The sequence below is a fragment of the Ailuropoda melanoleuca genome, chromosome 9, assembly GCF_002007445.2.
Source record: "Ailuropoda melanoleuca isolate Jingjing chromosome 9, ASM200744v2, whole genome shotgun sequence".
NCBI classification, from domain to species: domain Eukaryota; kingdom Metazoa; phylum Chordata; class Mammalia; order Carnivora; family Ursidae; genus Ailuropoda; species Ailuropoda melanoleuca.
This window is the reverse complement of record NC_048226.1, coordinates 5,337,529-5,474,432: the sequence shown is the minus strand read 5'-3', so window position 1 is coordinate 5,474,432 and position 136,904 is coordinate 5,337,529. Positions and strand designations below refer to the sequence as shown.

At 50.8% G+C, this 136,904-nt stretch overlaps 7 protein-coding genes across 15 annotated transcripts in view; 6 read left to right on the top strand and 1 right to left on the bottom strand.

The window, feature by feature from the left end:
• The first annotated feature begins 32,103 nt into the window (after positions 1 to 32,103).
• Positions 32,104 to 67,280, top strand: SEMA4B (semaphorin 4B). Its single transcript, XM_034668892.1, has 13 exons — positions 32,104 to 32,559; positions 43,864 to 43,957; positions 44,426 to 44,650; positions 58,805 to 58,968; positions 59,131 to 59,193; positions 60,741 to 60,980; positions 61,763 to 62,028; positions 62,148 to 62,298; positions 63,176 to 63,386; positions 63,469 to 63,584; positions 63,813 to 63,979; positions 65,300 to 65,385; positions 65,611 to 67,280. Exons 3-13 carry the CDS (start codon positions 44,521 to 44,523, stop codon positions 66,351 to 66,353), a joined length of 2,337 nt encoding a protein of 778 aa, XP_034524783.1. The 5' UTR covers positions 32,104 to 32,559; positions 43,864 to 43,957; positions 44,426 to 44,520; the 3' UTR covers positions 66,354 to 67,280.
• A 586-nt stretch (positions 67,281 to 67,866) lies between these two features.
• Positions 67,867 to 71,765, bottom strand: CIB1 (calcium and integrin binding 1). 2 transcript variants are annotated; one of them, XM_034667866.1, is made up of 7 exons: positions 71,564 to 71,765; positions 71,401 to 71,435; positions 70,224 to 70,332; positions 68,783 to 68,933; positions 68,520 to 68,638; positions 68,359 to 68,447; positions 67,867 to 68,159 (listed from the first exon to the last, which is right to left on the bottom strand). In XM_034667866.1, exons 1-7 carry the CDS (start codon positions 71,612 to 71,614, stop codon positions 68,120 to 68,122), a joined length of 594 nt encoding a protein of 197 aa, XP_034523757.1. In that variant the 5' UTR covers positions 71,615 to 71,765; the 3' UTR covers positions 67,867 to 68,119. The 2 variants fall into 2 exon arrangements, with proteins under 2 accessions (XP_034523757.1, XP_034523758.1); XM_034667867.1 differs by having other exon boundaries at positions 67,867 to 68,128.
• Positions 71,766 to 72,259: 494 nt separating this feature from the next.
• GDPGP1 (GDP-D-glucose phosphorylase 1) lies at positions 72,260 to 79,773 on the top strand. 2 transcript variants are annotated; one of them, XM_002919779.4, is made up of 3 exons: positions 72,260 to 72,284; positions 72,493 to 72,601; positions 78,272 to 79,773. In XM_002919779.4, exons 2-3 carry the CDS (start codon positions 72,596 to 72,598, stop codon positions 79,436 to 79,438), a joined length of 1,173 nt encoding a protein of 390 aa, XP_002919825.2. In that variant the 5' UTR covers positions 72,260 to 72,284; positions 72,493 to 72,595; the 3' UTR covers positions 79,439 to 79,773. The 2 variants fall into 2 exon arrangements, with proteins under 2 accessions (XP_002919825.2, XP_034523756.1); XM_034667865.1 differs by lacking the exon at positions 72,260 to 72,284 and adding an exon at positions 76,098 to 76,133 and having other exon boundaries at positions 72,506 to 72,601.
• LOC100478837 (tubulin polyglutamylase TTLL13P) lies at positions 72,496 to 93,761 on the top strand. Of its 2 annotated transcripts, XM_034667863.1 has the most exons (16): positions 72,496 to 72,601; positions 81,170 to 81,332; positions 82,471 to 82,741; positions 83,071 to 83,111; positions 83,857 to 83,975; positions 86,122 to 86,252; positions 86,493 to 86,649; positions 87,032 to 87,175; positions 87,536 to 87,621; positions 87,900 to 88,131; positions 88,617 to 88,801; positions 90,507 to 90,692; positions 90,966 to 91,146; positions 91,449 to 91,628; positions 92,208 to 92,526; positions 92,868 to 93,752. In XM_034667863.1, exons 3-16 carry the CDS (start codon positions 82,482 to 82,484, stop codon positions 93,122 to 93,124), a joined length of 2,478 nt encoding a protein of 825 aa, XP_034523754.1. In that variant the 5' UTR covers positions 72,496 to 72,601; positions 81,170 to 81,332; positions 82,471 to 82,481; the 3' UTR covers positions 93,125 to 93,752. The 2 variants fall into 2 exon arrangements, with proteins under 2 accessions (XP_034523754.1, XP_019655799.1); XM_019800240.2 differs by lacking the exons at positions 72,496 to 72,601; positions 81,170 to 81,332 and adding an exon at positions 81,708 to 81,984 and having other exon boundaries at positions 88,617 to 88,810; positions 92,868 to 93,761.
• A 61-nt stretch (positions 93,762 to 93,822) lies between these two features.
• NGRN (neugrin, neurite outgrowth associated) lies at positions 93,823 to 98,945 on the top strand. Its single transcript, XM_002919780.4, has 3 exons — positions 93,823 to 94,031; positions 94,437 to 94,547; positions 97,841 to 98,945. The coding sequence occupies exons 1-3, from the start codon at positions 93,868 to 93,870 to the stop codon at positions 98,448 to 98,450; spliced, it is 885 nt and encodes a 294-aa protein (XP_002919826.2). The 5' UTR covers positions 93,823 to 93,867; the 3' UTR covers positions 98,451 to 98,945.
• Positions 98,946 to 106,450: 7,505 nt separating this feature from the next.
• On the top strand, positions 106,451 to 125,503 carry VPS33B (VPS33B late endosome and lysosome associated). Of its 2 annotated transcripts, XM_002919781.4 has the most exons (23): positions 106,456 to 106,889; positions 110,319 to 110,399; positions 110,751 to 110,812; positions 112,097 to 112,146; positions 112,335 to 112,402; positions 117,047 to 117,092; positions 118,122 to 118,216; positions 118,511 to 118,615; positions 119,023 to 119,119; positions 119,342 to 119,419; positions 119,622 to 119,695; positions 119,990 to 120,076; positions 120,268 to 120,358; positions 120,779 to 120,853; positions 121,098 to 121,162; positions 121,287 to 121,341; positions 122,353 to 122,399; positions 122,968 to 123,100; positions 123,708 to 123,781; positions 124,255 to 124,356; positions 124,538 to 124,613; positions 124,733 to 124,849; positions 125,124 to 125,503. In XM_002919781.4, the coding sequence occupies exons 1-23, from the start codon at positions 106,794 to 106,796 to the stop codon at positions 125,201 to 125,203; spliced, it is 1,854 nt and encodes a 617-aa protein (XP_002919827.1). In that variant the 5' UTR covers positions 106,456 to 106,793; the 3' UTR covers positions 125,204 to 125,503. The 2 variants fall into 2 exon arrangements, 1 of the variants encoding a protein (XP_002919827.1); XR_004627675.1 differs by lacking the exons at positions 124,733 to 124,849; positions 125,124 to 125,503 and having other exon boundaries at positions 106,451 to 106,889; positions 123,613 to 123,781; positions 124,538 to 124,577.
• Positions 125,504 to 128,222: 2,719 nt separating this feature from the next.
• PRC1 (protein regulator of cytokinesis 1) overlaps positions 128,223 to 136,904 on the top strand; it is a 21,481-nt gene continuing 12,799 nt past the window's right edge. For all 5 annotated transcript variants that reach the window (XM_002919784.4, XM_011225687.3, XM_002919783.4 and 2 more), the window contains exons 1-3: positions 128,223 to 128,364; positions 134,903 to 135,035; positions 135,269 to 135,391. In XM_002919784.4, coding sequence (XP_002919830.1) covers positions 128,354 to 128,364; positions 134,903 to 135,035; positions 135,269 to 135,391 — 267 coding nt within the window. In that variant the 5' untranslated portion in view covers positions 128,223 to 128,353. The remainder of the gene's footprint in view (positions 128,365 to 134,902; positions 135,036 to 135,268; positions 135,392 to 136,904) is intronic.

Sequence of the window (136,904 nt, the reverse complement as noted above, 5' to 3'; positions counted from 1 at the left end):
ATGGGAAGATGGAAAGACAAGAAGAGCCAGGTCGCCAGGTAGTGCCTGCTGGTGGAGAGTCTGAGTTTCAGCACTGAGTTTGAGACATCAAAACAAAGGGCTTTGGGCCAGGTTAGGGGGTGGCAGGACGGCAGGAGGAAAGTGCTTGTCGTTCAGGTGAGAGAGAGAGAACTGTAGAAGGGGAGGGAGAAAAGCACCTTGACAAACTTGAGAAACTGGTTAACTGGTTATAGGGATCCCAGCAGGTCTGGCTAACAGGGAACAATAGGTGGGAGGTGCTGGGGGATTCCAGCAAAAACAACCCACCAACCATCAAGCTGAGAGACAATGGAGAAGGGCCTCAGCCGTGTAGGCGCCTGGACCCCTCTATCCCAGGGGTCCTGTGGATCCCAGCGGTCCAGTGGTTGCAGCTCTCCACAGTGACGCCCTGCCCCTAATCAACTGAAAATGAAGACAAGCAAAACTGGCTGTGGAGAGGTAGACCGGTGAGGGTTGTTGTTAAGCCGTCAGTGGGAGGAGACCAAAAGATGAAAGGTTGGGACCAGCCAGATTCTACTGCAGGTGACCAGGGTGGGGCCCCAGGAGAATAGGATTGTTTGCAGGTAAAGGAAATTTCGATGCCCCTCTTGTTTCTTGGTCAGGAGGAAGCTCTTCTTGGGATGGGGTGGGGCGGTTGGTCAACAAAGAGCCAGAAGGTGGCAGTGTCTACCCAGGGAGGGCCCATCAACGGCAGCCAGAGGCCGAGTCACCGGGGTACGCAGCCTCGTGTGGCCCCTTGCCAGGATCTGAGCCTGACAGGCCTTCCTCCTGTGGCCTGGGCCCAATCTCCTCCAATCTCCTCCCACTCCTGTCCCACAGGCAGTGGGACACCCCCACCCCCCAGCATCCTCCTTGCTGTCCCTGGGGTTCAGAAGGGTTCGTTTTCCAGTACCTCTGGCCAGAGTCCTGTGCTGATCTGAGAGCCTGCCGCTCACTTCCCAGCCCCTTCTCCCCCTGCTATATGCCCATCCTAGGTTCCGAGTGAGTCTCTCCTCTGAGACCCCTGCTCACACAAGATACAGCTTGGGGCAAAACAGGAGTCCATATAGCAGGAACACAAGCCATTCAAAATGCATTACAGATTCTGGTCTTAAAAGTCCTATAGCATCTGGTCACCTGAATGGCTCCGTTGGTTAAGTGTCTGACTCTTGATTTCCGCTCAGGTCATGATCTCAGGGTCATGAGGTAGAGCCCCTGCCAGGCCCTGTGCTGAGCGTGGAGCCTGCTTAGGATTCTCTTCCTCTCTCTCTCCCACTGCCCCTCCCCACCCCACCCCCACCCCCACACTCATACAAGCTTGCTCTCTCTCTCTCTNCTCTCTCTCAAAAAAAAAAAAAAAACTATAGCATCAAAGGCCCAATGACTTCTTTTGTTGGGCACCCGGCTGGCTCAGTCAGTAGAGCGTGAGACTCTTAATCTTGGGATTATAAATTCAAGCCCCCTCTTGGGTGTAGAGATGACTTAAAAATAAAATCTTTAAGGGGCACCTGGGTGGCTCCGTTGGTTAATTATCTGACTCTTGATTTCAGCTCAGGTCATGATCTCGGGGTCCTGGGATCAGCCCTGCATCAGGCTCTGTGCTCAGCAGGGAGTCTGCCAGAGATTCTCTACTTCTCCCTGTGCCTCTCCCCATCCCCACTTGCTCACTCTCTTTCTCTCAGATAAATAAATTTTTTTAAAAAAGATTTTATTTGTTTATCTGGGACAGAGAGAATGAGAGAGGGAGGAAGGTGAGAGGGAGAAGCAGACTCCCCGATGAGCAGAGAGCTCCATGTGGGACTCGATCCTGGGACTCCAGGATCATGACCTGAGCCAAAGGCAGTCGCTTAACCAGCTGAGCCACCCAGGCGCCCCAATAAATAAATCTTTTTTAAAAAAATAAAATCTTTAAGAAAAAAGAAAAATCCATCCTAAAATTCATATGAGGGGCGCCTGGGTGGCTCAGTCGTTAAGCGTCTGCCTTGGGCTCAGGGCGTGATCCTGGCGTTCTGGATCGAGCCCCACGACAGGCTCCTCCGCTGGGAGCCTGCTTCTTCCTCTCCCACCCCCCTGCCTACGTTCCCTCTCTCACTGGCTGTCTCTCTTTCTGTCAAATAAATAAATAAAATCTTTAAAAAATAATAATAAGATTCATATGAAATCTCAAGGGACCCTGAAGAGCCAAACAATCTTAACAAAGAAACACAAAGTTGGAGGTCTCACGCTTCCTAATTTCAAAATTTACTACAAAGCTACAGTAATCAAGACAGTGTGTTACTGGCATAAAGACAGATGTATAAGCTCATGGCATAGAATAGAGAGCCCACAAATAAACCCTCATGTGTGTGGTCAATTGATCCTCAACAAAGATGTCAAGACCACTCAATGGGAAAAGGAGAGTCTTTTCCACAAATGGTGCTGGGAAAACTGGACATCCACATACAAAAGAATGAAGTTGGACCCTTACCTCACTTCCTATATGTAAATTAACTCACACTGGATCAAAGACCTAAACATAAGAGGTAAAACTATAAATCGTAAAACAAAACATAGCAGAAAAGCTTCATAACATTGGATTTGGTAATGATTTTTTGGACATGACAGGCCACAAAAGGAAAGATAGATTAAATTGAACTGCATCACGATTAAAACCTTCTGTGCGTTAAAGGAAACAATAGAATGAAAAGGCAACCCGCAGAATGGAAGAGAATATTTAGAGATCACAGATCTGATATGGGCTTAATAACCGAAGACTAGAAATAACTTCCACAACTCAACACTGGGAAAGCAAACAACCAATAGTCGAATCACCGTATGATCCAGCAATTCCTCTGGTCGAATACCTAACAGAATCCAAGCAGAGTTTCAAGGAGCTATTTGGACACCGTGTTCATAGCAGCATTGTGCACGATGGCCAACAGGTAGAAGTAATCCAAGTGTCTACCAATGGACGAATGGATCAACAAAAGGAGGTAGACACATACGATGGACTATTATTCAGCCTTAACAAGTAAGGAAATTCTGTCACGTGCTACAACGTAGATGAACCTTCAGGACATGATGCTAAGTGAAATAAACCAGATACCAAGGGACAAACGCCACTGCAGTGCACATCCTGAAATGATTAAGATGGTAAATTTTGTTATGTATTTTACTACAATTAAAAAAAAAAGTCCTTTGGGGGCGCCTGGGTGGCACAGCGGTTAAGCGTCTGCCTTCGGCTCAGGGCGTTATGGGATCGAGCCCCACATCAGGCTCCTCTGCTATGAGCCTGCTTCTTCCTCTCCCACTCCCCCTGCTTGTGTTCTCTCTCTCGCTGGCTGTCTCTATCTCTGTTGAATAAATAAATAAAAATCTTAAAAAAAAATTTTTTTTTAAGTCCTTTGGGGGCCCTTGGCTGGCTCAGTCAGTAGAGTATGTGACTCTTGATCTCAGGGTCCTGAGCTCAAGCCTCACGTTGGGTGTGGAACCTACTTTTTTAAAAAAAGAAATCAATCAGAGTCCCTCCGTCCTTTGGTGTCCCTGCCGCTGGAAATTTCTCACTGGAATTCATCCCAGGCTGTGGCTCCTGCCGTTTCGTTTTGTGCCACACCCCTCCCCCCTTCATTTCATTTCTCTGACCTCCCCCGTCTTCTCTCTTCTTGGGGTCTCTTTTCCCCACGCTTCCGTGAAGATGCTGGTAAAGCTCTTTCGTCCCCCATGTGTTTAACGGTGTCCCTTCAACCATGTCCCTGGCACCGCCCTCCCCTTCCTCAACCAAAGTGGCTGATCGAGATGTTTTCCTAAACAAAACTGTTCTCGCCCCGCCAAATGCACTGAAAACGTGCCATCTGGTGCACACGCTGGTCTCCTGAGAAACTGAGGCGTCCAAGCTCACAGCTGAGACTCCGATCTCCTCTCCACCAGCTGCCAGGCCGAGGCTCGGCCCGGCGCCCCAGGAGTGAATTTGTCAGAGTAAAGGCCGCTGTGGGGCAGCCTCTTGGCAGCCTGCCAGCAGCCCCTTCTGGCAAAGTTCCATATGTCTGAGCAGCACAGATCAAGCCTCAGATGTGCGGGGTCCTGAGGAGAAAGCCGGGAAGGATGACAGCACGGAGGTGAGGGGACCTCCGTGGAGTGGAGAGGCTTGGGGTCCAGAGCCGCTGGGAGACAGGAGGTGACAGTGGACTGGATGTTAAGAAAGTTTGCCCCTGCACGGAATCCTTGAGGCGTGTGTGGGTGTGGGTGTGCACTTGCGCTTGCGTGAGTGTGTAAGAGTCTGTGGGGGGTGGTGAGGCCCCTGGAGAGGTCTCAGAGGTGGGGAAGATGAAAGGGAAGGCCAGGAGCTCTCGCCCTGGGTAGAGAAATACGCCGGGGTGGGCAGGGAAACAGATAACGTCTTCTAGGCAGAGACGTGCTGTGCGGGCCCAAGAGAGGGCACAGCGAGACATCCTCGGACAAAAGCGGCCACGAGATAAGCGCGTACCACGCGCCAGGCACTCCACACCGAGCAGCTACAGTTACTCTCCTGCATGCCAGGCATTGTCCTGAGCCAGCACTGTCTAGTAAATACTCAAAGCAAGCCGCATGTGTCATTGGAAATACTCTAGGAGTCGCATTTTGTTGTATTTATTTATTAAAACACAAATAGGGCATCTGGGTGGCTCAGTGGGTTGAGCATCTGCCTTCGGCTCAGGTCATGATCTCATGGTCGTGGGATCGAGTCCCGCATCGGGCTCCCTTCTCAGCAGGGAATCTACTTCTCCCTCTCCTTCTGCCCCTCTCCCTGCTCATGCTCTCTCTTTCTCTCTCTCTCCCTCCCCCCCCACTCTCTCAAACAAATAAATAGAATCTTTAAAAAAGGAAAAAAAAAAAAACCACGAAGGGGCACCTGGCTGGCTCCATCTGTGGAACATGCAACTCTTGATCTTGGGTCGTGAGTTCAAGCCCCACATTGGGTGTAGAGTCTGCTTAAAAAAATAAAATAAAAATAAAATGCTACTGTAGAAGAGGGTGCAAACCCCTCTTTCCCTCCCAGTTCAAGCCATGGGGTCATTGTTCCTTTGAACTTTTCAAAGTGGACTTAACCTTCAGTATGGGGTACAGGTGGCCATGTCCAGCCCTTCCTTCCTGACACTCACTGAAGTATGAGCTGATGCCCCCCCCCAATTTACACTCCCAGCAGGACCACCTAAAGGGCACATTCTTCTAGCTTCTCTTACCTTCAGTTCCTCTCCTGTAAAACAGAGGTTAACTACAGCAGACAGACTTTTTCTTTAAGCCCGAGGGGGATTGCCATACAATGGTGGCTGCACACTCGGCTGAGCTGGGGGGTTCAGACCCCCGCCCGACCATTTTCTTTCTGTGTTTAATTTTTCTCATCTACAAAATGAGAATAACAAAAACATGGTTATGGGGACTAAACAAATTGGTATATCTAAAGTGCTTGCATTTAGAATTAATGTGTCTACACTGTTGTGTCCAACAGCATAGCCAGCAGCCACATGTACCTAGCATGCATTTGAAATGTGGCTCGTCACCTTGGGGCACCTGGCTGGCTCAGTCGGGGTCACGGCTTTGAGCCCCACATCGGGCGTAGAGATGACTTAAATAAATAAATCAATCTTTGAAGTGTGGCTCCTCCAAACCGAGGTGAGCTGTAAGTGTAAATTCACATCAGGTTCTGAAATCTTAATATGGAAAGAGAATGCAAAATAGCTCACTAATAATTTCTTATTTGATTCCATGTTGAAATAATATTTTGCATCTATTGCATCTATATTGCATCTATTGAATATATTTTACAATTAATCTCACTATATGTATTATTATTTATCATTATTATTATTATTTTTTTACTTTTTAAAATGCAGAGGAGTGACTCATTCTGACTGGGTTATCTCCCATGTATACATTAGGTCTACATGTAATGTACTTCTATTTGTGTGGGTTTTTTTTAAAGCCATTCTTTTTTTTTTTTTAAGATTTTATTTATTTATTCGACAGACAGAANTTATCTCCCATGTATACATTAGGTCTACATGTAATGTACTTCTATTTGTGTGGGTTTTTTTTAAAGCCATTCCTTTTTTTTTTTTAAGATTTTATTTATTTATTCGACAGACAGAAAGACAGACAGCGAGAGAGGGAACACAAGCAGGGGGAGTGGGAGAGGAAGAAGCAGGCTTCCAGCAGAGGAGCCTGATGCAGTCTCGATCCCAGAACTCTGGGATCACGCCCTGAGCTGAAGTCAGATGCTTAATGACTGAGCCACCCAGGCACCCCACTATTTGTATTTTTTAAAAAGATTTTATTCATTTATTTGAGAGAGAGAGATCACGAGCAGGGGGAGGGACAGAGGGAGAAGCAGACTCCCTGTTGAGCAGGGAGCCCGATGCTGCACTCTGTCCTAGGACCCTGAGATCATGACCTGAGCTGAAGGCAGATGCTTAACCCACTGAGCCTCCCAGGAGCCCATCCCATCGTTTTTCAAATAATGCACTAGAATTTATTTCGGCAGTCCCTCTTTGAGGGCAATGTTTCACTAATATAGATAGCCCTGCAGTGAATATTCTTGCAAATTATTTTTTCCAGTCATCCATTGTGCAGCTCAGAAGTTTTTATTTTCTGCCACTTCACTGTCTGGTGTTCAAAGAGTGTAGGAGAGCCTCTCAAATACCCCAAGCCTGACGTGTTGCCACTGCACCCAAGAGGCCCTGAACATGTCCACCTAAAAACCCTGGTGCTTTACCTTCATGACCTAACTTTCTCATCATACAGTCGATTTCCTCTGCATCCGGCACTTGGTTCCACCTATCTTTCTGCTCTCTGATGAGCTTCATTCAGCTCGAGAGGAAACATTTCTGGGGCCATACCGTCAGCCGGGGCTGCCTCTCCTGTGCCCATTATGCAGAAAGATGCTTCTTCATCCCCTGCTCTCAGGCAAATTGCATTTAGAGCCACCTGGAGCCTTCACCGTTCTGCTTCGTGGAAACGTTTGTGCAGGTTCCTGGCTTCTTCCCTGGCTGTATCTGACTGCCGCCCTTTTACCTTTCAGTTGGTCTTATCTCTAACTTGGGGGCGGGGGGGGGTGGTTTGCACAACAGAAGTCCAACTGAAACATCAGTTCCTGGAATTAACTTTTTATGTTTTTGACTAGAGCAGGGGTGTGTTCTGTTTTGTTTTGGTTTTTCTTTTTTTTTCTTTTTTTTTTTAAAGATTTTTTATTTATTCGACAGAGATAGAGACAGCCAGCGAGAGAGGGAACACAAGCAGGGGGAGTGGGAGAGGAAGAAGCAGGCTCATAGCGGAGGAGCCTGATGTGGGGCTCGATCCCGTAACGCCGGGATCACGCCCTGAGCCGAAGGCAGACGCTTAACCGCTGTGCCACCCAGGCGCCCCTGTTTTGGTTTTTCAAGCTGGGCGTGGAGCCCAACATGGGGCTTGAACTCATGACCCTGAGATCAAGACCTGGGCAGAAATTAAGAGTCGGACACTTAACTGACTGAGCCACCCTAGGCAGGGGTTTTTCATTCGAGTACACAGATGTTGAGAAGGGGGAAGACACAAACCCCCGAATTAGTGTGCAAAATCTGTGTGTGTGGATCTCTGTAGGCAGAGGTTGCTTATTTTCGTTCAATTTCCCAAGGGGCCTGGGACCCACCTAGAGTATGTGGTGGGTCCGAGTGGCCACCGGATAGGACCCTGCACTGTCTACTCCTTCTCTGCAGACTTCTCTGGCCAAGAATCATGGCTTCTGGACTCCTCTGTTTCTCTTTCCCAGCCCAGCAAGGGGCTTTCCGGTTAAGACCATTCATCACAAAGACCTGTGTTTTGGGCTCTGACCTTCTTGTGTGTTAAGTGGTGGCTGGTGGCAGCTTAGAGCAGAGAGGCCTCGCCTTGGCTCTGTCGGATCCTCTGTTCGCTCCTGGCCCCACAGGCTGAGGCTCAAATTCTAGCTGCAAAAAGGAAAAAAAAAAAAACAAAAAACTACAAATGGTTTCCTAAATCCCTGGGTTTCTCATTACAAGCAAAAACTTTCAGTGTGAAAACTTGAAATACCAAGTGCTTGTATCTGCTTGCCCTTCTTTCCTTTTAATTACGTAGTGTCTCCGTTGGCCAGGCTGCCAGAACAAAGAGCCATAGATTGGGTAGTTTAAACAGCAGAAATTAATTTTCTGACCATTCTGGACTCTAAAAGTCCAAGATCAAGGTTGCAAAAGATTAGTGCCATCTGAGGCCTCTCTCCTTAGCTTGCAGATGGCTGTCTTCTCCCTATGTCTTCCCTCTCCGTGTGTCCTAATCTCCTCTTACAGGGACATCGGTCAGATTGGATTAGGTCCCACCCCAATAACCTCACTTCACCTTAATTGCCTCTTTAAACACCCTCTCTCCAAATACAGTCATATTCTGAGCTCCTGGGGATTAAGACTTCAACCAATGAATTTGTGGGGGAGAACACCATTCAGCCGCTAACGCCTTTGTAACACTTTCATGATTCTAAAAATAACATATATTCTCCATAGAAAATGTAGAAAGTTCAGAAATGGAGAAATTAAGAAAGGATCTCTGCAAAAATCTTTTTCTTTAAGCGTATAAAGTAAAAAGGGAAAGCACACCCCTTCCTCCACTTCCACCCCCTTCTCCCTGAAGAACACCTGTAATAATGGTTTGTAATAATAGGGACGTGTCCTTTCAGACCTTTTCTGTGCTTGCACAAGCTGCTTCCAGGAACGTCCTTGTCCCCACATCTCGACCCGTTCCGAGTGGCTGTCCTAGAGAGCACACCACTCCTGCTGTGAATTAAACCTTTGTGCACCTTCACACTGACTCTAGAATTGTTCTGTTGAAGGCTGTACAAAATGCTAACAATTAGAGCTCAGATTGCTTTTTATTTTTAAAGTTTTTTATTTAAGTAAGCTCTACACCCAATGTGGGACTTGAACTCACGGCCCTAAATCCAGAGTAATTTGCTTCTCCAACTGGCCAACCAAGCGCCCCCTAGAGCTCAGATTTAAAAGGAAATTCTACAGTGATGTACTCCTTGCCATTTTGTTACTTGTTTTTGTAATTCTCTGCTCCTTCCTTCTCTTGCTCTCTCCTCTCGCCCTGAGTTGGGTTTGGAAATTCTAGAAAGGAAGCCCATAAGTCAGAAGGGCTTCTGGTACGTGAAGCAGGCTTGAGTTTAGGTAATGGGGCAGAAGGTTATTTTTCTCCCTTTGTCTTCCTACTTCATTGGATCGTCTACATTTTGCTTAATGAGCTTATATTACTTTTTATAATGGGAGAAATAAACAACCGTAATAGAATACTGCTGACGGGGACAATTAGAAGGAACTTTGAGCTCTGTTCAGAGCAGGAAGATGAAAGAAAGAGCAAGCCCGCTGCCCCGGAGTTGAGCGAGGCCTGCAGAGGTGGGGGCCACGAGGGAAGACGGAAGCCCATCGGGCGACTGGCCCTTTGCTTCTCAGACCTGGAGGAGACGAGGGCACGTGAGCGATCCTTGCCAGGGAGGAGCGAGCTCTTAGCTGGTGCAGGGTGGGTTGAAGAGTTTGCAAATGAGCGCCTGGCTTCTCGAAATCAGGTCCTTTGGCCTGGGCTAATTATATCCCAGCTACTGAGAAAAGGATACTAAGTCTCTGCCAGTGGTCTTTGAAAAACTGCCGTGGAAAATGAGCTGGAAGTAGGGTAGGGTCGAAAGGTCGTCCCCACCCCCACCCTAATCCCCCACTCCACCCCTCCCCCTGTTTTTGAAAGGGAAGGAAGTGGAGACTTCAGATATTGGGTCAGAGGGCTGAACAAGGGTAAAGAGGTGACCTGGGAAGCCCCAGAAAGAAAGTGATGATTCCTGAGTACCAGAATGGGGTCACCAGCTTCCGCCGCAGACTAGTCTCGGCTTGTCATCCTCTGGCCGAGATGGGGAAATACGGAGCAGCTGTTAGTGTAGCTAGATCAGATGGTGGCAGATTGAGTTATCCTAATCCCCAAATCAGTGGATTGATGTCAAAGCGGAGGCAGTTCTCTAGGTCTGTGGAGAGGTTCCGTCCTGTTCAACATGTCTTCTCAATTGCTAGGGATTAGGGATGAAGTGGAAAACAAGAAAATTATACCCTTGTCCTCGCGGAGTCAATAAACTAGTGTAATCTAGTCATGGAGTAAGGAAAGTTTATTTCTGTTTTAAGGGGGACAAAACAACATTTCTTTGACCTCACTGAGAGAGGTGTAGCTCATGTAACCATGCATTTGTGGTTTCGATGACCTTGTTGCCCCACAGGTGGGGTACATGGCAACCTCTGCACACGGCTGGACTCCAGCGAAGCCCTAAAGCAGCCTGATGGGGCAACGGGTCCGTGCAGGTGAGGCGAGGATTGCTTCTCTTTCAGGCCTGAACCTGAACTAATGGTTCTCATGGGTCTCTGCTGGTGGCCTCCCCAGCAGCCGTTCTTGCCTCTTCCTTTCTAGAAGTGCCACATCTCCCCCACCAACACCGCCACCATTTTTTCTTCCTTGCATTCATTTATCTCAGGAAAAGTTGACCCCCATACCTCAAAGTCACCCCATTGGCCTAAGGGGAATTCTATTCCACTTGAGGTCAGTTGCTTCAGGAAAGGGCATGTGATCCACTCTGACAAATATCCTGAGAAGAAATCTGGGGAGAGGGGATGGTGACTTCCTGGGAAGTTTTCCTCAGTTAGAAATGTTTTTATCAGCGAGTAACAGAACCCTCCTCCACACACACATACACTGACAAACAATGAATGATTCAAGAGTGGAGATGTTTGTTTTATTTGTTTAAGATTTTATTTATTTATTCATGAGAGACAGAGAGAGAGAAGGGCAGAGGTAGAGGGAGAAGCAGGTTCCCTGAGGGACTTGATGTGGGACTCGATCCAAGGACCCTGGGATCATGACCGAAGCCGAAGGCAGACTCTTAACCTACTGAACCACCCAGGCATCCAAGAGTGAAGATATTTAATGAGCTTAGTATAAAAGTCTGGAGGTAGGTGGTTCCTGGCATTGGTTTGGTGGCTCAAATAATATCAGGATCAACATCTCTTGGGGGCGGCTGGCTGGCTCAGTCAGAAGAGTGTGCAACTCTTGATCTCGGGCTCGTGAGTTCAAGCCCCATGTGAGGTGTAGACACTACTTAAATAAAATTGAAAAAAAAAAAGGATCAACATCTCTGTGATTCTCTTTGTCTTTCACTTATGATGTCAAAAAGGCTGCCACTCCAGCCATTATGTCCATGGTAAGGCAGGGGAAGAAAGGAACTTTGCCAGTGACCAACACCTGTCTCTTTTCTAATGAAAGATTTCCCAGAAATGCCCTGGCTTTCTTTCACTTTCCTCTCGTTAGACAGGACCGTGTCACATGGCCACTTTTAGCTGTAAGGCAGACTGGGAAAGTGAGCTTTTGGCTCTTCTTGGCTATAGAAGAAACAGGACACAGAAAAGGGGATTGGGAAATGAAAGTAGGTTGACTACACACAGGAAGCAATACTCCTATTTTCCATACCTCTCAGTTTCTGGAACTGTGGCTGCCATCTTGGTTTTGGCAGAACAGAGAGAAAGAACCTGCATCCAAGGCCAACAGCCCAGATGAAAAGTGAGCAAAGTAGGTAAAGACAATGCTCACAGATGGGCACCTGGGTGGCTCAGTCGGTTGGGCAACTGCCTTTGGCTTAGGTCATGATCCCGGGATCCCGGGATGGAGTCCCACCTCGGGCTCCCTACTCAGAGGCTAGTCTGCTTCTCCCTCTCCCTCTGTGATCTCTCTCACTCTGTCTCTCAAATAAATAAATAAAGTCTTAAAAAAAAAAGGACAGTGTTCACAGAAAAAGGAAAACCAAGTAACCCTTAAGCATATGAGAAAATGCTCAACTTCACTCATCACAGGAGCAATGAACACTGAAATAACACCATGATACTACTTTTCACCTATCAGATTGGCAAAAATCCAAATGTTTGACAACACATTCTGTTGATGAGGTTGTGGGGAAGCAGGTTTGAAGGGCAAAATGGCACAGTCTCCTGTGGTGGGGAAAGAGTAAAGAGAGGAACACATGGACTGGGGTCTCTATGTCCTCACCAAGATGCCACATCAACCGGCCTGAAGCCCAGCCTCCTGTGGGACTTCCTATTAAGTTCCTCAGTGATCAAGCCAGTTTGAGTAGAGTTTTGTTACCTAGAACCCAAACAATCCCAAATGGTGCCCCTGCCTCCCACCAGAAGCCCAGGAGCCAAGTTGTTCTGTCCAGAAGCCAGATCTTGGAATCTCACTGGGTCACCTAGTGACTAGCCAAACCCAAGCAGGTACAAATCCAAAAGCTGAGATCATTGCTGACAGAAGGATCCCTCCCAGAGAATGGGCCATGAGCCCATTCCAAAATCAGTGGGTGAGTAACTGCCTAGGGTAATAGTTAACCCGTGTGGTCATGAGAGGGGGCTGCATCCTGAGTGGTTGAAAAGCCTGTTGGAATCCAAATGTAGAGATGATTCCAAGGAGTTAGATCTTGAGGTGGTAAGATGGCTGCCTTGGTCTTGCTTGACCTGATGTCCTGATGTCTAGCTAGGTATGTGGTTTATTTCATTGTCTTTATTTGAATTTCTTTTTTTTTCTTTTAAAAGATTAAGTTATTTATTTATTTTAGAAAGAGAGGGAGAGAGCATGGGGCCAGGGGCAGAGAGAGAGGGAGAAAAGCAGACTCCCCGCTGAGCCCAGAGCTGGATGCAGGGCTCCATCCCAGGACCATGACACCACCACCCAAGCCGAAATCAAGAGCCAGACAGACACTCAAACAACTGAGCCGCCCAGGCGCCCCTTTATTTGAAATCCTTATTCACTGAGCGTCTTCCTGGTTCCTGACTATTCCCAAATTGTGTGGCAGTTGCATACCCCACTGTAAAGGAGTCAATCAGTATTCAGTTTGTCTTTTGAAAAATTGCTAGTGAAGAATGGACAGGCCCAATGGAATCCCTTAATCCTCGCATCCAACATTCCTCACTAATGACCTTCCTAGTCTGAGATGTGGTTAAAGACAGATGGCTCTTGCCCTCAGGCTACACCGCTTCATGCGCTGCATTTCAAAATGCATGCCCTCTCTACTGAACACTACGCGGGACAGCCTTCCAGGGTATTCTGAGTATGGCTGCCGCTTGCAGTGTGGCCCCATCGCTGCATAGGCCTATGCCAATTCCTCCCCAAGTGCTGGGCAGGGGAGAGTGAAAATATCTGGCTGTCTGAGGTTGGGAGCCTTCATGGCCCTGGGGATCCAAAGGATTTGGTTGGCTCCCTTCTAAGACGGAGCAAGGCCAGGACAAAGGCATAAGCAATAGAACCTCACTGAGATCATACTGCCAAGGGATACTCTGATACCCACAGGTACAGCCTTGGGTCCGCTAGGGGCTGTAAGAGGTGTGTAAGTGGGCCAGGTATCCCTGGTGGGGTTCACATTTGAGCACGGTGCAGCCCAGTGGTAGGAGCAGGGAGGCGGGAAGGAGTTTAGGATCTGTGGCCAAGGGCGCCGCTGTGCCTTGGGGACACGATGGTTGTATCTCCAAGGATGTATAGATGCTGGCCTCTTCCTTGACATCTTTCTAGCCCCCAGAAGGCCTCAGTCTGTGGGCCTGGCAATCATCCAGACTCCCTTCAAGCCTTGTTTCCAGCAAGTGTCCTGCCACCAGCCTCCTACCCTCTCTGATCTCTGTTCTCAGCACGTGTGTGTTTCGTGTGTGCTCTGCTGTTCGTGTGCGATTGTTTGCACATTGTGTCATATGTGTATGTTGTGTCTACGTTGGCTACAGGGCCCTGAGATCAGGGTCTGTCTTCTAGTTTTTGTGAATCACCGTCCTCCTCCTCCAGAAACAGCACCACCAACCACAGTAACAACTCACACCTCACACAGGGCATTACATAACAGAGGCAAAAGTGCTTGTAAATAGGCTGCCATTACCGGCGCTCGGAGGTTTGCCCCCACTGTAAACGAACACGACAGGGGTGAAAAGCTGAGGTTCAGAGCTGAGGAAAGTGTACAGTGGGGCTTTTTATTTTCACCGTTCACCTAACAGACTGGGTGTCTGTTCGCCCTGAGAGGGCTGTCACCGTTACAAAAGAAGTGGGCGGCGTCTTCCATAGCCTCATGGAACATAGTCACCTGGGAACATGCCTCACAGAGCTGGCAAATACCTAAAACAGTCTGCAGCCATCACCTCATCCTGCCGTAGGAGTCAGAAAATTTTGCTATAGCTTGGGAAAATCTAAAAACAGCTTTTTCCAAAAGTCTTTACTATGAGATTCCTTGAGATCTCAACCTGTCTAACCTCAATGATTTCTCTGTGCTCTCAGCTTTTCAGAAAGGTATGTCTTCAAAGTAAAACAAAACAAAAAACAACCCAAAACACCAAACCTTGAAGTAAGGGTGCAAATTGTCGACGGCCCGGGAAGACCAAGATGCGGGGCGGCTGCTGGCCACCAGGGGGCGCGGTCTTCCCAGGCCGCGGCCGCAGAGCCCACTATGGCGACCACAGGCGTGCTCAGCCTCAGTCTCTCGGAGCGTGCATCCCGCCCCCAGTAGCCCGGGTCCAGGGGTTCAGGTGGCCACCGGACCTCGTCTCTTCTTTGGGCAGTTCCTGCAGCGGGTATGTCTGGGGTGCAAAAGGCCATGAGCGGTCAGGCTGGGAGGAGGCCATGGGAAATTACAGACTGGGCAGGAGTGCTGTGCTGGCAGCTTTGCCCAGGAGCCAGGAAGGCGGTGGTGTCTGGGGCATGACCTCGGGTGGCTGTGGTGCTGGATCGGGTGCTGGGCAGAGTCCCACCGGCAAGGCCGGGCAGAGCGTGGGTGTGGCAACCACAAGAGAGTTGGGGGCCCCCGGGGCCTGTGGGATCGGCTGAGCTGCCTGGCCGGCTCTTCCCAGCCCTGACAGAATTGGCATCGTGTGGTGTGGCCCAGGCAGAGTCCATGCTCTCCAGCGAGGTCCGCCGTGGTCTCCCTTCCTCCGCATTATCTTCTTGGCAGTAGCTCCTCTCCAGCCATGTCCAATGAGCCGCTCTTCCCCCAAATGACTTGTACTGTGTAGTTCATTCACTTACTCATAGACGCAGCAAACACTGTTGAGTGCCCACGGTAACCAGGCACTTTGGAGACAGAAGACATTGTGCCTTCGTGGGCACTGGTCTTAGGCCTTCACGTCTTTTTTTAAAAATTTTTTAAAATAAGATTTCATTTATTTATTTGAGAGAGAGCAGCTGGCAGAGGGAGAGGGAGAAGCAGGCTCTTCGCCGAGCGAGGAGCCCAATGTGGGGCTTGATCCCAGGACCCTGAGATCATGACCTGAGCAGAAGGCAGACGTTTCACCAACAGAGCCACGCAGGTGCCCCACCTCCATGGCTTTATTCCCGCTTTTCTCCCCACCCTTCTCAGCTGGGCCAGGTTTTACCATCTCTCAGTGAGGCCCTCAAGTCTCACCGGCTCCAGGAAGCCCCTTCCGATGACTCCAAAGTGAGGGAAAGGACCTAGTCTGTCCCATACACTATCATATCCTGAGTGCCCAGTCCTACACTTGGCACCCGTGGGGGCTCGATAAATATTTGTTGACTTGAATGAATGAGGTGATCTCGTCTGCCTCTGACACCATAGTTTTGATTGCCTAAAACTTTCTCACTTGGCAAATCATTGAGTCCTGCCTGTGGCATCTGTCCTACTGAACTCCTGTATTATTACCCCTGCGTGCTCGCTGGCTGGGTTAGTCAGGGTACAGAAAGGAATTTACTGGCTCATTGGACCATACCACGGAGGGATGGGCAGGAAGGGTTGAGCCTGCCTGAGGGACCACAGGAACCTAGACTGTAATATCAGGACACTCTGCAGCACACCATGGTTTCTCTCTTTGATGGCTTCATTCCCTGCTTCTGCAAACAGGCTTTCACCACCCAGGAAATGGCTTTCAGTTAGTCCAGAGTCACATCCTTTGAGTTCACCAATGCAAGAGGAATAGGATTTTCCTCTTCAGCTCCCATTTTATTTTATTTTTTTAAACATTTTATTTTTTAGGGGTGTCTGAGTGGCTCAGTCAGTGAAGTGTCTGCTTTCGGCTCAGGTCATGATCTCAGGGTCCTGGGATCGAGCCCCATGTCTGGCTCTCTGCTTAGCGGGGAAACTGCTTCTCCCTCTCCCTCTGCCTCTCCCCACTGCTCTTGGGCGCCCGTGCTCTCTCTCTCTCTCTCAAATAAATAAATTCTTAAAAAAAAAAAAAAGAAAAGATTTTATTTTTTGTCATTGCCACACCCAGTGTGGGACTCGAACTGACAACCCTGAGATCCAGAGTCGCACACTTCACTGACTGAGCCAGCCAGGTGCCCCTTGAGCTCCAATTTTAAAATCCTGACAAAAGCTCTGATAGGCTTAGTTTTTCTGGATCTCGTGCCCTTCTGTCGCACCCATCGCTGTGGCCGGGGGGAGTGATGTAGGATGCTTGGCAGCCCCTACTTAAATGGCAGAGTTCAACTAGAGAAGGAGCAGTTGAACCCCAAAAGATGGATGAGAGAAACCGACATGGTCATTGAGAAGAGCTGGGGCCACCACCCTGATGTATGTCCACACTGATTCATGATCATTCCCTGTTACTGAGATCAAAGATCACCCATGCCCAATAGGGCCTTCACTGAAGACAAGAACTTGATAAATACAGGCTGGTTTATAGGAAAGGAGTGGTGCGCTCGAGCACATGTGTGCATGTGTGTGTGTGTTTGGCTGAAGTCCCTGGTGGATCTTCCCTGTACTTTACATGAACATGCAACTGTCTGTCCCTCTGGCTGTGGGTGGGGTCGTTTGTCTCAGGGCGTGGAACTAGACAGAATCCCAGTAGCCACATTATGGCTTGAGCTGTCCTTTCTGGTTTCCCTCTTGAGAAAATCTTCGGAGCCCAGCAGTGTAATACTGGCTTTTTGTTTCAAGTGGGGAATGGCTCTAAGATTGGTTTTTCTATTTGTGTTGTTGTTGCTGTTGTTTATTTTGAGAGAGAGCAAAAGAGGGCAGTTTTGTAGGATGGCATCTTCCTTGCATGGCCCTAGGAGTGTGGCTGCTTTGAAAAATGAGGCATTCGGGACCCCTGGGTGGCTCAGTTGGTGAAGCGTCTTGTCTTCGGCTCAGGTCATGATCCCGGGGTCCTGAGATCAAGCCCCACATTGGTCTCCCTGATCAGCAGGGAGTCCGCTTCTCCTTCTCCCTCTGCCTGCCGCTCCCCCTGCTTGTGCTCGCGCTCTCTCTGACAAATAAATAAAGAAAAGAAAAGAAAATTGAGGGGCTTGTGGGTGGCTCAGTCATTAAGCGTCTACCTTCGACTCAGGGCGTGATCCTGGCGTTCTGGGTTCGAGCCCCACATCAGGCTCCTCCACTGGGAGCCTGCTTCTTCCTCTCCCACTCCCCCTGCTTGTGTTCCCTCTCTCGCTGGCGGTCTCTCGCTCTCTCTGTCAAATAAACAAAATCTTTAAAAAAATAAAGAAAAGAAAAGAAAAATGAGGCATTCCGCTTAGAGGAGCTTCAGGCTTTCACCGGTGCTCTTAGGTAATACTATTTACCTATTTTCTTGGGTGAGGAAACTGAGGCTCAGCCCAGGAACATGGCCAGCTCAGGAAGCTATGGGAAGTGGGGAGAACAGCAGGACAGGTCTGGATTGAGAGCCTTGCCCCAGAGGCTTTGCATACCTCCTCGAGCCCTTACTCTGCACAGCGGTCCGGGGCAGTCAGACGCGCAGGAGTGAGGGGCTTGGCAAAATGTAAATGCCTTGTCCGAGGTTGCAATGTCCCTTGGCTGGGATTTGTTGACTCCAGAGCCCCTACTGTTTTCACTTCCCTACACTGCGTGACCTTGCCCAGGTCCCTTTACCTCCGTGTGCCTCCATTTCCTCATCTGTGAAATGGGGAGGATAGTAGTACCTACCGTCTGGCTTGGTGGTGAGGGTTAATTGAAATGACAACAGCCCCACAGTTAAGAGCTCTGTAAGCAGACGCTATTGTGGTTGTTTTTGTTATTGTTCTACAAGCCCTCCCTCAGGGCCACCAGTCGGACCCCTCCCTGTGGCAGGAGAACCAGATCCCGTGGGAGCCCCTTCCTGGCCCAGGTGCTCCTGAGGCCCTGCTGCAGGTGCCTGGGAAAGTCTGCAACAGGGATAAGGGAACAAAAGCTCCAGGTGCTGGGTTGATGCTTTGTCTGGCTGAAGGCCCGTTTCCTGCTCTATCAGGTTGCTCTGGGCAGGCTGGGCTCCTGGAGCTCGCCTGCCCTGGGGCCCCTGGCCCTGCCAGCTGAGGGCTGAGGGCTGGGCCTGATGATGCAGGACCCGGCCCTGCTGGGCAACGCACTTCCTTTCTGGAGCCCAGCCCTGGAGTTTCAGGAGCTGAAGCAGGAAGCCTTGGGGCACCAGGCCCTTCTTCTGGCTCTGGGTTCTCAGTGAACCCCCTCCCATTCCCCCCTAAGTGGGGAGGCCCGGGGCTCGAATGCAGGCCTAAGAATGGACCAGCAATTCAAGGCAAGCTGCCTTTGTCTCTGCAGTTTTCCTGGCATGGGTGTTCAGAAGGTTGGGCTGGGTCATGGGTAAAACCTTTGCAAGCCCTAACAATTCCCTGGGGCCCCCAATGGGGCCTGGAGGAGATGGAACTTCAAACCCAATGCAGGATGATCCTAGTACCACAAGACGGCTTCAAACCCACCGCGGGTCCTGGCCCACCTCCTCGCCGCCATCCTCCCTCCCCTGCTGCTGTCCGTGCCTCCAGCCTCTTCAGGGTCCTCGAACTGGAGTTTGTTCCTGCCTCAGGGCTTTTGCACTTGCCTCCGTCTCACCCTGGAACACCGTGTGCTCCAGGTGTTCACGGGACTGTCCTTGTCACTCAGGCTTGAGCTCTGAGCTGTTACCTCTTAGAGAGGCCTTGTCACCCTTTCCACTAGCCCCCGCCTCGTCCCTCTCTATCAACCTCATCCTGTTTCCTTCCACTCAGAGCGCTCACCTCTCTCTTCAGGTTTCTTGTTCTTTTTTTTTTTATTTTTATTTTTTATTTATTTGGCAGAGATAGAGACAGCCAGCGAGAGAGGGGACACAAGCAGGGGGAATGAGAGAGGAAGAAGCAGGCTCGTAGCAGAAGAGCCTGATGTGGGGCTCGATCCCAGAACGCCGGGATCACGCCCTGAGCCAAAGGCAGACGCTTAACCGCTTTGCCACCCAGGCGCCCCTAGGTTTCTTGTTCTGATCTATCTCCCTTTTTCTTATCTGCCTCTTCCCTGGAATCTAAGCTCCCTGAGGGGACGGCCGGTCTATCTTTCCTTCCACTGTCTGCTCCGCCCCAGAGCAGTGCCTGGCCTGAGGCTGTCGGTGTTCTCTGGAGCTCTCCCCAGCCGGGAGGCCCCCCTTGGGACGAGGGTTTGGGAGTCTGTGCCCTGTCAGGCCTCTCTGCTCTGGGCACCGGGCTTCTGAGGAGGCAGCTTTGCGGGTCTGAAACATTTCAGATTCCCGAAACACTTTCACCTGCACTGCCTCCTTGGTACCACTGTCACAATGACCTGCGAGACAGGTAGGGCAACATCCGAAGCCCTGTTTTGTAGATGAGAAAATTGAGGCGCCCAGAGGCTTAAGGAGCTTTGCCTCAGGTCGTACGTGTCAGGAGGCGCAAAACAAAGACTAGAACTCGAGTCTTAGGAAACTCTTTCCAGGACTCCAGGCCAGCCAGACACAGGAATGCCCTCAAAGAGAAAAATCCACATGTCAAACCCATTTTTCCATTTAGTTAGGTTACAAATGGACAGGTATTCTGAATCACTGTATGGGGTGGGGTAGTACTCTAATCTCCGAGATCCTTTTGGGCTCCAGATTTTTCTAGGACTCTGTGATGCAGGCATTAAGTCTCACCCAGGGAAGCTCCAAAATGCTTGCTCTCGTCCATGGTGGGAAATCCCAGTTTCTTTCCTGCTCTTCGGCCTTGTAACCAGAGCAGTGCCTCTAAATCGTACAGGGTACTTAGTACTTAGTTCTCTGGGCAGTTTCACGTCCATCCGGCTGTAGGTGAGGCTTGCAGGTGAAAGGACCTGCCAGCCGGGAAAGTGGCCAAGGCGGGTCTAGAACTCAGCTGTCGAACCAGCTGGGTATTCTTCTCACCACGCTCATCTGCATGTGAATTCACTTCCAGCTGCCTGGGAGGTGAAGTTCTTCACCGTGTAAATTGTCAGGACCATCACGCCATCTCTAGGTGCCTTTATTAAGCTCATTAAGGGCTTATTAAGTCTTGCCATGGCCTTCTGCTCCCTCTTGCAGCCAGAGAGGGGGAGGAGGTGAGGCTCCCAGCTGCGCCCATATGGTGGAATATATATGGCGGCTCCTCTAAGGACAGCAGACGTCTATACTGACTGGGAATTCGTAAATACGTGCGTGTGTGGGTGTGCAGGCGCACGGAGATTCTGTCTGGAAGGTGTACTTCCGAATGCCAATAGTGGCCTCTCTGGGAATGGCCTTGGGGGTAATCTTCATCTTTATGCTTTTTGGAATTGTCTGAAAAAATTTTTTTAATAATGAGCAAGAATTTCCTTTGTAATCAGAGAAAAAAAATAAAGCTATTTTCATCTTGAAAAGGAACTAAAGAAAGCCAGAAACAAAGGACCGGGAGGAGTTTTTACTCTGTGCATGAGACTATGAGTTCTCAGTCACTTCACTCGGGGGGATGATGCCGCTAGAATCCGTCAGCTGCTAATGGGCCCTCTACTTGGGGGGGGGCAGTCCCAATATTCGTGTAACAAGGACGAACTAGACAGCTTCTATGAATGAGGCTGGTCATTATGATCCTCTCGGCCCTCTCTTTGAGCGGCTCTCCTCTTTCTCAAGTTCCCAGTGATTGATGTCACCAGCCCTTGGGGAGCTGGAGGAAAACGGAGAAGTGAGCCATCGGTGAGTCAGCACTCGCTCAGAATCCCGGAGTTTCCCGCCGGGAACCTATATGCCTGAACCTATGAGTCAGGGAGGGTCATCCCGCCCGAGCTGTGCTTACGTGCCTCTCTGCCCTGCTCCTTGGGGGCCAGCTCCCGGCCTTCACGCATGCACACAGCCCGGCCCTGGCCAGCCTCCTCGGCCCCAGAGCCTGGGAAGGGTGCGGGCACGCTTGGCTTATATAACATTCATCCCCCGGAGGTGTGCACAAGCCTCTTGAGTGGTGGCTCAGGCTGAAAACTGCCAGAGATGAACCGAAAAAAGAAGAAGAAATATTATTACTTCCTTTCCCATGAATGTTGCAACAGTCTAGCCGTAGCTTAGAGCCCATATTTTGTGAATAAGCAGAAATAAACTCACATGTCTGGCGTTAGTGGTCTGTTATAGTACATTTTGGTGCATCCAGAGACTAGAATGCCATGCAGGTACTAGAAGGAATGAAGTATATCTATGTAAAGTGACATAGAAAATGGTCAGTTTTAAGAGTAAGAGGGAAATGGTGCAGCAGTGTGGACACAATGTCCCCGTTTGTGTGAATGTATATTATGACTCTTATTTTAAAAATTATAAGTGGATCTCAGGGCACCTGCGGCTCAGTCCGTTGAGCATCTGCCTTCAGCTCAGGTCATGATCCCAGGATTATGGGATCGAGTCCTGGGTCAGGCTGTCTGCTCAATGGGGGAGTCTGCTTCTCCCTCTCCCTCTGCTCCCCCCCCATTCATGCTCTCTCTTACAAGTAAATAAATACAATCTTTAAAAAAAATTATAAGTGGATCTCTTCTCATTGTAAAAGGATAGGAACTCCAGAAAAATTGAGACAAAAACGGAACGCTCCCGTCAGGACCTGCATTGGTCAGGACAGGCCTGGTTATGCTGTAGTAACAAACATCTCTGAACATCTCAGTGACTTAAAATAATAAAGACTTATTCTTGCCCACACTTCCTTCCCCGGCAAGGCCCACAAAGGCTTAGCTCTTCGCAGTCAGCAGAGTACTACTGCCCCAACATGAGACTTCGGGGTTCACCACTGTGGGGGAGGAAAGCGTGAGACCCACACACTGGTTCTCAAATGTCTCCCCCAGAACGGACGCATGTTTCTCTTCCTCCCATTTCGCCGGCCACAGCAAGTCACATGGCTATACCTAACTTCTGGAGGGTGTGGAAGTATGATCCTCCTGAGTGCCAGGAAGAGAGGAGAGCCGGAGGTATCGGTGAGCCCTGGTGATGTCTCCCTCCCCATGCTAAACCAACTGTATCCTTCCAGGCCTTGTGGTTTACACTGATACACAGAATAGTTCTGCAGTAATTTCAAAATATAGCACTGAGTCTGTAAGTCAGATACCCCTAGGGCTTTTTTAATTTTAATTTTAATTTCTTTTTTTTTTTTTAAAGATTTATTTATTTATTTGAGAACTGAGAGAGAGAGCATAACCTGCAGGGAGGAGTGGAGGGAGAGGGAGAAGCAGACTCTCCGCTAAGCAGGGAGCCCAACACGGGGTTCAATCCCAGGACCCCGAGATCATGACCTGAGCCAAAAGCAGACACTCAACCGACTGAGCCATCCAGGCGCCTCTAGACCTAGGTTTGAATCCTCAGTAGGTTATTTACCTGCTGTGTTCCCTAAGATAAGATGCTTGATCTGCCCAAGACTCTGTTTTCTCATTGGTACCCGCTTCCTGGGCGAATGTAGCAAGGAAATGCTATTGCGTAAATCAGACCCTAGTAAGTGGTAGCTTCCGGAAGTAGTCACATCTGGCTCAGAAATAAGGAGTGCTTCAGGGTAGTTGTTCAGAAGACTGGATATGGGGTGCACTCATAAATATGGAGAACGAAGCCCTCATTCCTCTATCAGAGTTTTCTGGGATGCTATCTGGACCAGGTTCTCTTGTATCCCACAGCCCCAGCAGAGCTGTGGGCTGGGGGGGGGCATCTTTATAGCCAGGCGGGAGCTGCCTGGTGAGATGGAGCAGTGGGTCAGGTGCAAACCCCCCACCCCTCATCAACCGAGCGAGGCTCTGCTCCTTCCCACGCTTTGTCTTCCCACAGCTGAGTGTCCCATTGAGGAGAGCAGCTTTCTAGTGAAAGGAGCACAGTCTTCATATATAAATATGTTGCTGGGGGCGCCAGGGTGGCTCAGTCAGTGAAGCGTCTGACTCTTGGTTTCGGCTCAGGTCGTGATCTCAGGGTCCTGGGATGGAGCTCCTTGTGGGGCTCCCCGCTCAGTGCTGAGTCAGCTTGAGATTCTCTCTCCCTCTCCCTCTGTCCCTCCTGCCCATGCTCTTGCTCTCTCTCTCTCTCTCTCTCTAAAATAAAGAAACAAATCTTTTTTTTAATTAAAAAAAAAAAGATACAGTAATCATTGGGGCACCTGAGTGGCGCAGTCGGTTAAGTGTCTGACTCTTGACTTCCACCCAAGTTATAAGATCAGTCCCTGTTTCAGGATCCGCGCTCAGCAGGGAGTCTGCTTGAGATTCTCTCTCCCCCTCTCCCTGTACCCCTCCTCCACTGCGTGCTCTTTCTCTCTCCGTCTCCCTCTAAAATAAATAAATAAATAAATAAATATATTTTTTAAAGCTATAGCAATCATCACAGCATTTCCAGAGGACAGTCTGGCATTTCGGGGGCACCTGGCCGGCTCAGTCAGAGAAGCAGGTGACTTCTGATCTCAGGGTCGTGTGTTTGAGCCGCATGTTGGGTATAGAGATCACTTAAAGAAAAAAATAGAGAGACCTTTTGATTCCACTCCCCACGGAGGGGAATTTATCCTGAGAAAATAAGACAAGTGAATAAAGATAGACTTTTCTTGCTCATAACAAAAAACTGAAAACAGCCTAAATGTCTAGCCATAGGGGATTACACAAACTATAGAGTGCTTGGTTTATCTAACTATATTTGGACATGAAATCATCCAATGAAATGTTAAATAGAAAAGAGCAGTGTGTATATAAAAGTCTATATATCCTATGATCTTGTTGAAAAAAGCATGGAAGTATATACTTTATAGTTCAAAAATATGAAAAGATAAATATGAGAATATTAGCAGCGACTAACTCTAGGGAATGGGGATATGAATTTTTTGTGTGTTAGTTTTTCTGCAAAGAACATGATTAAGTAATAAAAGTCAAAGTTTCTTTAAATGTGTCTTCAGCTACGTTTTACTATCAATGCTCAAGGTAGTCTGTTCACCTCTAAAGGGTCCTGGGGCCTGCGGCCAGGAGTCAGGAAACTTTGGTTTGTACTATGTGTGACCTTCAGCAAGCCCCCAGGGGTGAGAGGTATTTGTACCCACTTTTTACAGACGGACATAGATATACAGAAAGGACTCACTCCGTGTCTAGGATCCCATTGCTCGTGGTCCTAGAACTGGATTTTGAACCCAGGTTTTCTGATTCCCCGTCCAGGATTTTCCACACTACATGATGGCCACTGCTGTCTGAGCCTCATCTCGAAAGGACAGGGTCAGAATACAGTGCCTTCCAGCTGACAATATTCAGTGTCCACAGGAAGTTGCCTCTGCCCCCATCATTCCTGGTGCATCATAGGCCCTAGCAGTTGGTGTGTATGCCCTGTTTGTCAGATGCCCCTTTCTCCAGGCTGGCAGGAACCCAGGCTGGGGTTTGGAGAACTCTGGCCTTCTCCTGGCCATCTTGAGGGGGAGGAGGGCTTCTTGGCCAGGCTTCTGGCCTGGTGCCTTGCAGAACCAGGCAAGAACTGCCCACGAAGGCTGGCGGGGGGCCGAGAACTCGTTGTCTTCCCTTTAAACAGACACAGGCTGTGTGTTGAGATTCTGGAAACATCTGACCTTTTGCAGAGCATCTCAAGAGTTGGGGGGAGGAGGGACGGCCAGAGGGAGGTCCCTCCGTTTCTGTAAATGCTTTAACCCTTTCCTCAGAATAAAGCAGCCCTTAACAACAAAAACAACAACGAAATAGAGACCAGTTTTCAAGGAACTAGAAAGATTTGTTGCACCTGTTTTCCTGCTTTGGGGGGTGGGGTGGGCAGCGGGTAGATCACCCCTGGAGGCACAGACTTTTAGCCCACAGACCTCCTGCACCATTTTCTCCATTCCTGGCCTCAAGGACAGGAGGCCCAGAGGCAGGAAAGATGCTGGAAGGGGAAACAGGGCAGTCCCACCAGCCCTGAGAAGCGGCCCTACTGGAGGGCCCCACCCCCCACCCCCACATCGGGGCAGGACCAGAACCTGCTGGCCACAGGACAGAAGCCAAGCCAGATAGGCATGTCCCATGCTGTCACGAAGCCCTCATTTCGTGGGGGAGTGGCCTGGGACCAGTCACCAGCACAGATATCAAATCCAGTAGTTGAGTGAAGCACTGGGAGAAATGGACAAGCAATGCTGAGCCTCCCTGGCGGGGCGGTGGGGGGGGCTTAATTTAGGAAGGTTTGGGAGCTTTTCCAGAGGAGAGGTTTGAGCAGGAGTTTAAAGCTTTGCCACTTGAAGACTGAGCACAATGAAGAATCTTTGCACCCTAGACCCTAGGGCGGACCCGCATCATCTAAATGTGTGTTTTCACATGAACCCCCATGTGATCTCTACACACATGCAAGCAGTGCTCAGAGTTAAACAAGGAGATACCCATCTAGGTACAGCTGGAAACTGGAAGAGAACCTTCCAGAGAGAGCCCTGGGGTGGCAAGGGGCTTGCAGTGGGATGTGGAAGTCAAGGAATGTGTGTGTGTGTGTGTGTGTGTGTGTGTGTGTGTGTGTGTGTGTGTAATTTATTTTTTAAGTGGGAGAGATTTTTGAGCATGCTTAAAAGCTATTGGGAATAAAGCAGGGAAGAGGGAGGGTGTGGGACACAAAGTACAGGGGAGGGGATGCCGGGAGGAGGGGCAATTCCTATGGGCAGCTTCTCAACCCCTGCTGCCAGCTGGGGTCGCCTGGGAGCTTAAAACAATACTGATGCGGGGCCTGCCCCCAAAAGACTCAGATTTAAATGGTCTGCAGGTGGGGTGCCTGGCTGGCTCAGTCAGTAGGGCATGCGACTCTTAATCTTGGAGTCTTGAGTTCAAGCCCTAGGTTGGCGCTAAAGCTTACTGATGGAGACAGACAGACAGACGGATAGATAGATAGATAGATATGGTCTGCAGGTGTAGCCAGCTTCCCAGTGATGGCAATGGTGCAGCCAGGGTGGGGCCCCTCTGCTGTGGAGGAAAAAAGGCCAGGGGGGGAAAGGTGATGGGTTGGAAGAAGATGGGTCCTCTCCAGCTGGGTCTCCCTTTCCGGTAGGGCCTCAGCTTTAGACTTTTTGTTTTTTGTTTTTGTTATATTCGACAGAGAGAGACAGCCAGTGAGAGAGGGAACACAGGCAGGGGGAGTGGGAGAGGAAGAAGCAGGCTCCCAGTGGAGGAGCCTGATGTGGGGCTCGATCCCATAACGCCGGGATCACGCCCTGAGCCGAAAGCAGACGCTTAACCGCTGTGCCACCCAGGCGCCCCCAGAATTAAAGATTTCTGCCCAAGGATGGCTACACTGACAGGGTTAACAGATGACGAGATTGGGAGAATATATTTGTGATATCCGAAGCTGATTAGAGGGGTGCCAGGCTGTCTCAGTCAGTGGAGCATGCAACTCTGATCTAGGGGTGTGGGTTTGAGCCCGACCTTGGGCGTAGAGATTACTTAATGATAAAATCTTTTTTTTTTAGATTTTATTTATTTATTTGAGAGAGCAGAGCAAGAGAGAGAGCACAAGCAGGGGGAGAGGCAGAGGGAGAGGGAGAAGCAGGCTGCCCACTGAGCAGGGAGCCCATTGTGGGACTCGAGCCCAGGACCCTGGGACCATGACCTGAGCTGAAGGCAGACACTTAACTGACTGAGCCACCCAGGCGCCCCAGTGATAAAATCTTTAAAGCTGACAAAGGACTAATATCTAAATTCAGAATATGCTAAGAACCTCTGCAAGTCAGTAAAAAAAGATGGGACTCAAATGGGGGAAAAATGGGCAAAGATGTAAACAGGTGATTTACACAAGGAGAAATTTAAAAGCTAATAAACAGAGGGGACATTAAGATGTATTGGGAATCAGAGAAATACAAATTAAAGCAGTTGTTAGCAGGTTTAGTCGTAGGAGCCCCAAACTTCCAAAGCTGGAAACAACCCAGGTGTTCATCAGTAGGTGAGACAAATTGGTATTCATACCATAAACACTGTTTAGTGATAAAAAAGAATAAATTGTTGACATAACTCTCAGAAATATTTTGCTGTGTGGAAGCAACCAGACACAAAAGAGTACGTAAGGTACAGTTGCATTTATATGAAGTTCTAAACAAGGCAGCAGTAATTAATAAATAAAAATCAGATTGGTGGCTGTGGGGAGCAGGGAGGGGAGAGTGAGAGCAAGGGGCACAGGGAACATTTTGGGGTGATGAAAATGTTTTGCATTTTTATTTGGATTGTGTTTACAAGTGTACATATGTGTCAAAACTCACAGAAATGTGCTTGTCAAATGTGTTAATATTATTGAATTATTAAGGTTAATATTATTTTTATTTGGATTGTGTTTACAAGTGTACATATGTGTCAAAACTCACGGAAATGTGCTTGTCAAATGTGTTAATATTATTGAATTATTAAGGTTAATATTAATTATACCTTCTAAGGTTTATTTATTGATTTTTAAAATTTTTAAAGATTTTATTCATTTATTTGAGAGAAATCATGCAAATGAGAGAGAATGCGAGCCGGGGCCGGGGGGTGGGGTGGGTGGTGGGTGGGGAGAAGTAGATTCCCCAAGGAGCGGGGAGGCTGACACAGGGCTCAATCCCAGGACCCCAAGTCCTGGGAACCCAAGATCACGACCTGAGCCAAGGGCAGATGCTTAACCGACTGAGCCACCCAGGCACCCAGGTAAAGTTGATAAAAAACAACATTATAGGGGTTCCTGGGTGGCTCAGTTGGTTAAGCATCTGACTCTTGATTTTGGCTCAGGTCTTGATCTCAGGGTTGTGAGTTCAAACCCCATGCTGGGCTCCATGCTGGGTATGGAGCCCACTTAATAGATAGATAGATAGATAGATAGATAAAACAAGGTTATAACTTTATATCATTTAGATTGTAAAAATGATACAGCTGGATAATGCCAGGAATTGGGAGGGTCCAGAGGTCCACAGCTGGTGGACTTTCAGAGAGCAAGTCATACCATGTGAATAATCTCAAAGAGAACTCCCACAAGGTAGGGAGGCCAGAAGACATTCACAGAAGAGTTATTTACCAGGGTGGGGAGTTGTGGCGATCTGGGTGTCCACTCCTGGGGAAGTAGATAGATAAAATGTGGATGCCCACCACAGGGTATACTCCATAGCAGCTGGGAGCAGTAGATTAGATGTACCCAGAGCAGCATGGGTGAGTCTGAGAAATAAAACACTAAGAAATTGAATGAGGTATATAAGAAGGTGTTATTTATGTAAATTAAAAATACAAAACAATCCAAGTAGAAATGGCCCAAAGACATGAACAGACATTTCACCAAAGAAGAGGTGCGGGTAGTGGGCCGCCTGGGTGGCTCAGTCAGCTGAGCATCTGCCTTCAGCTCAGTTCGTGATCCCAAGGTCCTGGGATGGAGCCCTGGAGCCCCAAGTCCGGTTCCCTGCTCAGTGGGGAGTCTGCTTCTCCCTCCCCCTCTGCCCCTCCCCCTGCTTGTGTGAGCGCTCTCTCTCACTCTCTGTCAAATAAATAAAATCTTTTCAAAAAAATAAAACCTATTTAAAAAAAGAAGAGATACGGATGACAAGCACCTGAAAAGATGTTCAACATCATTAGCCATCAGGGAAATGCAAATTAAAACTACAATGAACTATCACTATATACCTATTAGAATGGCTGAAAAATAAAACAGTGATAACACCAAATGCTGGCAAGGATGTAGAGAAACTGGATCTTTTCTGTATTCCCGATGAGAATGTAAAACGGTGCAGTCACTCTGGAAAATAACGTGGTCATTTCTGATAAAATTAAACATGCACTTACCGCAGGACAATGGTAGCCTTGGGCATGTATCCCAAAGAAAGGAAACTTACAATCATACAAAACCTGTACGTGAATGCTCGTATCAGCTTTATTTGTAATAGCCCCCAACAACCTGTATGTATCGTAAGGCCATTATGGTTAGTAAGAAAAGCCCATCTTAAGAGGTTTTATTTATATAACATTCTCGAAATGACAAAACAATACAGATGGGGAAGAGATTAGAGGTTGCCAGGGCTGAGGGATCAAAGGGGGGGGCGCGTGTGACTATGAAAGGGTGCCACGAAGGAGACCCTTTGTGGTATTGGAACATTTCTTTTTTTTTTTTTTTTTAAAGATTTTATTTATTTATTTGACAGAGATAGAGACAGCCAGCGAGAGAGGGAACACAAGCAGGGGGAGTGGGAGAGGAAGAAGCAGGCTCATAGCAGAGGAGCCTGATGTGGGGCTCGAACCCATAATGCTGGGATCACGCCCTGAGCCGAAGGCAGACGCTCAACCGCTGTGCCACCCAGGAACATTTCTGTATCTTGACTGTGGTGGTGGTTTCACAAATGTATTCATGGGATGGAATAGCATAGAACTATGCACGCACGCATACAAACACACAAATAAGGGCATTATAAAAATTGGTGAAAACTGAATGATAAAGTCTGTCGTCTGTTTAACAATATCATATGGATGTCCATTTCTTTGGTTTTGCTATTGCACTATAGCTATACAACATCACCATTGGGCGGGACCTGGGGGAAGTGTTTGCAGGACGCTGTGTACTATTTTTGTCACTTTTTGGGAGCCCACAATTATTTCAAAATGTGGAAGTTTTTAAAAAGTGTATGCATACAATTCTACAATGCATTCTGCAAGAATGCGTAGGAACAAAGGCATGTATATTAAACATCTTAGAATAGGAGCCTATGGGGGGAGGAGAAGGAGGAGGAGCAGAGCGGATAAAAGGAAATGAACAGCTACATTAATCAAGGGACACCGTGCTGACCAATGGGGACCCTGTGCTGGGAACTGAGGTGATTAACTCAAGCCTTTTTGCACCTGAGGTCCCACAGCCAGAAATGGAGGTGGGAGTGGGGGAGGGGGATCAATAACATTAAAGATAAGGTCTGTTTTCAATGCATTAAAGATTTTTTACTTTTTTCACTAGAAGGCTGGAAGAAGGTTGGCGGTGGAGAGGCAGGAAAAGAGGGACAAGGAGAAGGGGCGGAAAAGGGAGGGGGTAGAGGAAGTTAGAAAGGATAATAGGGAGAGAAAGAAGTAAGGGGAGGTTGTGGACAGCATTCTTTTCCTGAGGGCTTTGGGCTGGTCTGGGGACCGAAAGGGTCACCGTTGCCTAAGGCCTGTGGAGCTCTGAGGCCCCATGTGGGGGGCCTAGATTCCAGGAACTCCTCTGAGCAGCTCTGGTTCAGACAGACACAGTGTGCTCTGTGGTGGGAACTCGGAGGTGCTGAATTTTAGCCTCTCCTCTTCGCTCCCTACCTTCACTATAAATGCGGCATGTTTCACTCCGAAGTGTCCACTATGAGGAGGAAGGCAGAATACAAAACACAAAAAGAAATAATTGAGGGAGTATGCAAAAGCTTATGGATGAAGATGCTTATAGGCCCTTACTTAACCATGATGAACGATTAGAAACAAGGGTGATGCCCAGTAGTGGACCTGGTTGAAAATGTATGCTACGCTCCCGTGATAGAATACATTAAAAATGAAGTTGTGCGAGGATTTTTAGTGTTAAGGGAAAGTGTCTGTGATATACTGCTGTCCTGGGGAAAAGTGATAAGAGGGTATGCACTGAGTAATCCTTTTTCTAAAAGTTGGGTTTTTTGTTTGGGGTTTTTTGGGTAGGTTTTTTGTTGTTGTTGTTGTTTTTTGTTTTTTAAGTAGGCTCCAGGGCCAGCCTGGGGCTCGAACTCACACCCCGACATCAAGAGTTGCATACTCCACCATCTGAGCCAGCCAGGCGCCCCCTTTTTCTAAAAGTTTTAAATGTAAACTATGCATAGAAAAGAGGCAGGATGGTCACCAAAATATTAACCCAGTAGACCTAACATTTGTGAGCTTTATTGCATATAAATTATTTCTCAAAAGAAGCTTTAGGAAATATTAACGCAGGCTGCTCTTAGCGGCCACTCGAGTCATTCTGGTCTGGCAGGTGAAATTATGGGTGTTTTTTTTCTTTTTTAAGGATTTTATTTATTTACTTTAGAGAGAGAGAAAGAGAGCAAGCGTGAGCAGGGAGGAAAAGCAGAGGGAGAGGGAGAGAATCTCAAGCGGACTCCCCAAGCCCAATGTGGGCTGGATCTCAGGACCCTGAGATCATGACCTGAGCCAAATCAAGAGTCAGATGTTTAATGGGCTGAGCCACCCAGGTGCCCCTAATTATGGGTATTTTTCATTGTGTTTTCTGTTTTCCAACATTTTTGTAGTAAATATGTAGACAGGCAACAAAAGAACCACTCTTTATCTGTTTATGGGGGAGCACTACCTGGGGAAGTCTGGCAGCCCCTTGGACGGAAGGCAGCACTGGAACAGTGGGGCAGGCACTTAAGCCAGGCCTGGCCTGCCAGGTGGGGGAAGAGGCTGACACTTGCCCTCTGGTTTCTCCATTGCCTTGGCCAGCCAGCTCTGGCCGGCTCAGCCACTTACACGCCCAGAACTGGTTGTTTCAGGAACCGCCCTGAGAGCTGCTGTTGCTTTCCTGGAAGATAGAGCCAGGATGCACGGCCCTGAGAGGGACGAGCCAAGGTCACTTGATAAATGCTGGATATTTATAACCATATCTCTCACCCCTCCCGCAGATCTCCTCGTTTGGTTTCACTCTCACAGCGTGGCCCATTGCAGGTTAAAGGACGGGGTGAGCAGTATTTACCGCGGGCGGAGACGTGGGTGGTTTCGTGGAGGGTGGCTCTGAGCTCGGCTCTCACTTGCCTCTTACTGGAAACAATACTGCCATTATTGAGAGCTGACCATGTGCCAGTTGTGTGCCTACATAATTGCATTTCTCACCACAACCCTGTGAGGTCTCTGCTGTTCTGCCCACTTTGCAGATAAAGAACTGCAGGCTCAGAGAGGTTAAGGAGCCCGCCCTAGGTAACACAGCCAGTTGGGTGGTAGTAGATCTAGATAGGAGTCCAACCCCCTTCCGCCGGTTCCAGCTAGCGAGCCTGCCCCCTGCGGGGCCCAGGACAGGCGAGGCCCGGCCTTCCAAGGTCGGGAAGGGCGCAGCCCCGCAGCCCCCGAGGGCTGGCGAGCTGTCGTGGGGTCAGGTCCCGACTGGGCGAGGCGGGCACAGCGGCGAGGGCGGAGTGGCCGTCCCCGCCCGGGGCGGGTGGCAGCGGCCGGGCCCCGCTGGCCAGCGGGCGAGCCCGAGGGCGCCTCCGGACGGTTCCCATAAACAGGGGCGGGGCGGGGCGGGGCTTGGCCGCAGCCCCGCATTTCCGGGGACGCCGCGCCGGACGGAGGGTGTTCGCGGGGACCCTCTGCGTCCCCCGGGAGTGCGTCGGGCCGGCCAGGCAGGCGGGGCGAGCCTGGGGCGGTCCGGGAAGAGGAGCCGCGCCGCAGAGGTAGCCCTGCCGTGGGCGGTGGTCGCGCGGGAGCCGTGACCCTCGCAGGTAGGCTCTGGGGGCTGGGCGGCCGCGAGCCGAGGCCCGGGAGGGGGCGGGCGAAGGCGAGGCAGCCGAGGCCGCCGCCGCCCCCACTTCCCGCCGGGCCCCTCTCCCGAGAGGGCGCCACCTGCAAGCTCTGACGGGCACCGGCGCCAGCCACTGGGGGAGCTTGTTGCCATGGCAGAGCGGGAGGCTGGGCCCTCGTTCCCATGGTCACCTGGGGCCTCTGCGCCGGGTCCTCTTAGCGGTGTCTTAAACCTGCTCCCTATTCCCTACTCCCTACCCCCAAATCCGGAATGGGGAGAGAGCAGGAATCCTGGCCCGGGAGAGACATCATTTGGGATTTGGAAAAAGCCTGGGCCCTTCCTCGGAATGGTCGTGCTGTGGCCTGTGGATTAGGCTTTTGTCATGGCTGTTTCTGTCTGAGTGACACGTGGATATAGGGGTTAGGAAGGAAAGACGTTGGGATCCTGGAAATGAGGCTGATCTAGTGGCCACTCTGGAGTCGTTCTGGTCTGGCAAAAAGACTCAGAAGCCCTCCATCCCCCCGGGGAGGGTCATCAGCCCTCTGCTCACATTTCCCAACCTGATGTGAGAAGGTAATTCGATTTAGGGATCACAGGATTTTTGTAAGAGTCAAATGCCGCAGGAACGGTGAAGCGCAGAATTTAAAAAAAAAAATTTTTTTTTTCCATTGATGCTGTAGAACTGGAAGAGGTTTAGGAATCTACCTAGTTCCACCTCACTTTCATAAGAAACTGGACCCAGAGAAGTTAAATTACTTCCCAAGATGACAGTGGGTTGGGAAGGGTCAGCATTTGAGGCCAGCATCCTGACTTGCAGGCTATGGCTGTTGCCTTTGGTGGTTATTTTACTGAAGCTCAGGGAAATCTGGTATAAGTCCCTTTGCAACCCTGGGGCTGAAGCTTTTGGTGACAGGTGCCTAAAGATGGGCCATGGAGGCTGGAGCCTTGGGGAGAGCTGAAAGAGCCCTTCTCCCTCGCGTAGGTCTTGTGCCTTGGGGCTCTTACTCTAATGTATTATCCGGCAGGATTGCCTTAAATAAATCCCCAGGAGCTGCGCATTCAGCAGCTCTCCAAAATACCGTTTCTTCTGAAGCCAACAAATCTGTTCAGACTGAGCAAGAAACCCTTTGGCTGCCCTAAAGCCGGGAAGTGGGACTTCCCACATCAGTGAGGTGCCTTTTCCTTTGAAAAGGTTAAGAGGGAGGTGGGAAGAAAGATCCAGGAAGGAACACTTGAATGAATCATTTGGAAATGATTCGAGGCAGTCAGAGCAGAAAACTCACGTATTCATTTATTAAACATTTACTGGGGAGGCACTGTTTCCAAGCTTTGTACTGGGGCAGAAGATTAAAAACCTGTGTTAGGCAGGCCTGGTCCCGACACTCTAGAAGCTTGTAAAAGAGATGGCCAGAGAGGGATGTGATGTGTAACCGAGCGGTTCACTAGAGCACAATACGTGCCTTAATGGAAATGTGAGCACAGTGCAGCGGGAGCCTGGGGAGCCGCACCGGAAATCAGCTGGAAGCAGCGTGAGTCTAGCCTGCACCGCCTGGGAGCACTTCTGGGGCTCCGCCAAGGGGGGCCTGGCCAATACCTTTGTTGGGAGACAAAGGAATGAGTGAGTGAAAGTGTCTAGACAAATGTGGACCAGGAAGGGGATTCTCCAGAAAGGAGAGTTTTAGGGATCTGATAAACTGTAAACTCCATGAAGGCAGCTGCCTGTCCTTTTCTGTCAGCTTCAACAGCACTTACAAGGTAACGTGTGCAAGAAAGATGTGTTGAGCGGATGAAAGAAGGAAGGAAGGGAAGAAAAGAGGGCGGGAAAAGGGGGAGAGGAGGAAGGAAGGAAAGGGACAGAAGTTTCTATGATCAAGAGGAAGATGGCTGTAAGTCGAGACAAAACCCTGGTTGAAATTCTAACTCTAGGTGGAGTATCTGTGTGGGTTCTGGAGTCAGATCTGGATTCTGGTTCTGCTCCTGACTTACCCACTTATGTGACCTTAGGGAGTCCCTGAACCTCTCTGTGCTTCATCTCGGGAGTGGGGATGTAATAATTCCTATCTCACTCTATTGTGAGAATTACATAAACGATTGAACAGAAAAAGCTCAGCACAGTGCCTGCCTCAATGAGTAGTAAGTATTCGGTAATAGCCTTAAAAACATCAACTTTGCTTTAGGTGAAATAGTTTGCCAAGCAATTCATGTCAAGGTTATAAAACTACTCCAGTATGAGATATAACTTCTTTTTACCTGATAAAAGCTAATCGTGAAAGGCGCCTGTGTCTGCAGATGAGCACCCCTCGAAGAAATGGTTCTTCACCGTTTTTTGTAGGGGGAAGGGAGCAGTGATCTTTTTGAAATCAGATGAAAGCTCTGATCCCTCTCACCAGAGACGACATACCATTCTTAGGGTTCACAGCTCCCTGAAGCTCACCCTTGTGGTCATAGGCTGTCATGAAAGAACTAAGGCAGGATTCACAGAGGAGGAGCCTGGGAAGAGCAAGGTGGGCCTGCTCTCGTTCAGGGGGTTTGTGGGGTCCCTGTGGAAACCACAGCTGGAGGAGCTGGAGCTCTGCCTATGCAGTTGGGTGCCTAGAGCCCCTCCCAGAGCCCCTCCCACTTGGGGCTTCATAGTTACTCCGGCTGGTGCTTCTTCACAGTGCGTCGGTGGTGCTGCCAGGACTTCTGGGCCAGGGTGCCTGGTGTGCACGATAATTGTCCAAGCACGGATCTTTGGTGTCACTACGCCAGCTCTGTGAGTGTCGTCTCTTGATATGACTGCTTTAGGGTGTGGCGGGTGGGTACACCTCCCTCCACCATGGCAAACAGGGCAGTAGTACCATCTTTGGAGCTGCAGGAAATCTGTGGACCCTGCCTGTCCATCTCCCACCACCCTGATGGGCGTGCCCGTCTTGGCCCACTCTGTAGGAAGCACTGGAACCAAAAGCAAGGCGATCTCCTTGGGAGAAAGAGTGGCAGCCACTGGGTGACCCGAGGTGAGCAGGAAACTACAGGGGTCAGAGAGCCCCTCATCTTTGGGAAGGGAGAACCTTGGGCTTCCAGAAAGGAGATTAGTTCCTTGGGGTGGAGGAAGGGCCCTGACCTGGGCCTTCTTTCCCTTTTGGGGTCTGGAGCTCAGTGTGGGATTCAAGGAGGAAGAACTTGGTGGCAAATGGGGAAATGAATTCCTGATAAGCCAAAATGGAAACCAAGCTTTCCTAGATCCTTGGAACATCTACCTCCCACCTGAGTGGATGCACTGGTGTCAGAGGAGAGTCCCTGAGCTGTCACTGTGCCTCTTCTGGGTGGCAGGTGCCAAGCATCAGCCAGGCCAACTACCCAGGCCCTCTAGGCCCCCACAGTGAGCAGGCCTGCAGGCCCAGGCAGACAGCCCCTCTGAACTGGTGTTGAGGGCCGGGGAGTGACAGTGGTAACTTCGTGTTCTACCCTGTCAGGACTGGGACAGGTTGAGCCCTGCTGGTTGCACCACAGCCCTGTGGGGCAGGGGGATCCCCTCCCAGGGAGTGGCCAGCTCAGGCCCCAACAGGCCCCAGCAGGGCTGGCACCGAAGTGAGTGGCAGGCTGTTCGCCACAGCGGGTGCAGCTGGGGCCCGGGCTGGGCAGGCCGGTTCCTTCTTCCCTGGAGAGTTGCATACTCAGCACTGGGCTTGCAGGAGGCAGCTAAACCCCAGGGGAGAGGCCAGAAGGGGGTCCTGGGGCTGGGCACGTGAGATGGTTAAGAGTTACTGAGGTCATGGCAACTTTCAGATGGGGGAGGCAAGCCCCGTCCTCAGGAAGCCTGGCTCTGCTCGCAGAGCGCTCACCGCAGGCTTCTCCTCCAGTCCCCGCAGGTCAGGGACTGTCATTGGTTCTGCTCAGCCCTGGCAGGGACTGCTGGCGTTCCCATCTCACAGATGAGGAAGCTGAGGTTCAGGGACATCGTGCGGCTGGCTGACAGCCCACAAAGTAACAGATGGTGTGGAGATTCTTCTTTGGAAGGGAGAACTGGTGTGCCTTGCCGCTGGATCCTACCACCTACCAGAGCAGAAACCCAGGGACCAGTGGAGGGGTCAGAACCCAGATGAGACCATTTCCTCGTATTGCCAGACTGGTTTTAAAAAGCTGCTAATGGGGCCTGAAGGCAGTGTTGGTGCTGGCCCAGTGAATGCCCTCCGCTGTGGAGGGCGCTGCCCTTGAGGAGGCTCCCAGCCCCCAGAATCTGGAAGTCATTGGCTGATTTAAAAGTATACACAGGGTGTGCCGGCTGGTGTCGCTTCCTCATCAAAATGTGTTGATGCCGCAGCCGAGCCCCTGCCCAGCCCCTGGGGAGGAGACACCAGCAGCATGCCCAGCCAGGGGGTGGGGGGAGCTGCAGCTGCAGGTTGGCATCAGAGGACGGCCCAGGGCTACGAGGGGATGGTGGCAGGGGGCCAAGGCCCGGGGAGCTGGGCCACAGCCAGTGCGTGTCTGTGAGGCCTGGCCAGGCAGCCCGCCAGCAGAGCCCGGGACGGGGAGGAGCGCGGTGCCACTCCAGAGGGGGTGGATGGGACCTCTGGGTTCAGGCTCCACTGGGCTTGGCAGGAGGCCCCTCCCCCATGGCCAACAAACAAAGCAGTGACTCCCAGAGTAGAATTGTGGAAGCTGGAAAGCAAGGTTGCCCTGGGTGGGAATGAGAGCAGGCAGGCCTGGCCGGGGGCCGCCTTGCAGGAGCCGTCCGTGCCCAAGGACAAGGCCAGCCGGCACCTGGGCTGGGCCTGTACTGATAGATGATTAATGAATATTGATTGCTTGAGAAGCTGGCTGTGTCCTGACCATTCCACTGACAGCACCTACCTTGTGCCTGTGCCCACTGATGTTTTCCTTTGTGCTAAGCAGGTTAGATGGGCAATGGGCACATGAGTTTGTTTGCTTTATATTTTTACCCCTGCTTCCCTTTATTTTCTTCTCCCCTTGTAGCCTCTTATTTCTCTTCATTCTGTCCCTTTTCTGTAGCTCTTCTCATTTTTTTTAAAGATTTTATTTATTTGGGGTGCCTGAGTGGCTCAGATGGTTAAGCGTCTGCTTTCGGCTCAGGTCATGGTCTCTGGGTTCTGGGATCAAGTCCTGTGTGAGGCCCCTGGCTCAGTGGGAAGTCTGCTTCTCCCACTCCCTTTGCCCCTCCCCCTGCTCATTTTCTCTCTCTCTCTGTTTCTCTCTGTCTCAAGTGAATAAATAAAGTCTTTTTTTTTTTTTTAAAGAGAGAGAACACAAGCACGGGGAGCTGGAGAGGAAGAAGCTGAGCAGGGAGCCTGATGCAGGGCTCAATCCCAGGATGCTGGGGACATGACCTGAGCCGAAGGCAGACGCTTAACGACTAAGCCACTCAGGCACCCCTAAATAAAATCTTAAAAAAAAAAAAAAAAGATTTTATTTATTTAGAGAGAATGTGAGTTGGGGGAGGGGCAGAGGTAGAGAGAGAGAGAATCCCAAGCAGACTCCATGCAGAACCCAACACAGGGCTTGATCCCAGGACCCTGAGATCATGACCTGAGCCAAAATCAAGAGTCAGACACTTAATTGACTGAGCCACCCAGGCACCCCTGTAGCTCTTCTCGTTTTGTTCTTCTCCCACCTGATCCTATAGATGAGTTGGGTTTTTTTTTTTTTTAACCTTTTGGCTTCTTTGTTTTTTGGTTTTGGTTTTTTTTCCCCCTCATGATAATAGGTATGAAATATGAATTTACATACAGGAAAATGCACGAATCTTAAGCGTACAGCTCAAAACATGTTAGCATTTGTATATACTTGTGAAACCAACACCCAGATCAACATAGAGAACATTCTGGTCACCCTGAAGTTTCCTTCTCTGCCTATTAGGCATGTGCCCCCTAGTCCGAACATCACTCACCGTCGAGAAGTTTCGTTTGGCCCCTTTGTATGTATTCTTGTGCACATTTTACCTCTCGTTTGTGTGTTTTTGTCTTTTTTTTTTTTTTTTTTTTAGATTTTATTTATTTATTTGACAGAGATAGAGACAGCCAGCGAGAGAGGGAACACAAGCAGGGGGAGTGGGAGAGGAAGAAGCAGGCTCATAGCGGAGGAACCTGATGTGGGGCTCGAATCCCATAACGCCGGGATCACGCCCTGAGCCGAAGGCAGACGCTTAACCGCTGTGCCACCCAGGCGCCCCTGTTTTTGTCTTTTTTATATGTGTGTGTTTGTGTGTCAGAGGAAGAGAAAGGGAGAGACTGGGAGAGGGAGACGGAGAGAGACTAAGAGAAGGGACTCCGGGGAGGATGGGAGGATGGGAAGGACAAGGGCGCTGTGTGAGTGTGGATGGGGAAAGAGAGGGCCAGGCTTGACGACTTCATCTTGCTGGCTGAGGGCACAGAAGCATTGCTTTTCTCTTCGTCTCTTTTTATGCTGTCTTTCCAAGCTGCCCCTGAGCTCTTTATAAACCCCAAAGTTCTGGCCGAGAAAAACTTGCCTACATCCAAGAGTGGCAAAGGGGAGCCGGAGACAGAGTGTGCTTGGGAACCACTCTCTAGCCCACAGGAAGTCAGCTCAAATGAGGTTTCTCTCAGTCAGTCATCCTCCTGTTTTTTTCCAGTCTGGGGAGAACAAATTAGCACGCGAACGGAAGAGAGGAGCCCGCAAGGGCCGAGGTGGCCATACTGGGGGTGTGGATTGGAGGGTACTCCTCCGGGCCAACAGTTGGGTGCCTCGTTTTGTCAGCCCTGCTAGAGAGCCATGCTAGGCAGGGGGGGTTCCAAAGATAGGACTAGTCACTGTGCTCAAGAGGCTCGCGACCCAGTTGGCATACGACATACTTAAAGCATTTGAGCAGCCACGAACAGGGTATAATTAACCACCAAGCGAGGCCGCATCAGCCCCTGCCTCCCCTCCTCAGGGATGAGCAGTGCAGCCAGACAGCCCCTGTGTTGCCAAGACACGAGGCACACCAGCCTTGCTGCCGTTTGGGGAGTGAGCTGACGCAGAGATGCAGGTCCTCAGTAGCTCCTCACGGAGCCCGTGCCACTCACCGGGCCCTGTTGCAGGTAAGAGCGGTACGCAGAAGCCGAAAGGAAACGCGGTAGCTAGTACCTGGATTTCAACAAGATTTCTTGCAGTGGTTTCATACAATTCTCATGGATCACATGGAGAAATGTGGGCTGGGGAGTGCAGCGGGAGGACGCAAAGCTGGTTGTCAGCCTGCAAAGGATATTGAACAGGGGCACCTGAGTGGCTCAGTCAGATCAGTTTCCACCCTGATAGAGGTCTGTAGTGGCCCTGGGCGCTGCTTTTGGCTCCGTCTTACCCAATTTCCCCCCTAAAACTTACAAAACACTGATAGAAAACACCTGGAACTTTCCTAGATTAACTGATAGTTAAAACTTTGTGACAGTCACACTCACTCTAACACACACACACACCCTTATTTTTGCTGAATCATTTGAAAGTAGGTTGCAGACGTGACACTTCACCTCTACAGACTCCAGCAGGCATCTCTGAAGAATGATAACATTCCCCTAAAACCACAGTGCCATTATCATACCAAAGAAAATGAGAATAGTGCCCTAATATCTAAGACACAGTGCATCGTAACATTTTCCCCAATTCTGAATGGCTTTCTTTTTTTTTCTTTCAAGATGCCATCAGTGTTCACATATTTCATCTGATTATCGTGTCTCTTTAGTTTGTTGACCTAAAATAGTCCCCTTGTCTTTTTCACCTTTCCCTGGATTGAACTTTCTGAAGAGTCCAAGCTAGTTGTCTTTGTAAAATGCTGGATGGATCTGATTGTGTCCTTATCATTAGATCTGGTTGAACACTGCCAGAAGTGCTCCGAGGACCGATGATGTGTATTTCTTATTGCATCATACCAGGAGGTAAATGCATCAGGCAGTCAGTCGCATTACTGGTGATGCTACTTTATGTATTTATTTTTTAAGATTTTATTTATTTATTTGAGGGAGAGAGAGCACAGACAGAGGGAGGGGCAGAGGGAGAGGGAGCAGGAGACTCCTACCAAGCAGGGAGCCCCATGTAGGGCTCCATCCCAGGACCCTGGGATCATGACCTGAGCCGAAGGCAGGCACTTAACTGACTGAGCCCCCCGGGTGCCCCTTGTGTTGCTACTTTAGACCACTTGGTTAAGATGGCGGCTGCCAGAGCTCTCCCCCAGAGATACATTTTCCTTTTGGTAATTAGTAAGTCACTTGTAGGACAGACTTTCAGACCTCGTTCATATACAGTTTCCCAAAAATCTTCTACCCAGGGGCTTAGCATCCACTGATTACCCTTGCTTGAACACAGACTTTCTGGAGTCTACTCTTTCTTCTACATTATTAGTCAACATTCTTCTATAAAGAAAAGCTTCCTTTCTACCTCTTTTCTTTCTTTCTTTTTTTTCCCCAAAATTTTATTTATTTGACGAAGAGAGAGAGAGCACAAGCAGGGGGAGCAGCAGGCAGAGGGAGAGGGAGAAGCAGGCTCCGCACTGAGCAGGGAGCCTGACACAGGACTTGATCCCAGGACCCTGGGATCATGACTTGAGCTGAAGGCAGACACCTAACGACTGAGCCACCCAGGCGCCTCTCTACCTCTTTTCTTTCTGTGTGTTTTCCTGAGTTTCACTGCAGACTAATGGATTGTTTTATTTTGATGCATTAAAACCCATTACTTCAGTATGCTTTTTGATTCTCAAATTATCTCAAGTTAGTCATCAGGCTGGGCCTACGTCCTTTTGACATGACCCCATTAGTCTTTAATCACTTCCAGCCAACAAAATGTCTCAGGCTCGCTTTCCCCAAGGAGACCTGGTGCCTTTTATTGAGAATGGGTACTACATCTGCTCCTTAGTTTTTTTGTTTTTTTTTTTTTTAAGATTTAATTTTAAGTAGTCCCTACACCCAACGTGGGGATTGAACTTACAAACCCAAGATCAAGAGCCTAATGCTCTACTGACTTAGGCAGCCAGGCACCCGAACACCAGTATTTTTATCAATGACTTGAATAAAGGCTAAGAAATGATTACCAAATTTACTGATGATTCAAAACTGGGAAGGGAAGTAAAATTCTATGATAATTGAATGAATACTCAAAATGACCTCAATAGGATGAAATCTGGACCAGAACTAGTAGATTTAAAAGAGATCAATATTCAGTCTTGTGCTTAGGTTGAAAATGTTAATTGCGTAATTAGAGGTTTTGGGGGAACTCTTCACTAGATCAAAGTTGATATAGGAAAGTAGTTCTGGTTGTTAGCTGACATGAGACAGCAAGCAGTATTCCATGACTCCTGGGTTTCATTCAATCATTCAATAATTCGTGTAGCCAATACATACCGAGGGTCTGCCATACATCAGGCACTGTTCTAGAGGCTTGGGCCATGTTAGTTAGCCAGACGAATAAGCAAAAATCCCTGCCCTCCTCAGTCAACATTCTTGATGCTGGGGAGTGGGAGTAGGTGGGGATTCCAGGCAATAGTGAAAAACCACAAGAAAGGTGATGAGTGCTTTGAAAAAAATTTCTCCAGGTAAGGGGAATATGGGTGGAAGTTCATATTCTTCAAGGAGGGCAATCTTTGATCAAAGATCTGAAGGAAGCAAGGGACTCAATCATGGTAGCTATCTGGGGTACAAGTGCCCCAGGCAGAGGGAGTAGCCAGGACAAAGGTCCTAAGAGGAGCGGTTGGGGTATGCCTGCAGTAGAGTGAGTAGGGGGGAGAGCAGTGGAGGATGCAGAGGGGGTGAGGATGACCCAGGGCTTGTACACCACCGTGAGTCTCTGGCTTTTATTCTGAGTGAGACACGGAATCCTTGGAGGGTTTCGAGCAAAGAGGTGCCATGACCTTACTGGTTTTGAAAGACTCTGGTTGCTGAGTTGAGAATAGGTTGCAGGGGAGCCAAGGTGGAGGCAGAGGCAGCAGTTAGGAGGAATGTGCAGTGACCAGGAGAAAGAGGGTGCTGATAGTGACCCCCCCTCCTTTACTGGGAGGTGGTGAGTGGTCAGATGATGGACTTGCTAGTGGGTCAGATGTGAGGAAATGAGAGGAAAGAAAGTTAAGGTTTTTAGCCTGAGCAGCTTGGAGATGGACTTGCCTTTACATGAGATGGAGAAAGCTCACACAGGAGGAACCCATTTTGGGGAGGGAGAGCGGAGAGATTGGGAGTTTAGTGTAGGACATGTCAGATATGAGGTGCCTGTCTACAGACAGCGCGGTGGAAATGTTGAGGCCATCTGGAGTTCCGGACAGAGGTCCTGGCTGCAGATAGAAGCTTGAGTATAATTGGCTAAAGACAGATTGACACGATTAATAGAGGTAAAGTGTCCAAGGCCTGCAATACTAGAACCGCGGGTGGTTGGTGCTGCCCGCATCCCGTGTGGGATTCTGTGTCCAGGGCTGGGAGCCCCTTTATAAAAGGGGTGCTGCTAGCCTGGACCATGTCCACAGATGGCTGTTGGGATGGTGGAGGTTCAGAAATCACAGAGCATGAGGAAGCCTGGCTAGGAGAGGAGACCTGGGACCGTGTGGGTGCTGTGCCCATCTCCTGACAGCCATCCTGTGGGGGAGGATGTGGCGGACCCTGGGAGTGGGGCTAGTTTTGGCTGGGGGTGAAGAGGAACTTTCCAGCCAATTTCTGGAGAAACCATCACCACTTCCATGTAAAAGACTAGCCTGGCGGGGGTTTTCAAACTACCTGTGACTTGAAGTACAGGTAGAATTACATTTTACTGTGATCCTGTGCACCTTTAGGAAAAGTTGAAACACGTTTCCCAACACTTTCTGATCTTCCGTGATCATTGCACTTCGATATTCCCTATTCTGCTTTTTTTCCTTAAGATTTTATTTATTTATTTGAGAGAAAGCGTGAACACAAGCAGGGCGAGCGGCAGAAGGAGAGGGAGAAGGAGAAGCAGGCTCTGCAGGGAGCCTGGAGCCCCACCCGCTGCTTAGTCCCGGACCCGGGGTCATGACCTCAGCGGAAGGCAGACGCTTATCCGACTGAGCCACCCAAGCTATTCTGCTTTTTTAATGCTGATAGGGACCCACTAGGGGGTCCAGTCTGCAGTTTGACAGCTCCCCAGCCCCCCCCCCCCTCTCAGGAGCCAGGAGGATTGGTGGTGGGTGGACCTTGCCTCTTCTAAGTAGGTGCCTGCGGGATTCCACTCCAGCCTGAGGGAGTACCTCCCCTGGCCAGGCAACGTGCAGGCTGTGGAGGTCAGACGTCCTTGACAGTACACTCCATGTGGTTATCCCACTTAAGCTAATCTTGCTCCGGTCCTCCCCCCCGCCCCCCAGGGTTCGGCTTCGTGTGGACCGAATTCTAGACGTCGATGACCCAGCCGGATACCTAGATCAAGCTGTGAGCCCGTGGTGAACGCCAAGACCTAAGGTGGGTCGACCCGCGCCGAAGTGGGCCTTAGAAGCAACTAGCCTCGTCGCCAGCACGGGCTCGGCCTATTCATTTGGTCACGGGCAACTGGGCGCCAGGAGCTCCTGCGCGGGGGGAGGGGGTGAATGGAGACCAAGGCCCGACCGTTGGGAGGCGCCCAGGGAGAGAGACCACACGTTTTCCCAACCCCACGCGCTCAGGGGGTCGCAGAGGAGCCGGAAGGGGTCGCGGAGGCGGTAGGACGGCCTGAGAGGCGGGGGGAGAAGAATGACGGTACGTTCTCCGCGGCCTTGGCGGCGACGGTCGCCGGACTTGGCGCCCTCCAGGCGCGCACCGAGCTAGCGCTGCACGCGGCCACCCCTCGGGCCTCCCGCGCTGAGAGCGAGGAGGGGGCGGGGCGGGAGCGGAGCGGGAGAGGCGGGGCTAGCCGTGCGCCTTCCTTCACGTAACCGCAGCTCCGCCCCCCAGGTCTGGCGGGAGGGGCTGCAGCTCGCGAGTCAAGTTGAGCCACCTGAGCCGGAGCCCGGAGGACGCCGTCGCTCCCCGCTGTCGGGAGCTCTGCGATGGGCCGGGGGAGCCGACCGTCCATCTCGCGGGGCGCGCTGCCGCCCCGGCCGCCGCCGCTGCTCCTACTGCTCCTGCTCCTGCTGCCGCCGACTCAGGCGCTCGCCCCTCGGATCAGCCTGCCTCTGGGTGAGCGCTGGGGCGACCCGGCGGGGGCGCGGGCTGGGGTCGGGGGGAGGGGAGGCGGTCAGGAGGTGCCTGTGCGGAGGCTGCCGTGACAAAGGAGGGAGGGAAGAGGGGACCTGTCGGAGGCTTGGGGTCCATTAGGACCCCTCCTCCTTTCAGAGCGCTGCGGGGAGGGAGAGAGAGGAGAGGGCAGCACGGGCCCCTTTCTTCCCTTCCTTTAGTGGGCGGGGAGGGGGTCTCTCGCCCGCTCTGTAGTCCAAGCTCGCCGCTCGGTAGGGCGTCCTTTTCGGCGGTGGCACCCGCCACCCCCACCCCCGGGTCTGGCTACCCGCTGGTCCGCCTGCCCATCTGCTTGTCTTTGATGCTGACCAGAGCCAGCCGCCGTGCCGCCCCCGAGGGCGTCTCGGGGTGGAGGGGGCCGTGCTTGCCGTCCCGTAAACACTGGGGTTCTGGTATTCCAGCAAGTCGCAGCAGGACTTCCGAGCCACCGCGGGACAGAGTCCCATCTTCCCTCCCAGCCCTTCACCCTGGCCTATCGGCGCAGTGCCGGCCCGAACGTGGTGGGATCCCTCCGGGGCCCAGGAGCGATCATGCCAGGGATGGGGGCAACTGTGAGACTCACAGGCCCTGGGAGAGACTCCTCTTGGGAGTACCTTTCTGATTGGTGAGGTCTCTCACCTGTCGCTCATGCTTGCTTCTGTGGCTCCTGGCTCTCCCCTCTCCCTACCCCTTTACATCTTGTTGCTTTTCCAGCTTCTCTTTGAAATCAGAGGGACCGGATTCTAAGCCCATTTCTACTACTGGGCAATTAATCCCCTTCTCCCTGTCCCCTGGTTTGCCCATCTGCAAAATGGGCACAGTCGTAGGTACCTTGCAAGGCTGTCTTGGAGATTTCATGAAACTAGGTGAGTTCTGTTTGTGGGTACAAGCTTTATAGGGGGTCAGTAGATGTTGTTTCTCCAAGCCCTTTAACTTGTTAGTTGTTACACTGGGAGGAATAGAATAAAAAATGGATAAATTAGAGGTTGCATATTGAAAGTATACCAGATTTCCTTCTCTCTACTGCCTCCCCACCCCTGAAAGCATTCTGTGTACAAAAGGGAAGAGTATCAGAATCAGCACTTAGATTAACTTAGGGTCCTTGTGGCCCTGAATAACCCTATCTGAAACATTGCAAGACGGTGTCTAGAATATAGCCTGGGTTCAAATCCTGCTTCCACCACTTAGTAACCATGTGACCTTGAGCAAGTTACTTAACTCTTCCTGGGCCTTGATTTCCTCATCTTTAAAATGGGATAATAAGAGCACTACCTCAAGGTTGTGAGGATTAAATCAGTTTATGTTTGAAAAGTCCTTAGGCCTGGGCTTGGTATATGGAAACCGCTCTGTGTTAGCTGGCATTATTGTTACGTGTTAAGCGCAGGCTTCATTCTTGCACATCCTGCACAGAACGAGGGTGACTGCCTGGGGTGGGGGTGGTGCTGGTGTGTTCATTTGACCACAGTCCCTTGGGTGCTCCATCTCATTAAGTGGGGATAAACAAATGTATCCAGACCCAAGCCGACTGCCTTGCCAGTTTCTTATTGTGGCCACAATTCTCTTTGTCCTTAGACCCTCTTAGCTCTGGGAGGAGGGAGATAAAGTGGGAACAAGTGCTCTGATGGGCTCCACTTATGGCCCTGGGCTAGCTCACAGAGCCATAGCGAGTGCAGCAGGTCTTGTGTCCACCTCTGGAACTGGCCGGGGACCACCCAGAGGGTCACTGAAAGGCAGAATTGGGGAGCCGTGAGGGGGAACCAAGAGGGTCTGCTTCCTGAGAGTGGCTAGAACACTTGGTGGTCATTACCCACACAGCTCTAAGACCTGGCCCACTTCCACAAATCTGTGACTGTTGCCAGGCTCTGTCACACACCCAGCATCCCTCGCACAGGTCACTTGGTGCTTTGGTCTGGATATCTGCACCCCTCTCTCCCAGATCCGTATATGTTAACATCCACACTCCCAGAGGGCTGAGGTACAGGTTCACCTGTTGGGACTGGCACAGATGCACTGCGCAGAGGGGTCCCTTGACAGGTTCAAAGCTCCTAGAAATGCAGCTGATAGTCTGCTTTCCAAGCTGTGGCTCCTAGTAAAAGACAAAGCTCCCGCTGTGTTCCTGAGACTGGGTTGGCCCAGAGGGAGCCTCTTTCTCTAGTCCCCCCAAAGCCCTGGAATAGTTAGCAGCACCTAACACCTGAACTCGTGAGCACGCATCCATACTTCACTGATATGCACCACACCCCGAAGGGCCTGCCTCCCTGGACTTCCTCCTGGCCCTTGATACAGGGAGCCCCAGAGGGGAATGCCCTGGTGATAAAACAGGCTCATCATTGGAGCATGGCCGCAGGCACACACAGGCAGTTTCCTGCCTTATCCTTGGGGGCTTTTTAGATGTTCCTGGCAGTGTGCCTATCCTGGGTAGGCCCAAGGTGACCATGGGGACTCTGGGCACAAGGGCCTACGGCCCCTCCCTCACAGAACAGGGAGAGAGGCATGGAGGGAGAGACTGCACCCTCCTTTCCTGCTACCTGTCCTCCCCTACTGCATTCCCACCGAAGCTCCCCAAGGGCCTGGATGCCTAGGGACAGTGAGCTGTGTCTGTGCTTTGAAACAAAGTGTCTAGAAGTGGAGCGTCCAGTTTATGTGTGGGGTCCTTCCTAGGGAACCCTCATTGCTGTTAATCTGCAGCAGACTCCTGGGACCATGACGGAGGGGGTCCCCCATTTCTGGTCTCGTCCAGTGACCAAGAGGGGGAGGGGAGCTGGGGACTCCAGAGCCAGCTAGACAAGGAGAGGCCTTCAGGGGAAGTAACTTGTCTCTCTGGAAGGAATGCTTCAAAGAAGTGTGTGGAATTTTGGTTCTCTTGCCCTGGAAAGTGTAGATTGAAGTTCCAGGACCAGAGGCTCAGAAGAGAGCTGCCGAGTGGAAATAATGGCTCTGGGTGTGTGAGCTGCAAGGCCAGTGCCTCCCAGCCGGGCCGTATGGAAAGAAACAAAGCAAACCTGCTCGTTTGGCTCTTGAAAGTCTTATTGAGTTCCCTTATTTGGGCAATTAAGAGGAGTTATTAATTTCCCCCTACCCCAGAAGTGCCTGTCTGGAAAGGTCTGGACAGAGTGTTTCCAAACCAGATTGGAAATAAATCCATAGGCCTTGCAAACTGCAGTCAACAAAACCCCATTGAGCTGAGGAACTGGGCATTGGCACAAATCAGCTGCCTGTCCTCGGATCCTGGAGTGGACACCCAGGGTCATGGCTGCCCCGAGGAGCCCCCAGTGCAGGCCGCTTTCAGAGTCTTGCTGGCTGGTGACAGGCCTCCCTCCTGGATGTGGCCTCAGCTCCACATGAGCATTTGTCTTCAGCTCTGTGCTGTGGCCTGGCATCTTCATGGCCCTTCAGAACCAAGTGGAAAGAGCTGTAACTATGGGCGCTAATAGCTGGGCTTTGAAGACTAGCTTGCCTCCTAACTGTACCACCTGGGGCAAGCTGGGAATAATGGCAGGACCCATCTCACAGGGCTCTGAGCGGATTACAGGAAATAATGTATGGAAAGCGTTTGGCGCGGTGCCTGGCACGTGCTCCGTCCCCAGTAAAAGGTAGCGGCCTCTCTTCTCTGCGGTGGAAATTTCCTGCCTGCCTCACTTGGTGAGGTTATTTGCATCCATTTGGTTGCCGCTGAGCGCTGGCTGTAGGCAGGCTTTCTGCTAGCTGCCAAGACCGGCCAGGTCAGGGAATGGAACAGTGCAGGTCCCAGCCTCTGCTCTGGGGTGGAAGCCAAGCAAGTCACCCAAGGGGTCCTGCTGAATTTAGTGCACTTTCCAAGGGCTCCTGGTTCAGCTCTTTGAAGTTCTTCTTTGCCCCTAAGAACCTTCTCTGCTTGGGGCCGGACCGCACCTCTCCCTCCACCCTGCTCCTGGCTGGTTCCACACTGCCCTGTGCATAACTCACGTTTTCAGCTGGGTGTTGAAATGCCTGTAGGCCAGCCCAGCAAAACTCGAAGCTTGCACAAGTTTGGGGGCACATCTGGATACACCTGCACATTCATCTTCCATACAGGGGAGACAGGAGATGGCACAGAGCCTGGAGAAAAGGCTGGACTCGGCTTCTGTAGTCACTCTTTCCTTTGTCCCCTTCTTAGAGGCTGTGACGCAACCCCCACGCTGCTCACTGCCTTGGGTGCTCAGGATGGGTGGAGAGACCTCTGATGGGGCCCTCCCTGGGGGTGAGGGGGAAGGGGAGCTTCTCTCAGCCCTCCCCGCCCCTCTTCTTGCTTTCTGTCCTCCCAGCCAGGCTCCCCTGTGTCCAGGATGGAGAGCGGCTCACGTGGAGCTAGCCGTCTCGGGACAGATGCCCGAGGTCCCGTAAAGGCTCCACCCCACCTCTCGTCAGGCCACAGGCGAGCCCTTTTCTCTGTGACTAGCCCCGTGCAGTCTCCCTGGTCCTTTTTTAGCTGCTGCTCCTCTGTGAGCCTCTCTGGTACGGGGCAGGACCGCCTCCAGCCTTTAGGTGGCACGGCTGGCATCCTCACATTTGTGTTGCGGTGTTCAGTGCTTAGAAGAAGGTGGAAAGTAAAGTAATAGGTATAGAACTACTGTGGGCACCAGACTGTTAGTTGTCTTGTTTCGCCCTACATGGTGGGTAAAGTTATCCCCATTTTATGGACAAGACCCCTGAGGTTCAGAGAGGTGAAGTATTTTGTCCAAGGCATATGGCTCTGGCCCTGAGATCTGACGTGTTTTCTGTGGGATCTCTCTGGTCTGCATTGATGGGTCCTCTGAAACGCCCATCTTGACAGTTAGTAGGGTTCAGAGATGGGGGCATGCTGTGGGGAGGGGGTTTCGGTGGGTCCAGTAGGCAGAAACCTCTCATTTTATCATAACTCCTACTAAACAGGGGCCAAGTGAGCAGGCTCCCCTCCTTTTGGCCTCCCCTTGTTCCTCCTCAGAGAGGTGCTAACAGAAACAGGAAAGAAGGCGCCCAGGATGGGGCACCCACCATGTGCCGGGTGCTGGAGATGGCATTGCTCCAGCCCGTGGGGAGACCGGGGCTTGGACTAGCTAACTCACATGGTCAGGCTCATGCGGCTGGGAAGGTTTGGGGTCAAGCCGTGGGCTGCAGCTCTCCGCCTCGAGAACCACATTCTCTCTGTTAGAATAGCTGCCTCCAGCTCCAGCTGAGAAATGCGGGAAGGCAGCAAAGTGGCCCAGCTCGCCCTTGAATAACTGATAGGTTACGTGTGTTCATCTGGTAAAGACACGAATCGAGGTCACTCCCCGGATGGGCACAAGCAATCCAGCTGAGGCTCCTGATGGTATGGCCACAGTTGAAGATACGGTCCACCCAGGGGACCGGGAGCAAACATCTCAGACACAGGTTTGCACCCTGGGGGGCGGCAGGCCAGAGCCAGCCCGGAAATAGATTTTCTTTGCCTTCCAAATGTTTTAGGAAATTTTGATTAGTTGCTGATGTTTAAAACTCAGGAAATGTAAGGTAAAAATCCAGTTTTCCAGCTCTTCTGAAGATCTGGCGAGGCTGGGCCCCCATTCCATTTAGCAGCCTGCGCTGGGGCTGAGTACCAGCCAGCTCTTCAGGGGGGTTCCTACCTATGGGTGGCTGGAACCCCACCTGCCCTCGTCCCCTCTCTTCTGCATGAGTGGGCTTTTGGGGTGGCCAGAGTGCTGGGTGTTTACTCAGAGCGAGGGTGGGGAGGAGGAGGGGGGGGCCTGGGTAGGGTCCATCCTGACGGTTGGCAGCCCCCTAACCTGGGAGCGGGACTTGGCACTTCTCCACGCTGCATTTATCTGGCCTTTCCGTGTTCAGAGCTGCACAGCTGGTCAGTGATAAGTCAGGACTTACAATGGGCAGTGTGGCTCCCCTTTGCACCCCTCGTGACCTCTCTCCTGTCAGCTGTCATGCTTCTGTCTGGGCCCTGAGCTCCCAGGACTGAGTGGTCAGTGCCTTGGGGAGAGGGCCGAGCAGGGCAGTGCCCCTCAGACACACTCTGGTGAGCGACAGGCCTCAGGACCTTTAGGCTGCCCTCTTTGAATCTCGGACCTTTCCCTGGACCAGAGTACCTGAATTGGGACTTAGCATTCATTCAATGACCTGTTTCTTGAACAACTCCTTAGACCTTACTTGGCCAGATGGTACACATTCCCTGCTTCTCAAGGAGCCCTCGGCCGGGTGGAGGAGACAGACACAGAAAGCCCGTCAGCAAACCATGTGGCCCGGGCACCGTGAGAGGTGTGAAGGGCAGGTGGCAGGCGCAGAGAGGGGGCCTTTGCCCAGCTGCGGATTCAGGAAGGCCTCCTGGAGGAGGTAAAACCAAGCTGAGTCTCAAAGGATGAGTAGGAATTGGTGAGAAGGAAGGGCGTTCCAGGCCTGAGTAGAAGAGGAGGGACAAGAACTAGGACCTTGAGTTGCAGCTTGGCGTCACTCAGTTGAAGCAGGGGAGACTGGCGAGGGCTGGCGAGTTAGGGGCTTGGACAGCGGGGCACAGTGAGGGTTTATACAAGCTCAGGACAGTTCCAGAGAGCCCTCTGGCTGCAGCATAGAGGCTGGGGGCAGGGACCCATTGGGGGGCTGTTGGGATTTCCCAGGTGGGAAAGGTGCTGGCCTGGTTCAGGACTGTGGTAGCAAAGATCATGAGTGGGATAGATTTAGCAAGTAGTGATGAGGGGAAATGGGCAGGATTTGATTATGGATTGGATGTCTGTGGGGTGAGGGAGAGGGAGGAAGGAGCCTGTCTAGGTTTCCAGTGGGTGACATAGGACACAAGAGCCCAAGTCGAAGGGGGCGGTGGTGGGCGGCGGCCATGGCAGGTCTCCCACTGGATAGAAGATCTGCACTGAATGGTGGGATCTGGGGGGCTGCCAGTGTCTGGATTGTTGAAGCAATGGGTGTGGGTGTGTGATCTCAAGGCCAAGGGCAGACCCCAGGGGACGGCATTAAAGAGCGGACTCTGGAGCGGCTGCAGTTAGGTTAATGACACAGATGCCAGAGTGCCAGCCCAGGTTCCAGTCCCGGCTCCACCACTTTTCCTAACTGGCCAACGGCAGGCAGCTCTCCCCTGAAAACCTCAGGTGTAAGACCTCCTTCACAACCACCAACCAGGACTCCATGCATTCGTCCATTTAAAATATGTGCTGGGTGCTTCTGTAAGTTAGCTCTTGGGGGGATGGAGGCCCAGAAGGAGTGGGAGGGAGATGGGAAGTGACCCTGAGGCCAATGCGGCCCACACCTGGGAGATAGGGGACCCCCACCAGGCCGGGTGCTGCAGAGCCCATGCCCCTCGGTGTCTGAAGTTTGGCAGTGAGGTGATGTCTGGCCCCTGGTGAGCATGGGGCTGGTTGAGGCCTGACTCCCAGTCAAGGGGTGAGTGGGAGGTGAGGAATGGAGACAGCTCTGGGCGGCTCTTCTCTTCAGGAGCTTGGCTGCAGAGGAGAGCAGGGAGGCCCACAGATTTCTAGGATGAATATTGAAGAAAAAATGGCTTTCTGAGACACACAGGTTGATGACAGGGGGCTTGGCCTCTGAGAGATAGGGGGGCAGTGGGAAATTGAGGTTGTTCATACCCGATGGTCCCAGTTTCTTCAGAAAACAGGAGACGTGTGTGAGAGGAGGAAGGTGGACTCTTGGGCATTCCAGAGAGAGGGCTTGTTAGGGAACAGCCAGCCCCTGAGCAGAGGGCTGGAGGAGCTGCCCTTGGTCCTGGTAGAGGTCATGCTCCCGAGGTGATGGCAGCTCATGACAGGTCCTGGGTTAGGGCCCTGTTGTCCAGGTGGGTACCAGGTGGCGGTTGTCTTTGAGGGGCGAGGGGCCATCTGGTGATTCTGGCAGGAGCTCTTGGCCCACTCGCTGGAAGCCATAGCCGTGGCCATTTGGGAAGTGGGCTTCCCTAAGTATGCCTGCCCCAGGAACAGGGGATGCTTCTAGGCTGGGTTCTCTTGACTTCCTACCTCTTTCTTGGCTACCTCAGCATGGGAAGGACTTTTGGCCCACAGCCTCTCTTTCCTTGCAGAGAGTAATCCTTCCCTGGTTGGGGAGTCTACCCTGGTACCGGCCTGGTGACTGTAGTTTGGTCCGCTGCTTCCGGTCCCTCGGGCTGCCCTGCCACAGCACTTGGGCGGTGCGGTGTAGAGGGAGGATGTGCGTCCGGGGCGGCTGACGTGCCCTCGTTTGCTGCTGAGTCAGCAGTCCTGCCCTAGGAGTGGTGCTCCTGCAGATACAAGTGGGTCTAAGAGTCCAGTGTGACGCCTTGGCGGAGAAGAGGTGCTCTCATGGAGCCTCTCGGGAGGCTCCCGGGCACTTGTCCCCAGGGCCCAGACCCCTTCCTGGGGACTTTGTGATTCGAGCTGAGGGGCAGCGAGCTGCCTCCATGCACGGGGAGCACCTTCCCGCCTCTTCAGTCCGCGGAGAAGCTGGTGTTTTCTGGCCTCATCCTGCTGGAGCCTGCGGGGGGGCAGGATGTTAGGACCAGGTCAGCGTCAGCTGTGGTGCCAGGAGCCACCGTGGAGAGAAAGGTGGGGTGGTGCTCTGACTCACGGCCCTGCTGCAGCTCGCTGGCTCGGCTGGGTGGAGACCATGCTGAGCCCTATTCCCGTCTCACCCCAGAGAGCTCCGAGCTTCCGGCTGAGTCACAGGGAAGGGGAGAAGCTCTAGCTGAGGCTGGGGGCTGACTTGTTCCCGCATCACTTCCTGCGGAGAGCCCCAGGCCCCAGGGCTGGGGGAGCGGGGCCCTGCAGGTTGCTGTGACGCGCCCTCTCCAAGGAGGCAGCCCCAGGCCAGCCCCTGTGCTACCTTCCTGGAGCCCCGGGGGAGCCACCACCAGCTCAGGCCTGCCCAGGGTGGACAGAAAGGTTTCATCTGCCCAGGAGAACCGGCCACAGCCTCAGGCAGACCAGTTTTCTCCCTACTGGACTAACCCGCTGGGTAGAGGATGTGGAGGATGTGTGAGCAGCACAGGCCGCCCAGGAGAGCACACACGACGCTCTCTCTGCCACACACAGAGCAGCCTAGAAGCTAAGGCTGCCTCTGAGGTGTGCTAACACTCACAGGGAATGGAGTGCACCAACAACCCTCCCAGTCACCTCTCCATGAAAAGCAACCCAGAGCAAACACACAAGCATGGACAAGCCTTGTGGTAGGGTGCACAGACACACACACACACAGACACACACACACCCCAGCAAGCTCAGGCAGGGCCCACACAGACGTCTGTATAGTGACTCTGGAGGTGACCGCAGGCACCTGGGCAGGAATGCCACGCAGAACGCCACGGAGCAGAATCCCGCTCAGGCACACGGCACGTCCTGTGACACCCATCCGGCTTCAGAACTGATGCGCTCTGGCCGTGAGACCCCCCGTGTGACCAGCTGCAGACCTGGGTTAGGCATTGCCCTGCGTGAGTTTTTTTAACCCTGAGGACGAGGGAGGCCCAGCGCTTCCAAGCCCTGCTCTTCTGGCAGCCCTCGCTGATCTGGATTTTCCTGCAGGGCTTTTGGATTTTGTTTTTGATCCACTCAAGTGTTGATCGCGTGCCAGACACCATGCCGACACTCGGCTAACGTGTGCACAGCTGTTCTGAGTGAAGCTCTCGGTAAATGTGGGTTATTAAGTACGTTGTTATTTACATACATAATCTAATTTCTTCTCATAACAACCCTATGAGGAAAGGTGCTATTATCCCCATTTCACAGTTAAGGAAAGTGAGGCTCCAAGATGTTAAGTGGCTTGTCCTGGTGGCAGACATGGCTAAGTGACAGAGGCAGCGTTTGAACCCAGGCCTCTGACCCCTGAGCCTGTACTCTTAATCTCTGTCTCGTCAAGACTCCCAGTTGGGGGGCGCCTGGGTGGCACAGCGGTTGGGCGTCTGCCTTCGGCTCAGGGCGTGATCCTGGCGTTATGGGATCGAGCCCCACGTCAGGCTCCTCCGCTATGAGCCTGCTTCTTCCTCTCCCACTCCCCCTGCTTGTGTTCCCTCTCTCACTGGCTGTCTCTATCTCTGTCGAATAAATAAATAAAATCTTTAAAAAAAAAAAAAAAAAGACTCCCAGTTGGGAAGCCAGCCCCATGGCCCAGCCCTGGTGAGGTCCACTGGGCCAGGGGACCACGGGGGAGCAAGGCCTTCAGGACACCACGGCTTTGATCTGAGAGGCTCAGGGCAGGGGGACAAAGGACGAGAACGTGCAGAAGGGGAATGCGTGGTATTGGGCCCCTCGCCCACCTCTGTCCTATTGCCATTTCCTTGACTGTACTCCCAGTATGACTGGAGGAGGTGCGGCCGGGCGGGGTCGTCAGTCACCGGCGCCCTGGCTGTCCTTCCAAGCTGGCCTCGCTCTGTCTACATGACCTTTGGCAGTTTTCCACTTCCTCCCAGGCCTGAGTAGGGCTGAGCTGCCGCCTGGATGGCAGTTTATCTCTGACCTTCGGCGTTTCTGTGTCTGGATGGATTGTGAGTGCGACCTCCTGCCTAGACTTCCAGCCCGCCCTGGGGAGATGCCTCTCCTGTGCGGGCAGATAAGCGTTGGCAAATTTGAGCCACGGACCTTGCCTTCTGAGAACCGCAAAGGAGATGTGGAAGATGTTTGCCCGAGTCTCCCGGACTCTTCCTCATGAGGCCACTGGGAGTTCTATTTTCCTCATTGTCCCCATGATGTGTGTGAGACTGCTAAAAGTCAGTGACCCGGCACCTGCACCGCCGTCCAGAGGACTTGCATGGTGCTCCTCACGGGTGGTCGGTGGGCCTCCCTCTTCACAATCACCTGGGAGCTCATAAAATCGCACATGGTCAGGCCATCCTAGGTCCGCGGTGGCAGCATCTGTAGGGCAGGCCTGGACCTGGAGGTCAGGCCTTTCGGGCGATTTTGCTGCGTCCTGCAGTTGGCTGCCCAGGGGTTCTTCGGGAAGGAGACCTCTTAAGCCAGCCTGCCACCAGAGCTTCTTTTGTGCTGTGGGACTTTGTATAAGTGGCCTGGTCTCTCTAAAGTTTGGTTTCTTCCTTTGTAAACTGGGGATAACCACAGTGCGTACCTCGCAGGGCTGTCATTGGCCTGTGGGGGTTAATGTCTGCACATGTGCCCCACTGCGCCCTCCCGGGTGTGGACCTGTGCTGGCCAACAGGAGGGGCCTCTGCAGGGGGTGACTTCCTAGGAGCAGAGCATGAAAAGGTCAGGCTGTTCCAAAAGGTCATCGGCACATAGTGCAAGCAACACGATTGGGCCCCATTGTGTTTGGAAATTTCGTGGTTGGGTGAAGTGGGGGATTAGTCCTAGAAACTTTTTTTGGGCTTCCCAGCGTGTAGAGTGCGGGTAAGTGGTGAGGAGTCGGGAACTGGGGTCAGAAGACCTAGAGTCTCATGCAGTTCTGGGCTTTACAGTTCCAAGACAGGCCTCGACTGCTCCGGAGCATAGCTGCCCTACGGTTTCAGTACCAGAGTTTGGGGTCCAGATGTGAGGGGTGACTTTCCCCATGAATTCCCAGTGCCCCCTCCCCCCCACTTCCAACTTTGCTCCTAGAGCATCGCAAAACTCCCAGCTACAGAGCCACACCCATTCTCCCATCGATTCCTGCACCGGTCACCTTGCGTCCTCACCTTCCCTCACCGGGAGACATTGTGAAGAGCGGCCTTGGGAGCTCTGTCATCCTGTTTGCTGGCGGGATGCTCTCCATCCCATGTCCCCTCGGCTTTGCTAGGACGTACCACCTGAGGGCTCCCTTCATCATTAGTGGCTAGACAAAAAGCTTAGCTTCTCCAGAATGGCTGCCAGGTGTTCCTCATCTTGGACAGTGAGAACAAGGTCACTTTGTTTCCCTTTTCTCCTCAGCCACCAGGAGGCTCGGCATTAAATGCACAACCCATCTCTAGTAGCTGTGTGAAGATCTCTTCTGACCTGCTCATGTGAACATGCCCTTACTCTCCAGTTTAGGTGTTTTCCTTGAATTTGTGTTTGGTGCCTTTTTTTTCCCCCCTCTGTTCTTGATTTTAGTGTTTACGTTTCACTACGCTCTTTTCTTTGTTTTCTCGCCCTTTGTGGAACCAGGCTGGGGGTACGTAAAAACACTCACCACGTAACAGCACACGAAGCCGTCTTCACAGGGGCTTCGTTGGCATGTTCTGCTTTTGGTGCCTCAGCTTCATGAGACCGAGTCTGTTTGCCTGGTCATAATCGGTCGGTCAGATAGGAGATACCTGAGGCCGGGCAGGGCGGCTCATTTCTGCTTGTTTTTCATTTCTTATCAGCTGCTTCGAATTTTTTAAATAATTTCTCTTCAAACCCATTAGTCACTCAAGGCACAAACGTACCCTGGTTGGTTAGGTATATGCGTTTCTTTCTTTTTTTTCTTCTATTTCTTTCACATTACACAAGAGAAACCTGCTAATTATAGAATCCAAACATGACAAGTAAAAAGGAAAAAAAAAATTACCTATACTCCCACCAGGGATACCAGTTTTCAGCATTTTGTGATTCATCCTCCTGGATTTTTCCCCCTTTCTTTTTTTTTTTCCCCTTCTTTTTCTGTTTATACTTTTCCCACAAAAAATAAGATCTAACTAGACATACTGTTTTATAACTGTCATCGTCACTTGGTGGTAGATAATTAAAAATCTTCCCTGTTATTATGTATTTTATAAGAATGAAAGGTATTTCAGGTTTGTATCCAGGATACATGCACATAATTCGTTTTTAAGCGTGGAAGTACTTACTGTGAAAAGTGACCAATGCCTCCGTCATCCCCAGCCCCAGGCCTGGTTAAGGGGACGACTTTTAAATCAGTTAGACTTTTGTTAATACAGTGGTTTCCTCCATTTGCTTCAGTAAAATGCTTTCACCACTCTTTCTTGGCTTACCTGATTTACTGCTTTGCTACTGAGAAAAAGAAGGCTTTCCATCACTTCCATCAGCCTTCCCCGCCTCCTGCAAACATTTTTGTACCGCTATATTGGGTTGCCTCTGTAATTTATTCCTGAGGGGCGCCCGGCTGGCTCGGTCCATAGAGCATGTGACTCTTTTTTTTTTTTGAATTTATTTATTCGACAGAGATAGAGACAGCCAGAGAGAGGGAACACAAGCAGGGGGAGTGGGAGAGGAAGAAGCAGGCTTATAGCAGAAGAGCCTGATGTGGGGCTCGATCCCATAACGTCGGGATCACGCCCTGAGCTGAAGGCAGCCGCTTAACCGCTGTGCCACCCAGGCGCCCCAAGCATGTGACTCTTGATCTTGGGGTCATGAGTTCAAGCCCCATGTTGGGGGTAGAGGTTACCAAAAAAATAAAGAAACTTAAAAAAAATTTTTTTTATACTTAAACCTCAGTTTCTTATTCCATTAACCATTGACAATATCTCGTGGCCCTCTTTGCTGTCCCGAAGAGATAGAGACTCCCATTTTTTTCTGTAACAACCCTGGTACCCAGCATCACGGCATCTCTGTGTTGTACAGTCAGGTTCCTGAGGTCAAGGTTGGTAACAGTGTGCATTCTGTTCTATAACCGTAAATCCTCCGCCAGTGACTGTGAGCTGGTGGGAAGAGGTAAAGACCAGGGCCCCAAGTTTGCTTCCCTCGGCCATCGTAAATCGTTTGCTGCAGGACCGGGGTGGGGTGGGCTGTCCTTACAGGTCCTTCTCCTTGGATCTGATGCCACTCGGAGGAGGCTGTTAAATGTCCGCTCCTTTCTTTTATTCTATTACATGTTCAAAACCCATCACTTAATATTTTGCTTCATTTTTGACCATGCCTCTCTTGATTTTGCTTGTTTTTCTGGTGTTTCTAATACAACATCATTTTTAGCGGCTGCATCATATCCCACTGAGTGTGGTGTTAATGATGTCCTTTCATCTAGTCCCCTACGGTTGGACACTTAGGTTGCTGCCAATTTTTCACTAATGTGAATGGTGCTGTAATAGATGTTCTTTTACATTCATCTTTGTGCGTGTGTTTCTTACATAATGTTTGAGAGTCTAGGAATGCTGTTCCCCTTTCAGCCTAATGTGCCCATCACCAGCTCCTTGCCATGTGCTGCTTTGCTCACTTCCCTTCCCTCAGATCGGCCCATCCTCGAGGTTGGTAGAAGTTTCTCGTGGGAGGCATGGCCCCCAGGTAATGTCCGTCTTCCTCCCTCCAGGCTCCAAAGAGCGGCCGTTCCTCAGATTTGGAGCGGAAAACGTCTCCAACTACACAGCCCTTTTGCTGAGCAGGGATGGCAAGACTCTGTATGTGGGTGCCCGAGAGGCCCTCTTTGCTCTGAATAGCAGCGCCAGCTTCCTGCCTGGCGGGACGTACCAGGAGGTGAGATGACTCCTGGGTCTGGCTAGGCTGGGCAGAGGATCGCAGGGGGCGGAATGGACGGAAAGATGGACCTTCTGGGTGTGAAGATGCTGCAAATGGGAGAGGAGGGACCGGGCACCCCCTCCATTCTCACCTGCACGCTCCCCTCCTCTTGTTCTGCAGCTGCTGTGGAGTGCAGATGCCGAGAGGAAACAGCAGTGCAGCTTCAAGGGCAAGGACCCACAGGTGAGCTAGCCGCTGGAGGCCACCCGGGCCGAAGGAGGGGTGGAGAGCGGTGCGCCGGGCCCAGCATGGAGGCAGCTTTGGGAAAAGGGGCTTAGGCTTCAGAGATGGCCACACCTGGCTTTGGCCCTTTACTTAGCTATCTCTGTGACCCGGGACATGTAGATTGGCCTCTCTGAGCCTTGGTGTCCCCACCTGTAAAATGGGGATGATGCTGCCTCTCTTACAGGACTTGCCAGGAGGCTTCAGTGAGCTAGTACGTGTAGGGCACCTGCCTAATCAGAACCGAATAAAGTCGGCTTCCAGCAAGAGCAGTGACTGGTATCCCTCTGCGGATGGGCTGAGGGAGCAGGTCTGACCCATCCTGGGGTGGTTTTGGCCAGACCACTGGGCATGGGGGTCTGGTCCAGCCCGGGGTTCTCCTGGAGGACTCCGCACTATTCCTGGAGACCTCTTGTCCTGTGTGTAGCAGGAGGTGGCTGAGGTGAAGGACAAAGAGCCCCAAACTTGAGTTCAGACACAGATTCAAGTCCTGACTGCCCCCGACGACTTTTAATGGACAAATGGTTATTAAGCACATACTCTGGGCCCGAGTCCTTTTAGACACTGGCAATACGATTATGAAAAAGAAGAAAGAACAACAGGCAGAATGCAGCCACTGGAACAGGTAGTCAGGCCACACCTTGTAAGAAAGTGACATTTGCATCAGGACTACACGTTGCTGAGGGAGTTGGCTTTGGGATTCCTGGAGAACGGGCAGGACTGGACTTACTCTGAGCGAGGTGTTTGGGGAACCACCAGCGTGCTGGACAGGGGACTGCTGTGGTTGGCATGTGTTTAAAAAGGGTCACTTTGGCTGCTGTGGTGGAGAGTGGCCTCTGTGAGGCAGGGGCAGAGGGAGGGAGCCCAGTGAGGGGGACCAGACGGGTGTGACACCAGTAAAGGGAGTGAGAAATGGTCAGATTCCGGATGTAGTTTAAAGATGGGCCCACCAGGACTTCCTGATGGGAGATCGGGGGTGGGGGGGGGAGTCTGAGAGAGGAGTTGGGGCTGACCGCGAGTTTTGGGGCCTGAGCAGCTGAAAGGGGAAAGGTCTTGGAGGATAAAGTGTTTGGGGAACAGTCAGATGCTTTGTTGGAGACACTTGCAGAGGCGATCATGAGTCTGGAGTCCGGGGTCCTGCTCTGGGCTGTGGCTTACCTCACCAGGCAGGTATGGAGGACCAGAGGTTTTCACTGAGGTTCCAAAAAAGACCTCCGGGGGCCAAGTCACCCCAAGGGGGAGGGCTTCTGTGCCTTCACTCCCAGACTGAAGAGAAGTTTACCCAACGCAGAACTGGCCGAGCCCCCAGGTTCCCTTGCAGCACACACACTACATGGACCTGTCTGCTCTGCCCCAGGACCCTGCTGGATTCTCATCTGCACTGGGGTTTGAGGATCGCCAGAGAGCAGAAGCTTGCCCCGCACACCCCGCACATGCCGGTGGTGAGGGCCTGGTGGCGCCCCCTGGTGGCGTGCTTGGGCCTGACCTCCTCTTCCCTCCTTCCCCAGCGCGACTGTCAGAACTACGTCAAGATCCTCCTGCCGCTGAACAGCACCCACCTGTTCGCCTGCGGCACAGCGGCCTTCAGCCCCCTGTGCACCTACGTCGTGAGTGCCCCTCCCTGCCCGGGCTCGCTTGTGGCTGGCCTGGGAGCCGCCGCTCTCTCTGCGTCGGGAGCTGTCGCCCAGCCCCGGTGCCTGGTCCAGGGCCGGGCCCAGGGCGAAGAAGTTTTGGGGGAGCAGTGGGTCTGAGAGCCCTGAGGCCCAGCCCCGTACAGGATCAGGAAACACCAGGAGGCCTCTTCTGTCCTCCAGGAGGAACAGTTTGGCTAACTGCTTTTCTCTCTCTCCTTTTAAATTGACATAGCTCTTACGTTTTTTCCTGTCCACCTGGATTTAAGAAAATCCAGAAAGTACAGAAAAGTACACACAAAAATCATTTACAATGTAAAGACGCAGTGTGGCATCACGACAAAGAGCAGAGACTCCAGCCAGGCTGCCTCAGTTCCGACCCCGTGGGTCCTGTGACCTTGGGCAAGTCCCGTGCCCTCTCAGTGAGCGTCCCCATCTGTTCAGTGGGCATGATAAGACCCTTCTCAGAGTTGTTACGTGAGCTAAGTCTATCCCCGGAAGGCTTTTAGGAGTGTGGTAGGCAACAACTAAACGTTGACTGTTAGCGTCAGAATCCTACTGCCGCACCACAGGTGATTAGAATGTTCCTTGGTAATCTGTTTTCTTTTTTTGTTGTACGTGTAAATATATAGGTGTTTATATTATTAAAAGACTATTTACAAACGGGAGTTCTACTGCAGTGCAGGTAGAACTTAGGGTCCCTGTTCACGGGGAATCGTGATCTCTTTCCCTGTGTGTAGGCAGACCCCCGTCTGTTCTGGGTACTCTGCAGTAAGGAAGGCACCCTTGTTTACTCGGCCAGCCTCCCGGTGATGGGACCTGGACCCTGCCTTCGTGTCTTCCTGATTTTAAATGGAACTCTTCCCTGGCTTTGGCTTGCCCCTCCGGTGTCTGTGTAGCTACCACTGGGAAGGGGCCACGAGGGGGTCCAGGCTCCCCACCCTGGCCTGTGCGTAAGCCCGGCCTCTCTCTCCCTCCCCCAGGGGGACGAGGGCGGCGAGCGGGTCCTGCAGCAGCGCTGGACGTCCTTCCTGAAGGCCCAGCTGCTGTGCTCGCGGCCGGACGACGGCTTCCCGTTCAATGTGCTGCAGGACGTCTTCACGTTGAGCCCCAGCCCGCAGGACTGGCATGACACCCTGTTCTACGGTGTTTTCACATCCCAGTGGTATGGCCCCCAGGACCTAACTGGAGATGGGAGGGTGGGGGATGACCGGAACTGGGCCCAAGAGCTGGCCGCATCCCACGCCCAGGGCTCCTGGGTTCATCCAGCCATTTCCTTTGTAGGCACAGGGGGACCACCGAGGGCTCTGCCGTCTGCGTCTTTACCATGAAGGATGTGCAGAATGCCTTCAATGGCCTCTACAAGGAGGTGAACCGTGAGACACAGCAGTGGTATACGGTGACCCACGCAGTGCCCACACCCCGGCCTGGAGCGGTGAGTAGTGGGTGCTGACGAGCTGGCGCCCCACAGCCTGCTGGCTTCTCGAGTCTGTTTTCTTATCAAGTGGGGACCAAAGCCCAGGCCTGCTTGTCTTACTGGGTTGGATGTGGCTATAAATGTTGGAATGCCTGGAACCTGCCTCAGGGTGAGCCAGTGTGCTCCCATCCAGACACTTAAGTGTGTGCTTTTGTCATTGTCCTTTCGCTTGTGCCTCTCCCCTACTCAGCTGTGGGCTCCTTATCTAGTGATTGGGTGAGTGGCCCAGCCATGGGGACACCGTCCTTCGGTTCTTCCAGCCTCAGAGGCTCCCTCCCAAAGCAGACCTTGAAACAAGGATATGAGTGTCAGCAGTTGATATGGGAGGTGACTCCAGGAAGCACCATGAGGGAACAGGAAAGTGAGAGGGGGGAGCAGAGCCAAGGAAGTGTCACTGTTCCCGTCATGGGCTGTCCCCATCATGGGCACCTGGGCCTCAGTTCCCTGGGGCCCCGAGAGGGTACCTTCTGACCCCCACACTAGGAAACCTGGCCGGCCAGGGCTTCCTTTGAGCACTGGTGAAAGGAGCAGGAAGGGTGGTTGTGCTTCTTGAAGCCTGGGTGAGGGTGAGGGGCCTGGGCAGGAAGGGGAACTGGCCCTGCCAGCCAGGGCCCTCGGGTGCCCCTCACCCAGGCTCTGCCCTTGGGCCTCCACATCAGTGAGTTGGCCGCATGCAGAACCACAAGTGATGTGCCGTGGCTTCCGAGCGGTGGGCAGATAGCCCTCTTGTCCACCGGGGAGGCCGTACCGGCAGTCCTGGCTGCGTCTCCAGGCGTCCCCTCCCGCGTGCGGCCCTCCGCGACTCTCCGTCTCACACCGCCGCCTCCTCCTCCAGTGCATCACCAACAGTGCCCGGGAGAGGAGGATCAGCTCATCCCTGCAGCTCCCAGACCGCGTGCTGAACTTCCTCAAGGACCACTTCCTGATGGACGGGCAGGTCCGCAGCCAGCTACTGCTCTTGCAGCCCCGGGCCCGCTACCAGCGAGTGGCCGTCCACCGTGTGCGTGGCCTGCACCGCACCTACGACGTGCTCTTCCTGGGCACTGGTGAGTGCTGGCCGCAGGGCAGGTTCAGGGGCCAGGAGCCCCGGCTGTTGGGAGATGGGCCTGAGTGCCGTCCGTGTTCCAGGTGATGGCCGGCTGCACAAGGCAGTGGACGTGGGCTCCAGGGTGCACATCATTGAGGAGCTCCAGATCTTCCCACCGGGACAGCCCGTGCAGAGCCTGCTTCTGGACACCGGCAAGGTGAGCGGGAGGAGGAGCCTGAGGGAGTGCGCCTGGGTGCCCCTCTCCTCTTGACAAGCACCCTGGCACCACCAGGATGGAAAGATCAGGCTCGTGGCATAAGCCAGCAGAAAGTGGGGTGCCCGGGAGCACGAGAGGAGGCTCCTTGGGGAGTGGCCGGCTGCGGCTGTGGGCGGTGGCCCTGGCTGCCCGCACTCGCCTCTCATCGCCGTGTCTGTGTCCACACAGGGGCTGCTCTATGCCGCCTCCTACTCCAGTGTGGTCCAGGTGCCCGTCGCCAACTGCAGCCTCTACCAGAGCTGCGGGGACTGCGTGCTCGCCCGGGACCCCTACTGTGCTTGGAGCCGTTCCAGATGCAGACACATCAGCCTCTACCAGCCTGAGACCGCCTCCAGGTGAGAGCTGCTGCTGGCCCTTCCCACCTGTCCATCCCTGTGCGTGGCCCCACAGCACCTTCCCTAGGCCCTCTGTAGAATCCCCAGGCGGCCGCCTCTGTGTCCACGGTCGGAAGTGCTCTGGTTCAGTCAGTAGATGATGTTTGCCTGACCCACCTGTAGAGCCGGGGACCTCATTTTGTACATTTGGTAAAGTGTGAAGTGTCCCAGTTCTGAAAAGCCTTGCAGGAGACTGGGGGTTGGCGCATGAACGTGTTTAAGAAAAAGTAAGAGCTGCTCGACAGTCCATTAACAAACGGGTTAAAAATCACTTTCGGAAGCACTAAATTGGGTTGGAAGATGTCTGTGTAGAAAACTTGAAAAGTAGAGATAAGTGTAAACTAAATGATCCCGAATCCCACCACCTAGAGAGTTGCGGTGAGATTTTGATATATGCCCTACCAGGTTTTTCTATATATATGTGAAATAAACAAAAATAGATGTATTTTAAATAAAAATGGACTCTGTCCCACTTGTAGTGTCCTTGCTTCACACTCAGGGAGCCCTGGTGCCAGTTTTATATTTCAGAGAATCTCATTTGAGCACGTGTGTGCCCCCGGAAGGACTCGCCCAAACTGCCACCTGTCACGATCACCACCAGCTGGTAGATTGTGTGTGACTCCTGTAGTGTCTTCAGCGTTTGTACTTAGTTGAGTTTAGGTTTTGTGAGTGTCTCACAAATTATTATTTTTTTTTAAAGATTTTTTTAATGTATTTATTTGACAGAGATAGAGACAGCTAGCGAGAGAGGGAACACAAGCAGGGGGAGTGGGAGAGGAAGAAGCAGGCTCCTAACAGAGGAGCCTGATGTGGGGCTCGAACCCATAACGCTGGGATCACGCCCTGAGCCGAAGGCAGACGCTTAACCGTTGTGCCACACAGGCGCCCCTCACAAATTACTTTTATTCTTGATGATGTTTTATTAAACATGCCGGTGCACGTGCATTGCTTTAAAAGAGACAAGAGATGCGAGTATAGACCCAGCTGTCCTTCCAGACTTTTTCTCAAGGTCCATATTGCTTCTGTAATGCAGGGAAGTGTTATAGTAACTTGTTTTGAAATAAATACTGTGTAAACAGAGGAGATGCTGACTCAGACCCTGCAGGCATGGGGACTCACCCTGGGGAAGCCACCTGCCTTTTACTCCATCTTCGGGCCGGCGGTCCCTGAGCCCCAGGCCCTCGTGGGGCTGCAGGGCCGGAGAAGGGTCTGTGCCGCACTGGGGGTGGGGCCATGTGGGCGCATGGTTTCCGGGCCTCTCTCTGATTCTCTGGTCCTCAGGCCATGGATCCAGGACATTGAGGGGGCTAACACCATGGATCTCTGCAATGCTTCCTCACCCGGGTCTCGGTCTTCTGTACTAACAGGTAAGTCGCCCTCTGAAGGGGTGGAGCTGAAGTGGGGGCCGGGTCTGCTGAGAAAGCCCTGCAGGGGTGGGTGTAAATGCCTGTCCTCATGTCCTCGTCCCAGACCTAGAGTCCCCAGAGTGGCGCATCATGGCACAAGGAGTACAGTCCCGCGAGAGGTGGGGCGAGTCTGGGGCTACTGGGGATGCTGGTTCCCCACTTACCCAGTGCCTCTTCTGTCTGTAGGCGAGAAGCAGTGTGAGCAAGTCTACTTCCAGCCCAACACGGTGAACACCTTGGCCTGCCCCCTGCTCTCCAACCTGGCCACCCGGCTCTGGCTGCACAATGATCTCCCCGTCAATGCCTCAGCCTCCTGCCGTGTGTTGCCCACTGGGGACCTGCTGCTGGTGGGCAGCCAGCAGGAACTGGGGGTGTTCCAGTGCTGGTCACTGGAGGAGGGCTTCCGGCAGCTGGTGGCCTGTTACGACCCGAAGGTGGTAGAGGACGTGGTACCAGACCGAGCAGACCGAAGCGGCAGCGTGCCTGTCATTATCAGCACGTCTCGGGTGAGCGCACCGGCCGGCAGCAAGGCCAGCTGGGGTGTAGACAAGTCGTACTGGACCGAGTTCCTGGTGATGTGCGTGCTGTTCGTGTTCGCCGTGGTGCTCCTCATTTTATTCTTCCTGTACCGGCACCGGGCTGGCATGAAAGTCTTCCTGAAGCAGGGGGAGTGTGCCAGTGTGCACCCCAAGACCCGCCCTGTGGTGCTGCCCCCTGAGACCCGGCCGCTGAATGGCGTAGGCCCCCCTAGCACCCCACTCGACCACCGAGGCTACCAGGCCCTGTCAGATAGCTCCCCGGCGCCCCGCGTCTTCACCGAGTCAGAGAAGAGGCCGCTCAGCATCCAGGACAGCTTTGTGGAGGTGTCCCCGGTGTGCCCCCGGCCCCGGGTCCGCCTGGGCTCTGAGATCCGGGACTCCGTGGTGTGAGCGCACCGGTAGAGGAGTCCACCTTGGCTTCAGAGGCCGTGAGTGCTCAGAGGGGGCCGGCCGGACCTCTGTGTCTCGTGGACCACCACCGTGGCGCCCAGCCCTCGGGGATGGGGCCCGCTGGCCTGCTGCTCTGCCGCTGAGTAGCGAGGCCCCCTCCAACCGACAGCCATGACTCGAGAGGGCCTGGCTGCAGGTGGGGGCCTGCCTGGCTGGGCAGAACAGTGCTCCCTGTGTGAAACTGAGCCCTTTGTTTAAAAAAAAATGAAAATGTGAAGCGAGAAGAATGAGACATCACAGTACTTCATGCACACCAACAGCCCCGCCGCGGGGCGTGGTGGGCTCGCCGAGTGGTTGTTTGAGACAGAGCTGGCAGTCCCCACCAGCTGGCCTTTTCCACCTTCTGCCTTATCCCACTGCCACCGGCTGCCCCTTGGCCCCGCAGAAGCAGAGGCCGGCTCGGGCTCCGTGGGTCCTCCCTTGCCGGTTGGCCAGCTTGTTACAGCCATCATCCCGTCACCTCAGGGACTGGAGGGCCACACTGCCACCACAGCCCTCACAAGGCGTTGGGCTCACACTCACCTGCTGGACCTTTCCAGCCTGTCGCATTAAGCCACGTGCGACGGGCAGCGTGAGCTCAGGAGACCGTTTTAGACGATGGACGCCTTTCTCTCCAAGTCAAGGAAGAGACTGTTGCCTTCCTTCCTCTATCCCAGCCTACGAACCTGTGTGTCCCTTTTCCCCATGTCCACCCCGGACTCCTCCCCAGAGCCCAACCCCCGGTTCAGCCCCTCCACCTTGCCTGCTCCCCCTTTAAGGGAGACTGACACTGCCCAGCACAGGAGCCCTGTGTTCATGTCAATTTTGTTATTATTTTTTTTTAATAAGAGGCACTTTACTTTTTTTTTTTTTAATAAAATCTAAATAGAAACTGAATCATGGCCCTTCCTCTCAAAGAACTGTTAACTTTTTGAGGTTGGTCCAGTTCTCTGTGTTTTGGGGAGTTCTGAGCTTCCACTTTGCAGGGGCTAGTGGGCCAGACCCACGCTGGCCTGGCCGACTCCCATCTCCCAGTGGAGTGTGGTCCTTAAGGTGGGGAGTTTAATGCACTGATGGGAGGGGCAAGGAATTCATTCATTTTCCCTGAACCCCTTTACTCTGCACCTCCCCCAGTTCAGATCAGGGTAGGAGCACAGGGGATCAGGGGTTTTGTCTTTTTTTTTTTTTTTAATTTAAAAAATGTTTTTTTAAATGATCATACAGTGAAATTGGCAGTTTTTCTTTTGGCACACAGTTGTCTAAATTTTCACATGTGTAGAAATTCTGTAAATACCACCACCATCAGGATATAGAGGAGTTCCATCTGTCACACTACCCTCTCATGAGGGGTGGGCCGGGTGGGCTACAGTCTGACTTCCTGCTGGCCCTTTAGATCTGTTCTTCCCAGTATGATTGAAAGCTCCTAAAAGTCCAGTCCTTCCTCATACCAGTGTTTCTAGTACCACGCAAAGGGTCAAAACGTCTAAACCTTTATTATAGATTAGTAGAACACAAACAGAGCGATGACAAAGACAGGAAGAGAGAGGCCCTGGCATGGAGGGCCTTCCCCTGCCTGGAGCAGGACCACACGGTGCCAGCTCTGGGCTAGGCCAGCTTGGCCGGCCCTGGCAACACAGGCGTGACCTCGGCCACAGCTCAGCAGAGGAAAGGCTCTCTGACGGGGTGCTTGCTGGGACACACGCTGTGGCTCCTGTCACAGGACAATCTTAAAGGAGCTGAACAGAGAAGAGTGGGTCGGGTTTTCTGCTGGAAGAGGAGGGGAGGGGCTAACCCCAAACTTGCCCACATCTCCCCTAAGACCCTTTGGAAGAGCTTCCTGAGGCCCTGAGAGGCACTGGGGCTTTCTCAGCCTGGCTGCCGCCTCCCATCCCGACACCCCAGACTCGGGTGCAGCAGATGGGGACCCAGAGGGAACCAGAACGCAGGGGGACTGCTACCGTCATACCTGGCGAAGTCCGGTGAACGGGAGATGACGTGTTGGAACTCTGACAGGTTGATGGTGCCATCCCTATCAATGTCAGACTCTTCCAGGATCTGGGGAAGGGAGAGTTTCAGGCCAAGTCCCAGCCCTTCCCTCCCGCTCTCTGACCCGGCCTGACTACTCACGTTGTCAATGAGCTGTTTCATCTCCGAAGCACTAAGCCGTGTGTCCTCGCCCTGTCCTGTGAGGCAGTTCACAAGGTGACTCAGGTCTTCACGGTTCAAGGTTCCATCATCATCAAAGTCTAGAGACAGACACAGGAAGCCAGAAAGAATGTGGTCAGGGTGAGCGCCAAGGCTCCACAGAAGGCCCGGCTCCCGAGCAGCACACCGCCACCAAGACTGTGTAAGGACAGGCCGTGTCCCACCGGGCTGCTCCTGGCTCTCACCGAAGATGCGGAAGGCATAGTGGGACTTGATGTCTGGAGTTGCTGTGTCACTGAACACACTGAGGAGGTCCAGGAAGTCCTCGAAACTCAGGCTGTCCCTGGCGGGGGATGTGGAGAAGACCCTGCCGATTCGCTCCTTGAAGGGGTTGGCCTAGGCAAGAGAGCCTTGTGTGAACGCCGCAGATGCAGCCCAGGTCACACACTCCTCAAACCCCACCAGGAACCGGAGGGAGCAGGTCACAGTAATCCCCCTATGAGCTCAGGCTCACAGTAGAGAAGGATCAGTCTGTTAGGGCCAGCATGGAGGGCTGGAGGACCAACTGGCTTGGGGAAGGAACAGGGATGGTTTCCTGTGAGTCAGTTTGACCCAAAGGCAGGTCTAGGGGCAGAGAAGGAAGATGAAAGCATCCTAAACAAAGAGAACAAGATGGGCTGGTTACTTTAAAGCACATGTACTTGAACCCTCACTGTGTTATATATAAGGACCAGGCCAGACCCTTTGCATAAAAATTTTCACAGCAGGGGTGCTCTGCGTGGCTCAGTCTGTTGTCGGACTCTTGATTTCCACTCAGGTCATGGTCTCAGGGTTGTGATCTCAGGGTTGTGAGATTGAGCCCCTCATCAGGCTCTGCATGGGGTCGGCTTGTCCCTCTCCCTGCCCCTCCCCCCACTCTCGCTCTCAAAATCTTTAAAAATTTTCACAGCAACCCTATGGGAGGCAATCAGCCTCTGGAATAGGGTTTCTCAAACTTTAATAAGGTAGCTCAACTCCTTTTATTCATTACTCTTTTTTAAAATTTATTTCTTTAAGATTTTATTTACTTATTTGACGGGAGAGAGAGAGAGAGAGGGAGCATAAGCAGGGGGAGTAGCAGGCAGAGGGAGAGGGAGAAGCAGGCTCCCTGCTGAGCAAGGAGCCCCATTTGGGGCTTGATCCCAAGACCCCGGGATCATGACCCAAGCCAAAGGCAGATGCTTAATCAACTGAGCCACCCAGGCGCCCCTCAACTCCTTTTATTTTATTTTTATTTTTTTAAAAGATTTTATTTATTTATTTGACAGAGATAGAGACAGCCAGCGAGAGAGGGAACACAAGCAGGGGAAGTGGGAGAGGAAGAAGCAGGCTCATAGCAGAGGAGCCTGATGTGGGGCTCGATCCCATACCGCCGGGATCACACCCTGAGCCAAAGGCAGATGCTTAACCGCTGTGCCACCCCAGGCGCCCCTCAACTCCTTTTAAAGGACAAAACTTCTTTGACTCTCCAAGAATATGTCCAAGAATCCCAGTTTGCAAAACACCACTTTAGTTTATTCCACTGGGTGATTTTGGGAAACCCTTTGTCCCCAGGAAATTAGGGCTAAATGGAGAGAAGACCAGAATGGGGACCACTGACCACATGATCTCAAGACGAACGGCAGAGGGAGGGTGGGGGACTGGCACCTTGAGCTCTGGAAGGCTGAGGATCTGCTCCAAGGACACTCGTATCTGCAGTGACTGCTCCACACTCCGGTGCTCTGGGGGAAGCAGCTCACAGAACCGCCTGTGGGCTCTGGCAGAAGAGGAACCTGTTAGCAAACCTTCCTGTGTGTATTACATCGCCACGCCTTGCCTTGTTACCCATTATAAACCAGGTGAGAAGCTAAGGCACATACATAGAACTTAGTCAGCAGGCATAAGCCAAAGGGAGACTACATACATATGTAGTCCCATTTGTAGAATCCCATGTCACAAGACTACAGGCTGAGAGTGCATTCATGTATTTACTGAGGGCCTATTGGGTGCCAGGCACTGTACTGGGCATTGGTTCTAGAAGGAGCCAGAAGTTGGCCCTGAGGAACAGGCAGAAAAGAGTAAAATTGAAATCTCTCTCCTATTTCACTCCAGGAATCTCCAGCTTCTCAAAGCCTCCCTCTTTTTAGCAACTACCCTAAACGATCTCTTCCTCAGCCCTCACCTCCTTCCCAGTGGGATTATTTTTGCCAAAGGAAGCCAAGGAGTCTCCTCACTCAAGTGCCTTGACCACAAAAAGCTGGCACGCGCCTAGGAAGGGGGTTCCAGACCGAGTTCAAATCCTCTTACTTGGAGTGTAGTCTTGGGCAAGTTACCAAACTTCTCTGAAACCTGTTTCATTGTCCGGTACCTCCCTCCTGAGGATTAAATTAGTAGTGTAGGCACTTCGCACAGTTCCTAGCGCACGGAGTGCTCAGTTAAGCGTTAACGGTTACTGTGTTAAGTCAGATCCAGATACCAGGAGCCAAGCTCCCGTTAGGCGAAGTCCGCGGAGAGCCCCGGCAGCCCCTGCCCGGCTGGGTCAGGAAGTTCGGTTACGCAGAAGCCAGCGGAGCGGAGGCCCCGGAGAGCCCAGCCCGGCCCGAGGCTGCGAGATGTCCCCCACCCGTGATGCGCAGCCGGGGCCCCGGAGCCGGCAGGGAGGGCGGGGCGGGCGGAGGACACCGCCCGGGGCTCGGGGCCCCGGCGCCAGCCCCAGCTCGGCCGCGGACCGCAGGCGGGCCCCCGTCCCTCCCTCTGGGGGGCCCTCAGTTTGCCCGTCTGTGGACAGAGCCCCCCGAAGCCGCCTCTAGAGGATCCGGGAGCTGAGGTTCGACATGTCACTTACAGGAGGATCTCCTGCTTGGTCAGGAACGTCAAGTCCTGGAAGGCAAAACGGGAGGGGTTCAAGAGACTCCCGGAGGCCGCGCCCGCTCTGCCGCCCGCCCCGGGACCCCGCTCCCCAGCGCAGGCCCGCGCGCAAACTCCCCGGGGACCGGCGTCCCGCGCACCTGGTACTCGGCCAGCAGCTCCTTGGACAGGCGACTGCCCGAGCCCCCCATCGTCGCGCCGCGCGCACAGCTCCGCCAACTTGTCTCGGGGCGCCGGGGCAAGTTTTTCACTTCCGCCCTCGGGCCGCGTCACCGCCCTGTCCCCGCGGCAATCGCTCCTGGGGCCACCGCCTCCGGGCCCGCCCCCTCCTTAAAGTGCCCAGGCGCTCCCTGCCCGGTTCCGCGGGCCAGCTCGCTGCTCCGGGCTGCCCGCGGCGAGCTGGAGGCGGGGCCCGGAGCGGAGCCGGACGCTCCAGGGCGGAGCCCAGGCCGCAAGGCCCCGCCCCCCCGCCGCGTGCGGGCGGGCGTACTGCGCATGCGTTCGAACTGCGCATGCGTTCGAAACGCCACAGCCTCGGCATGGCCCGGCTGGGAGCTTGCGGCAAGTGTCCTGTTACGTCCTTCTCTACTGCTGTCGGTGGTGGCGGCGGCCTTGGGCGCGGTCGGGGCCCAAGGGAAGTATCTGGAACCTGGAAATCCGGGAAAGCTCGAGACTCGCAACGTGGCCAAAGGCGGCCAGCCGCTCATCCGCGCGGCGAGGACTTTTTCATCCTGACGTTGCCACTGCGCCCTTGCCGCACGTGCATGCCACCTCCAGAAATGACTGAGGCTGTGCGCTGAGGGTCTGCAGACTGCAGGAGCCGTGCATAGTGATCCTCGCTTTTCACAAGAGCCCTGCAAGGTAGGTTCCCGTTTTACAAGGTGGAAAACAGGTCCGGGGAAAGGGTTCAAGTGACTTGTCTAGGCTCGGGCGCTTAGAAAGAGGTCACCCTAGTCTAAGACTCTTCTCACGGCTCCCCATGGCTGTAGACCTCACTCGAGCCGACCCCGCGCCAAGAGACTGCAGGGACTGAGGCTGACCTGTTTGCTCTTGTCCTCTCAACCCCTAGGACAATGCTTGGCCCGGAGTAGGCTCTCAACAAATTGGATGCATGCACGCGTGAACGAACCTCCACTATTCCAGAAGGTGAGGATTCCAAGCTGAGAGAGGAGATGGAGGTGAGATTAATTCTTTTGTTTTCAGCTTTATCGATGTATAATTGACAACATTGTAGGCCTAAGTTCTTGATTCTCCTGATTCATTCTACTTGCTGATCTTTGGAAAGTCTAGATATGATCATGGTGATTTAAATTTAAAACTAATAAATGGTTAAAAACCGAAATACCGGCCTTTTGAAATCTGACTTCAGCCTCCCTCTGCCCTCTTCTCTTGGCTTTCTGGGTTCCCACCACAATGGGCTCTCAGTTCCTTTTCCATGTTAGCCTCAGGGAAGCCTTTCCTGGTTCCCTAGACTCAATGAGGAATCTTATACTTCTAGAATAGCCGGTGCTCCTCCTTGACAGCCCTGTCTCATGTTGGCAACTTAGGTTTACTTGGGTATTGATTGGGTTAACGTCTGCCCCCCCCCACTAGACTGTAAGCTCCATGAAGAGCTACGAGAATCGTGATCTGCAGGATCTGATAGGTGGCAGTCATTGAGTAACTGTTTGCTGAGTGACCGTAGCTTCCCCAGCACTCAATAAGGTGTTCATCTGAGTGGCTTTAGGAGCACTCACTATCTCAACGGGGAGTCCCACCATTGTGGAAATATTCCATTCCAAGAAGTGGAGACTGCAAAGCAGTGGGAACAGCAAAATCGGTCAGTGAGTGTAGTCCCGTTCCAACCCGATCATCTTGACTGACAGCAGGCTCTTTCTGTTCAAGAATCCGTTAGTAAAAGGGTGGGCGAAGAACAGGAAGCCATCATAGTGTCTTCTGTACTAGACTGAGGGACGGGAGCCCTGGCCAGCCAAGGCCAGTCCCTGGACTTTGTGGTGAGACTGTATCTCTTTGAAGTGAAGATGTGGAAATTGGCCCTGTGCCATGGTGACCAGCTGTGACATAGATCTCTCAGCCACCACACTTGGTGCCGAACCCTTTGTTGAACAACCTTCTGATTATAATTTGGCATGTTTCTCATTATAAGTTATTGAATAACTTACAGTGAGTCTGCTTAGCATACTGTCCTGCCTGTGCCTGACCAACTCATGAAACAGTGTAAAACTTTTAAAAACAGCTTCTAGGGGCGCCTGGGTGGCACAGCGGTTAAGCGTCTGCCTTCGGCTCAGGGCGTGATCCCGGCGTTATGGGATCGAGCCCCACATCAGGCTCCTCCGCTGTGAGCCTGCTTCTTCCTCTCCCACTCCCCCTGCTTGTGTTCCCTCTCTCGCTAGCTGTCTCTGTCTCTGTCAAATAAATAAATAAAATCTTTAAAAAAAAAAAAAACAGCTTCTAGTGTTTCTTGTGAAATTATTTTATTGGATCTCTTCAAGTTTTGTTCGTAACTACCAACTCTTGGGTTTGAGCTCTACTTTTTGTTTTGTTTTGTTTTCTAAGACATCTTTTCCCTGTTTATATTATTTCCTTCTTCCTGTTTTCCATGGGACATGAGATAGGAGAGCCACACCAGGTTTCCCTGAGGGGGTGACATTTGATCTGAGACCTGAAGGGGCCAGCCCGGTGAAGAAAATCTGGGAGAAGGGTACATTGTAGGCAGGAAGCACAGAAAGCACCAAGGCCCTGAGCTGGAACAAGTTCAGTAAGGAGCAGAGTAGGCGAGAAGAGTGGAATGAGAGGAGGTGAGCGAGGGAGGCACAGCTAAGCCTGTGGACTTCACTCCAGGGGCTCAAGGTCACAGCCCTAGTGACTAGTAGAGCAGGAATTTAAACACCTGGTCAGCCGTTAAGGCTTAATCTCTCACCGTTGTCTCAGGATGATACCCAGCTCACAGGCTTGTTGTGAAGGTAGGTCACCTAAGAGAACCTAGAAATCCCCCAGCCCATGCCTGGCACAAGACAGACATGCGACCCGTGCTCCCTTGCGCCTGGTTTTCGTGGAAAGGTTTGATCCTGTCACGTGGTCACTGCTGATTGATCCTTGGTCATCTTGGTCTTGGGTCCTTGGTCCTATAGCCCCTAGCTTAAAATGTTATTCCGTATTTGTATCCAGTCCACCCCTTACCTTGACCTCCAGGTTTGACTGTCAGCGGTCTACACACTTCTCGGATGTTCGTTCAGGCTGCATCTCAAACTCAGTAATCAGAACTGAACTCTCGATCCCCTCTCTGATCAACTGTTCCCACCGCCAACCGCCCTCCGCTGTTCCATCCCTGTAAAGGCTGCTCCAGGGTACCTCGTTCCTGAAGCTCAGGCCCTCCCAGGTCTTCCCGGTGCCTCAGTCCCCCTAGCCCACTTGTCAGCAGGCCCTGTTGGTTTGGCCTTCCAAACAGGACCCTCGTCCCCTGCTCTCTATCGCCGTTCCCACCTGTGCCATCCCGTCGCCCTCTCCGCTCACCTTGCCATCGGAGTTGTCTCCCAGATGGTCTCCTTCCGCTTTGCTCCCCTGCATCCACCTTCCACACAGCAGTCTGAAAAAAGTTTATAAAGTATCACATGGTGCTTCTGCTTAGAACCTCCCAGTGATTCCTTATTCCATTTAGAATAAAACCCAGGCGCCTGACCATGATGCCTGAGGGCCTGCCGCTAATCTGGCCCCTGCTTTCCTCTCCAGCCTCATTTGCCCCCTCCCCTTGTTGGCCGTGCTCTAGTTAGCACTGGCCTTCTTTCTGTTCTCGGCACGGGCTTGCAGCTTCCTTTCCTAGAGCACCTTTTCCTTGGCTTTTTGCAGGTTTCTGCTCATTTTGCATGTTCTTGCATGCACCTCGGAGGGTGTACCCCACCCTGTTCTTGAAGTACAGTGCCCCGATCCCACCTTTTATCCGTTCTCCGTTATCGGATCACATGTTTGTTTTCCACGGAATGCCAATAACATGAACAGTTACCATTTGTTCCTTGTCTGACTGGACCACAGGATGTAAGTTCCATGACAAAAGGGGCCCTTTTCACCTTATTTGCTACTGTGCCCTCATTGCCTGATACATAGCGGTTANTCATAAAGGGTTTTTTTTTTTTTTTTTTTTTTGGTAAAGAGTTAATTAATTAATTAATTTTTAAAAGATTTTATTTATTTGAGAGCGTGAGAGAGAAAATGCACAAGAGGGGGGAGGGTCGGTGGGAGAAGTAGACTCCCTGCTGAGCAGGGAGCCTGATGCGGGACTCGATCCCGGAAAGGCAGACGCTTCACCGACCGAGCCACTCAGGTGCCCCAAGATTGATTTATTTTAAAGAGAGAGAAAGAGCGAGTGGGGAGGGGCAGAGGAAGAGAGAATCTCAAGCTGACTCCCCAGTGGGCACGGAGCACAACACAGGCTCAGCCGATCTCAAGACGCTGAGATCATGACCTGAGCGGAAACCAAGAGTCGCATGCTCAACTGAGCCAACCAGGTGCCCCTGAGTGTACAGTTCTGTAGTGATACGTACATTCACATTATTATGTAACCAATCTCTATAACTTTCTCATGTTATAAAATTGAGACTCTGTACCCATTAAACTCAACTTTTGATATCTCGTTTTGTATGTTTTTTAATGTTTCCTTTCTGTTTTAATCATGTCAAGTTTTTGGACCAGCAGAGCTGAGGGAACAATGATGAGGTGAGCCTCCTTGTGAAATCCTGTCTGAACCAACAGGCCCTTGACCCTGACACCTCCCGGTCCACAGGGCTCCAGGAGCCTGGTGGGAGATGAAGATAGCCATTGATTTCCCCCGTGAAGGATTGGCCCTGGCCCTTACGTACACGTTGGGTCATCCTCACCCAAATGGCTCTATGCCTGGCCATTTGGAATCCCTACCGAGGAGTGGGAAAGCTGTTCCCATAGAAGGAGTAGTGAGCTTTGAAACCCTGGCCATTCTTTTTTTTTTTTTTTTAATTCAGTTAATTAACATATAGTGTCTTATTTATTTCAGGGTACAGGTCTGTGATTCATTAGTCTTATATAACACCCAGTGCTCATTACAACACATACCCGCCCCAGTTACCCCATCCTCCACTCCCTCCCCTCCAGCAACCCTCAGTTTGTTTCCTATGATTAGGAATCTCTTATGGTTTGTCTCCCTCTCTGGTTTCATCTTGTTTCATTTTTTCCTCTCTTCCCCTATGATCCTCTGCCTTGTTTCTTAAATTCCACATATCAGTAAGATCATAAATTCTGGCCATTCTTATACAGTGGAACACTGCTACAGTTTTCTGGAGGGCAGCCTTGTTTCTAAAATTCCACATATCAGTAAGATCATAAATTCTGGCCATTCTTATACAGTGGAACACTGCTACAGTTTTCTGGAGGGCTGCCTTGTTTCTTAAATTCCACATATCAGTAAGATCATAAATTCTGGCCATTCTTATACAGTGGAACACTGCTACAGTTTTCTGGAGGGCAGCCTTGTTTCTAAAATTCCACATATCAGTAAGATCATAAATTCTGGCCATTCTTATACAGTGGAACACTGCTACAGTTTTCTGGAGGGCTGCCTTGTTTCTTAAATTCCACATATCAGTAAGATCATAAATTCTGGCCATTCTTATACAGTGGAACACTGCTACAGTTTTCTGGAGGGCAGCCTTGTTTCTAAAATTCCACATATCAGTAAGATCATAAATTCTGGCCATTCTTATACAGTGGAACACTGCTACAGTTTTCTGGAGGGCTGCCTTGTTTCTTAAATTCCACATATCAGTAAGATCATAAATTCTGGCCATTCTTATACAGTGGAACACTGCTACAGTTTTCTGGAGGGCAGCCTTGTTTCTAAAATTCCACATATCAGTAAGATCATAAATTCTGGCCATTCTTATACAGTGGAACACTGCTACAGTTTTCTGGAGCGCAGTTTGATAGAGTGTCAAAAGCCTGAGCCAGTGGTTGACTGGGATTTTATTTTAAAGGAAAATAAAAACATCTGGAAACAGAATCACAGGATGTTCATTGCACCAAACAGATATGAAAGTGGCAACGACCTGTATGTTATTTATTTTATTTATTTATTTAGAGCATGAGTGGGGGAAGAGGCAGAGGGAGAGAGAGAGAGAGAAAGAATCCCGAGCTGACTCCATGCTGGGCACAGAACCCAACGTGGGGCTCGATTCCATAACCCCAAGATCATGACCCAAGCTGAAATCAAGAGTTGGATGCTCAACTGACTGAGCCACCCGGGCGCCCCGGAGCGTGTGACTCTTGATCTCAGGGCCGTGAGTTCCAGCCCCACACTGGATGTAGAGATTACTTAATTAAAAAAAAAAAAAAAAAAAGGCTGGGGCACAGGGTGGCTCAGTCAGTTAAGCATCTGCCTTCAGCTCAGGTCATGATCTCAGGGTCCTGGGATCGAGCCCCACGTCAGGTTCTCTGCTCAGCGGGGAGCCTTCTTCTCCCTGTCCTTCTGTGCTCTTTCTCTCTCTCTCTCAAATAAACAAATAAAATCTTCAAAAGAAAAAAAGGCTGAATGTAAATGGTGATTTTGTTCTCCCCAGGCATTGGAATAAGGGTTGTATTTTATCTTTATTTTTTTCTTCCATTTACTCAATATATATAACCTTTAGAAAGAAGAAGTATATTTTTTAATTCAGCAAAAATGAATGCTAGTCTACAGGTGATTTCCATGTTTTCAAAATATTTTCCCAAAGGCATAGATTATTTTTGTAATCAGAACACAAAGTAAAATTTATTTGAAAATCAAAATAAAATCTCTGGAAATGGGACGGCATCATGTATTTTTCACCTCTTAACGATTGTTTCAGGTCAGCCCCATGGCTGCTCCACAGGATTCAAATGAGACTTCCTATTTGCTCCCTCCAAACAGTAAGGACTGGGAAGAGCAAGGCATTCCTGACTTTGTCTATGGGCAGAAGGAACTTGTGGTGGAAGGGACTCAGTGGCCTAGGACCGCACCCAGCCTCCTGGACAGGACACCGCGGTCTCGCTTCGACTCTGCTCTCTGCTCCGCCTGGAGGCAGCGGATGGAACTAGGGCTCTTCCGCTACCGCCTGGGGGAGCTGCAGACCCAAACCCTCCCTGGCGCTGTGGGTTTTGTGGCTCAGCTGAACGTGGAGCGAGGTGTGCAGAGGCGGCGCCCCCAGAACATCCGGAGTGTGAAGCAGGCATTTGACCCTGAACAGTTTAACTTCAACAAGATCCGGCCAGGAGAAGTGCTCTTCCGTTTGCTCCGGGAGCCCGATCTCCCAGGTGCTCTCCAGCAAGAGGACATCCTCGTGATGATCAATGTCAGCCCCTTGGAGTGGGGCCACGTGCTGCTGGTGCCCGAGCCGACCCGCGGGCTCCCCCAGCGCCTGCTGCCAGGCGCACTGCGGGCCGGCGTGGAGGCTGTGCTGCTGAGCTCACACCCAGGCTTCCGCGTCGGCTTCAATAGCTTGGGCGGCTTGGCCTCGGTGAACCACCTGCACCTGCACGGGTATTACCTGGCTCACAGACTGCCTGTGGAGGGGGCTCCGAGCAAGCCCCTGGACCCCGGGGGCCATTTGCATCTGCTCCAGGCCCCCCCAGCTCCCGGCTTCCTCTTCTACACAAGTGGGCCAGGGCCTGACTTGGAGGCCTTGATAGGCAGGGTATGTCGGGCCACTGACTACCTGACTGACCATGACATTGCCCATAATTTGTTTGTGACCCGCGGGGCCCCACCTGGAAAGACATCACCTTCCTCTGCTCTCACAGGCATCCGAGTAATTCTGTGGGCCCGGAAGTCCAGCTTTGGGGTAAAGGAAGGCGAGGCATTCAATGTCGCCCTCTGTGAGCTGGCCGGGCACCTCCCTGTCAAAACGTCCCAGGATTTCGACAGTCTGACAGAGGCGGCTGCTCTGGCCCTCATTCAAGATTGTCTGCTGCCCCCGGCCCAGGCAGAAAAAGTACAGGCAGCACTGGTGGCCTTGATAGCCCAGGACAAGCAGTAATTCTTCTAGAAGTATTTATTTTCTATCTGGTCTAGTCCCTTTCCAGAAAGCTGTCCACAGTGGTCATTTGGGCTTCCACGACTGCTGCCTTACCCATCTCAGCCCAAGGGGAGGGATAAAGAACTGCTAAGTGGTCTCTGTAAAGAGAAGAAGCCATAGAATAAATTGAATGAGTGAGCCGTCACGAATGTATCTGCTTCTCATCTTTCTTCGTGGACAAGCCTCAGGGATATCAAACCTGTTACTAAGAAGGGAGAAGGGGGGTGCCTGGGTGGCTCAGTCAGTTACGCATCTGCCTTCAGCTCAGGTCATGATCTCCAAGTCCTGGGATCGAGCCCCATGTTGGGCTCCCTGCTCAGCAGGGATTCTGCTTCTCCCTCACGCTCTGCCTAGTGCTCTGCCTGTTTGTGCTCTCTCTGTGTCAAATAAATAAATAATCTTCAAAAAAAAAATCTTAAAAAAAAAAAGCAGAGGGACACCGAGGTGGCTCAGTCATTAAGCGTCTGCCATCAGCTCAGGTCATAATCCCAGCAGCCTGGGATCAAGCCCTGGCTTCTCCGTCTCCAGCTACCTCCTGCCAGTGTTCCCTCTCTCTCAAATAAATAAATAATAAAAAAACCTTTTAAAAAAAAGTTTAACATTTACATTTAAATATATATTTGACATTTAAATTCCTATAAAAAATTTTGGGTCGACTTCCTCTTTGGCACATTGCAGTAATTTTAGCTTATGCTTCTTTCTGTGAACCTTTGCATATACGCGCTCCAATAACATCACTTTGTTTTGCTCGCTCAGTCTGAAGGAAGTACAGATGACCATTACAGCAAAGCGGACTTTGTGTCCCAGGTGATGAGCCCAAACGGCAGGGCTTTCCCCCAGGACTGCTGTTCAGAGGAAAGCCTTCTCTGACCAAACTAAGTTTTTCCATAAGAAAGGGGAGAGGGGGTCTAATAGGTTTTCTTTATGGTGGTACTTCTCAGCTGTTTAGATAGTTTGTGAATTGTCAAGGAGGGGATTTAGAAGCTTTTTCTCAGCTTAATTGTGGAACACTTAGGGGACCCTCTGTCCTCAGTTTCAAGCACCACAGAAAGGCAGGATCCAGCCCAGCGTCTCTCCACCTCTGCTTGCTTTTTGGTGGAGGGCCTATGTAACCAAGGGGTTTTGGATTTGATCTAATGGGAAACCTTGAAGAGTTTTACATTGGGGAGTATCAAATTGGCATTAGAAAGAATATTTAAGGGGCGCCTGGGTGGCTCAGTCGGTTAAGCATCTGCCATCAGCTCAGGTCATGATCCCAGGGTCCTGGGATCGAGCCCCATGTCAAGCCCCAGGTCCGGCTCTCTGCAGGGGAGCCTGCTGCTCTGCCTGCTTATTCTCTCTCTCCCTCTCTGTCAAGTAAATGAAAAGTCTTTAAAAAAGAAAGAATACTTAAGGTGTAATGGATGGGTGGAATGGAGGAGGGAAGAACAATCAGAGTGCAATTAAGAGGTTGCTTCATGGTGCCAATTCAGGCAAGAACTGGTGATGGTTCAGGTCCCAGAATAGTGCCCGGAACCTAAATATTTGTGGGAAGAATGAGAAAAATGATAGTCCTGGAAGGCAAGGGACTCCAAAGCATTTCAAGAAGGGAGTAACAAAATATATGCTGAAGAAACAGCAAGAAATGTATGAGTCAGGCAATGTCCACGTCTTTTTAAAGGAGGGAGATTTTAAAGTATCCTCTACATTTAGGCACACGGGATAGTCTTAAAATGACAAGTTGGACTGAGTTCGGTGAAGGTAGCGACCAGAAGTCCGAGTGCATGGACGTCAGGAACGGCAGTGAAGGCGACGGTGAAGGAGCGCTATGATGAGGCCGTCTGGTCACTCGGCGGAGCCGTCTCGGCACAGCAGGGTGAGTGAGCGCTGTTCACCGCTGTGCCTCCCGAGCGCGGGGGCTGTTCCGCTCAGGTTACTAAAAAACTGAAAGGCAAGCAGGTGTTTGTACCGAACGCAGACTTGGCCAAATTCTGGGCTCGGCCCGCGGGTTGGAGACAGGCTGGGATGAGACGTGTGTGAAGCGGCGCGAATGCGGAAGGACTGTAAGTCCCAGCTGATGCACCCCGAGAGTTGCCGCAGCGGGGCCGCCCCGACGGCACGCCACCACCACCGCCAGGGCAGGCGGAGCCTGCGCGCAAGGTGGCCTCGGCCCACGCCCAAGTGGGTGTGGTTCCGGGAAGGCCCCGCCCCCAGAACTCTTCTCCAATGGGGGCCGTCCTCGTGTCCATGGCGACGGCGGCGGCTGCGGGTGCTGGCCTGCTCAAGGAAGGGCCGCCGCCGGGATCTCCGAGCTAGGAGCGAACCCCGGAAGGGGGGGGGAGCGGGCTCCCCCTCGCGATCGGCGGGGACAGCCAGTCCTGTGGAACAAGGAAGTGGTCCCGGAGGCCCAGCGACGCCCGGGAAGGAGCAGGAGCCGGGCGAAGGGCGGACATGAGCGACCAGCTGAGTCCAGCCTCGGACCGCTAGGGGCGGACCCAGCAGCCCCTCCCCTTTCCTCGAAATCTCGGGTGGGCAGTGTCCGCAAGCGGCTCCCCGTCCGGCAGCAGAGCCCAAGGGGTCTTAGCCACCAAGTGCCAGTGTGTACACATGGAGAACCTGAGTCACGGGACAAGGAAAGGAGCGCTGACTTTCAGCTCTACTTTAAAATCGAAGGTCCCCCCAGAGCCCAGCCATTCCCCCTTCCCATTCAGGAATAAAAAAGCCATGGTCATGGTCCCTGCCAGCTTCTACGTGAACCCCAGCGTGTTGTATGGAGGGGTGATCTTGGATGATCAGGGCTTGTCGGGGAATCCAATGTTTCACAGGCATTCCCTAGCCCCCATTACCTACTTGGAAACCATCCCATTCTGCAGTGGGATTGTTCTGTTCTGAAGGGGCAGCAAAGTTCCCTTATAACACCGTGAAGGAGGTCCTTTGCGTAGACGCCTCCAGGCCTTCCTGGGCGAAGGAAGGAAGCTCTGATACATATTTCACTCTCACCCCTCTCCCCTCAGAACCTAAGAGGATGGAGCCAAACACCTGTAAGACCAGCGAATCGGAGGAAGACTACGTTGAGGAAGAGGGATCCGAGGAGGAATGTGTTCAAGGGGAAACTACCATCCCTTCTGACTCTTCTCAGCAGGAACTCTCAAAGGCTGACTGTAAAGAATTTGGGGATGGAGTTCCCTTATCTATTGTAGCCAAGAAAATTCCAAAGAAAATCATAGCTCCAACTGACTCAGATGACTTAGAAGTTGGGAGGAGAAAGAGAAGGCGGAAACGCAGGTAACAGACAGGTGCCTGGGTCCCCTCACCTGCCTGGCTCCAGAAGAGAGTCACCCCTTGGCCTCCCTTCAGCAGTTGCGGGTCTTCCCTTTAATCTGCAAAGAGGACAGGGAATGTAGGAACATCGTTAACCTTTTGGTACTACAAAAACACAAAATTCAGAGCCATTTGAGTTGGCTTGATTTGCATTTTCACCACATGTCTGTCATCCTGGTCTTTAAGTGGCTTTTAGAGAAAATGAATTGCATTATAGATATGTTGGGTGCCTCGCAGCCCAGGGTCTGTCCTTTTTCCCACTCTGCCTGATTTCTACCATTCCTCCATTCCAGACCCCTGGCCATCAACCTGACCAACTGCAAGTATGAGAGCGGTAAGCACCCAGCTCACTCACACACCACTTTGCCTAAGAGGGCACCTGCAGCTTTTGCTCTGGGGATGGTCCCGCAGTCAGGCTCCCACCCCTGCATCTTGTTGGGCTGGCCTGTAATCTGTACTGAGCCACTAGCAGCTGAGATATTAGTTCCACTTAGTCTTAGTGGTACTGTGGGAACCCCCCAGTTAGCTGACAGACTGACCTTAGCTAGCAAGAAAAAAGCTGACTGAAGATCACCATTGCCCCGCCCTTCCCAGATTTTATCAGAATTAAGATGAGAACAGGTCAATATGGTTGTTTTTTTTTTTTTTTTTCCAAAGAAGCCCTTGAGGGATCTTCAGGAATTAAAAGAAAAAAAAAATCACCCGCTAGGGCAGCTATCTTTTCGTCTCTTTCTGCGCCCACTGCCACGTGCCAGGGGCCACCCAGTGTGGGAGGTGCCAGTGTGACGCCTCCAGAGGGTCGGCTTTGCAGGTCTGATACCATCCCAATTAAGAGAGAGAGGACTGACAGGAGCAGAGAGCCAGGCTCTAGTTTTCCCTGTCACAGATTTTGGAAGGGCCCTGACGGCTTCATGAACTTGGAATTGTCACATGGTAATTAAGCTGCAGCATTGAGGTAAGAATCACCTCCGTCTTCAACCCACTCTCTGCTCGAGTCTGTTCCTCACCTGACCCAGCTACAGTCACGAGGCTTGCTGCCAGTGTCCCGGCTGGCACCACTGACCTCCCTCTCTCCACAGTGCGTCGGGCAGCCCAAATGTGTGGCCTGAAGGAGGTGGGGGAGGACGAAGAGTGGACTGTGTACTGGACAGACTGCTCTGTCTCCCTGGAACGAGTCACGGACATGAAGAGGTTTCAGGTGCAACCTCCGGACCCAAGAGCCTAAAGGGGCCATGGCCCCTAGATGTGTCCTCCCGCCCTCCTGCTCGGGCACCTGCAGCTGCTGCCCTCTGTGGCTGTCCCCCTGGCAGAGCAGGAAAGGCCATGGCCAGGGCTTCTGCTCCACTGGAAAAATTCTCCTCTTGGGTTTCTGGAACTTACATTATAGGAAGGAAGTATCTGCTGGGCCCCATTTGCCTGGAGGCATCTGTGCCCAGCTGGCCCCCTTTGGGGCAGGTGAGCCCAGCTGAGGGCAAGGCTGGAAGGCAGCTTCAGTGCAAACAGCGGGGCCAGCAGAGCGATCCAGCTTCTAAGCAGCTTAGCCTACCATGAGAGTCAGTGTGGGGTCCTGCAGGCCAGCAAGAAAGTCAGGAAGGATGGGCCCACAAAAAGAATATAACTTCTTCATAGTATTTTGGTTATCCTCTAATTGGGTCTTTTTTTTTTTAAGATTTTATTTGTAGGGGCACCTGGGTGGCTCAGTCTGTTAAGCATCTGCCTTCGGCTCAGGTCATGATCCCAGGTTCCTGGGATCAAGTCCCGAGTCATCGAGTCATCCGGCTCCCTGCTCAGTGGGGAGCCTGTTCCTCCCTCTTCCTCTGCCTGCTGCTCCCCCTGCTTGTGCTCTCTCTGTCAAATAAATAAAATCTTAAAAAAAAAATACATGAGAAAATTTCCAGTACAGTAGAATTTGTAATTGTTCCATTCAAAAATTATAATCTATTTTTAAAAAAAGATTTCATTTTTAAGTTAATCCCCGTATTCAATATGGGGCTTGAACTCAGCACCCCAAGATCAAGAGTCACACGCTCCACTGACTGAGCCAGACCTCTAATTGGGTCTCGGTAGTGGTTAGCAATACAAGAATGTAAAAAGGTCTGCAGGCTTAGTTTGAGGGGAAGCCAGGAAGGGAGTCAAGGAAATTGTAACTTGTCCTACAACAAGTCACGGGAGAAGAGCCCGAGAGAGACACAGAGTGAGCTCGAAGTGCTCGAGAAGCCCTAACGAAGGGATACGCAGGGAGCGGATGGAAGATGCGTAAGACAATAATTAACACCGTTCCTTGAGGGTGTACTGAATGTCAGGCACTGTATCAAGTGCTTTTACACTCTTACACTTTAAAACTCATTACATTCTCAAAACAACCCTGAGTGGCGGATACCTGTTGGTTAAGAGGACACCAGGGCTCAGAAACACTAAGTTCCTGGAACTAGCGAGTGGTAAAGCCAGTGAGACAGCCCAGAAGCAGCGCGAGATGCTGCCTGCCGGCACTGCGGTTCCAGCAGGCACCCTGGCAACGTCGTATCCTGGGGGTGGCATGGCAGTGCATTCCTGGGACAGCTGCTCAATTGCCTTTGCTCTTTTGGAAAATGGTTTCTCATTTGCTTGTGCTCCCATGCACCAATTATTCTTATAGGACTCGTCCCCGGTGGTCTGGGGGGATGTTATAAGGTGGGTGGAAGGCCCAAAGTCCTGGCGAACCCATCTTGCTGTCCCTCATTTCCTGACCTCAGTGCGGATGTGTGTTTTGGGAGAGGCCAAGGAGGAGGTTCTTACTTGCCTTAGGGAAACTTCCTTTTCTCCCTTGGGGTATTGGGTACAGGGTTTACCCCCACGGTAACTTTTTTTTTTTCTTAAAGATTTTATTTATTTGCGAGACAGAGCACAAGCAGGGGGGAGGAGCAGAGGAAGAGGAGCAGAGGGAGAGCGAGAAGCAGACTCCCTGCTGAGTGGGGAGCCCGACTCGACTCGGGGCTCGATCCCAGGATCCTGATATCATGACCTGAGCCAAACACAGACGCTTAACCAACTGAGCCACCCAGGCACCCCCCCCACCTTTTTTTTAGAGAGAGAGAGAATGCATGCATGTCCTTGTGTGGGGAGTGAGCCCCCAAGGCGGGCTCCACGCTCAGCACAAAACCCGATGAGGGGCTCGATCTCAGGACCCTGAGATCATGACCTGAGCCAAAATGAAGAGTCAGATGCCCAACCCACTGAGCCACCCAGGCACCCCATCCACTCTGACTCCTACCTTGACCTTCCCAGTCCTCCTGGTATGCCCACGGCCCCAGGGACTGCCACTTACTCTGCTGGTGGGGGTAGATAACCAGCTGGCTCCGTTTCAGAAAATCAATCACTTCCCGGGCATGACGGAAATCTGCCGCAAAGACCTGCTGGCTCGGAACCTCAACCGCATGCAGAAACTCTATCCCGCCGAGTACAACATCTTCCCCCGCACCTGGTGCCTCCCTGCAGAGTGAGTGAGCCCCCGCTCCCCAGGCTCATATCCTTGGGGAGGAAAGCTTTCACCATCTCAGTTCCCTCCAGACTCTGGCCTTGTGACCTAGAAAGTCTCAAGGGATGAGAGTTTCAGCTGCTCTAAGAAAAGAAGGTTTGAGACTGAGGCTCCAGGAAGAGCGTGGACAGGACAACTCCACAGGGTCTGGCCCAGCTCTGATGCACAGAACCCTTCTGACCAGCCTCTCTCTTCACGTAGCTTTGGGGACTTCCAGTCCTATGGTCATCAGCGAAAAACCCGCACTTACATCTGCAAGCCGGATAGTGGCTGCCAGGGACGAGGCATCTTCATCACCCGAAATCCCCGGGAGATCAAGCCAGGAGAGCATATGATCTGCCAGCAATACATCTCCAAGGTGAAGGGTGTCTCGGAACCACCGGGGCCCTCCCCGAGCACCAGGGCACCTCGTCTCTCCCAGTGCCAGAGAGGAAGCCGGCCTCCCCTTCAGCTCCTGCCCTTCCTGCTGTTTCCCCTTATCTTGGAGGCAGTCCAGAGCCATGTTTCAGAGCCAGCCTGTCTGGGTCTGAATCTGAGTTTTCTCAATTCTTAGAGGTGATCTTGGGCAATTTCTTACTCCTTCTGTGCCTTAGTTTCTTCATTTGTTGAATGGAAATAATAGCAGTAACTAAGCTTCATATGGTTATTATGAAAATTAAATGAGTTATTATGATTAGAAACACTTAGAACAATGCATGGGATAGAACGAGCACTTCAAAGGTATTCTTCCCTGCTTTTAGCCCTTCCTCATTGACGGCTTCAAGTTTGATATGCGAATCTATGTCCTGATCACGTCCTGTGACCCTCTTCGGATCTTCATGTATGAGGAGGGCCTGGCTCGCTTTGCCACTATGCCCTACGTGGAGCCCAGCCACACCAACCTGGTAAGGGGGCCATCCGGCAGTCCTGGGGAGCAGGGTGGTGCCCTCTTCTCATGAGCACTGAGGTTCTATGGAGAAACCAGGGAGAGAGGCTTGTCATTGTCACCCATGAGCCAGGAATGAACCAGTGAGCACCCTGGCACCTGGCGGGGAGGACAGTATTTGGTGGGTGGTGACTGCTGCAAGGTCCTCCCCGGAGAAGCCTGGCATACCCCCTTCCCCAGGAGCTTATGGGACAGTTCTGAGGTGAAGAGGGGCAGGAGATGAGCCATCTTCGGGAGGGATGAGTAATAACAAGGCAATGAAGGGCTGGAGAGGGGTGCTGCAGGGAAATTCTGAATCACAGGGGCACTCTCTTCCCAGGATGACGTCTGCATGCATCTGACCAACTATGCTATCAACAAACACAATGAGAATTTTGTCCGAGATGATGCTGTGGGCAGTAAGAGGTACCCCCTACTCCGATTGCCCCTCAGCCCTATAGTCTCAGCAGCCCTTGAAACTGAGCTGGCTCTTGGGAAGCCAATTGCTCAGGAAAACCACCTTTACAGACACCTGTCCTGTGCTTGATCTCTAAGTGCAGCCCCGCCCCACACCCTGATAACTAAGCCCCACTCCAAGCTCCCACATAGCTTCACTGAAGTAGGGTTAGTGGTAGGGGACCTCCTGCCTGCGGCCCAGACCCACTGGTGTAGAATGGTCCTCCTCTGAGCACTGGGCCTCGCAGGAAGCTGTCGACACTCAATTCCTGGCTGCGAGAACACGGCTACGACCCCCGAGAGCTGTGGGGGGACATTGAGGACATCATCATCAAAACCATCATCTCAGCCCATTCTGTTCTTCGCCACAACTACCGATCCTGTTTTCCCCAATATCTGCGTGGAGGTACATGTGCCTGTTTTGAGATCCTTGGTTTTGACATCTTGCTGGACCACAACCTGAAGCCCTGGCTGCTGGAGGTGAGGAATGTCTTTTGGGCTTTGCAAAACCAAGGTCCAGAGGCTGCCCTGAACAGGACGCCTGGGACAGGAGTGCACTCAGCTGGTGGAACAGAGAATGGGGGACAGTGGCGGCACTGGGGTGGGGACGAACCGGCAGAAGGCGTAAGATCTCTCCGCTTTTGACCTGCTGAGTCAAATCTTAGTGGTCTCTGGCTCCCACCAGAGGAATCCAGGATTTGGATCTCAAGAGTTCGTCATGTAATCTTTGTCTTTAGGGACACTGTATCTATAGAATCAGGCTGTCTGGTTCGCTCTCACCAGCCCGTGTATTGATGGAATCTCTGTGGCAGAGTCCTGTGGCCTTGGAGGTCAGAAATATCCAGCCTCCTTGGCTGAGGCCTCTGCAGGGGGATGTCTTGACTAGACCCTCCAGTCAGGCCCGCAAGGGACCACACCTGCTTGGGTGGTCTGGGAACGGGGTGGATAATGACTCCTCCTGGCAGGTAAACCACTCTCCAAGCTTCACCACCGACTCCTGCCTTGATCGAGAAGTGAAGGATGCACTTCTCTGTGATACCATGACCCTTGTCAACCTCCGTGGCTGTGACAAAAGGAAGGTGATGGAGGAGGACAAGCGACGAGTCAAGGAGCGGCTTTTCCAGTGCCACCAGCAGCCACGGGAAGCCAGGTGCTGCAGGTGTCTGAGCTGTCTGGTTAGCATGGGCCTGGGCGTGAGAGTGCTGCTCTAGTGGCGGGAGTGGTCTGGGGCTGATTAGTATGAAGAACAGCTTTTCTTCTGCACAGATAATATATTACATATCAGAGACAGTGCGTTCAAAATTCCAAAGATACTGTGAATAATCTCTTAAGTCTTCTCCAGCGACTGTCTCCCCTCTGGAGAAGCCAATCTATGTTCCTAGGGCCACGTGTATACTCACACAAACATTTAATGCATACATACGTACATGTATGTATATTTATACAGATTGTTCTCCCTTTACCCAGACAATAGTGTAAATTTCACATGCTCTGTACCATGCTTAGCGGTATCATTTCGAGCTATTACACATTAGCACATAAGGAGTTTTATGTGGTTTGATGAGCTCTTTGCTCTTGTGTTTTTGTTTTGTTTTTTTAACAAAGCTCCTCCAGAAAGTTTATAATACTGAAACAGAAAACAGTTTAGTCATTCAATAATAAGGATTGTTTAAATCAGTCTTTTTCACCCACTGTTGCTTTCATTATAAGATGGGTTACAAACATGGTGATTTGTTGCTGATACTAAATTATAATATTAATAATAATATGAATGAGTTGGAATAGATTTAGAATTACTCCCATGACAACAGTGCTCTTCCCCACCTGCATTGCAATATGCAGGGCCAGTGTGTATTTGATTTGTCATGATATCCTGAGGGCCTGGCACACAGTAGGCACTCAAATGTGTGAATAGAGGGGAAGTATAACTGTAAATACCCACGGTTGGACTTCACACGTGACTGTATGAGTCATGTCCTTCAGCGGGGAAAAGGGCTGAAAACTATTGGACTTTTTTTTTTTTTTTAAGATTTTATTTATTTATTTGACAGAGAGAGACAGCGAGCGAGGGAACACAAGCAGGGGGAGTGGGAGAGGGAGAAGCAGGCTTCCCGCTGAGCAGGGAGCCCGATGCGATGCGGGGCTCGATCCCAGAACGCTGGGATGAACTGTGCCAAAGGCAGACGCTTAACTACTTACTAAACAAACATACTGGGGCACCTCGCTGACTCAGTGGGTGGAGTGTGTGACTTTTGTTCTTGAGGTTGTGACTTCGAGCCTCAGGTTGGGTGTAGAGATTACTTAAAAATAAAATCTTTAAAAAAAAATAAAAGTACAATGATAGAATCACTTGAATACCAGGAAGCCATTTTCAAATGTTGTTGTATGATTCCATTTTTGTCTGAAACAAGGAAGGAAGGAATAAAGAAAGAGCAAGGTACTTAGTAGCAAAGCTAGGATTTAGACTCGGTCCGGCCCCTGAGTCCCTGCTCATAACCAATATGCTAATTGCACAGTAAGATTATGCAAGGTTTGATCCTTTTGTGCTTCTGCATTCTTTAATTCACATATATTACTCTATAATCAGAAACCTAAAAGATTGTGATAACTTGGGAGTGCTAGCTTACAAGGGGACCCCTTTGCACTTAGGATGAAAACCAGATTTCTGGAAGTCAAGCCTCTATTTCCACGGCTACACACAGGTGGGATTGGCCAGATGGCCTTGGCAGCTTTCCCTACATGGGCATTGGCCAGAAAAGCCCGAAGCTATCGGATCCTCCAAGCCTTGGCCAGCCTTCCTTTCCTCACTGAACATTCTCAGTCCTCCTGACTCACTCTGAGCTTGGTTTCCACAGGCGAGAACAAATTGAGTCGTCCCACGCAGCAATACTGGACCAGGAGCGCTATGAGGATTCCCACCTTGGGGGATACCGGCGGATCTACCCTAGGCCCGACACGGAGAAGTACGCACCTTTCTTTAAGCACAATGGCTCCCTCTTCCAAGAGACTGCTGCTTCCAAGGCCAGAGAGGAGTGTGCCAGGTACTTTGCCTTGCAGTCTCCTCTGTCCAATTGGGGGGAGGCGAATTGCTCCCCAGCAGGGTAGAGAGGAAGCCAGACACTTGAGCCAACAGGTATGGAGTCATATATCCTATGAGACTCTTAGTGACTCCGTTTCCATTTAGTAGGTTTCCCACCCTCCTCTTCATTATTCTCCCGTCAGTCCCCCCAACAGACCATAATTCCCCACTTTCCCTCACCCTGCTTCTCCCCAACACAATTTCTTCAGTGTCTGAAGCTGCTGTGTCTTGTCAGGCAGCAACTGGAAGAGATCCGCCTTAAGCAGGAACAGCAGGAGACCTCAGGCAGTAAGAGGCGAAAGGGAAACAGGGACCAGAACCAGGGTGAATCAGCAGGAGAGAAGAGCCGATCCAGGGCCAGGCTCCGGGGACTTTCCACCCGCTTGGTTTATAGGAACCGGACCCGGGAGAAAGAGGTGTCGGGGGTTTGGTAGCTCTTGACTTTCTACGGGAAATGGGTTGCGACTCCTAGAGAAGGGAATCTTTGCTGTCCTCTCCTCCTCTTGTATAAGAGAGAGAGGGGTTCCTAATGAATACACTGGATCTGACCTGGTGGACCAGGGGGTGAGAGAACGGATAGCAAAGGGAACCTTCCGCTGGGATCAAGGAAGGGACAGGGAAGGAGGGGTAGAGTGGGCAGGAGTCCCGCAGCCATCCCTGTTGATGGTGTGGGACTCACCTCTGGAGATCTTGCATTCATCTCTCATGTGCCTTGTAGCTGCTACCAGTACACCTGGACACCATGCATCCTCAAGAAATTGTGGAAGAGGAGGAGCTGGAGCGAATGAAGGCCCTGCTACAAAGGGAGAATCTCATCCGAAGCCTGGGTATTGTAGAGCAGCTCACGCGCATGCTGCACCCCAGCCACCAGGGCCAGAAAAAACTTCATGAGTATCGGGTGAGGGTCCCTGCGCAGCCTCTCACAGAACAAGGGAAAGAGGGCTGCAGCAGCACATGGTGGTGGCCACAGCACAGGCGGCTAATGGATGGTATCTGGCACGGAGCCTGGGAAAGCAGAGTATGCTGGGTATTGGGAAAGGGTCTCTTGGTTCCTTTTGCATTTGTTCCCAAGCTCCCTTGTTTGTAGTAATGACATCTGGCAAAGAGAAGCTCCCAGCCTTCTGAGAGACCTGTTCTCTGTATTTCCAGTCTTGTAATAACCCCAAACTCATGACTGACAAAGAACAAGGCCACCACCCTCGGTGGCTTCTCTGTAATCTCTCCCTAGCACTGCCAGTGCCATGGCTCTATCAGGCGATAAGTAAACAGACTTGGGCCAACAGAAGAGCTGCCACATTCACTACTCCCTGGGGCTAGGAGCAAGCCTATTGGGTCCTCAGTTTTTGCTGAGCCCCAAAGGAGTGAACGGGTTAAATAGTGGTCACAGCCTAGAAGAGATGTTTCAGTTACCTATTTTTTCACACCGCTCCATCCAGCCTCACAAGAAATGTGGTAAGGGGCTGCTCTTCTCCTCTAGCCTAGATTTCACCAGGACGGGCTGGGCAGTCAAGAACTGCCATCTGTGAGTCTGGTCCCATTGGTCCTCCTGAGAGGGGCTGCCAAAAAGCAGGGCCCTCCTCATTTCCTGCATCCAGTTCGGGCCCACGAGTTGATCCCCAGGATCTTAGGGCCACTGCCAACCATGAATGCTGCAATTCCACATCATTCCTGGTGCCACCTACAGCCAAAAAACTTCAACTGGATAGGAGATCCAGCAGCCATCGGCCCCTGTTCACTGTCAATGAAGACATCTGGAAGGCGCTATTTTTCCAGTGCCAGAGTCAGGCTCACTAGCCGTAAGTATGCAAAACTAGCTTTGGTCACTCTGACTTGTGTAAATTCCCACGAGCAAACACTACAGCTGGGATATTCCCAAAATATAACACAGCACTTCCACCAGTGCAGGAATGGGCTAGGTAGTGGACCCCTGTAGAAATGGCAGAAGTACAGTCCCAGCACTCAACACACATTAACAGGGAAACAGACAAGCAAATACAATTAAACTACAGTGTGGTAAAGATGCTGGAGGGGAGCATGGGATGCCATTCATGTGTGTTGGTAATTGGGCAACAGTTGGTAAAGAGGTGAGTGAATCACCTGTGAATACCAACTCAGGGGACCCATGTTTCCACTGCAGAAGGCCAAGCCAGCAGAAGGCTAGAAGCCATAAACAGAGCCCTGGCAGGATCAGTGCCATCCTCTTTAACCCCAAAGCAGGGCTATCTTCTGCAACCAGAAAAAGTGGCAAGTGGCTCATGGACTGATTGCGCCTTGCCCTCCGCGGCAGACTCTGAACACAGAGCACCCAAGACCCAGGATCTCACTCTCTGCCCTGCCTCTGCACCCCTGATGCTGCGAACCACCGCCCTCCTTGACATCAGCCACCACAGGTAAATGCAGAATGGAAGCCCAGCGCTCAACCTCTCCTGGAGAGCCCCCTCAGGTTTCCAAAGGGGCAGAGGGCCTTCAATCGTTGCTAAATGAAAGACTGCCACCAAGCTTCAGTTGGAAAAGGCCTGGCCAGGAACCCTGTTTGCACAAGGCAAAACACGCAGACGCCAAGAATTCCTCAATACCCTAAGACTATTTTCAGATCCGTAAAGACTAAAAGATGAAGAGGAGCCCAGGTCGGCCATGCCCTCATCCTCGGCCTCCAAACCTTAGCCTGGATTTATTGCTAGGTGATGGGTCTGAACCCCGAGTGCGGGGAGGTCATGCAGGCGAAAAGGAGACCCCTTCCCAGAGGAGCGAGGGTTCAAGGCGAGAGGCTGTCGCCACCAAAGGACCGCCGAGGGGACGCCCTTTCCGCCGCCGTGGCGGAGACAGGCCGGCCTGGGCAGCCGTTGGGGCGCAGGGGCGGCTTTTGGCAAATGAATCCGTCTTTTTATTAAAGTTTATGGCGTTTTGCAGGAGCGTCCTCTACCTCATTCCGGCCCTTGCTTTTCAAGCTCAATACTCTCCACATTCACAACCAGAAGTGTAGACCGCGCACGGGTTCAAGCCCAAATACCCTGCCCTCGGCCGGAAGCCGGAAAACGCGCGACTATCCCTGCTTCCGGCCCGTCCCTCCACTTCCGCCCCGCCCGCACGCTTCCGGTACTGCGCGTTTCGGGGTGGTGGAGGCTGTTGTTGTCGACATGGCGGTGACTCTGAGCCTCTTGCTGGGCGGTCGTGTCCGTGCTGCCGTCGCTCGCTGTGGGTTTGCGACCCGGGGGGTGGCAGACCCCGGCTTTCTTGGCCGCGAGCCGGACCCCGATTCCGACTGGGAGCCGGAGGAGCGGGAGCTGCAGGAGGTGGAGAGGTACCGGCTCCTTCCCGAGCCCTCAGCCTGAAGCAGGGCATCGCGCCCCGGCGCTCCAGGCCGCGCCCCCTTGGAGCCCGGCGTCGTGCCGCCGCGTTCGCCGCAGCCCTTGTTTCTTACCCGTTGTCAGGGGCGCAGGGGCAGGCGTGCGGCTCCTTTGGGACCACAGCTTTCTTCACCAGTGACGTATTTCATCACCCGTTTAGAAAGTTCGGCATGTTTACGGGCTGTGTTAGGTATTAGATTTCTGGGAGGTGTACGGAGCAGGTCTGAGCCAACACACATGGCCTGGTTGCCCTTGCAAACAAAGAGAAGAGGGCTGGGCTCTTGGTGATTTAGCCTGAGGCTCTTCAGCCACCCATTTTGCTCCCACGCATGGCTTCTGCCATTGGTTCTCTCCCCCAGCACCCTGAAACGACAGAAAAAAGCCGCCCGGTTCCAGAAAATTCGGAGGCAAATGGAGGCGCCGGGTGCCCCGCCCAGGACCCTGACGTGGGCAGCCATGGAGCAGATCCGGTAAGACTCGCTGTAGTTGAGAAGTGACGGATACGGGGGCCTAGAACGTTATTTTTATAGTTTATTTTCTTATTTAAGATTTCTAAATGACAAGTAGAATAATACAACGAATTTCCGTAAGCTCGTCATCTAAATTTAATAGTTTTTGACATTAGGACACGGTTCGTTTTTGCTGAAATTTTAAAATAGTAAGCTGCAAGGCATCACATCATTTAACCTCAGAATCGTAGATCGTGACGTTCTTAAGCTAAGTTCAGGGATGGGGGCTTTCATGGTGATGGACATTTTTCTGAAGAGAAAATCCGTATCTTAAAAATCTTAGAGATCCGTTTTAAGTTTTATGTTTGTTGTTTTGAATAGACAATACATTACATATGGTTCAAAATTAGAAACAGTATACTGTGGTATATACATTAAAAAGTTTTAATCCCAGCCAGGCTCCTGTGGAACTATTTTTGTGCCTTTTTCCAGGTCTCCTTATGCAAATACGAGTATGAATATAGATTTTAATTTTCATTTCCTTAATCACAATACTGTAAATACTGTTCTACACTTTTCCTTTTTCACATATTTCTTTTTTTTTTTAAAGATTTTATTTATTTATTTGACAGATAGAGACAGCCAGCGAGAGAGGGAACACAAGCAGGGGGAGTGGGAGAGGAAGAAGCAGGCTTCCAGCAGAGGAGCCTGATGTGGGGCTCCATCCCAGAACGCTGGGGATCACGCCCTGAGCCGAAGGCAGACGCTTAACCGCTGTGCCACCCAGGCGCCGCTCTTTCTTTTTTTTTTTTTAAGATTTTATCAAATAATCCGTATATCCAACGCAGGGCTCAGACTCACAACCCTGAGATCAAGAGTTGTATGCTTTACTGACTAAGCCAGCCAGGCGTCCCAGTAATTCATTATTTAGTTAACGTTACAGTCTTTCATGTTGTGTATTTGGGTCGTTCCCATTCACTTTCTGTCACAGATAGTGCTCTAGTGGCTGTACACAGTATTCCACCTATCTGCTGTTTGTTGTGTGCATTCTCAGAAGTAGAGTTGCTGGGTGCCAGGGCAAGTGGATTTGCATTTTGATAAATATTGCCAAGTAGGCTTCCATAAGTTATGTGTCCTTTTCCATTCCTATCAGAATGGCTCTGAAGTTGACACTTAAAAGAAAGGGGATTCTGTGGAGCAGGGAGATTCTGTGAGCCTGGAGCACCTCTCTCGTGTCATCCTCCTTCCCCTCTTGAACAGCAGCTTGTCCAGATCTTCCTGTCACCTCCCTTTCTGTGGTTAATAGATATCCTTTTACTTCAAAGAAAAAACTGACCATTAGTTAAGAGCCCTTTAAAGCTTCTTGGTCTTCCTCTTAATTTCCCATTCGCAGTATTTACAAATGAGGGGAAGTGGTAGCCCTTTACTTGTCTAGGACCAATGTTCTGCACTAGGTCATAGTCGTACCTAATTCCTCAGAGAGCTACATCTGTCAGCTTCAGGTTCTCCCTCATCCTTTTGTTCCAAGCTAGCTCTTCCTGGCTGCCTATCCTTCTTATTTGTTTTGTCACAACAGTGAAACCGTTGTCCACAAATCTTACCAGTGACTTCCTCCCTGCTAGGCATTCCTGACACTCTAGTCTCTAGCCTCTCTAATATTTCTGCACATTTCATCTTGTAGTGTGTTTTCTTGAAATTCTCTTCTCCTTTGACCCAGGGTACTAGTCACTTCTATTTCTAGGGCTCCTTTTCTCACTTTCCTTCCTGGGCTCTCCTTGTTCCTCCTTTATCTTAAATACTGTTGTTTGGGGGCGCCTGGGTGGCTCAGTCGTTAAGCGTCTGCCTTCGGCTCAGGGCGTGATCCCAGAGTCCTGGGATCGAGCCCCACATCAGGCTCCTCTGCTGGGAGCCTGCTTCTTCCTCTCCCACTCCCCCTGCCTGTGTTCCCTCTCTCGCTAGCTGTCTGTTAAATAAATAAATAAAATCTTTAAAATAAATAAATAAATACTGCTGTTTTTTAGAGTTGTGTTCTTGGTCATTTTATCTCCACCTATGTCATTCATGTGGCTTCAGCCACCCCTGCTCTTCGCTTATGACTTCCAAATCTGTCATCTCCAGTCCACGTTTTTCTTCTGACCTGTATATATTCAGCCTTGCACTAGACCATCTCTGTTCGGATGTCTCACGTTTTTCAAACGCAACATAATAAAATAGCAAACTCAGCGTAACAAAAGAAAATGTATCATTGTTCCCTGTTGACTTCATTTTGCTCCTGTTTTCACTCTACCCCTGAATGGTCCCACCAGTCACTCAAGCTGAAAGCCTGAATCTCTGCCTACTTCCCCCAATATTTAGTCCTTACCAAGTTCTACCATTTGGCCTTCCTGCAACAGTTCTCAGCACTCTTCCTTTTTCTGCTTTCATTGCAACTGCCGCATTCAGATGGCCTGGATTACCAGGACAGCCTCTTGACCGATTTTTCCATCTCTAGTCCTGCCACCGAAAATTACCCCTGGATTGAGCTTCAAAGTGAAAAGCTGCTTGTGGCATTCCACCGCTTAAAATCCTTCCTGGACCTGCTTATGATTTGCCATAGCTTGCATGTCCCAAATTGCAATTCTTCTGCTATTTTTGAATACACCCACTTAAAAATCCTTCCTTGGTTCACTGTTGTTTTGGGGTGAACTCCAGACTCTGTAAGCATGACATGATCTTGTTCCTGTCCTCACCATTAGACAGGTTGAACTATTGCCAGCCATGGTGATGTGCTGCTCTGCGTTTTACATGCTGCGCTCTCTATCATCAATACCTTTGATCTCTTCTTCCTCTCCTCCCCTCTGCCAGCTTAGTACCTTCATCCGTTCAGACCAGCTGTAGGTGGACTTCTGAAGCAGTTCCCTAGCCACACCGCAGGTGTTGTGATATCCTGTCCCTGGGTCTCCCAGGTGTTCTGACAGCGTCCTCTGCTAGAACTTATCATAGTGGTGTTGTATGTGTTAATATATCTGTCTCCACCACCAGATTGTATGTTCTTTGAAAGGAAGGACAGTCTTCATGAACCCCCAGGATCTACCTGGGGCCTGGTGCACAGTGGGAGGAGTTTAGTTGATGGAAATAAAGTGCCTTAAGAGTGGTTGGGTGTTGCTGTTGGCACACAGGAATGGAATGCAGCCATTTAGTGGCACAAGATACAAGCTATGTTTGCAGTTTTTCCGAGCCCTCTTCTTTTCAACGTAAATATCCTTAGTATTATCAGTTGGCTTCTTTGATAGCAGACTCCTCACAACTTGAAAACCTGCTCCTTTTTCCCATAGGTTTTTACATAAAGAATTTGCAGAGTCTTGGTCAGTTCCTAGATTAGCTGAAGGCTTTGGTGTCAGCACTGATGTGATCCGAAGGGTTTTAAAAAGCAAGTTTGTACCCACGTTGGAGCAGAAACTGAAGCAGGATCAAAAAGTGCTTAAGAAAGCTGGGCTTGCCCACTCACTCCAGCAGCTCCCCAGCTCTGGGGATAACTTGAAGTCGCTGTCTGCAAGCCACTCTGAATCAGGCTCTTTGTTGAGGCCAAGGGGTGAATCCTCTTTCAAGGACTGGGGTTACAGCCCAGCTTTGCATGTGATAGAATCAAACACTTACGGTACAAATACACCAAGGAGACAGAAGGGAGGGAATAAAGAAATCCAGTTCCTGGAGGAGGAGCGCTCCATGCCTGTTGCAGCAGCCCTGGGTCATCAGCGAGAGCTGCAGAAGTACTCCACCAGTGACGGTGCGGGCAAGAGAGGAACTGATGGTTGTGGATTGCCAAGTGCCAAACTGGAAGATTGGAAGGCACAGGAGCCGGGTGATCAGAACTTCAGCAGCAAAGTAGTCCAGAGGGGGCGAGAGTTCTTCGATAGCAATGGGAACTTCCTGTACAGAATTTGAGCTGGAGCATGGCTTGTGGAGATGCCAAGTGAAACAGAGCTGGGAGAGTATATTTGGAGCTTCCTGGACTTCTGTGTATGGATTATCCACCTTGGGATAGGAGGAAATGATGAGCCTGGAATGCGGGAGGAAAGAGCTGCTCCGATTTGAATCTGACAGAAGGCAGTGAACTTCACAGGGTGGATGTGTGTATGGCAGGGCAGGGTTAAGGACTGGCTGGGAAGATTCTAGCGTCCTGGAGCACTGCTCCTGGTCTGACCCACATGGATCTTTAGCACTCACCCTTCTCGCTTGGGCTGTCTGTATGTTGAAGCCAGCCCGTATTGCATGTGTTGTTAGGACTTTCTGTGATACTTGCAATATATGTTTGGGGAAAAAAATGAAAAGTTTGCCTTCTGACCTCATTTACTTTTGTAATAATGAAAACTAATAGTTCTGGAACTGCTTAGTCAATTGTTTTTTTAATGTGCAAAAATAAAGTAAAATGTAGCAGTTTGTGTCGATTGGTGCTCTCTGGGGTGGGAGGGTTTACCTGTGAACCTGGAGAGTGAGGGAGGGAAAGAGGCAAAGGGTCCCTCGTGCTTAAACACTGGGAGAGAGATGGAGCCTGAGGAGTTCCCAACAAAGGGCCCTGTGCAGTTCACCCTGCTTAATAATAGATTTTGACAGCTAAGGATTGGGACATTAGGCCTTCCCCAATCGCCTGGTCTAAAGCAGCTCTTCTTTGCTTCAGTTGCTGGGGCTTTGAAAGAGATTGGAGTATGGGGGATTGACCGCCCCCCCAAAAAAAACACAGCAGGCGAAGGCGTTAGGGCCCTCAGCATAATCTGCAGCTACTTTCAAAAGCATGAATAACATCTAATTTTACAGCTGTTATCAGATTTTTCCAAGAGAACTGTGATGTGGGCAAGAATGGATAATCGGCCCCTTAATTTACTGATTGTTTTAGAGCTACTTCATTATAACCAGAAAGTGATGATCGATAGACAAGCAGAATGAGACACATGCAAGCAACAGAGCTGAGGACAGTTTTCAGCCATGCCTCATTTTAACAAGTCACTGGGAAAAAACTGGTTATTCAGAATTTAAATATATGCAGGATGTTTGATGAAAATAATTGATTTCCCAAACCTGTCACTGAGTCTGTTCATGAATCTCATTGCTATTTCAAATGTCATTAATAGCAATTAAAATATCATTGATTACTGTTAACTTGGGCATTTGTTCAATATGAATGGCAAGGCCCTATCACAGGCCAAAGTTAAGAGAATCCAGATGCTGACAGCAGTGGGCACATAAGGCCCTGTTCTCCCTGCTCTGTCACTATCATGACACTATCAGTATTTTTATGATTTAAAAAATATGGTAATTTGCCATTAGAACCCTTTGGTCATTTTAAGAGGTAGAAGATGCTATTTGACTAATTTTTAACTCCTGCAAATCATTTGACTATGCCCTTCCCCCAGTGGGCTATGGAAAATAAGAAGCTGTTGTTAAAAAGCTTTCATACGTTTTTCATTTACCTCATCCCCTACCATCCTGTCGCACACCAAGCTTGAATCTTTTTTCCAGTTTTGTAAATGCCAATCTAAGGTTTTGTACCTGTTGGTTCTTTGTGTCCAGATTTTCACAGGGCCAGTTCCATGTCACTCAAGCCTCGGATCGTATGTTACTTTCCTAGGCTTTCCCTAATCACCCAATCTAAAGCAACTCCCTTCATCCTCTATCACCACACTGTATTTAATATTCCCTGGCATTTGAAGTAGATTACTACTGTATTGTTTGTCATCATGCACTTGCCAATGGGGACAGGAGACCTGTCTGTTCATTGCTGTAGTTTCAGCTCCTAACATAGATTTCAATATTGGTTGAGTAAAGAAATGGTTGGAGAAGCTCACCAATCAGCCAGTCCAGAATGGCAGAGAGCCCTGCCTTTTACCTTTGCCAGCCTACCCATCCAGACCTGAGCCAACAAGACCTAAGCTTCCTCCAGGTTGACCTGTTCCTGTTTTATTCCTTTTTAAAGACTTTTACTTATTTGAGAGAGAGTGCTCCAGTGAGTTGGAGGAGGGGCAGAGGAAAGAATCTTCAAGCAGACTCCCCGCTGAGCAAGGACACCCCCCGCCCAACTCGCATCTGGATCTCACAACTCATGAGTTCATGACCCGATCTGAAACCAAGAGTCAGAGGCTTAACCCACTGAGCCACTCAGGTGCCCCGTTCCTTCTTTATTCTGTCAGCATGTCTAGGTCCTAACTCACCAGCACTGCAGTGTTTTGGGAAAGTGCACCCCCTTACCCAACCCAAGCTGGAAGGGGGGCTGAGGGATTCACCCAGCCTGTGTTCCACAGGGCTAGGGTCATAGGACTCTATGGTGCCTTATCCCTAGGCAGTCCTGTTTCACGACAGGATGAAAGACATTGACGTCACAACGTATGAGGTGAGCTGCATTTGGGGCATAGGTGCAGGGTCTGATGGAGGAAGCAACAGTTGACACGGCCCTGCCTAAACTGGAGATAAAGTGGCTGTGGGCAGAATGGACACCTCTTGGCAACCTTGGGGCCAAGCTCAAAAGGCTAGCAAACTACAAACAAGACACTTAAGTCCCTGTGCCTTGGAGGGTCTATGTGTCACCAATTTGCTCAGGGCAGTTTCCACCTCTCTGCAGCTGAGATTTGATCTAACGGGGAGGTGGCAGAAAGAGCTTAGTATAGGGGCGTCTGGGTGGCGCAGTCATTAAGTGTCTGCCTTCGGCTCAGGGTGTGATCCCAGCGTTCTAGGATCAAGCCCCACATCAGGCTCCTCTGCTAGGCCTGCTTCTTCCTCTCCCACTCCCCCTGCTTGTGCTCCCTCCCTCGCTGGCTGTCTCTGTCAAATAAATAAAAAAAAAACTTAATTAAAAAAATTGTTTAAAACAAAAAAGAGCTTAGTATGAAACACCAGGTAAGTTCTTGAAGCCCAGTGTGGGCACAAAAGCTTGTTTGTTTTTTGCTTAATCTTGTATTATAGGATTTTTCAAGCACAGGAAAGTAGGGATAATATTGTAATGCAATGAACCCCTCTGTACACATTGCTCAGCTCTAACATTTTAACAAATGGCCAATCTTTTTTCATCATCTCGCATACTTGCCCCACAGCTCCCCCTGGCTTATTTTATTTATTTATTTTATTTATTTTTTTTAAAAAAGAGTTTATTTATTTATTTGACAGAGAGACAGCCAGCGAGAGAGGGAACACAAGCAGGGGGAGTGGGAGAGGAAGAAGCAGGCNAATTTATTTTTTTTAAAAAAGAGTTTATTTATTTATTTGACAGAGAGACAGCCAGCGAAAGAGGGAACACAAGCAGGGGGAGTGGGAGAGGAAGAAGCAGGCTCATAGCGGAGGAGCCTGATGTGGGGCTCGATCCTAGAACGCTGGGATCACACCCTGAGCCAAAGGCAGACAGTTAACCGCTGTGCCACCCAGGTGCCCCTCCACCTGGCTTATTTTAAAGCAAATCCTGTGGGATGTCTGGGTGGCTCAGTCGGTTAAGTGCCTGCCTTCCGTTCAGCCCATGATCCCGGGGTCCTGGGATAGAGTCCCTGCATTGGGCTCCGTGCTCAGCAGGGAGCCTGCTTCTCCCTCTGCCTGCCACTCCCCCTGCTTGTGTGCTCACTCTCCCTCTCTCTCTCTGACAAATAAAATCTCTAAAAAAAAATAAAGCAAATCCTATGTACTTCATATTATTTCATCTGTAAATACTTATGTATCTGAAAGAGATAACTCCCTTTTATTTTTTGAAAGTTTATTAATTTTAGTAATCTCTACACACAAAGTGGGGATTGAATGGAGGATCCTGGGATCAAGAGTCACATGCTCTTCTGATTGAGCCAGCCAGGCACCCCAAACTCCTTTTTTTTTAAAAAGATTTTATTTATTTATTTATTTTTTAGAGAGAGTGGGGAGGGGAGAAGAGGAGGGACAGACCCCATGCTGAGCAGAGCCTGACGTGGGGCTCAATCCCACAACCCCAAGACCATGACCCGAGCCAAAATCAAGAGTCAGATGATCAACTGACTGAGCCACCCCAGTGCCCTCTGAACTCCTTTTTAACAGACACATAAGCCATTACTATACTTTAAAAGTTTTAGTAATTAGTATCAGTTAATATCCTGGTCATATTCTCTTACTATTTCATAAATTACTTTTATGGTTGATTTCTTAGAATTAGGATCCAAACAATGTCCACACATTGCAACATTGCATGATGCGGCCATGTCCCAGAAGTGTCTTATATACTAAAGTGGTTTTCCTTTCTATGTTATTCCCCTATTTTACAGGTTATTTGACCCATATATTTCCTATGTTTTAAAAAAACTTTATTGAGAGACAGAGCGTGCACAGGTGGAGGGGCAGAAGAAGAGGCAGAGATCGAATCTTAAGCAGACTCTATGCCCAGCATGGAGCCATATGCGACCACCCTATGATCATAAGTTGAGGTGAAATGAAGAGTCCCACACAAACCAACTGAGCCACCCAGGCATCCCTATTTCCTGTATTTTGGATATAGTAGGTTTCGTTCCTATGATATTTATTGTCATGTTCCTACTACTCTCCATATTTCCTATCAACTGGTATTTACATCTTGAGACTTGATCAGGTTCGATTTTTGGCAATGAGTGAAGCTTTGTATTTCCTATGCATCTCACAGGGAGATGATGTTACGATGGATTAGTGAGTTCAGGTATTGTCAGCCGATCTATCCCTAATAATGGCTTTTTTTTTTTAAACAAGGTGAATCTAGATCATTACCAACACCCCTGAAAATTCCCTAGTTTCTCTTCCCAGTCAATTCTTACCCCAAAGTCAATCACTTTCTGAAAATTTTTTTCACCATTGATTGGTTTTTCCTGTTCTAGAACTGTACATAAATGACATCATATAGATGCCACTCTGTATCTGGGTTCTTTCATTTATTCCGTTATTTTTATTATATGAATACGCCAGAGTTTATCCATTTTCCCATGAAGGATATTGAGTCAAAACTCCTGTATCCAAAGGTCATAACTGGCGGGACTTAGCTTCCACTGGATGTTAACGGGTTCCCCTTCTTCCCCCCGTGTGTCCCATCTCTTCTCTTGCCTCCTGTAGCTGGGAAGCCAGAGAACTCCCAGTTGGCAGCTAAATTTGTGGAGTAGATTTGACTGACAGCCAAGATCCCCAGGGATCAGTGCCCTCCGGACCCCGAGTGGGTTTCGCCCATTTTACGAAGTTCTGAAAAATCTAGCTAAAGTGCCCAACCCTCGCTTGAGCAAGCTAGGAGAATTGGGTGTACCCTTAAAGATTAGTTGAAGGTGGAATCCTCATGATGGGTAACACTCTCCGCTGCTCCGGTATGAGATTGGAAGGCGACCCGTTGCCTCCCGTTTTGGAATGTCCCTTCCAGGGCGCCGTCCCCGTCCCGGTAGGCTAAGCGGTGGTCGAGCGCACGGGACTTCCGGGAGGTCTAGGAAGTAGCTTCTCTCTCTGGCAGGAGGCGGGGTTTTCTTCGCACGCCGCGAAATCTGTGGGTGTAGACAGGGATCCTGGCTACTGGCAGAGTGAACCAGGGAGGGGCGGGTCGGTCCTGCGGCTGCTGATCCGGACGCGGGTCCTCCGAGACTGTGGCTGTCTGATCGAAGGGTGGCCATTCATTCGAGCGCAGGAGCGAGGGCCCCTTCGGGGGCTCTTTCGAACCGTGCCCAGGCCTTCAGGAGCGCCGCCCTGCGCTTACCCTGGGCTGCTGCCGACCTTCTCTGAGTGGAGGGCGTCGTCCTTCTTCCACCCCGCTGCTCCGGTGCCCGGTGCCATGGCTTTCCCCCATCGGCCGGACGCCCCAGAGCTGCCTGATTTCTCCATGCTCAAGAGGCTGGCCCGAGACCAGCTCATCTATCTGCTAGAGCAGGTCAGTGCCCGCCACTCCTGGGGCCTTTTCTGCATCAACAGTTTAGCACTCAGTGGACGCGTAGTTTTTCCTTGGCGGAGTCCCCTTGATCTTCTTCCAGGCCCTTGGTCTTGCCCTTGGAGCTTCTGTGGCAGGTCCAAAATGAAGCATTTAGGGAGGAAAACCAGAGGGCAGTAAGAGCTGCTTGGGACCTGGCAGAGAGTTAATGAAGTCACTTCTTTTTGGTACAGGCAAGGGAGGCACCACTCGTGCCCCGCATCACTGGGGATGGAACGATGGTTAAGACATCATTGTTCTTAAGGATCTGCTCCAGTAGGAGCCTATGAAACACAGCCTACCACACACGGAGTATCGTGTGGTAAATGGGTGATACCTAGGGTGCCGGGAGCATTCAGAATAAGCAGTCATTTCTAGTTGGAGTGATCTAAGAATTTTAAGGAGCTGGACTGTGAAGAATAAGCATATTTTTCCTTGGAGATGGGGGAGCGTGTTCAGGCAGATGGACTGGTTGGTAGAAGCAAAGTTGAGGAACCAGGGAAGGAGAAGGCACATACAGGGAAGAGAGCAGTGAGAAGTTGCGCAGTAGGCATTAGGCAGCCAGTGAAGATTTTCTTTCCCCACTTAAGGGGTGAAGCAATACTTGAAGATGATTCTAGGGGTGCCTGGGTGGCTCAGTCAGTTTAGCAGCTGCCTTTGGCTCAGGTCATGATCCTGGGGTCCTGGGGTTGAGTCCTGTATCAGGCTACCTGTTCAGTGGGGAGCCTGCTTCTCCCTCTCCCTCTGCCCCTCCCCCCAGCTTGTACTCTCTCTCTCAAATAAATAAATAAGATCTTAAAAAAAATGAAGATGATTCTAATAGCCATGTGTGGAGTGGGGTGAATGGGGAGCAAGAATGTTAGGAGACCATAGATCAGGTGAAGTTAGTGACAGTGGGAACGAAGGGAAAGGATGGATTTTTAAGTCACGGTGAAAGAAGACTCAAAGATTTACTGATTGTAAAGGTTGAGGGAGAAGCAAAGCTGAGTTTGAGATTTTTTATCTTGTGTTAATAGGAAAGCAATGCTGTAGTTGTAATACGTTATATGTATATTTACTTATTTAAGTGTCCACGTTCCCTACTAGATTAGAAGGCCCTTGAGGACAGGGAGCACGTCTGTTTTATGCAGCACTGTGTACCTAGGGAGTAGCTAGCTTAGAGTCAAGCACGTAGCATGTGTTTAATAAATATTTTTTAAATGAACATNCAATGAGTGAAGCTTTGTATTTCCTATGCATCTCACAGGGAGATGATGTTACGATGGATTAGTGAGTTCAGGTATTGTCAGCCGATCTATCCCTAATAATGGCTTTTTTTTTTTAAACAAGGTGAATCTAGATCATTACCAACACCCCTGAAAATTCCCTAGTTTCTCTTCCCAGTCAATTCTTACCCCAAAGTCAATCACTTTCTGAAAATTTTTTTCACCATTGATTGGTTTTTCCTGTTCTAGAACTGTACATAAATGACATCATATAGATGCCACTCTGTATCTGGGTTCTTTCATTTATTCCGTTATTTTTATTATATGAATACGCCAGAGTTTATCCATTTTCCCATGAAGGATACTGAGTCAAAACTCCTGTATCCAAAGGTCATAACTGGCGGGACTTAGCTTCCACTGGATGTTTAACGGGTTCCCCTTCTTCCCCCCGTGTGTCCCATCTCTTCTCTTGCCTCCTGTAGCTGGGAAGCCAGAGAACTCCCAGTTGGCAGCTAAATTTGTGGAGTAGATTTGACTGACAGCCAAGATCCCCAGGGATCAGTGCCCTCCGGACCCCGAGTGGGTTTCGCCCATTTTACGAAGTTCTGAAAAATCTAGCTAAAGTGCCCAACCCTCGCTTGAGCAAGCTAGGAGAATTGGGTGTACCCTTAAAGATTAGTTGAAGGTGGAATCCTCATGATGGGTAACACTCTCCGCTGCTCCGGTATGAGATTGGAAGGCGACCCGTTGCCTCCCGTTTTGGAATGTCCCTTCCAGGGCGCCGTCCCCGTCCCGGTAGGCTAAGCGGTGGTCGAGCGCACGGGACTTCCGGGAGGTCTAGGAAGTAGCTTCTCTCTCTGGCAGGAGGCGGGGTTTTCTTCGCACGCCGCGAAATCTGTGGGTGTAGACAGGGATCCTGGCTACTGGCAGAGTGAACCAGGGAGGGGCGGGTCGGTCCTGCGGCTGCTGATCCGGACGCGGGTCCTCCGAGACTGTGGCTGTCTGATCGAAGGGTGGCCATTCATTCGAGCGCAGGAGCGAGGGCCCCTTCGGGGGCTCTTTCGAACCGTGCCCAGGCCTTCAGGAGCGCCGCCCTGCGCTTACCCTGGGCTGCTGCCGACCTTCTCTGAGTGGAGGGCGTCGTCCTTCTTCCACCCCGCTGCTCCGGTGCCCGGTGCCATGGCTTTCCCCCATCGGCCGGACGCCCCAGAGCTGCCTGATTTCTCCATGCTCAAGAGGCTGGCCCGAGACCAGCTCATCTATCTGCTAGAGCAGGTCAGTGCCCGCCACTCCTGGGGCCTTTTCTGCATCAACAGTTTAGCACTCAGTGGACGCGTAGTTTTTCCTTGGCGGAGTCCCCTTGATCTTCTTCCAGGCCCTTGGTCTTGCCCTTGGAGCTTCTGTGGCAGGTCCAAAATGAAGCATTTAGGGAGGAAAACCAGAGGGCAGTAAGAGCTGCTTGGGACCTGGCAGAGAGTTAATGAAGTCACTTCTTTTTGGTACAGGCAAGGGAGGCACCACTCGTGCCCCGCATCACTGGGGATGGAACGATGGTTAAGACATCATTGTCCTTAAGGATCTGCTCCAGTAGGAGCCTATGAAACACAGCCTACCACACACGGAGTATCGTGTGGTAAATGGGTGATACCTAGGGTGCCGGGAGCATTCAGAATAAGCAGTCATTTCTAGTTGGAGTGATCTAAGAATTTTAAGGAGCTGGACTGTGAAGAATAAGCATATTTTTCCTTGGAGATGGGGGAGCGTGTTCAGGCAGATGGACTGGTTGGTAGAAGCAAAGTTGAGGAACCAGGGAAGGAGAAGGCACATACAGGGAAGAGAGCAGTGAGAAGTTGCGCAGTAGGCATTAGGCAGCCAGTGAAGATTTTCTTTCCCCACTTAAGGGGTGAAGCAATACTTGAAGATGATTCTAGGGGTGCCTGGGTGGCTCAGTCAGTTTAGCAGCTGCCTTTGGCTCAGGTCATGATCCTGGGGTCCTGGGGTTGAGTCCTGTATCAGGCTACCTGTTCAGTGGGGAGCCTGCTTCTCCCTCTCCCTCTGCCCCTCCCCCCAGCTTGTACTCTCTCTCTCAAATAAATAAATAAGATCTTAAAAAAAATGAAGATGATTCTAATAGCCATGTGTGGAGTGGGGTGAATGGGGAGCAAGAATGTTAGGAGACCATAGATCAGGTGAAGTTAGTGACAGTGGGAACGAAGGGAAAGGATGGATTTTTAAGTCACGGTGAAAGAAGACTCAAAGATTTACTGATTGTAAAGGTTGAGGGAGAAGCAAAGCTGAGTTTGAGATTTTTTATCTTGTGTTAATAGGAAAGCAATGCTGTAGTTGTAATGCGTTATATGTATATTTACTTATTTAAGTGTCCACGTTCCCTACTAGATTAGAAGGCCCTTGAAGACAGGGAGCATGTCTGTTTTATGCAGCACTGTGTACCTAGGGAGTAGCTAGCTTAGAGTCAAGCACGTAGCATGTGTTTAATAAATATTTTTTAAATGAACATTGAATTAAATGAAAAAAAAGAATAAGAGGAAGGGGCTGATTAGTTTGGGTTTGGAAAGGGTGAAGATGCTAGTAGGAAATACTGCTTGTAACATCCAGCAGATAGAATCATAGAGCTGCAGCTGGTTGAAGATGGGGACTTGGAAGAACCTCAGAGAACCTCAGGGGGTCTGGGACCAAATTTTGTATCTCTTTTATATGCCCCATAGTGGTAGTACAGTGATTGGCACACAAAAGATGCTCAAACGTGTGAGGAATTGAAAAAAGATGCTAGTTAAAGCCGCTTACAGGTGAGAAGCACATGAAAGAGAGTAAATGAGACCAAGGACAGGCACCTGTTCGTGGAGGTCGGGAGGAGTGGCCACAAGCGTGACTCACCATGGCCGATGCAGGTTTCTGTGCAATAATTTGCTCTTCAAACTGACTTCTGACTTAATTCTTGTTGACGGGCACTGCTGTTCAGGCTCGAGCCCTCAGAATCGTCTTTGACTCCCCCTCCCATATTTAACTGAACCAGTCGCTAAGTCCCAAGGATATTTCCTCACACCCAACTTTAGAGATTATACAGTAACACACATTATAGAGAAGGTAGAAGATAAGAGAAAGTATAAAGAGAAAAAATCACATCTGACTAAAAGATACAAGCGCTGGTGACACTGTTAATTTCTTTCAGTTATTTGAAAACTTCTCTTACACTTTCCATGTACCCTTACCGTATTTTTGTTCACAGCACCACCAGCTTCAATCAGGCCCTCATTCATGGCTACATGCTTGGGCTGCCTGCTTTACACATAAGTGGGCTCCCTGCCTCAGTTTCTCACGCCTCCAATCCATTGTACCCACAGTGCCCAGTGATCTAACTAAAACTTCCAGCTGAGTGGATGCTTCAAGGCGCAAAAGCTTTCTGTTTTCCCTTGTTCATAGAGGATTGACGCCAAACTCCCTAACCTGACATCGGGGTCCTACATGCTCCAGTTCCAGTCAGCTGTTTCAATCCTGTCTCCCACCGATCCGCTACATCAAGATTTCCCAACCTCAGTGCCACTGACATCTGGGGCAGGTTAATTCTTTGCTGTCTTTGCGGGACTGTCCCGTGTGTCGCTGGATATTTAGCGACATCTCTAACCTCTACCCAGTAGATGGCAGTCAAACCCCTTGCCCCAAGTCAGATAGCCAAAAATGTCTCCAGACACTGCCCGATGTCCTCATGCCTGCTTGAGAACCACTGCCTTACACTTATCTTATACATCAGCCAAACCAAATTGCTTGTTCTGTCCTTACCATTCAGCCTGTTCTTGTGCCGCGGCCTTTGCTGAATTGCCATCTTCTTTTTTTTTTTTTTTAAAGATTTTTTATTTATTTATTTATCTGACAGAGATAGAGACAGTCAGCGAGAGAAGGAACACAAACAGGGGGAGTGGGAGAGGAAGAAGCAGGCTCATAGCAGAGGAGCCTGATGTGGGGCTCGATCCCATAACGCTGGGATCACGCCCTGAGCCGAAGGCAGACGCTTAACCGCTGTGCCACCCAGGCGCCCCTGAATTGCCATCTTCTGTCACTGCTAGCACCCTACCCATTTGTCGAGGCCTAGTTGAGAGCAAACTTCTGATGACTTCCCTCTCTCTGCCACTCAGTGTGACCCCTCCTTCCCCTGGACACGTGAGACAGCAGGAATCCGATGGCAGGGATTTGGGTGGGAGAGTGGGTGGGTGGGTTTGGACTGTTCTGGGCTAAGTTTTCTGCATTGAACGTGGGTTTTTTTTGTAATTAGAAGAAAAGCGCTACTTAAAAAGAGATGGCAGTTGAGGGGCTGCTGGATGTGAAGTGGGGCCTTGTTTGTTTTGGCTTTGTTCAGCAGGTGATAGGGGTGATTGGGGGGCAGATTGGAGGACAGAGCAATGATGCAGAACAAGGTCATGGGCGAGTGTTGAGTGGTTGAGTGATGAGGACTTAACCTTCGAGAAGGTGAAATAGCTCTCCACTGGTATAGAAACTGAGAAGACAAACTAGGCGAATAAAGAAACGTCCACTGTGGATACAGGTAATAGATGAGGTGCTGGGGTGATGGTATGTTGCCTAGCACACTTATAGCTCAGTCTGTGCTTTTATTAAGTGGATGGCTGGACAGGCTCTCAGCCGAGGGAGCGTGTGTGGTCTATGAGTGACTCAATATACTGTGTCCTTCAGCTTCCAGGGAAAAAGGACTTGTTCATTGAGGCAGATCTCATGAGCCCTTTGGATCGGATCGCCAATGTCTCCATCCTGAAGGTACCTGCCCCTTTTCCCAGTGGACTCGGCCCCTCTTTCCTCGTGAAGCAGTTTTTCTTTAATCAACAATACGGATTACTAACGAGTGACTGCTGTTTTAGGGAAAATGCAGGGAAGCTGAATTGGGTGGATAAAGGGGGATTGATGCTGTGGTTTGGATTGGTTTTTAATTGTTTGGTTTTGGTTTTTTTTCTGTTGACGGTTTGAGGAAAGTTCAGCAGGATGGTTGTCAGGGAGGCAGTTTGATTCCCAGGAGTAGCACGAAGAGGAGCCCTTACAGAAGTCCTCTTTGTGTCCTGCTGTGGGTTTCCAAGCACTTACGTGCATTGTCTTGTTGGGTTCTCTCTGTAGCAACATGAAGTCGACAAGCTGTACAAGGTGGAGAATAAGCCAGCCCTCAGCTCCAATGAACAGTGAGTGTCCGGGGGAGTCTGTCTGGGCTCCAGGCTGGAGGACGTCCCCGTACCTCTGCCTCCCGTCTGTCCTTGGCTGGGGTCTGGTGCCATGTTTATGAGGTGGTTCACCTCCCTGCATTTTTGCAAGTTCACGCCTGGGTTATGCTGTGTCCTCTTAACTGGTCTCCCTTCCGCACTTTCTCCCTCCCCTGTCCTCTCCTGTCTCTAATCCAGTCTGCCATCTCTAGCCAGATTGGTTCACCTTTCAAAAGTATTTTCATTATGCTCTTCTCAGGAACCTTCAAGGCCTCTTTTACTCGCTGACTAAAGTCCGGATGGCTCATCACAGATTCCAAAGCTGCCTCCAGCGAGGCTCACCCTGCCTTCTAGCCTGCTCTGTCGTGTGTCCCCTCAAGCCTCTGCTTGACACACAATTTCTTTTTCTTTCTTTCTTTCTTTTTTTTTAAGTTTTATTTATTTAAGTAATCTCTACACCCAGCGTGGAGCTCGAACTTGTGACCCCAAGATCAAGAGACACATGATCCACTGACCGAGCCTGCCAGGCGCCCTGGCTCGCACTTTCTCACGCCGCCCAACTATGTGCACATTGCCTTTGCCCCCTGGCCGCTCCAGTCATTCTGCCTGCCGTTCTCTCCTGCCCTCGCTGCTCCTGCAAAAAATGCCTGGCCTTCCGAGCCCAGCGCCACCTCCTCCATGAAGCTCAGTGTCACCATTCCAGTCCAGGGTGCTTTCCTCCTCTGGACTTCCATGGTGTTTAGTGTGTGTCCTGGTCACTTGGCACATAGTCATGGAGAGCCTATGTGACAGAGCCTGGCCTCCGTTTTTATTTTTTATGTTTTTCTATCTTAAGTAATGTTCATGCTCCGTTAGAGGAAAAAAAATCTTCTAGATACATGGAGAGTACCTCCATGAACCCCCGTTTGAAAAACACCATTTTATATACTTTCTTGTATTATTTTTAACAGTTGATTATCAACATACCCCATATGTGTGTATCTGACTTTGCCCAATAGATTGTAAATTATGGGAGAGCAGGAGCTCCTGGGGCCACCGTGGGCCGCATACCGGTGGTGTCGAAGGGAGTCCTCTGTGCGCGGGATGTGGTCCACCGAGAGCGCGGGCATAGCTTTGGCTAGGATGAGAACGATAGGCCTGGCGAGGAGGGCAAATGACGGAAGAGCTGACATTTCTGTTTCTTCTAAGCTGCTGTCACCAACTGCATGATTTTTTTTCACTGAGGTTTTTTTTGTTGTTGTTGTTTTTTTACTTTCTCTCCCGCAGGTTGTGCTTCTTGGTCCGACCCCGCATCAAGAACATGCGATACGTTGCCAGTGAGTATGCTGTGGCGCCACATGTCGTCCTAAGACCTGTGCCAAGATGAAGGGCCTAGGCCATAGGAGCTTTTAATGAGAAGAGATGGTTTGAATGGGCCCTACCACTCGGAGAGGATGTCTGCATCCTTGCTTCCAGTCTAACAGATGGCCCATGGCTTTCTGGGTTGCTTTCCTTCCTTCTGTAGGTCTTGTCAATGCTGACAAATTGGCTGGCCGAACTCGAAAATACAAAGTGATCTTCAGCCCTCAGAAGGTGAGATTGAGTCCTGGTGGGAGTAGGAGAAGGTAGATCGGGACAGAAGGCTGGAAAGGGACTGGGGCCTATAGCTGTGTCTCCCCTCAAGCCAGTTATGTGTGACTGAACAGAATACCTGTCACGGTCTTGTCATTAACGTGGCCCTGATTGTTTAGCAGAGGCTCCGTCGTCGAACTGTGCCAGTTACAGATGGTGGAGTGTGATAGGCGTTCTCTCTGTAGACTTCTGAAGCAGAGCCTGCTGGGTACCCCTTCTAACTGACGTTTCTGTGGAGTGATGTGCACTGCGTCATGTGATTTTGTCAACCTTTATCCCTTCCACAATAAATGATAAATCATTACTTCTCCACGCTCATCCAAGGCATGTGGCTGGCTGCCCCTGGGTTGCTAGAACCATACCGAGGTACTTTGCAAAAGCCCTTTCTTACACGAGAAGGGAGCTTGGAGACCATTGCACTGACCCCAGCTTTGAGCCTCTGGGGGAAGCGAAGCCCACAGTCACACAGTGAGTTAGCATCGCCAGGCTAGGTCTCTTGCGTCTGTTTTTGCTCAAGAGTTGTAGCGTTTGGTGATCCTGGCATCTCCGTTCCCTGATTCCATCAAGCTCCGCTCTCACCCCCACGTCAGCAGGCTGCACTGTGTCTTCGCACACGGCCTGCCCCGGGCCTGTGAGGCTGTACCAAGGGGCGCACGCCGCATGGAGAGCAGATAGAAATTAGAGTTGAAAGGACAGGGATTTATTCTTTTTCAGTCTTTCCCAAAAAGTTGCAGAGAAAGTAGAAACAGTAGCTCAGTGTGAGACACTGAAGCCTAACTGGGTGTGACTCCTTGCTTTAGCCCCTGTTACCCGTGTGGTCTGGGACAGGTTACGGAACTGCTCTGCGGCTCAGTTTTCTCACCTATAAAATGGGGTTGATAGTAGTACTTACCTTTTTTTTTTTTTTAAACATAACAGGGCTGAACATTTTATTTTATTTTTTATTTTAATTCCCGTAGAGTTAACAGTGTTCTGTTAGTTTCAGGTGTGGGATATAGGGGTTCAACAGTTCTGTACAACACTCACTGCTCATCCCGATAAGTGCAGTCTTGATCCCCTTCACCCATTCCTCCCATCCCCCCGCTCACCTCCCCTCTGGTGACCATCAGTTTGTTCTCTCTAGTTAAGAGTCTGATTTTTGGTTTCCCTCTTTTTTTCTTCATGTTTGTTTTGTTTCTTAAATTCTACATATGAGTAAAATCCTATGGTATTTGTCTTTCTCCAGCTTATTTCTCTTAGCGTAATACTCTGTAGCTCCATCCATGTTGTTGCAAATGGCAAGTACTTACCTCTTTTAATTTAAACGACTTTTAGTTTTTGTTAGGAAATCTAGTGAAATTATAGGCTTATATTGTTTTCTCATCGCATGGAAGGAATAAGAAGAAAGACCTAATGATCTTCCTTTGAAGATCATTTGAAGATTCATAGCCCAATCTTATGGCTATTTTTCCTGTTGAGAAATACAAGTCTGTCAAGTATAACATCATTACCAGGGCAAGAAATTATTAAGACAACCAGGCAGACTTACACGTTACTTTTTTTTTTTTTTTTTTTAAAGATTTTATTTATTTATTTGACAGAGATAGAGACAGCCAGAGAGAGGGAACACAAGCAGGGGGAGTGGGAGAGGAAGAAGCAGGCTCATAGTGGAGGAGCCTGATGTGGGGCCCGATCCCACAACACCGGGATCATGCCCTGAGCCGAAGGCAGACGCTTAACCGCTGTGCCACCCAGGTGCCCCTACACGTTACTTTTAAATGTTTTTTTTTTTTTCAAAGATTTTATTTATTTATTCGACAGAGATAGAGACAGCCAGCGAGAGAGGGAGCACAAGCAGGGGGAGTGGGAGAGGAAGAAGCAGGCTCATAGCGGAGGAGCCTGATGTGGGGCTCGATCCCGTAACACCGGGATCACGCCCTGAGCCGAAGGCAGATGCTTAACCGCTGTGCCACCCAGGCGCCCCACTTTTAAATGTTATTAAAGGAGCTGTGGCAATAAATTTTAGTTTTTGGAGTCTTATAAAGGCCCTTTTTTCAAATTATACTTCCAAGGAGAGATCTGTTTAAACAGGGAATAGAACAAGTTGGTCAACAGTTTCAAATAATCCTACAAGCCTCCCTCTTACACAGAAAAACAAAATTGATATTTCGATGAATTTTTTTCTGTCTCACATCCTATCTAATTAGATTTTTTTTTAAAGATTTTATTTATTTATTCGACAGAGATAGAGACAGCCAGCGAGAGAGGGAACACAAGCAGGGGGAGTGGGAGAGGAAGAAACAGGCTCATAGCGGAGGAGCCTGATGTGGGGCTCGATCCCGTAACACCGGGATCACGCCCTGAGCCGAAGGCAGATGCTTAACCGCTGTGCCACCCAGGCGCCCCACTTTTAAATGTTATTAAAGGAGCTGTGGCAATAAATTTTAGTTTTTGGAGTCTTATAAAGGCCCTTTTTTCAAATTATACTTCCAAGGAGAGATCTGTTTAAACAGGGAATAGAACAAGTTGGTCAACAGTTTCAAATAATCCTACAAGCCTCCCTCTTACACCAGAAAAACAAAATTGATATTTCGATGAATTTTTTTCTGTCTCACATCCTATCTAATTAGATTTTTTTTTAAAGATTTTATTTATTTATTCGACAGAGATAGAGACAGCCAGCGAGAGAGGGAACACAAGCAGGGGGAGTGGGAGAGGAAGAAACAGGCTCATAGCGGAGGAGCCTGATGTGGGGCTCGATCCCGTAACGCCGGGATCACGCCCTGAGCCGAAGGCAGATGCTTAACCGCTGTGCCACCCAGGCGCCCCCTAATTAGATTTTTTGACCTAATTTTATATCGCAGGACAGTCTCCCTCAGTAGCTGTAGGGAAGAGGGAATCTCTCTCTTTCTGAGACTCCTTTTGTTAATTATGAAGATGGGCAGTTTTCGATCTGGGCTCTGGAAGTCCATTAGTTAGCACTAAAAGTGGGCCTGCTGTTATCAGTTTCACTGACAGAACGGAGTGAGGGACACGGGCCCTGGCTGGCTTGGTCTGTAGAGCACATGACTCTTGATCTCAGGGTTGTGAGTTTGAGCCCCACATTGGGCATAGAGCCTACTTAAAAAAAAAAAGAAAGAAAAGAAAGAAAGAAATGGTGAGGGATGAATTGGATTCTTCTGTGTTGAGTAAAATAAGGAGCACGTAGGATTAATCTTCCGCATCTCGTGGAGTCACCACGAGGACCACGAGAGGTGATCCCGATAAAACACTAACAGCAGTGCCTCGCACGTGTGAAATGTGTAATGCGCATCAGCTCTTGCCATCACCGTCATTATCAAATGGGAATGCTCCTCCCTCCTTCCTCATTGCCTCCAAGTATGTCGCCTTCTTCCCACTTGTCTCAAAGGAGGAAGTGACCCTGGCCTCTTCCCCTTCCCGATCCGCCAGTTCACTCGTGGTCCTGGCCCCATGCCCACGTTCCTCCTCTACCGTCTTGCTTTGTTGGGTGGATTCTTTCTCTTTTGTCTTCAACCATGTCTATCCCTTCTTTTTTTTTTTTTTTTTTTAAGATTTTATTTATTTATTTGAGAGAGAGTGCACTAGCAGAGGGGAAGGGTAGCGGGAGAAGCAGACTCCATGCTGAGCATGGAGTGTGATGTGGGACTCTGTCCCAGGACCCCAAGATCATGACCTGAGCTGAAGGCAGATGCTTAACCAACTGAGCCACCCAGGCGCCCTATGTCTGTCCCTTCTAAGTAACTCTCCCTGCTTCATGTCTTCTCCCTGCCAGAGGCTCTTCCTTCTGTTGTGTGGAGACTTGTGTCAAGAGTTCTTGCTGCCATGGCTCCTGCGTCCTCACCCCCGCCTTTAAATCGAGTCCCCCTAGGGCTCTGTTGTCAAACCCAGTGATGCCTGCTTGCTGCTCGTCCTGCTTAATGTCCCTGGCATTTGACGCTGTGGCCCATTCTTCCTGAGACTGACCTTTCCTGCCTTTAGAGGAGCTGTGTCCCCCTTTTCCCGCCTCCGTGTTATCTTTCCGTCTTCTCTGCCAGGAGCTGCCCTGTGCACCCGTTTAATTGTTGTGTTCCCTAGAATCCTTTCCTTAGCGCTTGTGTCCCTCTGTGTTCTTTTCTCTTGGACAAACCACCCACTTTAAATACCCTGTGCCGTGGACCCCCAAGCTGGATCTCCAGACCTCTCTCAGTGACTCTAGGGGTCTCCTGGACGTGTCCTACCCTGGCCTCCCTCCACAGCACTGCTCCTGCCCTGCCACCCGCCTCACCCCCTGGTTTCTGAGGTGCACTCTTGCCTTCCCTCCCATGTCTGTCTGCTACATGCACCTTTCGGTGATTCTGAAATACCTTCTCCTTTGTGGAGCTTTCCAGTCTCGCAGGGAGAAAAGAGCAATGGACTTAATACATAAATAAAGTGGATAAAGGGAAACAAAGCCCTGGGCTAGATGGTCCCAGTGGTCCTTCCTGTTGTCCCTAAGAGTCCACACTCTCTCGTCGTCGTCACTGGGTTCAGTAGGTATTGTCCTCAGCAGTTACTGTGGAGGAACGCCAGAGAGATGGAAAGAACAGAGTAGAAGCTGGTCACCAACCACTCCCTCTTGTCTTTCAGTTTCATGCGTGTGAGATGGTGCTGGAAGAAGAGGGAGTCTTTGGAGGTGAGAGGTGGCGGCTGTGAGTGGAGATGGGGAGAACATGCGGGAAGAAGGGAGGAAATATCGCTGGGCCCCTCATCTCTGCCTGTTGGCCTGGGGGCAGGGGAGGTTCCTGACTACGTGGAGCAGGACAGGGCCCTGAAGGGAAGGCTGAAGGGGGTCCCGGGTGCTGCCATTCCTCCCTTTCGGAGACTCCCACAAGGAAAATATGTGCCTTCCCTCCCTCCATTCTGCGTTCAGCACTGACCTGGGCACCATGCCCCCTGCTGGAGATCCCGCCCTGGTGCCAAAATCCCCAGTGGTGGTGGCCTTCTGCTGTCCGCCCCTTCCTGGCCCCTCAGCCTCACTGTGTGCAGCTCCCTCCTTTCTCCTGACTCTATCCTCCAGCTGCGGGCACTTCCTACTTGCTTTTCCTGTGGTCTAGAATATTCTCCACCTCAGCTTTTTTTTTTTCATACCCAAATCTCACTCAAATTCTAAGTGTAAATGTCGCTTCTTTAAGGAAGTCTTTCCTATACTCCTGTACTTTTCCTGTGCCCCGCATAGTTGCGGTTCGATCCCTGAAACATTCGTGCTTCCGGATTACTGTTGTTCTTTGGAGCACAACTGTAATGAGATGTGTCTGGTGTGTATCTCTCTCACTAGATTGGGACTCTCTCGCCGACAAGGGGGAGCATGTCCGTTCCACTCCTGCACCCCCAGTACTGGGCCTAGTGCCTGCACAGATGTGGCTTTCTGTCAGTATTTGTCGATCAGCGAATGAGTGTTTCCTCGGCACTTCCGGTCGGCACTCGAATGAGAACATGTCCCTCTCGCATTGTAGGACAGGCCGTGGTGTGCACGTCTCCTTTTGTTATCTGACCATGAACGCCTTTAAGACACAGACTGTCTCCTCTTTGAGTGTCCATGCTTAGTGCAGGGCTGGGCATGTGGCAGGCGCTCAGATATTTCTGCGTCACCATGGCGGACCTTCTCTCTCAATGTGGAGCCCTGTGCCTTCTGCCGGGAGGCTGATGCTCTCTGTACCCGCAGATGTGAGCTGTGACGAATGGGCCTTTTCTTTGCTGCCTCTTGATGTGGATCTGTTGAGCATGGAGCTCCCAGAATTTTTCAGGGACTACTTCCTGGTAAGTGCAGGGTCCTTGGGTCTTGGCATCAACAGGTGGGGACACACATGGGGTCCAGTGGGCTGGAAACATGGGCATAACCTTCCTGTAATTCCTATAATTTATCATGAGGGCGAGTGTTTTGCAGAGTGAATGGTTGATGTCCACAGGACTTCCTTTGGGGCCAGTCACAATGAGAGCCTTCAGGCAGTCCCCACACCCGGCCTTCCTGCTCCCGGGCTGCGAGGGCTAGCCCCTTTCCAGATGGGTCTGTTGGGCTGAGCCATATCTCTGTGGCCCGTATGGTTCCTGCAGGAAGGAGACCAGCGCTGGATCAACACTGTGGCGCAGGCCTTGCACCTTCTCAGCACTCTCTACGGGCCCTTCCCCAGCTGCTACGGGATTGGCAGGTGCAGCAAGGTGGGCACTGGCAGTGCTGCGGTCCCGATGGCCCCGTCGTACCCATTCTCTGCCTACCGTGGCGTGCCCAGGGGCATCTGTGATCAGAGCTATATTCTTTAGCTTGCTTTTATTGTTCTAGAAGAGGTCCTCAGAGAGGAGGACTTGTGTGACTGACAGAGAGGCAAGAGCCGGGACCTCCAGATAGCACTCCTAAGTCTTTTCCGGGGGCGGAGATAGTCCTTCATCGGCAGGGGGAAGGCTGGGAGGGGTGGGCACAGATGGGAGTGCAGTGGGTAGTGGTGTTAATAATTAGCTCCCCTCCTGGGGTCAAGGAGAGGTGTCACATGGAAAGGAGTTGGCTTCAGTAGGTGTGGGCTGCAGCAGGGACCTAGACACGAGACTGAGAATGTCTTGGTCCCTGGCAGATGTCCTACGAATTGTGGAGGAAAATGGGGGAGGAGGAGGATGGCGAAACCAAGGGCCGAAGGCCGGAGATTGGACACATCTTCCTCCTGGACAGAGGTAAATGATGCTCAGCGCTCCTGTCGTCTCCGGACCCTCGAAGACATGGGGATCCGGCCAACGTGGTGGCCCAGTTAGGATCCTCAGGTCGGGGCTGTGAATGGCCACGCTGATCGGGAGCACGGCGCTTGGGCCCCGTGGAGGCCCGGGAGCTGATGCCGAGCGAACTGGGGAGCCGCGTAGGTCAGGGAGGACCCTCACAGCCAGGGCTCTCGGTTTCAGATGTGGACTTCGTGACGGCCCTTTGCTCCCAGGTGGTTTACGAGGGCCTGGTGGACGACACCTTCCGCATCAAGTGTGGTAAGTGGCATCTTGGCGAGGCGGAGGGGGTCCTCAGCTCCCGGGGCCTCTCGCAGCGGGCAGGGTTTGTGGGAGAGCCTCAGACTCTGAACAAACTGCTGGCTTCCGGATAGTTTGGGGGACTTTGAATGCAGTTCAGGAAAGGGGAGGAGAGGGAAGGCCTCCCTGGAGGTCCTCACAGCTGCTCCCTCTGCTCTCAAAGGGAGTGTCGACTTTGGCCCAGAAGTCACATCCTCTGACAGGAGCTTAAAGGTTCTACTCAATGCTGAGGACAAGGTGAGGGTACGGGTGCTGGCTGTGGATTACCCTGGGGCCACTGTTGGCCCGAGGCCGTGGGCCCGGCTCTGGGAGGGGAGGCTGAGCCTGTGGGAGAGGGATCCCCCCAGGAGTGAGCGTACCCTGGAACCCAGTAGCTGGTGCTTGACATGCACTTGTGATACAGCTCAGCTGCCTCTGTGCTTTTGCTAGAACAGCCGGGCACTCCTCTTGTGCTCCCATTACGCTACTGAGGGAGGAGGGACTGGTTAGGGTTCTCTCTGGTAAGCTGTTGCTGTCTTGTTCCCCTTGCAGGTGTTTAATGAGATTCGTAATGAGCACTTCTCCAACGTCTTCGGCTTTTTGAGCCAGAAGGCCCGGAACTTGCAAGCTCAGTATGACGTGAGGCTCCAAGCCCGGGCTCCTCAGGGTTGTTTCCCCAGTGGCTTCCCAAGGCTGCTGCCCTTTGGCTTCCTTCTGATAGGATGACAGCCCCCTGTCTTTCCTCCTGGAATTGGGGGGAAGCTGAGGGAGGGTGGTGGCCGTGCATGTCTGACGGCAGGAGAGGCTGACCTTATGGGGACTTCCCCCAGCGCCGGAGAGGCATGGACATCAAGCAGATGAAGAACTTCGTGTCCCAGGAGCTCAAGGGACTGAAACAGGAGCACCGCCTGCTGAGCGTCCGTAGGTTTCAGCCTGAGTGGAGGGCGAGGGGCTGCTGCAGAGATCTGCCCTGGGGTGGAACGCTGTTTACCCAGCAAGTCGTGGTCTCGTTTCGTCTGAAGTGGGAAGAAGCACTTCTGCATTTTGCCTAAAGAACTTCTTATTCTTGGGGCGCTTGGCGGGCTCCGTCGGTGAAGCATCTGCCTTCAGCTCAGGTCATGATCTCAGGGTCCTGGGATCGAGTCCCCGTGGGGCTCCCTGCTCGTGGGGCGTCCGCTTCTCCCTCTGCCCCTCCCGCAACTCATGGTCTCCCTCTCTCTCTCTCTCTGTTTCTCAAATAAGTGAATAAAATCTTCAAAAAAGTTTTTATTCTTCTGGACAATAAAGGCATATCCTACTGGAACCAGGAATATGGCAGCTTGCTTTCTGTCCTGTCTGCAGATATCGGGGCCTGTGAATCCATCATGAAGAAGAAGACCAAGCAGGACTTCCAGGAGCTCATCAAGACTGAGCATGGTAGCCGTGGGGGCCGTGCCCGCCTCCTTCCCGTGCTTCTGCTTTGCTTGCTCCCAGCACCGCCCCACCCAGCGGAGATGCTCTCGGGCTCCTTCCAGCTGACGCTGGCTGGGTGGGATGCTAGTTCCTGCAGAAGTCTGGGGATCCCTTAACCTCCCCCCAAGCATGGAGAGAGATGGGGAGATGCTGTTGGCAGCAGCTGAGCTGCTCCCCCCTTAACGGGCCCCCCTCTGCTTCCTCACAGCGCTGCTGGAGGGCTTTAGCATCCGGGAGAGCACCAGCTACATCGAAGAGCACATAGACCGGCAGGTGAGCGGGTGGCCGGGCTTGCCGGGAGCCGTGTGTCGCGGTGGGCTTGGCCTCCACAGGAGGAAGAGGAGACAAGACCACGTGTCCCAGAACTTGAATCCTCTAGGACTTTCTTCTCGTGCAGGTGTCGCCTATAGAAAGCCTTCGCCTCATGTGCCTTCTGTCCATCACGGAGAATGGTGAGCCCCTGGAACCAGAGACGCCAGACTGAAAAACTGCACCTTAGGGATAGAAGGATTCATTTTGAATGACAGACATAATATCCTAATAGACGTAACGTTTCCCAGTAATTGCATGGATTCTTTCCCCTGGAAGATAAAGCGATCTTTGTTTGGAGTGAGACATCCCGAGGGCCTGGGGTCATTTAGTGTCCCAACCCTGAGCAGGACCACATCCAACCCCACCCCCCCCGCCCCAGACAAGCGCTGTCACATCTTAGGACTGCAGAGGCCCAGCGCAGAGTGGCATTTCTCTCTCTCTTCCATCTGGCTGCCCACCTTCCATGAGCTTTCATAATAAAGAGACGGTCCAGGAAAAGGGGACAGCCATATGATTTTGTAAACATTTCCAAAAGCTCAGATTCTGCAGCTTCCTGTGGCACAACTTTCAACCTGTTTATGCAAACTTTTCACCTGTTTGTTTTGTTTTGTGTTAATTGGAAGTAGAGTTGACACGCGATGGAACATGAGTTTCGGGTGTACAGCACAGGGATGGGGCACGTGTGGAGCTGTGCTGGGCTCCCCGCGAGTGCGGCTAGTACAGGACCATTGGCGGTACTCCCTGTGCTGTGCTGTTCGTCCCTGTGACTTGACGCCCATTCTTCATACCTCACTGGAGGAAAGCACCTCAGACTTCACTCTCTGACCTCATCTGAACACTTGTCCTATTCCTCGATAGCTTGTAAAGCAGTTTGCGGTAACGCTGGCCCCAAGCCAGGAAGGAACGTGCCCAAGTCCCTTCGCCTCCCTCCTGCCCTGTCCCTCCGCCATCCCCACCAATAAACAAGCTTAAATTTAAGAGTCAGTTTAGAATCAACTGGCTGGATGCAAGGTTAACATTTACTGAATCCTTCCTCCTGATAAGGGTGGTTTGGGGAGCAAGAGGGTAGGTGGGTGGGTTAGTATGGCTGTTGATTTCAGGACACCTCAGCTGGTGTTTGCGTGAACCTCTCTTGTCTTCCTGACCCTCAGGTTTGATTCCCAAGGAATACCGATCTCTGAAAACACAGTATCTGCAGGTAAGGCCGGGAGAGTGCACTCCGGAGGGAACTGGGTGGAGAGAGGTCATTGGACACTTCTGAAGGAGGCAGAAATGGCCCCTTTCCTGTCTGCATCCCCATCTTGTTCCCGATCTGGCCTCCCTCTTAGAGCGTCTTGGGACAGTCAACCTCTCAGCATGCAGAGACCCTCCCACTGCCCTTGTCTCCCCCACTCCCTCCTCTCTTGGCGGGTGGCCAGTGCTGGGGGAGCCGGAGCCATAGAGCTGTCGGACCAGGGGGTGAGTTCTCACCCCTGGGGCTCTTCCTTGCTTTTGCATCTTGTGAGGGGTTGATATGGCTTTCCTTTCAGGTCTTTCTCTAGTCTTACCACATCAGTGAAGCCCTCCCCAGCACCCTCACATCAATGGCCTTCTCTGTTCTCTCATAGTTTCGTGCTTTTCTCTTTGTCCTCCTTTGTTTGGTGTTTGGTTATTTCTTTAGGGCACAGAATGCATAGCCCTTCTGTCCCTCACCTCCGTATCACCTGACAGAGGTAGACCTTGGTGTGGTGGATGCTCGGTAAGTGGCTGAATTGCATTTTCTTCAGAGCTATGGCCCCGAGCACCTGCTAACCTTCTCCAATCTGCGGCGAGCGGGGCTCCTCACGGAGCAGGCCCCGGGGGACACCCTTACAGCTGTGGAGAGTAAAGTGAGCAAGCTGGTGACGGACAAGGCTGCAGGTGAGCAGGGAGCACTTCCTTGGCCGGAGTCCCCTCTCCTTGCAGCAGCCAGAGTGCCGTGGGAGCGAGGGAGCGAGCTGGGGAAGGAGGATGTGATTCTTCCCGCTTCCTGGCATTACTGCTGCTTCTGCTACCAGGAGCACGTTCCCTTTACTGAACACTTACCATGTGCTGAGACCTGTAGATACCAGTTTCTCACTTAATCCTCTCAAATGTAAGCTTATCACCTCCACTTTCTAGAGAAGGAAACAGGTTGAGTGAGGTTAAGTGACTTGTTCAAGGTCCCTCGGTGAGTAAGTCAGATTTGAACCCAGGTCGGCTGACTCCGAGCCCCACGCACATCACCAGTGAGCTCGGGTCACTCTGTAGCTTGTGCTGAGCAGGTGGCTGGTACCCTATAGGAAGACTGTGGTGGGGTGAAGGGTGGAGAGTGTCTTGATCAGTTCCAGGGAATTTTAGGTGAATGGCTTTGAGGAGGGCCTTGAGATGTGAGAGGTCCTGTTACTTGCAAGGTCCTGCTATTTGTCATTTCCTGAGTGGTGTCACCTGGGGCAGGGTCACGAATCCGTCGCTCTTCGATGAAATCCAGCACAGATTTCCTTCCCAGGAAAGATTACTGATGCCTTCAGTTCTCTGGCCAAGAGGAGCAATTTCCGTGCCATCAGCAAGAAGCTGAATTTGGTACGTAGATTTGGGATGGGTGGGGAAGCCATGAATCCAGGCCTTTTTGGAGTACTTTGAATCCCCAACATCACTTTGTTGTTTTGTTTTTATAAAGAGCCTTTCGTTTGGTAGCATCATAGCATAAGCTTAATTTAATGATGAGACGAGACACAAAGATTCATTCACTTAATAAACCGATAACAAGCACCCACCAGTGCCAGAGGATGGGCCGAGTGCCACATCAGTGACAGACATGTCCCCTGTCACCAGGGGATCGGCAGTGGGGCATCTTTCTTTCCAGCTCTTTGTAGGGAGCCTGGGGAGCTCGTTCAGGAGAATTGGTGGGTACTGAACAAAAGCTTTAGGGCTTTTGCCAGTTTTCCCTTTAGCTGAAATAAGGCCTATTTGTTGGGATGTGCTTTTCTCTGACCGTGTAAAAAGCTGGAGAGAGGAGTTGTCACGTGCCTCACATAGGCCCCGTTGCCCTTTAGATCCCACGTGTGGATGGCGAGTACGATCTGAAAGTACCACGGGACATGGCCTACGTCTTCAGTGGTGCTTATGTGCCCCTGAGCTGCCGACTCATTGAGCAGGTGAGAATAAGCGAGCCGCTCCCATCTGTGTTTCACTCTCTGCTTTCCCTTGGTCCCTGGCCTGTCCCGACCTTCCACCGCCCCAGTAACTAACAAGAGATGTGACAGTCTGGCCGCTGCGACCTTCCCTTCCTCAGCCAGATAGAGTCTCAGACTCGAACCCTCTGCTCGTGCCTCCCAGGTGCTGGAGCGGCGGAGCTGGCAGGGTCTGGACGAGGTGGTGCGTCTGCTCAACTGTGGCGAGTTGGCCTTCACAGGTGCTCAGCGCCGGCCCTGTGGCCAGGGTGGGAGGGGACGGCTGGGACAGGACAGGGGGCTGGGGGCGCCCCCAGCGCTGGCGCGCCAGGGAAGAGCTGAGTTGGGCCGATCTGCGCAGACATGACCAAGGAAGACAAGGCTTCCAGCGAGTCCTTGCGCCTCATCCTGGTGGTGTTCCTGGGTGGTTGCACGTTCTCGGAGATCTCAGCCCTCCGGTTCCTGGGCAGGGAGAAAGGTAAGAGAGACCAGGAAGGGGGATCCGGGGGACAGAGGGTGGTGCTCAGAAGGCTTCTCGACGGGTCCCTGGGCACCACTTGCTGTGGTCTAGCTGCGGGCTCAGGAGCGGGGAGCCCAGTTCCACCCAGCGCGGCATGTCATTGTCATGCCCAAGAGCGTGGCACTGTTAGCTCCTGTGCTGGTCCAGCCAGGGTTGTGGAACTGGAGGGCTGAACCGGGCTGGGGCAGGGGGTGCCTGATCTGCTCTTAGTCACGTATTTTTGACTCCATAGGGTACAGGTTCATTTTTCTGACAACGGCAGTCACAAACAGTGCTCGCCTCATGGAAGCCATGAGTGAGGTGAAAGCCTGACGTTCTCCCTGCTGGGTTGACATCTTCCCTGGACACATTTCCCAACGGGATGCAGGAATTTGGTCCCAGCTGCTAACCAAGTGTCCACCAACTACCCTACTAAGAGCTGGGGAGCACGAACGTACTCGGGAGTTAGAGAAGTTATCTGAGGAGAGCGCTTACTTTCGGCCCCCAGCATACGTCTCCCTGTTTTGTGTATGAAGTACAGCTTGTGCTGAAAAGATGCCAGGAGGAAGAGGTATCTCTTGCTCAATCCTGTTTGAGTATCATTATAAATAAAGCCTCTACTCTCCAATGTCATGCTTCGTTCTCGACACACACTTCCGTCTTCGTAGCGAAGTCCAGGGTGCTTCATGGGTTCTGTGGTCTGGACTCTGCGGTAGCTCTGGGCCTGGTCTGCTTCTCTCCTGACACTTGCCTTGCCCCAGAGTTTCCTCAGCCGCAAACGACGGGGATGGATTAGATAGGCGATCAGTAAGCACCCTTCCAATTCTAAAATTCTGCGGTTCATCGTACTTTACTTTTTTTTTTTTTTAAAGATTTTATTTATTTACATGACAGAGAAAGAGACAGCCAGCGAGAGAGGAAACACAAGCAGGGGGAGTGGGAAAGGAAGAAGCAGGCTCCCAGCGGAGGAGCCTGATGTAGGGCTCGATCCCAGAACGCTGGGATCACGCCCTGAGCCGAAGGCAGACGCTTAACGACTGAGCCACCCAGGCGCCCCCGTACTTTTTTAAGGAAACCTTTGCCCAGCATGGGGCTCAGACTCATGCCCCTGAGGTCAAGGGTCGTGCGCACTACCTGCTCAGTGGGGGGTCTCCTCCTTCTCCCTCTGACCCTCCCCCTGCTCGTGCTTTCCCTCTCTGTCTCTCTCATAAATAAATAAATATATGCGGCAGTCAGATGACGATTCTGTGACCAAGGGAATTGACTGTGGCAGCACACTGCACTTACGTTCTAGAACAGTGCTGTCCAATCCTGTAACAGGGTCCTAATTTAAACACACATCACACAGTGTTTTACATGCTGGGTGTATGCTCTGGGTGCATATCTTCCAGTGGTTCTATGACTTCGTTGGCTTCAGAACTACAGTGCAAAGGACATGATAGCAAAATTGTCTTATCTCTGGGGACTTATGATGCTGGCCTTGGGGACATGCCTGAAGATCACAACTTTTTGAAGCTTTCTGAATAACTTCCAAGTTAATCAACAAAATGCAAATAAATTTAAAAAGTGGTGTCTGCGGCTCACTCCGTCAGCTGTGGGAATGTTTGGCGTGCTGCTGACAAGTTAAAGGATGTTGAAAGCTCCAATTAAATCCTGAGAGCGAGAGAAACATGGTCCTGCAGGTGAAGCAAACAAGCATCCTTTACTTTTTCTTCATGGAAAAGGCAAATGAAAAGCAGTCGCAGAAGTCATAGATGGCCAATACACTCCGTGAAAATGTGCGATTTCAGCTATAATCCAGCAAGTGCAAATCAAACAAGGGAATAACTTTCTGCCTGTGAAACCAGCAGAGATTTAAAAGGACAGTAATACTCAGAGCTGTTGAGGGTGCAAGGCTTCCTTAGTGGAAGGACAAATTCAATCCTTCTGGAAAGAACGTTCAGTAGCCACTCTTCTAGGAATCAAATGTAAGAAAATAATGCAAGATGCGGATTTATGTATGAAGATATGTATTTGTTGTTTTTTTTTTAAAGATTTTATTTATTCATTCAACAGAGATAGAGACAGCCAGTGAGAGAGAGAACACAAACAGGGGGAGTGGGAGAGGAAGAAGCAGGCATAGCGGAAGAGCCTGATGTGGGGCTCGATCCCATAACGCCGGGATCACGCCCTGAGCCAAAGGCAGACGCTTAACCGCTGTGCCACCCAGGCGCCCCGAAGATATGTATTTGTAAAAATTACAACCTAAATATCCATTGATAGCAAAACAGTTGAATTAAGAGATACCTCCAGCTACGATATCATGCAACTGTGAATCACTGGAAAACAAAGCTATATGTAAGCATTTAGGGATGTAGCATATGTTCCGCGAAAAAAGGATACAAAAGGGCTTTGATGTCGATTTTTTTTTTTAAAGATTTTATTTATTTATTCGACAGAGATAGAGACAGCCAGCGAGAGAGAGAACACAAGCAGGGGGAGTGGGAGAGGAAGAAGCAGGCTCATAGCGGAGGAGCCTGATGTGGGGCTCGATCCCATAATGCTGGGATCACGCCCTGAGCTGAAGGCAGACGCTTAACCGCTGTGCCACCCAGGCGCCCCTTTGATGTCGATTTTGAGTTTTCAAGTTTTCTTACAACTAACCATATAAACCCCTATATTTTGAAAGAACCATGGAGGTTCTTGAACATGATGGAAGAATCATCACACAGGTGATCTGCATTTGTGTGTCAATCATGTGACCTGGCCAAGTCCCTCAAGCCTTTCACAGACGGTTCTGTCCTACGTAAAACGCCGATAATACCAAACGGGGAGGTCGTGGAGATTAAATACGACCGCTGTCTAGAAAGGGGCCTGGCCCGTGAGCTAGCGGTGCAGGGTTCCTCCCCTTGCCATCGAGGGCGCGGCTTCCCGCACGTGGGGAAGGCTGCCACCAAAGATTAGCTCCGGGCTCGCCATCTGCCCGCGCGAGGGAAACGAGTTAAAGCCCCAGGCTTTCCCGCTGAGCCCGTTGCTGCCCATCCCGCTGGCTGCGGTTCTCGCCCCTTTCCGGCGGTCTCCGGGCGGCGGCCAGAGCTTCGAATCCAAACAGGGCCGGGACGGGGTGGGGCGGACACTCTGCCTCCGGCTTGGGGCGGGGCGGCGCGGGAAGGACGTCCCTCCAGGCTCCGCCGAGATCCGGCGCACGCGCAGACAGCTACCGTTCCGCCAGTCGGAGAGCGAGCTTTTCCCACGCCCAGCGCGCGAGACCCCGCTCAGAGGCCCCGGCGCGCCGGGGGCGGGGCTTGGCGAGGAGCGACGGTTCAGGGCGCCAATCGCGGGGCTGCTCCGCCTTCGGGCTCGGTTTGAAATTCCGCGGTGACCTAACGGCTCGCGGAGACGCGGCCTGGAGAAATACAGCGGGTCCTTCGGGAAGGTTGCTGCGCTCAACTCCGCGTGGAGGAGGTCTGGGGCCTCGACGGCCGGCTGTTTGGAGCGTCCGCCATGAGGAGAAGGTGCGGGCTGCGGGAGGGTCGAGGGGACACGGGAGGGAGCGACCCCCGTTCCGGGTGCGGGGTCCCCGAGGCGGCCCGGGGCGCGGGTGGTACGTCAGCCCGCGCCGAGTGAAGCCCGGGCGCGGCGGGCAGGGCTGGGGAGCGCCGAGCTGGCTCCGGGGCCGAGCGCCCGGACGCGGCGGAGGCCACACCTGCGGCGCACCGGCCCCGGCGGCCACGGGCCCCCGAGGCCCAGACGCACCCGGGGTGTCCGCGAGCCCCGCCCGCCCGCCGGCCTCTCAGCTGCTGCCTCTTGGCACCTGCGGCCTGTTCTAAGAACTGCGTCTTTTGTGGTCCGGTTGCTCGCTTCTCTTTAAGGCCGTCAGGTGTTCCGTTTATCCGTGTCTTCCGCGGGGTCGGTCTGCAGTGCTAACGTTTGACCTGACTTGGACAGATAGCCGGGTTTCCTTGCAAGTTCAGGAATTCCACTAAGGAATTCCTCCCCGGTGTTTTTCCACGACTCCCCGGGCGGTGCTGGGGAAGGGGCGGCCGACTTGAAGTGGGGGCCAGACTCGCCACACCGAATGTCTGTTGTCTCCTACCTCCTTTCTCCTATTTCCCCTCTGTAGCACTTACTGCCACTTAATGGAAGGTTTGCTTATTTATCATCTTTCTTTTGCTCTCAGAATGTCAACTCCAAAAGGGCAGGGATGTCAGCTTGTTCTAAAATAAAGATAATACCAGAGTATAGGGCTCTCGTGTTAAGAGTGATAAAAACGTTAATCCTACTTTCTGAAAGGGGTGGGTGAGGCACTGTGATGATTCGTTATAGTTGGTAGTTAGTTATTGGTCAGACTGATTGCTCTATGGCTGTAGAAGGCTCTTCCTTCCATAATTACTAATTCTCCTCGTTCTTTTTCAAGTGCTTGCCTTCCGGAGAATGGGAATTGAGTACAAATCACGGTACCATTAGAAAAACAGCCAGAGTTTTAAAGATAACTTCAATAAAGCTGTTTTTTTTTTAATCTGGACCATAATCTGCAGTGTTATTTGATTTGTGACTTAATTGAAAAACTTAGCTATGCTTACTAATTTAGTCAAATTACTTTTACAGAATTAAATGACATGAGATCTGTAGATCTCAGATCCAATTAAAACCAAAACAAATGTCTACAGCAAATGGACCGCTAACCTCAAGCAGATAGATGGGCCACTAACTAAAAATAGTATGCACACAATTTTTTTTTTTAATTTATTTGACAGAGACAGCCAGCGAGAGAGGGAACACAAGCAGGGGAAGTGGGAGAGGAAGAAGCAGGCCTCCAGCAGAGGAGCCTGATGTGGGGCTTGATCCCAGAATGCCGGGATCACGCCCTGAGCCGAAGGCAGACGCTTAACGACTGCGCCACCCAGCCGCCCCGCACACAATTTTTATAATGAAAAAGTTAACCATCCCTCGGATTCGATTACTTGAACAAATCTTATTGGGCCTGTTGGAAAATGGGCGTTTGGAATTACAGATCTTCTAGTGAGAAACCCTTCTCACTCGAGTACCGTTTTTCAAAGAATTAAAAAAGGTTCCACCCTAAACAACATTCATACTAATTCTTATATCACCCCAACACCTCTTTCTTTCATTCCTAAGATTAGTCTTAACTTTGAAAAGACAGCCGCAGTCTCACTCCTCCCCAGCTCTGCTGTCACCACCATTATCTCTTGCTGTGTTCCACTGGTCTTTTAACTAGCCTCCCTGCTTCTGCCTTGGCCTCCTGAAGCTTATTGTCAACACAAGAGCCAAAATCCTCCAATGATTTCGTATTTTAGAGTAAAAGCCTGTCTCTGCCTTAAATCTCTGCTTGATTTCTCCACAGCTGGTACTACCATTTAATGAAAGATTTGCTTATTTATCACTTTTCTTTTACTATTAGAATGTAAACTCCAAAATGGCAGGGATGTCAGTTTTATTCAGTGCTGAATCCCAACACTTAGAATACACCTTGTATAAAATAAATATTCAAGTAGTATTTTTGAATGAGTAACTTGACATTTCAAAAAAGTTGTATGATCATAAGATACCTCAGTGCATTCACTGTGGATAATAATTCTCTTGGAGCAATTATATACTGCCTGTAAATAGATTCAGGTAATTTCCTAAAAAGTACAAATTTGAGATTTTTTTCTTCTAACACATCACCAAAAAGCTGAGGATACTTAGAATACCTCCCAAGGACACAAACGATTGTAAAAAGGTCCAATTTTCCCCAGTCTCTTGAAACTAAGTCACTGGACTGGAAAAGATCTCAAATGGTCTTTTAAATGATTTCTTACTTTACGTGTAGCATGCAGTTTGATGGGTTTTAGTATATTTACAGAGTTGTGCAATTACCACCACAGTTTTAGAACATTTTCATCAATCCTTCAAAAAGCCCATGCCCATTAGAGGTCAGTCCCTTTTCCCACCTTCCTCCCTCCCCCCACCCCAGCCCCACACAATTACCAATCTACTTCTGTTTCTATAGATTTGCCTGTTCTGGATATTTCATATAAATTGAATCCTATGATACATTGTCATTTGTGACTGGCTTCTTTCCCTTGGCATAACGTTTTCCAGGTTTATTGCCAATAACATTTCATTGGATAGGTATATCACATTTACCTATTCATTAGTTGATGGCCATTTTGGGTTGTTTCTACTTTTTGCCTATTATAAAAATGCTGCTATAAACATTTGTACATGAGTTTTGTGGGACATGTTTTCATTTCTCTTGGGTAAATACCTAGGAATGGAATTTCTGAGTTATATGGTAACTCTGTGTTCAACTGAGGCACTGCTGGACTGTTTTCCAAGCAGGCTGCACCATTTTACATTCCCACCAGCAGTATCTGAGGGCCTCCGACTTCTCCGCATCCTTGTCAACACTTTTGTTTCTTTAACTGTCTTTATTATAGCCATCTTGGTGCCTATGAGGTGTATCTCTTTGTGGTTTTGATTTGCATTTCACTAGTGGCTAGTGATGTTCAGTGTAGTCACGTGCTTATTGGCCACTCTATATCTTCTTTGGAGAAATGTTTATTCAGGTTCTTTTACCATGTGCTAGATTTTTACGCTTCAGAAAAGTGATCACTTCATCCTCTGTTTCACATAGCTAGGCAGCACTGCTTTTAAGTCTCTTTGTCAGTATGTGGGAGCTCATGAACTGAAGGTAGCTGGAACCTAGAGGCATAATGAGCCCTTGGCAGGAACTCAAGGCCATTTATCGAACAATTGCTGTGCATTAGGATCTAGTAAAAGGAAGATGGATAAGACCTGGCAATCCTTGCCCTTGAGTCCATGGTCTACACGGTGGATGGGGGCCGTGTCGGGGGGGATGACCGTGAGGCATCCACAGCTGCCCAAAGAAGGTGACGGCAGGTGGAAGGTAGTGTGCAGAAGCATGGCGGCATCGTCAGCTGAGAGCTGCACCTGCTGAAGGGCGTGTCGGAAACGCTCAGAAGTTCCTGGGCTGGAATGTTTGGGAGTGAGCGCTGAGAGAGACTAAGAGACAAACCTGAAGAGAGGTTTTGAAAGCCTTTCTTTTGAAAGTGGTTGAAGTGTTTCCTGAGGGCAATGGGAAACTTTGAAGGGAGTGGTTGAGCAGAGGCCTGACTGGATTTTGTTTTCAAGACACCCCAACCGTCCTAGCTGTGCAGGTGGCGAGGGTGGGGGCCAGCCTGGAACAGACTGTGCCCCACTCCCTGAAGTTGTGCCCCTCAGAGCAGTGCCCTGGGCTGGTCTGGCTCAACACGGTGTTTTGCATTCAGATTGAATTTTGACCACAGGTGAGATCTTGTGGGTTATTTTTAATAAAATGCAAAGATTGGGATTTTGATTTTTGCATTTTTTTAAAGATTTTATTTATTCATCCGACAGAGAGACAGCCAGCGAGAGAGGGAACACAAGCAGGGGGAGTGGGAGAGGAAGAAGCAGGCTCCCAGAGGAGGAGCCTGATGTGGGGCTCGATCCCGTAACGCCGGGATCACGCCCCGAGCCGAAGGCAGACGCTTAACGACTGAGCCACCCAGGCACCCCTGATTTTTGCATTCTTTTGTCTTAAAATTGGAGTGTCTGGGGAGGCCCTGTAGTTAAACTTTAGTTAATTGAGATTAGAATAATTAACTTTAGTTGATTGAGATTAAATGAATGCCTTATTACCTGTTAACATTTCTAAAATGAATGGAGTACAATAAATTCTTTGAAACACTATTCACTATCTGGATATTGATATTACCCATCTGGTATAGACAACTGGAGTTTGTGCCAAAGCTTTTCTTCATCTAGGAGAGGCAACCTAATTTTTTTTTTTCTTTTGATAGGCAACCTTTAAATTGGGATTTCTTGGCTAGAGAAATGTCTTAGATGTGAAAATACTAAAACCTGTGGAGAAACTGCTATTCTTAGAGATCCAGGCCGGTGACTCGAATACCCAGAGGCACACGGGGGCCAATGAGATCCTTGAGCCCCTCCTTTGCACACGAAAAGATTGGCTTGTTCTGGGCCTCACTGCTACTGGTAGCAAAACACATCCACTTCTAGTTTCTCTGGAGCCAGAGCAGTGTCTTCGTTAGCCATTTGTACCTAAGAAAGGAAAGAAAATTTCTGTTTTTTGAATGTTACGTGAAGCAGACTAATGGTTATCATTTTTAAAGTAAACTTTTTTTTTAAGATAAAAGGTGCCCAGTTAAATTTGTATCAGATAAACAATGAATTTTTTAAAATAAACTTTTCGTGATTGAAGAATAACATACAGAAATGTGCATAAATCCAAGTGCCAACTCTATCGATTTTCACAAAGTCAGCGCACACCTATGTAACCAGTGCTCCTTGTATCCCCGCCCGGTCACCACCTCCCAGGACAATGGCGACCACCAGCCTGACTACTGAAAGAATGCCTTGGTTTTGCTTGTGTTTGAATTATAAAAATGGAATCACGTGGTAATATATGCTTGCTTGTCTCATTTGTTTCACTCAAATGTTTTTTCCTTTTCTTCCCCAACTTTCTGTTTGTTTTTCACATTAGTTTTGTTTTACCTCCTTTTTTCCCCAAAGATTTTATTTATTTATTTGAGAGAGAGAGAGAGTGTGTGTGCATGCGTGAGTGGGAGGGAGGAGCAGGAGAGAATCTCAAGCAGGCTCTGTGCTGAGCCAGGAGCCTGAGGCAGGGCTTGATCTCACAACCCTGAGCTCATGACCCTAGCTGAAATCAAGTGTCGGACACCCAGCCCACTGAGCCACCCAGGCACCCCCTTACCTCCTTTTTTGCTTTTTTAGATTTGAGGCATAGTTTACATACAGTAAAATTAACTCATTTTATGTGTATACTTTGAATTTTGGTCATTATATACAGTTAGGGAATCACCGTCTAGATCTAGGACCATTCCATCACCATAAAAAAGTTTCCTTGTGCCCTTTTGTCGTTGATTTCCTGCTCCGATCCCAGGCTTTCTTTTACTATAACTTTTGTTTTTCTAGAATTTCATAAAATGGAATCCTATAGTGTGTAGTCTTTTTGCACTTGACGTCTTCATTTAGCATAGTTGAACAGAATATTTCTGAGCCTTAGTCACGTTGTGTATTCATTGCTGTATTATTCCATGGTGGGAATGTACTGTTTATTCTGTTGGTGGACATCGGGTCGCTTCTGCTCTTAGGCTATTGTGAGTAGTGCTGCTCTGACCCTCCCTGTGCGTGTCTTTAGCACGTGTCTGTCCGTGTCTGCTGGGCCCGCCTGTAGAAGTGGAACTGCTAGGTTCGGCTTCAGTAGATGCTGCCAGCAGGCTTCAAAGTGGTTGTACCAGTTTCCACTCCAGACCAGTAGTATGTGAAAGTCCTGGTTTTGCTGTATCCTCACTTTTGTAATTTTAGCCATTCTGTAAGTCAGTAGTTGTAACTTAAGAACAACAAAATTGTAATAAATTGCCAGCTATTTTATAGGAGCTTCTCACCAACCAAGCTCTTGTGTTAGCTGGGAGTTTATTTTGTGTGGTTTATCTTTCCTTTTTAAGTAATCTCTACACTCAGCATGGGGCTCGAACTCACAACCTTAAATTCAAGAGTCATATGTTTTGCTGACTAAGCCAGCCAGGTGCTGGTCTGTTTTTCTTTATAATTCTGTATTGTACTGCCCCAGGTAGAATTGTTGATGGAAGTCCTGATTCTGAATATTATCGAGAAGATTGAATTACCTGGCGCCTGGGTGGCCCAGTTGGTTGAACATCGACTCTTGATCTCAACCCAGGTGTTGAGCTCGGGGTCATGGGTTCAAGCCCCATGTTGGGTTCCATGCTGGGCGTGGAGCCTACTTAAGAAGAAGAAAAAGATTGCATTTCTACAGTGTAAGGCGATACTGAATTTTGCTTTGCCAGTGTTGTGTTCTGGAAGAGGAGCAGTTAAAGCTGAATGCTTGTTTTCAGTTTGTTTTAGCCTGAGGCCACCAAGAAAGGAGTCTATTTAGTTTTTGTAAATACTGCTTTCAGTCTGGAGGCAGTGGGTCATGTTACTGGCTTCTCTTTTGCTTTTCAGTGAGGTGCTGGCGGAGGAGTCCATAGTATGTCTCCAGAAAGCTCTGAATCACCTTCGGGAAATCTGGGAATTAATTGGGATTCCAGAGGACCAGCGGTTACAAAGAACTGAGGTTGTAAAGAAGCATATCAAGGTGAGTTGAGTCGTGCTTGTCTGTTTGCAGTGGGACAGCAGTATGGATACTGGTGTCCCATCAGAGATGGCTGTGGAAGGGACACCGGAATGTCACAAGCTCTTCCTGGTTTTGTTCTATTGAAGTCCTTTCTTAAGAATTTGTAATTATGAAGGTTTTGGTGTTATTGGTTTGGGTTTTTCTTTTTTTCCCCCATTGACCGCAAACTTTTATGAGACTGTTTTTTCTTGTAGGACCTCCTGGATATGATGATTGCTGAAGAGGAAAGCCTGAAGGAAAGGCTCATCAAAAGCATTTCCATCTGTCAAAAAGAGCTGAATACCCTGTGCAGCGAGTTACACGTCGAACCATTTCAGGTTCGTGGTGGGGCTTGGGGGCTTCTGCTTGGTCTGAGATTTAGGAAGGAACTCTGACTTGCGGCTGCAGGTGGAAGGTTTCCTTGTAGAATCTTGGCCATAAAAAGTGGGGAGAATTTGCCACCTAGTTAATTAGTTCAGCAGCTTTCACTTATGTAAAGAGTTGCCCTGTTAGAGGTGGAACAGCTAATAAGTGTTGGCAAGCCTTTGATCAAAAACAAGCTTCCTCTTGCTATCAGTTTGCAGGGCATATAACTTTTTTTTTTTTTTAACTCTAAGGAAAAGCTAGGTATAGATGGTACTATGCTATCCTTTCTCTGAAAGAAAATGAAAAGCATGGGGCACCTGGGTAGCTCAGATGGTTAAGTGTCTGCCTTTGGCTCAGGTCATGATCCCAGGGTCCTGGGATCCAGCCGCACATGGAGCTCCCTGCTCGGCGGGGAGCCTGCTTCTCCTCTGTTTCTACTGCTCCCCCTGCTTGTGCTCTCTCAGTCTCTCTGTCAAATAAATAAAATCTTTAAAAAAAAGAAAGAAGAAAGAAAGAAAATGAAAAGCACTACGTAGGAAGCAAAAGTGACTAGTAATACAAGGGAAAGTTACCAAAACACCTGTCTTTGTGGTTTTTTCATACCCAGTAGTTGCATACCACTGAACCAGCCAAAACAGCTACTTGAGAAGAAATGTCTCAAAAGCGGGAGCGTCCAGAGAGCATAGTCAAATTCAGAGCATGCAGGATTATCTGTGCACCAGGCTGAGAGGTTGCTGTTTTGTGGTCCAGCACAAGGCAGGGCTTGAATGAGGACAACAGCAAGAATGAAATGAGTAACAGATAGGATAGGGTGCCAAAACATGTCCCCGGGGAGAACCAGTAAAAATAGTGTTGGGATCATAGAAATGAAAACCAATGTGGAACCTGGGAGGGTGATTAGAATAGATGTGAATGCAGGGCCAGCACACGATGGATATAAGATTCTTGGGACCCTCTCCCTGTCACAGGAAGGACTACCTGGGGATCTAGATGGAGTCAGCCTAGGAGGGAGTTTCTTTTCCTTCTTTTCTTCCTCCCTTCCTCCTTCCCTGCTTTTCTTTCTTTCAAAAGATTTTATTTATTTATTTGAGAGAGCATAAGCTGGGGTGGGGGGGGTGGGGCAGATGGAGAAGCAGGCTCTCCGCTGAGCAGGGAGCCTGATGATGCGGGGCTCGATCCCAGGACCCTGGGACATGACCCGAGCCGAAGGCTGACGCTTAACTGACTGAGCCACCCAGGCGCCCCGGATACCACCTTTAAAGGGTTAAGGAGGTGGTAACCAAGAGCAATCAGACAGATCATGACATTAGTGGAGTTTCCTGGAGTCTGCAGAAATGGCATATATATCATTGATTTTAGACAAATAGTTTCTTTAGTCTTTTTTTTTTTTAAACTTTCATCGTGAAATTAGGTGAGAAGTTAGATATGCAGTGATATATCTCCCTTGAATTACATGACAGTTTATATTAGTTCACCAATGTTGAA

What these genes read in the sequence shown, in the direction of transcription:
- SEMA4B (XM_034668892.1), top strand. Translation starts at nt 44,521, where the DNA reads ATGGGCCGGGGGAGCCGACCGTCCATCTCGCGGGGCGCGCTGCCGCCC. An exon ending in GGTGTTTTCACATCCCAGTG is followed by an intron (nt 62,029 to 62,147) that starts GTATGGCCCCCA and finishes TTTCCTTTGTAG; the next exon opens with GCACAGGGGGACCACCGAGG. An exon ending in CCACACCCCGGCCTGGAGCG is followed by an intron (nt 62,299 to 63,175) that starts GTGAGTAGTGGG and finishes CTCCTCCTCCAG; the next exon opens with TGCATCACCAACAGTGCCCG.
- CIB1 (XM_034667866.1), bottom strand. Translation starts at nt 71,614, where the DNA reads ATGGGGGGCTCGGGCAGTCGCCTGTCCAAGGAGCTGCTGGCCGAGTAC. An exon ending in AGCTGCTGGCCGAGTACCAG is followed by an intron (nt 71,436 to 71,563) that starts GTGCGCGGGACG and finishes TTTGCCTTCCAG; the next exon opens with GACTTGACGTTCCTGACCAA. An exon ending in CTATGCCTTCCGCATCTTCG is followed by an intron (nt 68,639 to 68,782) that starts GTGAGAGCCAGG and finishes GTCTGTCTCTAG; the next exon opens with ACTTTGATGATGATGGAACC.
- VPS33B (XM_002919781.4), top strand. Translation starts at nt 106,794, where the DNA reads ATGGCTTTCCCCCATCGGCCGGACGCCCCAGAGCTGCCTGATTTCTCC. An exon ending in GCTCATCAAGACTGAGCATG is followed by an intron (nt 120,854 to 121,097) that starts GTAGCCGTGGGG and finishes GCTTCCTCACAG; the next exon opens with CGCTGCTGGAGGGCTTTAGC. An exon ending in TGAAAACACAGTATCTGCAG is followed by an intron (nt 122,400 to 122,967) that starts GTAAGGCCGGGA and finishes CATTTTCTTCAG; the next exon opens with AGCTATGGCCCCGAGCACCT.
- LOC100478837 (XM_019800240.2), top strand. Translation starts at nt 82,482, where the DNA reads ATGGAGCCAAACACCTGTAAGACCAGCGAATCGGAGGAAGACTACGTT. An exon ending in GATGCTGTGGGCAGTAAGAG is followed by an intron (nt 87,622 to 87,899) that starts GTACCCCCTACT and finishes TGGGCCTCGCAG; the next exon opens with GAAGCTGTCGACACTCAATT. An exon ending in TGAAGCCCTGGCTGCTGGAG is followed by an intron (nt 88,132 to 88,616) that starts GTGAGGAATGTC and finishes TCCTCCTGGCAG; the next exon opens with GTAAACCACTCTCCAAGCTT.
- NGRN (XM_002919780.4), top strand. Translation starts at nt 93,868, where the DNA reads ATGGCGGTGACTCTGAGCCTCTTGCTGGGCGGTCGTGTCCGTGCTGCC. An exon ending in GAGCTGCAGGAGGTGGAGAG is followed by an intron (nt 94,032 to 94,436) that starts GTACCGGCTCCT and finishes TCTCTCCCCCAG; the next exon opens with CACCCTGAAACGACAGAAAA. An exon ending in GCAGCCATGGAGCAGATCCG is followed by an intron (nt 94,548 to 97,840) that starts GTAAGACTCGCT and finishes TTTTTCCCATAG; the next exon opens with GTTTTTACATAAAGAATTTG.